Source organism: Ambystoma mexicanum, chromosome 6q (genome assembly GCF_040938575.1).
Source record: "Ambystoma mexicanum isolate Mex_15411 chromosome 6q, UKY_AmexF1_1, whole genome shotgun sequence".
Taxonomy (NCBI): Eukaryota; Metazoa; Chordata; class Amphibia; order Caudata; family Ambystomatidae; genus Ambystoma; species Ambystoma mexicanum.
In genome coordinates, this window is record NC_090937.1 from 172006891 (window position 1) to 172151069 (window position 144179).

A 144179-nucleotide genomic window follows, 5' to 3' on the forward strand; every position below is an offset into this window, starting at 1 on the left:
TCAGGCGGGAGCCCAGAGGAGCACGGCGGAAGGCAACAGAGTGCAGCACCGCCGTCAGGTGAGAGCTCACAGGAGCCGGGCAGAAGTTACAAGTGGGAGCCTAAAGGAGCAGGGCGTAAGGTAGCGGAGTGTGGCAGAGCCACCAGGTGGGAGCCCAGAGGAGCAGGGCGGAAGTCAGCGGAGTGTGGCAGAGCCGCCAGGTGGGAGCACAGAGGAGCAAGGCGGAAGGCAGCAGAGTGCGGCAGAGCCGTCAGGTGGGAGCCCAGAGGAGCATGGCGGAAGGTAGCAGAGTGTGGTAGAGCCACCAGGTGGGAGCCCAAAGGAGCAAGGCGGAAGGCAGCAGAGTGTGGCAGAGCCGCAAGGTTGGAGCCCAATGGAGCAGGGCAGAAGGCAGCAGAGTGCGGCAGAGCCGCCAGGTGGGAGCCCAGAGGAGCAGGGCAGAAGGCTGCAGCAGACAGGAGAGGGAGCTGCAAGCATCAACAGCAACAGGAATCAAAAGGCTAAAAGAGGATTTCCAGGAAAGGTCAAAAACTGGTAACAGGAGCACCAGCACAAACTCCCAGTGGAAGCAGTTGACTGACAACTGCTTCTGTTCAAAGTGAGCTTATAAAGGCCCTCCCAACCTGCAGGCCAGCAGGGTGGAGGTGATTGCAGACTTTGGCAGCTGTGTTCAATTAAGCCCAGCCCTGGTTTCAGTAGCCTGCAGCAGTAACAGCAGTGGTTTCTAATCAAGTGCTCTCCAGCTCCTTCAGCCTAGCCTGCAGTAGCTTGGAACAGGTGAATGCAATCAGGCTCTCTGCATCTCTTAGTAGCTTGCTGCAAACACAAGTATTTAGTATGCCTCCTCCAGCCCTCTGCCTTTTGGACAGCATACATGTCCCAGAATGCATCTGATGGTTTAACCCAAAAGCCGGAATGGAACATGCAATTAGATTAGTCGAAAACTGCAGCGGTAAAACAGGGAATAAAGGCATAGATGCATGTAGCGGTGCGGGGTGGCGGCGAGTAGGATCGTGACAGTATGCCCCCCTCACAGGGCCCCTCCTGGTGCCCCAAAAGAAGGCAGAGTCTAGTGTGTCTTTCAAGCAGTAGAAAGAGTAAGGGTTGGAGCACTAAAGTTGAAATCAATGACCAGGGAAAGGTTTTATATTCCTTCAGTGTAGTACTTCGATCAGAAAATGCAAAGGGATGAGTGTTCTTCACAACTCTACCAAACGACTCGCAAGGTACATCAGTACGTAAGGTGAGTGTGCAGGAAAACAGAATTGTAGACTGAAGCACTTTAGAGGATACAGCAATAGAAGATGGCACAGACACAGGAATTGCTGGTTTCAGGTTGTTCTTTGGATGCAGCGGTTGTGAATGTGACTCAGAATGCAAAGAAAATGTTTTACCTTCAGATGGCTGTGGCATAACTGAACTATCTTGGTGACTTTCAGAAAGGGTAAGTTGATTCTTTGTCACAGAGAGCTAGTATTCTGATGACACTACTATTCCAATAGGTAGACTTTGGCATTGAGTCGTGGATACCACACTCATGTAATTGGCTACAGGCTCGTAGTGTTCAAGTACTTGGGAAGGAGATACTGCTGAGTGCAAGGCTAGCGGAGGCTTGAACAAAATCCTTTCACTGACAGGGAGGGCAGGTATCTTGTTCCACTGGTTTAAATGTTCAAGCAGCATAACACTAACAATGGTACTGATCATAAGGTCTTGAAACACTAAATCCATTACCGAATCTTCCTTTTCACTGAAGGATATGCTTTTGCATTCAAGGTAATCCTCATTCATTTCTTGTGGTTTCATTTCAGTTATGGGCATTTGGATTACTTCGGGTGATGAAGTGGACACCGGGATAAGAATGGATGCACAGTCTTGATTCAGGTCACAAGCATGAGCAAGCATTGAAACACAGGGCCTCATTACGAGTCTGGAGGTAACCATGGTGCTATTAGCACCATGGCTGCCTCCAAATCCTTACCGACTCCGCCCTGGTGAATGGAGCAATTACCGCCCCATTCCAAGGTTGGCGGGGGCGGTAATTCCCCATTCACCTGGGCCCTTCCCCATTCCCATTTGAGCCCTCATAGGGCTCAATGGGAATGGGGAAGGCGCTAATAACAGTACTCCAAATGGAGGTACCGTTATTAGCTCCAAAGTTCCTTTGCGGGTCCCGTCCTTAACGCCTGGTAAAACCAGGCGTTAAGGGAGGACCCGCAAAGGGAACTCGTAGTAGGGCGGTAAGGGATTACCGGCACCAATGCCCTTACCTGTGCCGGTAATCCCTTACCGCCCACCTCGTAATGAGGCCCATAGTCTTTGAAAAAGAGGGTTGTTGGACTGGCAATTGTTTCGGATACTGCAGTTATTGTGGGGTTGTAAACCCTAGATAGGTCAATTGCATTGCTGTCTGTGTGCAAGGCAGTGCTGGATACTGGTGTTGGGACCAAGGAAGGAGTTTGGGCAGAGGACAGCATTGGAGTTAGACTAGGGTTAGGCTTCTGGAAAAGGTCTTGTACCGAGTCTGCAGAAGTCTCAGAAAAGATAGCAGAGGTAGACTCAGCAGGAGACAGAAGAGGCCTTTCAAAGGAGTCACCCAGTGAGGTAAAGGAAGACAGGTCTTCACCAAATAAAACGTAGTTTGAGAAAACCTGGCTGGCATCTTGAAACGAAGGAGAAGAGCACTCCAAGTTAACCTGCAACTAGTAAGCATATTCCTGCTTCAATCTTTCTATTTGCTCCAACGTTCTTTCTTTTAACTTACGCAAACTAATTAGGAACCCAAATGTCATCATTAATTAGAGAGAGAATGTCTGGTTCAGGGTGACATGGGTTATCGAAGATGAAATGTATCCCTCTCTTACGTTTAGCTGATGCAGTATGGCATAGTCGTCATTTAAATCCATAGATTGCCTCTTTAGAGCAAATAGCTGTTTCTGGATAATTTCCAAATCAAAGACGTCCTCGGGGGACTTAGCTGGTCTTTCTTTAACATACTGTTTATTGGTAGAAGGCTCAGGATCTGCTGTTATCTTAGCATAAGACGCTGAGGTTTCAGAGTAGATCTGTGGAACAGAACCAAGTCTAGAGGCATGAGTGGCATTGTTGCGACTACAGGCTTGTTTGTCAGGATAATGCATAACATCATAATAAAGCGTCTTGGAATCTTGCTTCATGATGTCAGCTCTAACACACTGAATAGTGACAGGGCAATACTTTACATGTTCACTGGAACAGTACACAGTAGGAAGACTGTTCACAGAGGTATATGTTGACGCCTCCCAACCAGCCCTTGTCTTGGAGGGGCATGCCAAGGACTGAGTCAAATACCTATTGTCTTCCTGTAACTGTTCTGCGGTCATCAAGTCAGGATTAGCAGAAAACACAGAGTCCCACCCAGGAGTACTTGGTTTGGCAGAAAAATGTGAAGAAAATTTGGCACAGAGATACCCATTCTCTCTGAGGACAGTAGCTTCATTTTGGGTAAAAGTCTCAAGTAACTGGGTGCTGGCAGTTTGCTTGGAGGATGTAGGGGTTCGCCAAGGGTTTTTGTTTTTCTTCAGAGGCATCTTGGATCGAACAAGCATTGGCCCAAGAATCAAAATTTTATTTTTGGTCAGTCAATCTGTCACAAGTCTAGGCTGAGAGTACAGTGCAGAGGCTATCTCTCACTGTATGCATGTAGATTAAGGGAGATTTCCAGAGACAATGCTAGAATATAACAGATTAAAGGTACATACCAAGCTGTTAGTTGAAACAGGTATTCACAAGAGCTGCAGGAGTATGCTGTAAACAAAGAGACAGAGAAAAGGCAAAGCAAGCAAGTACGCTGGGCAACTTGTATTGATCAGAAATAAGGGTGTACTGGAATATGATAAGGGGTCTCCAGGGATTAAGGAAAGCCCTTGGGATAGGTACCAGCAGATTACTCTTAACAACAGTCATACAGCAACGTCACGATTTAGGCGTGCCGAGGAAACTGTTGTACTCAGTGCAAGGGTAAAACTGAAAGACCATATACTGAGGCAGGTACAACTTCAACGGACTAGCTGAAGGCAACAGAAGTCTTCCCTTATCTGATCTGAACGGACACCAACCCAGGGTCACACTGTAAAACGGATTCAAGTGGAGACACCAAAGTGGACCAAGATGTATACAAGTAGAAAGCAGTGTTGAAAGAAATAACCAGGTACAGGACAGGATAGGATATCAGAAGTGGAACAGACAGGAAGCAAGGCAAGGAACCGAGAGAAACAGGGCAGAAGGCAGAGGAGTGTGGCAAGGCTGCCAGACAGGGAAGCCCAGAGGAGAAGGGCAGAAAGCAGCGGATTGCGGCTAAGCTGTCAGACGGGAGCCCAGAGGAACAGGGCGGAAGGTAGCATAGTGCAGCAGAGCCATCAGGCGGGAGCCCAGAGGAACACGGCGGAAGGCAACAGAGTGCAGCAGCGCCGTCAGATGAGAGCTCACAGGAGCAGGGCAGAAGATACAAGTGGGAGTCCAAAGGAGCAGGGCGTAAGGCAGCGGAGTGTGGCAGAGCCGCCAGGTGGGAGCCCAGAGGAGCAGGGCGGAAGTCAGCAGAGTGCAGCAGAGCCATCAGGTGGGAGCCCAGAGGAGCAGGGAGGAAGGCAGCAGAGTGTGGCAGAGCCGCCAGGTGGGAGCCCAGAGGAACAGGGCAGAAGGCAGCAGAGTGTGGCAGAGCTGCCAGATGGAAGCCCAAAGGAGCAGGGCGGAAGGCAGCAGAGTGTGGCAGAGCCGCCAGGTGGGAGCCCAAAGGAGCAGGGCAGAAGGCAGCAGAGAGCGGCAGAGCCGCCAGGTGGGTGCCCAGAGGAGCAGGGCAGAAGGCTGCAGCAGACTGGAGAGGGAGCTGCAAGCATCAACATCAACAGGAATCAAAAGGCTAAAAGAGGATTGACTGACAACTGCTTCTGTTCAAAGTGAGTTTATAAAGGCACTCCCAACCTGCAGGCCAGCAGGGTGGAGCTGATTGCAGACTCTGGCAGCTGTATTCAATTAAGCCCAGCCCTGGCTTCAGTAGCCTGCAGCAGTAACAGCAGTGGTTTCTAATCAAGTGTTCTTCAGCTCTCTGCAGCCTAGCCTGCAGTAGCTTGGAACAGGTGAATGCAATCAGGCTCTCTGCAGCTCTTAGCAGCTTGCTGCAAACAAATGTATTTACTATGCCTCCTCCAGCCCTCTGCCTTTTGGACAGCATACATGTCCCAGAATGCATCTGATGGTTTAACCCAATAGCCGTAATGGAACATGCAACTAGATTAGTCCAAAACTGCAGCGGTAGAACAAGGGAATAAAGGCATAGACGCATGTAGCGGTGCTGGGTGGCAGGCGAGTAGGATCGTGACACCGACCTAAAGAATTTCTGCAATGTCTCTACCCAGATTTGCCAGTCCTCAAAGGGCACGCAATGCAATCTGTCCGTAGAGGAGAAGGCTGGTCTTGGCCCTACCCTCCCAAAGCTCTCAAAAGATAACAACAGTTGGCCATGACAATTGACCTAACCAAACCATTGATATCTTGCCCTGCCACGGATACTTTGGAGGATGGACTGGCAAGGGCCCAACCATCTGACTTGGCTCCACCAAGTGGCCTTTCTGCAGGGCATGCTATCTTTGATAAAGCAAAAGCCAATTTGAAAAAACCTAGTGAAAACCCGAGACAAGTGGCAAATTCCCACAAAACTCCCGCTTCCCTCAGCATCCAGCTGGGTTTCTTCAACCACTACTCAACAAGATCCTCCAAATCCCACAGCCCTAGCCCCTAATAGGGGCGTACAGCCACCTTCGCCTGTTACAATAGATGATTTTTTGGAAGACAAAGATTCAATGGACTTAACCATCCATCTTGAACCTGCCGAAAGCCCTAAACCACCACAGATGATGCAAACTTTTGCACTTCGGTCGAACATCCCTGGCAAAGATTGTGAGCAACAGGAGCTCCTCTCCAACCGGGGCCAACACTTAAAGGTCTAACCCCAGCGCTCCCTGAGAAGCACAAGAACGAAACTTCTCGGAGACTGTCTGCTCACACCTCAATCGATCACCGAAGATACTATTCCTAAGATAGAGAGTTAAGATAGAGAGTTCACCGAAGGCTGAAAAACGAAGATCTCCAGTGAGAGACCGACACCGGAATAAAATCTCAATTTACAGAATCTCCCAGAAAGAAGATAGTTCAAACTATGATCACCATTCCATAAGAACCCCCCAGACTTCAGGAATACACAAGGACCGAAAGCAAGGTAAAAAGATGAATTGTATGACTCGCCTCTTCAAATTGGAACAAACTCCAAAGATAAAGGAAAATTTGATTCTCAATAGGCTATCTTACGCATCCTCTCAAAAACAGCCAAGATGAACACTTTGAAAACGAAGTATTTCATTCTTATTGAACCGTAACACAGAGAAGGGCCAGCCAAAGCATATCTACATATTAAAGCTGCGTCTATTGCTACCATATATTCGGATGTTTACCATGACCTTGAATCCCGAGGCTTCAGACTCACTGAGCTGCAAACCAGCAGATTGAGTACGACCTGCGGAACAAACGACGTCCCCAAAAGTGGAACAAACAACCGGTTTGTTTCAAAGAATGAAGAGCTATATAGGAACTCAAGGTGGGGGAGACTCCCAAGAGGCCCCTGTAGAGCCACAAAGGACTCAGAGTCCTCCACAAATCAACAAGACGTCTTCAAGCCAACAGAGACCAACCACAGCGATGTAGACTATCGTGAGTTGCAGGTCCCCTCTACTCCGCACACAAAACCTGAGTACTTTGTCCGAGTGTTAAGATGTCCACAAGCATGTCGAAATAGGAGTCCGTACCTGCGTAAATGATCAGACAGGTCCATGGACCAGAAAGATTTGGAATCTACGGCTCCAGAAAATCATCGAGACGTAAGTTCAAGGAAAGGAATACGGGCATGGCTACAGAAATCACTTGACCCAACGAACAAGAGATAGCAGTCACTGCCGCTTCGTCAGACCTCCGTCAAAAACCTTGTCAATCACAAAGATCTAACAAAACAGTCACGACTAAAGCTTGGATCATGGAATACGAGAGGACACCAACACCTCATGCAGCCAGGAGGAATGGACTTGGGTGCCTTCGACATAATCTGTCTTCAAGAAACTTGGTTGGAAGGGACTCCTCTCCTCGAGGGCTTCACAGTAATCACCTCCCCGGCAACTAGAGGCCTGTTGGGCAGACTTTCATCTGGCCTGCTTTTAGCTGTCCGTAATGGTTCAGGGATAACCCTGATCGAGAAAACATCAGAATCTTACGGCCATTTAGCTGCCCTCTTAACCTGGGATGCCTGGGACAATATTAATATGATGGCCAAGAAAAGAAAATTGGGGGTAATTACTGTTTATTGGAACCCCCAGAGAACGAGCACTGAAGTGTTCTGTGCAACCATAGGAGAAGTGATAGACAATTTCTTGTCAGACCACCAATTATCAAAATTCTTATTTAAGGCGACTTGAACGCCACCTGCTCCGACCCACGTACTAGACCTATACAAACATCAACAAAGTCAGCATCAGACAAAAGAGGCACTGTATGGCAGTCGTTCATGATCTCTAGATCTCTGCACAACGCCTCGTCCATCTCCCGAGTCGAATAAACGATTCCTACATGGGAACGAGCAGCTTCTTCCACAACCTTCCGCAACCTTGGACTATATATTTGTCTCCACAGCTCTATTGGCCAGACTGGACTTGTTTGAAGTGCTGAGGACTGATAAAAGTAACCACAACTTGGTGTCTATAACTGGTCTGCTTGGCATAGCCAAAACCCTTCATGGAACATTACCATCGAACCTAACCGCCAACAAACAAGGCTTAAGCTATCATCAGCTACTATTATAAACTTGGCTAAAAAATACAAGCAGCAGTCCAAAGCCAATCAAAACCTCGGCAACGAACAAACTGTAGACTACCAACCTCTTCTTATGAAGCTTCGCACACCATTTAAATCCAATCAAAGAAAAGGCCCTCACTTCTATAATACTATTCTTGTTGAACAACGTTGCAAGCTAAGACAACTCAAAAGACAGACTTGAAATTGAACACACTGGAAGCGTGGTGCTTATATGTGACTGAACGAAAGACCTACTCCTCTTGGCTTAAATCTCACAGAATCATCTTATACCAACAAGATGTAGAATGTATGCTCCAGGTTGTCGCTCATAAAAAAACAAAGGAATTTTGGTCGCTGGTTTGGCCCTCGGTCCTACAAATGAACGAGATCCTCTCCAACGCTGTAAGTGAAGAGAAGTGGGTGTTTCACTTTAAGAATCTCTTCGCCCAAATCTCAGACGTCTCTCCACGGTCCAACGAATCCTCCTTGGTTCCGTGGGAAGATGTAATAGACAAGGAGGATATCCTCAGGAAGATCCAGAAGCTAAAAGTTTCCAGAGCACCGGGCCCTGACGGCCTTACCAACTTTGACCTGAAGCAGTACCCGGAAGAATGGGCTTCTTTGATCACTCAAATCTTCGCATATTGTATCGAATTTAAAACCATTCCTCCACCTTGGACGACGCCCGTGATGGTGCCCATTTTTAAAAAAGGCCTGAGAGAGGATCCATCCAACTATCGGCTGTTAGCACTTTTGGATATTATCGGCAAGATCTTCGCCTCGCTTCTGCTTGGAAAATTCCAACATTGGGCCAAATCGTCAGCCTGTGCGGACCCGCTCCAAACCGGCTTTTTGAAAAACACATATACATCAGCCAACATCATGTTCCTCAACATTTTGAAAAGCAAAGTTCGAGCAGGTGCTTCGCGAGTCTACCACGCCTTTGTGGACTTAACGCAAGCATTTGACCGGGTCGATCGCCACAAGCTATGGGAGAAACTAGCGGTCTGGAATTGCCCTCCATCCATCTTGGCACCCATCAGAGCTCTCCACACAGGAACTAGTATGCGAGTCCGGCTAAGCCAAAATTGCCTGTTGTCTGCCGAGATTCCATCATTCAGAGGGGTTAAACAAGGCTGCCCGCTGGCTCCCGCACTTTTCACTGCCTTTCTGGGAGATTATAAGGACTCGGACCTTCAAGTTTGGGCTTTTCCACCAAAAATTGGTTCGTTAGAGATCCCGTACTTAATGTACGCGGACAATGTGATACTGATCGACCAAACCCGGGCTCCAGCAGAAGCTTGACAATTTGGCGGACTGTTTATCTCAAAATCATCCTGAGATCAATAAGAACAAAACTAAAATTCTGATTATTGAAAAAGCACCGCAAAAAAACAAAAAATCAATATGGTTCCTGGAAGTCCCTAAATTGGAGTCAGTCCACCATTTTAAATACTTGGGTGACACCTTACACCGCTCCAAATCTGAGTCCCAGATGCAGCGAGTACTTTGGTCCAAGATCCGTAATCTTGCCGCCCAAGCAAGAACCCTCGATAAGAAGTATGGAAGGTTTTCCCTGGTACCGGCAATCCAATTTTACAAAACAAAAGTGACAGCGTCCTTGATATACGGCATGGACGCTTCTTTGTCAATGCCAGAGACCATCTAGCCAAAATTGGGGTTTTATTTTTGGCGCTCAGTCCTGAGAATCCCTAAATCAACAGCTGTTTCCGTGATTAGACGTGAACTTGGTCTGCTTTATCTACTTGCGTCTTTAAATAACAGCAGAATTCAACTGTTTAGAAAACTCCTGCTTCCAGACAGTCCGACTCTCTATCATAAGATCAAAGGGGAAGCGACAAAAGGGACCTGTCCCCAACTATCTGACTGGTATGAAAGAAATAGAGCTCTGTTAGACTCAATAGCATGTACAGAAGAGGAGCTGATGGCCAACCCGCAGAGGATAAAAACTAAGATGGAGGATCTAGACTGGATCAAAACCCTGGACCAGGCGGCTTCAAACAAACTTTTGGCTCATCTACCCCACATACCCAGCAAAAGAAAGGAAGTTGCGGAATACGTAAAAAAATTCCCGAATAAAACCCTGAGAGGCACTTTCCATAGAGCACGTCTCAATCTTTTAACCACGGGGGAAATTTTGAAAATCCGTTCCCAAGTGGCAACAAACGCATGCAGACTTTGGGCCTCGTTACAAATCGCCCGGTATGGAAACAACGGTGGCGGTAAACCCGCCGCCACTGTTGTTTCCATGCCGGGCGATCACAACTCCTGCAGGCGGGAGGTGATGATCCCGCCAGGTCTGACCTGGCGGGTTTAACACCGCCTGCCTGCAGGCGGACGAGGAAACACCGGCAGCATTACGAGATACTGCCAGTGTTTGCATGATCCCCATTCCCATTGTGTCCCGTAGGACTCAATGGGAATGGGGATTAATACCATTCCGCCTCCGTGATTCCCGGGAAACCGGGGTTGTAATGCTCCGGTAATTCCGGGAATCACGGAGGCGGAATGCTAATACGAATCCGGCGGTAACCAGGCGGTTTTACCGCCTCGGTTACAGCCGGACTCGTAATGAGGCCCTTTGTCCGGATAGGAAACAGCCTGAAACCATACATCATCTACTGATGGAATGTCCAACAACGCAAACTCTCAGACAGACCTACCTCTCGCCACTGTTCTTGGACAGCGATTTTCGCGAGGTAGACCTTTGATGGACTCGCCTTTTGTCAGGTGACAACACTAAATGGACAATTGCAGCGGCCAAAATTCTAAAATTGGCAATGGACAAAATTGCAGTTCTTTAACAGGCGACTGTAAGCTACACATAAGCATATAAACACATAAACATTCTTCTTCTTTTGAAGTTCTAGACTTCTCCCTTTTCTGCCCAACTTGGCAACTTTGTATTTTCTCAACTTTTTAACTTGATTAACAGTTCTGATTCAGTTTCAGTTCATTTGTCCATCTGCATTTTAGTTACACAGACCAAGCCATGAAAAAAAATTCAAAGATTCATTTTTCTATCTTCGTCAATGTCTTGTAAGAGCCTCAATTGGCTGTAAAAAAAGTAAACAAAAACAAACAAAAAATATGTATTTGTGGGAAAATTTGATTTTGGTTCTAGTGGCTAGGGGAGGTTTCTAGTCATTGTAAAAACCATCCCATAAACACAACAGCCTTTTCTGTGATCCAATCAGCGAAGAGCAAGGCAGAAACTATGCTCTTGCCCAATCCTAGCATTATGGGTGTGGGCAGTAAGCCTGCCCCTGCAATATACTGTAGTGATGTCCTTTGGCATTATAAATAAGGGAACCTGACAGCACACACAGACACTGATTCCTGACTTTATTCCTGATTTCCTGCGTGGCATCCTGTTCCTGATTTCTTCATCCTGCTTGATCCTGATTCCAGATTTTTATTGCAAAGCCAAGGCCTATGCATTGCTGAACTATTTTCAGCTAGGCCTCAAATTCTAAAAATCCCAAAAACCCAAGGGAAGCATCCGGATCCAATCTGGCTTGCTACTGATAGATGCATGCCTGCAAACTCGCCATCCCACTGATCTCCAGTCTCCAGTAACCAGAAGGGCCAGTCCAGTGCAGTCCGGTGACCAGAACGGCCTAGATGATCCTGTCCCTCCAGATTTGCCTAGCTGTCCTTGGTTAGACCCGATTCGTGTGATGACCAGAACCCTTGACGGTCCAAAATCCTAAATTAAAGTGGACTGTAAGTATTAATAGGAATCATAGAAAACCATAACATACCTTACATTGCCTTGTCTCATCCCAATATCTAAACCATCCTATCCTTGCCTTAATAACTTGTAACATTGTCAGAATCCTTATTGGAATCTTGTCTTTGATCTATCTTGCTAAGCGCCATTTCTTTAGTCATTTACATCTTGTGTAAATCTTAAATTATCAATCCTACTTCGAGTGATCTGACTGGTTCCGCCGGAGAGGACGCTGGGGGTCTGGTGTTGAAGTCATGAAACAACTCAAGAGCTTACTGTGTCCCTCCATAGTATTCTGGCCGGAATGCTCTAGCATAGAGTAAACTATAGTAAATATTTTCTTGTCCAAGCTGACAGGGTAATTCATGGAAATTCGCACAAAAGTGGCGCAGGTGGCTGACGCACAGTGTTCCCGTGCGATAGACTGCGCCAGCCGCGTGTGATAAAATTCATTTCAGCGCACAGCGTATTCATGGATTTTAGCCTCCAAAACCAGCCGTGGCGCAGAGTGGTGCAGCGACCATGCAGCAGCGCCAGTTACGCCCCCAAGAACGCCCTCGCCCAAGGAAAAGGCATCAAAATCCCCAAACCAGCGCAAAGGTCTGCGCCAACCCAAAACCAGTTCACCGGACTGCCAAACAGCAAACGGCAAGCGGGGAATGTGTATTACGGGTTTCGCAGCAACTTCCACACGCGAAAGGGCCTGTGCGAGTGGTGTACGTGTATTCCTGGGGTTCGCGTGAAGTTTCACATGCAAATGGGCTGGGTACGTGTATTCCAGGGGTGCGCGGGAAGTTCCCCATGCAAATGGGCTGGGTACGTGTATTTCAGGGGTGCGCGAGAAGTGTCACACGCGAATGGGCTGGGTACGTGTATTACAAGGGTGCGCGGGAAGTCTCACACACAAATGGGCTGGGTATGTGTATTTCAGGGGTGCGTGGGAAGTTTCACACGCGATTGTCCTGGGTACGTGTATTTCAGGTGTGCGCGAGAAGTTTTACACGCAATTGGCCTGGGTACGTGTATTTCAGGGCTGCGCGAGAAGTTTCATACACAATTGGCCTGGGTACGTGTATTTCAGGGGTGCGCGTGAAGTTTCACACGCGATTGGCCTGGGTACGTTTATTTCAGGGGTGCGCGGGAAGTTTCACACGCGAATGGGCTGGGTACGTGTATTTCAGGGGTGTGCGGGAAGTTTCACACGCGAATGGGCTGGGTACATGTATTTCAGGGGTGCGCAGGAAGTTTCACACGCGAATGGGCTGGGTACGTGTATTTCAGGGGTGCGTGGGAAGTCTCACACGCGAATGGGCTGGGTACGTGTATTCCAGGGGTGCGCGGGAAGTTGCACATGCAAATGGGCTGGGTACGTGTATTTCAGGGGTGCGTGGGAAGTTTCACACGCCAATGGGCTTGGTACGTGTATTTCAGGGGTGCGCGAGAAGTTTCACACGCGATCGGGCCTGGGGGAGCGGGGTACGTGTATTTCAGGGGTGCACGAGAAGTTTCACACGCGATTGGCCTGGGTACGTGTATTTCAGGGGTGCGCGAGAAGTTTAACACGCGATTGGCCTGGGTACGTGTATTTCAGGGGTGCGCGAGAAGTTTCACACGCGATTGGCCTGGGTATGTGTATTTCAGGGGTGTGCGAGAAGTTTCACACGCGATTGGCCTGGGTACGTGTATTTCAGGGGTGCGTGAGAAGTTTCACACGCGATTGGCCTGGGTATGTGTATTTCAGGGGTGCGCGAGAAGTTTCACACACTATTGGCCTGGGTACGTGTATTTCAGGGGTGCGCGAGAAGTTTCACACGCGATTGGCCTGGGTACGTGTATTTCAGGGGTGCGCGGGAAGTCTCACACGCGAATGGGCTGGGTATGTGTATTTCAGGGGTGCGCGGGAAGTTTCACACGCGAATGGGCTGGGTACGTGTATTTCAGGGGTGCGCGGGAAGTTTCACACGCGAATGGGCTGGGTACGTGTATTTCAGGGGTGCGCGAGAAGTTTCACACACGATTGGCCTGGGTACGTGTATTTCAGGGGTGCGCGAGAAGTTTCACACGCGATTGGCCTGGGTACGTGTATTTCAGGGGTGCGCGGGAAGTCTCACACGCGAATGGGCTGGGTATGTGTATTTCAGGGGTGCGCGGGAAGTTTCACACGCGAATGGGCTGGGTACGTGTATTTCAGGGGTGCGTGGGAAGTTTCACACGCGAATGGGCTGGGTACGTGTATTTCAGTGGTGCGCGGGAAGTCTCACATGCAAATGGGCTTGGTACGTGTATTTCAGGGGTGCGCGGGAAGTTTCACACGCGAATGGGCTGGATACGTGTATTTCAGGGGTGTGCGGGAAGTTTCACACGTGAATGGGCTGGTACGTGTATTTCAGGGGTGCGTGGGAAGATACACACGCCAATGGGCTGGGTACGTGTATTTCAGGAGTGCGCGGGAAGTCTCACACGCGATTGGCCTGGTCATGTGTATTTCAGGGGTGCGCAGGCGTTTCCCTGTACACGGGTGCATGTTACACGTCCAAGAACTGCACGTCCGAGTGTCAGCTTGTGTAATTGGAGGATAGGGCCTTAGCGCGTATACGCGGAAGTGACGTGGGACGTGTGGGCCGGTTCAAAAGGCACGTGTAGGACGTCATTTCCTTGTACGTGCTTTTCGTGGAGAGTGAGTGGGTGAATTCTGTACTTCTTGTCGGTTCACATGCAATTTATTTCACAGCGTTTCTAGTTCGTACTCCCTGTTACCTCTGACAGCTTTTTTCTGATTTTCTGTTGGGCCTGTTTCCTCAAACAGTGTTCACTTCTTCTTTTGTCCTGTCTCCTCAGACAGTGTACAATTCTTCTTTTGGCGGGGGTGTTGCCAACGCGCACACGCGCGTATTTTTCACGCTCATTTTACAGGCAGACGGTGAGTCGCGCACGTATTTACCAACTGTGCTTGCCCCATGTGTCGCGTACCCCTACAGAGGTCATTGTGGGCTGCGTGTAACATGCGTACGTTCATTTTTGTGTTTCTGGGTGCCACAGCGTAGTGCAGGTTCATTTTTCCACGCACGTGGTCTACGAGGGGTTGCATGCACGTTATATTCTGTTTTTGGGGTGCCTGTGCGTTGCGTGACCCGTCATCTTTCCCCAGGGGTCACATACAGCCTTGCTAGAGCACTAGGGTACACATTCCATCTAGTACCCTACCCCTTTGACACCCAATTACCCAGGACAATAGTTTACTGCAACTCCCATACGCACAACAACATAGTGCCATGGTTGGGAGGCCCACCGGTGGCCGTGGTGGGCGCGGTAGGGGATGTGGCCGGGATTTGCAGGGTACCCCTATGCCCCCATGTGTGGAGGACCAGTCAGGGACACCCATGCCCCGCCCCCATAGTTGAGGGAAACGTGGCTGACACCATCTCTGATCAGCCCTTGTTGGACCAGCCCATTGTGGCACCTGACCTGGCAGAGGGTGACTCCCAGGCTGACTTCCAGGTCGCCAAGTCTAGGACACGTGTGGCGGTGCAAGTTGGTGTCACCAGGCCACGTGGATCAGGGGCAGCTATGTCATCTGCTTCCCCGAGTAGGCAGGGTGGGGAGGCTGCAGGGGCAGCTGCAGCTCCATCCACCCCAGCTCTGACTCTCCCAGCCAGGGCAGTGTTGGTCCCAGTCCATCTTGCTAACGTTCCCCCTGACTATGTAACACTTCAGCCAATGCCTGCACCAAGTCCCATGCTCAGTGTGCATTCCCACACTCCAATTCCCCAGTCCACCTGTGCTCCTGCCCCTAGTGGCCAGAGCGGCGTAGGCCACTCAGGATCCCCACCACCTTCCAAAAAAAAGAGGAAGAGTGCTCGTCCACTACAGGCTGATACCCCAGACACGGCTACGCAGTCCGGCACGCAAAGGAAGCCTAGCTTCAATGATGCCGAACATGATGCACTTGCGGACATCATAAGTGCCCTTGGATCAGTGAGGCGCACAGCTGGTGAATGCTACAAGCGCTGGAATGACCTTAAGTGCAGGGCAAAGAAAAAGCTGGCCTCAAGTCATGCCGCTACTCTGGTGACTGGAGGTGGGTCTCCACAAGAGGACATTGAACTCACTGTACATGAGTCTGTTGCTGGGACCTAAGTCACAGAGGAACAGATCCAAGGTGTGGGAGATCTGCCAGATTACGAGGCATTGTCCGGTGAGTGCACATGCATCTGTGTGTGATCCATGTGTATGTTGTGTGTGTGAGGGGTTCTGATTGAGTGCCAGGTAAGGGTGTGTGTGCCTGAGTGGTTTGGGTCACCCATGTGCTTCATCCAAAACATTCTGCGCCCCTGGAGTTGGGTATTACAGTATCCCCTCTGCCCACAGTAGACTGTTTGTGCAACATCACGCCAGTTGCCCTTGAAGTGGCATCTTGCTACAACATTGTTCCGTATTTCTCATTTTTCATTCAGGCTGATTGTTTCAATCCCCCCACTTTCACTACGCATATCTGAGCCCTATTGTCAAACGATATGTGACATGCCTATGGTACATGCCATCTGTGTGATGGCATGGTCATGTATGTGGATTGGACATGCCACACACAGGCCAATCAGTGATGGCTCTGCTAGCCAGCATGCAGCTAATGTGTTGCTCTTCCATCTTGGTGTTATCAGTGTGTGACATTTTCCTCCCCTTCAAACTCAGTGACAGTGCATGCATGGGAGCGTTATAATCATGTGGGACATGTGTCAATCAAGTAGTGGTTCTGTACCTCGTGAGGCCTAATTGTGTGCCATGGTGCTAATGCCTGTTTCCATTTTTTGTCTTTCATGTTTCTGCAGGGGATGACGCACTTGATGCTGTTGAGGGTGAGGAGATGGTGCAGACCCAGGAGGGATCTCAGGCACGACTGGGCACCAGTGGGGGACGGGGTGTGGTGGTGGGTGAGAACCCACTCTTGCTGCAGACCGTTCTCTCCAGGGGTGTCTCTGGGTGCACCTCACCAGACCTCTTTTCGGGTGTTGATTCGGATGATGAGACCTATGTGGCTTCGCAGGTAGGTATTTCTGGGAGGGATTCTGTTCTCTCCGACCCACCTGCACCAGGGGTACAGCCCACTATGGGGATGTCAGTGTTGGTAGGTCCGCCTTTGGTGGTTACGGATTCAGGGCCACACTCCGCAACATCTGATCCTGTTACTGGGCCAGCAGATCAGAGGGGGAATGCAGTCCTGCAGCCTCAGGCAGTGCCGACACAGCAAGGCACAGTTCGCCTTGCCCCAGACAGGTGTGGTGCCCGCCAACGCGGTGGCCGTACGCAACCAGGCAATACCGCATGGGAGAGATCCATATATGGTATGGCAAACCAACAGGCAGCAGCATCTGAGATGATGGCTCAAGCTATGGAGAGGGTGGCCACTTCCATTGTCCCCCCAGAGAGGCAGATGGAGCAACTACATCAGGCAACAGACTCCATTTGCCAATCACTCATGGACGACATGTTGGCGTCCAACAGGGACAGACGGGCGGCCCTGGACACTCTGCGGGACGCCATTTCTTTAGAGTCCCAGGGCCAGAGGGAAGCCCTGAGGGTAGAAGTCCGTCACCTCAGGCAGACTCTTGTGGAGCTTGAGGCTTCCACTGTCACAAGGACAGAACAGCTGCTGGAGCATGTCACATGTACGCTCTTAGCAGAGATGCAGGCAACTCGGGAGGAGGTCCGGGCAACACGTCAGGTGGTGCATGGGGATCTCCGCACCACAATCCACCACAACAAGACCTTCCACACCCGCATGCTTGCTGCCATGGAAGACCAGACTAGGGCTTTACGTGGGTTGCCTCCCATACCACCACCACCTCCTGTGGCGGCAGCAGCACAGGGTGATGAGAGCGAGCACAGCGATTCAGAATCTCTCACATTAGCGTAGCCGTGCAGGCCATGAGCCCATGGAGGTGGTTTTTTTTTCGCAACATCCACACAGGTGGCTGTTGGTGTGCACCTTGTCCTCGGACCTCCTGGGTGGCCTCCCCCGCCCCACCGCCCCCACATGGCCATTTTTTATTTTTTATTTTTTGATTTTGGATTTTGATTTTTGATTTTTGATTTTTGCTTTTTTGTTACAGTGTGTTGCCTTGTGTGGCTCCTGTGGGCATCCACTGTATTGCGGCTCGGCACATGCAGGCTTGTCCTGAGTTTGGGTTAGATGCTTGGGTTCGTGAGACACACACCCCTCCTGCTTCCCGTTTCCATGTGCTTGCAAAGGGTGTGCCCAAGTGACAGTAACTTACACAATGGCGTTGGACTCCCATGACATGTGTGGGCAGTCTGTAGTCAATACTGTGTATACATTCCTAGGGCATATTGTTGTAGTATTGTACACTGCATGGTGTATTGATGTGTGCTTGTGCATCCATGTCTCCCTCCTAATTTGCAGGTTCATTCCACATGTCTTCACAAGGCCGTCTACTTTGGAGATGGAGTTCATGTTGTGAGCAGTGCACTTCCAGATTTGCGTGGCACCAACACTGTACAGTTGGGGGTGGTCGATGTGCTAGCATCACCAGGTTGTAAGTCTACGTATCCTTTTACTTACTACTGTCATGTGAATGCTATGTTTGGGGTGGCTAGCTGCATAGTATTGTGGTAAGTCTTTGGTCATGTGTGTTGTCAGTTCTACATTAATGGGAGCACATTGTGTGTGGCCATTTTCCCATCGGGACACTGTACTTTGTGACACTTATGTCATGTTTTGGGGATTCCTTTGTTTGCTCTCACATAGCATGACATGCCATGGTGTGTTGGGGGGCGGTGCTGGGGAGGTGTTGGGTGACATGGCACTGTTGTCATGTTGTATCTTGCAATGGGGTAATGATTTTTGCAGCATAGAAGTGTGTCTTTTGATGACACAGCATTGGTGGTGTTTGTGTAGGTAGGCATGCACACAATGGAACACTACCAGGTGAACAATCTCAGGCTGGTATGGTTGTGACAGTTGACTGTCAGTTGAATCATCATCATTGATAGTCAGCTGGTATGTGCCAGGGCTGTGTGCACTCTACAGGGGTGTGATTTTAGGTGAAGTAATTAGCCACCAGCTGCGTACGGGCTTCCTCACCCCGTGCCCTTTCCCCTCCCATGCGCAGCGGGCGTGCATGTGGTTGGGGATGTGGGGGCACCACCATGTCCACGGGCAGGGCCCCTGCGTGTTGCAACGTTGTGCAGGACACATGCTGCCACTATGATCCTGCACACTACTGGGGGAGCGTATAGCAGCTGCCCACCAGAGCGGTCAAAGGAGCGAAAGCGTGACTTGAGCACTCCGAATGTGCGCTCCACTATGCCCCGGGTTGCAATATGGGCTGTGTTGTATCTTACCTGGGGTGGCGTGGTGTGGTCCCGAATTGGCGTCATCATGTGGGTGCTCAGAGGGTAGGCACTGTCCCCTGGGGAGGTGGTGATGGGTATCATTAGTGGGGTTGTGACATTACTCAGTATCTGACATGCATGCATGTGCAGTGGCATTTATACTCACCAACCAGCCATGTATCGCCATGCCGACCAGCTTCTAGATCCCGGTTTAGCGTTGACATTCTGTAAATGAAACTGTCGTGGGTGGACCCTGGATAGTTGGCATATACTGAGGTAATGATTCCCTTGGCATCACATACTACCTGGACGTTGATGGAATGCCAGTGCTTGCGGTTTCTATAGATGTGCTCAGTTGCCCTGGGGGGACGTAGTGCCACATGGGTGCAGTCAATGGCACCTAGCACTTTGGGGAAGTGTGCCCCACCGTAGAATTCCTGGATGACAGCCTGCCTTTCTGCAGGTGTTCTGGGCAGGTATATGTGCCTGCGTACTGATGGCCGTGCAGTCATGATGGCCAAGACCTGGTGTAGGCAGCGTGGCCAAGAAGTGCAGTACATTAAGGACCTTCACCAGGGGGCTCAGTGCTTGGGAGCAGAGGGTGGGTGATGTGAGGTCATCCTCCCACTCACTGACCAGGTCGAGTATTATGTGAGGTGGAAACCTATACCTCCCATACACGTGGTCATCAGGCATCCCAAAAAGGCTGGTTCAAGGTGTAAAAATTCTGGCCCTGGCTATCCTCCTCCTCCTCCTCCTGTGGTATTCCACAGCCACTGCTGCTAGGAACGGTATATTCATCCTGGCGTCTGAGCTTGTTTGCTGTTTGCGCGCACTTTTATGCTGCGCGGGTCGACATACGCCTGCTTCCTGCTTGCGTACGTGTTTCCGGATTAGCGTGACTTTTTTTGCGTGGGCGTTCCACGCATTTGCCTCCTGTACTTCCACGCCCACCACAGTGATACACGTACCCCGCTCGGCTAGGCCCAATCGCGTGTGAGACTTCACGCGAACCCCAGGAATACATGCATCCCACTCGCACAGGGCCTATCGCATTTGAAACTTCTCGCGCACCCCTGAAATACACGTACCCAGGTCAATCGCTTGTGAAACTTCTCGCGCACCCCTGAAATACACGTATCCAGGACAATCGCGTGTGAAACTTCTCCGGCACCCCTGGAATACACGTACCCAGGCCAATCGCGTGTGAAACTTCTCGCGCACCCCTGAAATACATGTATCCAGGCCAATCGCGTGAAAAACTTCTTGCACACCCCTGAAATACACATACCCAGGACAATCGCGTGTGAAACTTCTCCGGCACCCCTGAAATACACGTACCCAGGACAATCGCGTGTGAAACTTCTCGCGCACCCCTGAAATACACGTACCCAGGCCAATCGCGTGTGAAACTTCTCGCGCACCCCTGAAATACACATACCCAGGCCAATCGCGTGTAATACTTCTCGCCCACCCCTGAAATACATGTACCCAGGACAATCGCGTGTGAAACTTCTCGTGCACCCTTGAAATACACGTATCCAGGCCAATCGCGTGTAAAACATCTCATGCACCCCTGAAATACACGTACCCAGGACAATTGCGTGTGAAACTTCTCGCGCACCCCTGAAATACACGTACTCAGGCCAATCGCGTGTAAAACTTCTCGCGCACCCCTGAAATACACATACCCCGCTCCCCCGGGCCCAATAGGGTGTTAAACTTCCCGCAAGCCCCTGAAATACACGTACCCTGCTCCCCCAGGCCTGATCGCCTGTAAAACTTCCCGCGCACCCACGAAATACACGCACACGCTATTATTCACACAGCGGGTGTCCGTGTTTGTCATGTACCCCTTTGCACGTCATTTGTCCTAGAGGGCCACAGTATGGGACAATCATCAGAGCTGTGTATACATGCTTTTTGTTCGCGCACATTTTGGCGCACATTTTTTTCATGCGCAGGGACGCTACCACCTGCTTTCGTGTGGTGGACGTGTATGGGCCTGTGCGCGTCTTTGCCCGTGCGCTGGTTTGCCCTATTCGATTCCATGAATACGTGTTGTAGGCGAGCGTGGGGGCGTTCCACGCACTTGCCTCCTGTACTTCCCCCGTGACGCCCACATTTTCACGAGTTGTTCCCCATTCCGTGTGTCACGCCCCGTGTTCTGCCTACTTTTGTTATGTGCGCCGCGCTATGTGCGCTTTCGCTGTGGCCTTAGCGCACGCCGTTAGATGACCTGTGCGCCGGCGTGCACCGCGCACTTTTTCAGCGCACATCCCACATTTTACTCGCGCACGGACTTCCATGAATAGATGTGCGCTGGTTTCCCTGCGATATTCGCACTTGCACTGCGATTTTTCCAGTAGCACTGCGAATCGCACGTTTTCGCACACGTGTGCCGATTTTTTCAGCGCACATTCATTCCATTAATCGGCCTGTGAGTTTCTTTTCTGTTTTCACTACCGGATTTTTCTAAAAAACGCCTCTCATTCAACCTTGCATAGCTTCCTCAGTTTGATAGCTAGATACTTCATTTGAACTCTGGATTATACCTAAGACATATAGCTACCTACCAACCCAAAATTTCACCAATTTTTCTTAAAAACCGTTTGGTTAATTTTAGGCGGGAATTCACCATTTTACAAGATTTTTACATGTGTGATTTTTATTCTAAATTATTTTGAACCTTCCATTCAGATTCAAAGGGTTTACTTTTGCCCAAACTATAGCTCATGATTGTTAGTATCTTTCCAATGTTGCTCCCATAGACATTTGTACTGATTTAAGGATTTTTGCACACATTCACTGTTTTACCCAGCCATTTCCGAATGTAATTTTAAAGTGTAAGATTTAAAATCTATTATTCTCTCTTGTTTGGGGAGGGAAGGTTGGATTCTAATTCTGCTTTCCATTCCTTATTCCTGATTACCTGCTGCTTCCTTATATCTAGTTAGAATTGCTTATTTGTGGTTTGAGGAATATTGCAGGGGGAAATCCTAACTTAAGTGCTATTTTTCCAAATAAGCCAAAAGTCTTCTTTCCTCTGGTGTTTTATATTTGTGTTGCTAAAGACTTAATTTAAAGTGCATTACATACCTTCTTATCTGTTATTGTCACCACATTGGTGATTGCTGCTCCCTATTAAAAGTATATGTTTGATTTCGATTTTAAATAAATAAATAAATATTACCTTTACCAACCAGCCTGATTCCTGGTCCATTGTGACCTGGGGTAATTGAGAAGGGGTGTGATATAAGTGGTATATCACTCAGAATATTAAACCTATATGTATAATAAAATAAGCATTCCAGCTGTGCGCTTCATACTAGGCTGAGACCAGGGTGTATCGCCTGATTGAAATACTATACAGGATAAGTAATTCAAGTCATTACAGAAATGCTATCGTATTTTTCAAAGAGCCAGGTTTTAACAAGTATTTTTACATTTGTTGTAGGATTGTTCATTTCTAATGGAGGGGTAACGCATTCCAAAGGATCGGGATGAAAACTGTAAAGCTGGTGCCACCCGCCCTTCTAGTCTTATAGCGGGGGTGACAAGAGAGGTGCTGGCACTGGATATTAGGGTGCATCTTGGCATTTTCTGGATGATGCAATCATTGAGATATGGTGGGGCTTCTTTGTGAATGCATTTGTGTGCCAGGGTGAGAGCCTTAAATTCAATCCTAGCTTTGATAGGAAGCCAGTTGGCATGGCATCTGGAGGATGAGATGTGGTCACTGCGTTTAAGCCCCAGAGCGGCTCGTGGGGCTTTGTTCTGTAGAAGTTGAAGTTTGGCAAGGTTAGTAGAATGTGCCCAGTAGGGGAGCATTGTAGTAATAAAGTTTGGAGAGGATTAAAGCACATGCTAGGATCAGGCAATTGTTCGGGAAGAGGAATTGGTTACTCAGAGTTATGAGTTTTGAGGTGTATGCAGTGGAGGACGAGAGAGCATTAATCTGTCTGGTCATAGAAAGATCAGCATCTAGATCTTCTCTCAGTGTTTTCACATGCTTCAGGACTGGGATGGAGGTGCTGTCAATGCAGATGGATGCATAGTTTTTGTCAAGAGATTTTAGCCGAGCGGGGGAGCCCACAATTAGAAGCTCTGTTTTGTCATCTTTTAGGCACAGGCTGTGCATGGCCATCCAGGTTTGGATCATGGTGAATACTTTGTTGATTGTAGCAGTGTCCTGGGTGTAGTGACCAGAGATGGGGATAAGGACTTGAATGCCCTTGGCAAAGTTAGTGTAAGTGATGCCCTTTGAGTTCAGGAGATCGAAGAGGGGTTTAGTATATGTATTATACAAAGTGGGAGAGAGGTAAATGTGTAACTCATAGAGGTCTTGTGCATGTATGTCCCTCACATGCCCCCACCATCGCAATCTGTCATCTGTACCTATATGAGTAAACGTTGTCTTTAACTCACATTGCATTATGTGAGACAGGTATGGCATCAAAATAGACACAGGCAAAGAAGAGACAATTCGAAAACCTTTATTCACTACAGTGGGATGTAATGAATGTCTATCTGGCCCTATCACTATAGCGGGATTTCTCAGCCTAAATAAACTAAGGATCATCATGGAAAGAGTTAAAAAAAACCTATGTCTGTGTCACAAATACCTATGCTTGCCCTCACAACTAAGAGAAAACTAATAGTGATGGGATAGTTCAACTGAAAAGTTTTCAACATAAAGTCTGGAGCAACAGTGGACTTCTGCTGCTGAGTTCATGTAAAAAGGGTTCTTCTTTAGAGGACTTACACCTGGCTCACTCTCCGGGTTGGATACAGTTCAGTTCAATATAATAGTTCAAAAAGGGGCTGAGGCTCCATTCCCCAAATTGCAAGTTAATTTCAACAGAAAAAAAGTCACAAAGGAATGTGGGCCTCCCTTCCCCAAACTGCAGGTCCGGTTTACTTGAAAATAAGTTCTTTACAGGTGTTCCTCACCATGCTTGGAGCTCTTTCTGGTCTAGGCACGGTTTTGGACCCACAAAGTCCACTGATCACAGGTCATGAAACCAGGTGCTCTTATGACGTGTCACTATTTAAAGGCTTGTTGGGCATTAAATGTGTTTTTAGGGTCCCCTGGTCTTGGTGCAATTCTGGACCATACTGGCCACACATCACAGGTCACGCAACCAGTCCCCCTTGTGCAGCACTTAGCCTCTTTTGCTGGTTTCACTTTACTGATTATATCTTATTCCCCTCTTTGCCTCCTCTTCCTTGAACCCCGTATTGCCTGGAAACACATTTACGCCACTCCGGGTTTCTCATCGCTTTTGCTTACTCGCTCAGTTAATATTTAGTGGGTTGCTCCCATGTCGCTAGCTCCCCTTGGCAGCCTTCCTGTAAAAGCAAGAGAAATTATCGAGGCTGAGTACCACAAAAGGAAATACACCAAACACAGGCTTATAAAGATCCACAGATCTTTTTTCTACTGTGCAGTTACAAAGAAACAAATTCAGATCTGATACAGATAGCTATCTGGCCCTCAATACATCACAATGAGTACCAGCCCTTCAGTGTGAGGAGTGAGAGGTACTGGACATCTAGACAGTCGCATTATTTATACATATCTTGCAATATTGTCCAGCCCCTGTGCAGGTTAATAATCTGTGGTCTAGAGTTCGTACCGAGTTCACTTATAGCTCATACAACAATATGCACATGGATTACATTTGGTTTACATTACAAACAAGTTACAATGGCAAAGTGTATTCCTGGATTTAGCAGTAAACCTTAGCACATATCCCTTCACAATGCGTTACAGCCAGTGTCCACGCTCGACATTTGCATTACATTGCCTTCGATGTATGTTTGTGGATGAGACTTATTGGTGCAGACAATCCTAAAACCACAAGTCATGTTCGGGACAAGGTCTCATTACCTAGTCTAATCATTTGGCCCGCAAACAGTCTAACCATTAACTTGGGCACGAAGGTCGGGAAGGCTCGGTTACAAGTTGGAAACACAGTTCACCATTTTAGAACACAGAATTACATATGAACAGAAATCAAAATGGCGGGTGATCCTAAAATGGCAGCGAAGTCGATCTAAAATCGGAACTTTGCAACGCGGTTTTCTTCGTAGAGCGACTGGGCTTAGGCCAATATACATTAGAAAGCAGGCGCGATATGATTTCCCGTTTAACAAACCCTCCTTTTGGCCTAAACCAAGCGCTAAACTACTTTTAGTCACTTTACGAGTAACTCCACGTCTCAATGTCCATACACCCTGACTCACAATCATCAGAGATATCGATCGCCATAAGGTCAGTAACAGAAATTTCTTTCAGCACAAATTCATTAGTCATTCTTTCCGGTGCACGTACCTTTTGTCCTAATGTTCCCATAGTCTGTGCACAACATCCTTCCAACACTGAACATATGACAGGAAGACATTGTATACAGCAACAGCAGAACAACAGAATACCCAGAATAATCAGCAAGACCGAAAGTAACTTCCATCGCCAAGATCGTAAGATGTCCCAGAACCAAGCACTAAGATCCCAGTTTCCCTCGGGAACATGCACTTCTGAACTAAGGACGTGCAGATTTTGTATAGCCCTAAAGATGGTTGGGGAGGAATCTGGCACGAAAACGCAACAAGCGGACCCCACTAATTTATATACTCCACCACGCTCAGCCAGGATGACGTCTAATGCCATCCGGTTTCTGTAGGGCCACTAACCTTATCGCTTTCTGTTCTAAAGTCATGTTATAGAGTATGTCAGTGGTCCGGTTGATGGTCCTCTCCAGTACTCTCGCTAGTCTTCTGATATCCTCAGAGTTCAATATTTGCCCCCAAAAAGGTACAAAGGATTTAGTTACGTCACCCAGAACTTGTGATGAAGTATCGCCATTCTCATCCCGCCTTGGACGAGCTTTAGAGATTTTTATGGTGCTTGCTATGAACACCCCGGGTAACAGAATTCCTAAATAACAGGTTCGCTGCCAATCCCTGGGTAACCATGGGAAGGCTTCATTACTGCAAATGAAATAGACAGGTTCGCCTACATACAAAGGTCTGTCCTCACTGGTCAAGTTCGCAACGTTGGTGCAGCCCTTGAAATCACCCATTGACTGAGTACCATTCCTCTGTATGCAGAAAGAAACTGAATCGGGGCTGTGGCTAACAGTGTAGGAAGGTGGCGTGGCATCCCTATTGCCTGTATGAGCCATCTTGAAAGAGATCAAAGATTGAAAAGGACGAGACAGTCTATCAGGAGGCCTAATAGAAGCAACATTAAGCTTGCTCCTATTTGCAAAAAGCGAGCATCCCAGGGGCGTTAGAACTCGTTTCTCAAAATCATTCAAATTTGTTCCATCAAAGTTCCCCGAGATGCTATTGTTCCATTGGCCAAAGAATAGTGCCCTTACAGAAGCATAACATGCAGTAGTCAAAGGTAAAGGATGAATATACCAGCCCAACCCCTTGTCTCTGTGGTGCGGTAAATGCGAGCAGACCCAACAATTAGACCTATTAAAAATGGCATGTGTGGCATTCATTATGAGTAGTAAAGTGTTATTGTGGTAACTCTGTCTGTGCTGAGAGTCTCTAGGAGATAGAGTGTGCAGATGCATGAAAGGTGTAGAAGCAGCAGGTACATTTTTTGGAGGCAAAAGACTTTAAAGCAGATGTACTTCTTCCAAATACCAAAATCCCAAAGCAATTACTATTGTGAAGCCGGTCAACATGACTACAAGACAACAATACGTTTTAAGAGACCATGCATTCGATTGTCCATTGTTTCGATTGGTCAAACAGTCACTTTTTTGTTCCGTACGAGTGAGAGCGATTGCAGGCATTGTTTCTTCAAAAGAAATACTCCAGAGTTTATTTGCTGGCGATCTCTTGATCGTGTGTTTTCTTAGTCCTTCCCTATCCCTAGCCAACAGATTTCCTTGTGTGCAAAAGACAGGGCCAAAAGACAAGCCCTATGATGGATTTCCCGTTGGCAAAGCCGAACCATGCAGAACCATGCAGTAAGTCTAAATCTGTGGAGGCAGATCGTACCTTGTGACTCCTGGTACGGCGTGATCTGCGAACAACATGTCGTTGCTTCCTGATGGAAGTGGTGGATTTTCGACAGAACCTAACAATGGTGAACAAGGATCTGTAGGAGAGTGTGGAGATAAAGCGGCTGTTTCCCCTGGCCCCACAGGCTCGGGAGAGTCTCCGAAGCACTCTCGATGCTGCTTAATGCTAAGTGATCGTTGGGAGCAGCACAGGTAAGATTTGCCGTATCTTCTGTATCGTGTGGCAAAGGGAAGGGAATCCTCTTGACATCCGATGTGTGGATCCAGTGCTTTCGTCCGGTCACTCGTACAGCGGTCTGTGTGGCCAGTAGGATCTTATGAGGGCCCTCCAACGTGGTGCGAGACAGGATGCTCTTTCGAATGCTTTTATCAACACCTAGCTACCAGGCCGAATGCTGTGACCTGGGCCCTCGTACTTGACTGGGAGGGTTTCTCACACCTGTTGATAAATCAAATACAGATTTTTAGTTAACCGGTCACAGTAGTCGGAAAGAAGTACATGTTCAATGTCCCGCAAGGATTTTGGCTTAGGTAAATTCCAAATGTTAGCTGGCCTACCCATAGCCACCTCAAAAGGGAGAGCCCAGTCCTAGTCTGTGGGGTTGTTCTCATTGATAATAACACGATCGGTAAGGCGTCCAGCCATTTCAATTTGGTGCCGGCACACGTCTTAGCGAGCTTTTTCTTTATGATTCCATTGTGTCTCTCTAGCAAATCAGCACTTTGAGCATGTCTAACCGAATGGAACTGTTTATCGATCTGTAATCCCGCGCATATCTGCAGAATCACAGCAGCGATAAAATGTGGACCATTGTCCGACCAGATGACCCTTGGCAAACCAAACCTAGGAAAATATTCCTTAAGCATGGTTTTCGCCGTTGTCATTGCTGTAGCATCTTTAAACGGAAAGGCTTCAACCCATTTACTAAAGGCGCAGATAACAACTAATACATACTTATAGTTATTACAACGCTCCATTTCAATGAAATCGAAGTGTGTGACTTCGAAGGGGACAGAAGGTGGACCAAAACTACCCCTAGGTCTCGTTGTGCCCTTTCCCATATTATGCTGTAGACAGATCATACAACTCTGAACAAAACGATCAACAGTTTTCGAGATTTTATCATTCACCCAGACATTTTATAACATTTTGGAAATCTTCCATGCACAGATGTGGGGAGGACGGGTTAGACCTAGAAAGAGAGGAATACTACACCTCAACTTTGGCCTTTCTCATCCCAATCCCTGAGGTACCCAGGTGATCATCCCTCACTTGTCCACCCCAGGGCTGGAATCCAAAAGTGACGACACAATCCTGGCCACCTGAGTAGAAGACCCCCAGGGAGTGGATGTGAGAATGCTCTCAGGTTTCTCACAATGCGCACAAGTGTACCAACTCATCAAAAACTGACAGTACACATACCTGCACTTATCCACATCCCAGATGTCACGCATAACATACACACAGCATCAGCATGAGGCTGCATTCCTGTGTAGAGCAGTGGAACACACATGGTTTGTACAGGAGGAAATACCTGCAATCATGTGTATCAATGCAGAACACACATACACTGTAGAGCGGTCTACCACATGGCTACTCACCAGCAGCTTCCAGCTGTGACTGCCACTCAAGAATCTGGGAGCGGAGCGCTGGTAAAATCTCTGCAGGACACAGAGCTGAAGGGGTGCCATCCGATGGCATTCTGCACTGTGCAAATCCACAGTGGCACCTGCATGGAGGGCTTCCTTCGCCTTCTCGTGGCTCTGGTGATTCAGTTCATCCCAATGCTTAATCACGGTTTTGATGGAATGGACTGGCACCCCCTCCACGTTGATGGCGACTGTGATGTCCTCCCAGATCCTCATAAGCCCGGCCTTCCCCATCTGAGTTGCTGGTTTGATGAAGGCAGTGAAGTTGGTCAGGACCTGATCCACCAGGATGGCAACTTTGGTGGAGATGAAGTTGGTGGGAGGTGCATTACCAGTTGTGCGCAAGAAGGTGAGACAAAAGATATGATATTTCAGTCACATATTTGGGGTTGCTTCGCAACCCGTTGCATTCACGTTACGCATACCGAATTTTTGGGGGGATGGCTTATGGCATCGGGTATGGATTTTTGGGGTTTTGGGTGCCTCTACAGTATTGTGAATGCATTTTTAATGTTGGGGTGACTTGCAAATGCATTTTCTGTTTTTGGGTTACTCTACTGCATCACATTCACATTTCTTCCTTTGGGGGTGCCTCGTGTATGCATTATTTTGGTTTTGGGTGCCTGTACAGTTGTCTTGGAGCCTTGCAGGACCACTCTACATAGTCCACAATGTAGCCTGTATATTTTTTTGGTGTGCTTCTCCCTTTGCTTGCACCATGAGTGGGAAGGCTCTGAGAGGGAGATGACTCGGTGTGGTGAGGACACAAATTACTCTGTCCCAGGACGTGGTGAGCCTCAGCCCACAGGAGACCTGGCACCAGGACAAGGACATGAGTGGAGGTCTACAGGTGGGCCAGCACTAACAAAGGGCAATAGGGGACACCCTGCAGGGCAGGAAGAGGCACTACATCATGTTCAGGCACAGGTGAAGGAGAAGGGGCCACTGAGGAAGAAGCGCTACATCAATGAGCTTTAAATCCTCACATAGTATGTGCTATAGGAAACCAGAAGGTGTCTCACCCGCTGGTCCCCAGGGACTTGTCATCCAGTTGGCTAGGACACAGCCATTGCTTTTGGATCCAGTTCCTGGTTGTGGACCAGTGCGGGAGGATCACCTGCGTGAGGGGTCCTCAAGGAGTGGGACACTGGATGGTGAGACGCAGTATCCCTCTCTTCCCTGTAACACCTTTATCCCATCATACCCAATGGGATATATAGAAACTCAAACCCCCCATCCTGTTTTCCTGCACAAACACTTTCTCAGGGGCAGTCAGCTCTGGGAGAAAACAGACTCACACCTGAGCCGTGTACATGACCTGTCCCAAAACTATAGTCAGGCGAGGTCAGGCAATTATCAAACATCACTCACACCTGACTCCCATTACACTTCCCCACACGGATAAAAGGCAGAGCATGAGAGCAAACATTGAGCGAGGCAAAACACACGAAGGTAAAGCAGTTTCAAGTTGCCACATGAGAGGGGCAACACCCTTGATCTTGTTGACAGGAAGTTTATACTTTCAAGAAACCTTCAAGGCAGAAAATGTAATACCAGGAAACAAGGCTAAAGAATCCTGCATTGTGTGTCAGAGATATTGAGGGTCCTCTTGTGTTACTGATAAAGGTAGGGAGGAGCACCAGACGCTGTGGTATCATCCTTGTCTCCAAGAACAAAGAAGCGACAGAGAACAACACAGCCAGTGAGTTGGGGAGACCGGTCTGTGTTGAAGTCAAGGTTGCAAGCAGCAACATTGTAAAGTGAGAACTAGAAGGGCAATTGTTAACTGCGTGTGATGAAAGACGCAAGTGAAGCTAAATTACTGGTGAATATTGGAACATTAGACAAAAAGATGCAATACAGTTGACAGAGTGGTCCGGCACTGTGAATTTGCTCAGTCGAAGGTCTCTGTACTGTTAGAAACATGCAGGTGTCTCACTTGCTAGTCCCCAGGCATCTGTTATCCAGGTGGCCAGGACGCGGCCATCGCTATTGGATACAGTTCCTGGGGGTGGACCAGTGTGGGAGGTTCACCTGGGTGAGGGGATTTCGTGGACTGGAAGTGGGACACCGAAGGGTGAGACGCGGTGCCCCCTTCGTTATGACACCTTTTCCCCATCCGACCCTGTAGGACATCTGGAAACTCACCCCATCCCCTTTCTTGACACAAACAATTTCTCACAGACCAATTATCACAAAATATGACGGACTAAGACCAGAGCCATATACCTGACTTCACCACCCTGAGTTTGAGAATTGGACTTGTTAAACCCTACAGGTTTGATTATACAGGTCGTATTATTGGTTCACTAACTTCTTTCCTTGGTGATGTTTGACAAGCCATATTAAAAATCCATGGCTTGTATGTCCTTACTAGAGGGACACTCACCGCTCAGTAGTTCTAGTCAAATCAATGAAAACATGGCTTTCTTTTACCAAATAGTTATCATCCTCCCGTGTTACCGCACACTCATGTTCCCCTAGCTCCTGGACCCAAGGGTCTATCTGTGCACCATTCTCCTTTACCACGTCTCTTAGATATTTCCTATAGTCTAGAAGTAATTGATTCCTCCTCCCATTCCTTGATTTATTTTGTGCCTTTTTGGAGAGTTTTTCAACAGTGGTACTACCTTGTAAAGATATATCCTTTAATTGAACATTATCCTTTTCTTTGAAGAGTTGAGTGTCCATAGGGACCTGTTGCTGTCTCTCATCGGAAAGAACCAACTGTGCCTGCTGACCTTCTACCTCTTCCGTAGCTGTTTGTTTTGGTCACCTAGGTCTCTGATGCTTTTTTAGACAGGTTTAACACTAGGTCATTCAATATACAAATTCTAACATTTAGCTCACATAGGATTAATGTGTGAGTTGTAACTTCATTTTATGTGTTCATATTATTCTACTGAAGCAGTGAGGACTATGTTCAGGAATACTATCGATGGGGAGGTTAGCTTAATCTGTTTGTCAGCCTCCATCAGTGAATGATGTAAATTCCTTGGGGCTGTCTTTTCACTTTCTACCTCCATACCACTATATGTCATTACATCCAGGAGTTGGGAGGGGGGCCTACTAGCAGATCACTATTCTCCTTTATGTTTTCTTCCATTAAAACACTGGGATTAGAACAGTGTCTCTCTGTGTATTCAATCAACAGTGGTTCAATTTCTATCTCTCCCTTAGTGCTCACCTTGTCCCCAGCAGACAAATCTATACCCTCCAAAATGTTGATGTCCTTAATATCTCCCGGCCGGAAACATCAAGCCTTCATGCGCCAGTATTCTTGCACTCATACTCAGTGCTACTGCCTTTTGTCTCTGTCAATCTATACTTTTAGGGTCCGCCGCAGCTCTTAAATCTAGCTGCCCTTGGTATTTTACATTAGCGGTAACATATTTCCACCTCATTTCTCCAAAAGACTTATCCGGTCATGAGTTACTGATTCTATCAATGCCTAACCCCTGTTCTTTATCAGCAACACTTACAACTTGGTTGTTCATTTTTAAACTGCCAGAGATTGAATTAACCAAGTCATCCTCTGTTAACCTTGTAGGCATACTCAATTGGGTTTTAGCATCACTCTCAAAGGTACATATTTGGGCCTAAGCTTCTCTACTCAGCATACAGCCTCTTACATCATTATAGGCAGCAGAAGATCTTTGCATTTCCTCAGTGACATTTATTTTGTTGTTTCCTGGTTCTGGGTGGCATACTTATATCCCCATAACCCCACAACCCTATTTTCCAGAGCACAAGCACTGTTTCAATAGTAAATAAGGACCGGCCACTTCAAGTTCCAGGATGCTTACTCACAATCAACAAGCTTAACACAAGCTATACATCTCCTACTGCAAGCTCACAGACTAAAGGCCAACAATCACACTAATTTGTTTCAAACCAGCTAGATGATACAACGGGATTGCTGGAACCTAGTTATATGGTCAGATATACACACCAGGCTAAACTGCAAAGTTTCTTCTAACACTATGTGCTGAGCACAAGTGTAAACCAGTGAAGACTAACAGTAATCCACAGATGGTGTAGTCACATCCACAGAGTGGAGGCTGTGGCCTTTCAACTTCTCACCGTCTTTCAGTGTCAAGCTCAAAGGCTGTATGCCCACAGTTACTTGCATGGAATAACATGGTAAATCAAACAGTGGTTAACTGATTATGTAGTCACATTCACAAAGGGGCAGCTGCCACCTTTTCACCTCTCTGCCGAGCTCAAATGCTTTGTTTTGCCGGGAGTCACTCACACAGAGTAGGTCAGTGAAATCCAAGAGTGTTTAACAGTTTAAATAGACATATCAACGAAGGGGAGGCTGCAACTTTTAAGCCTCTCACCGACTTTCTGGGTCGAGCTCCAAGGCTTATTTGCCCGCAGTCACTCGACTAAACATTCAAAAGGTTTTAGAATTAAGCACTGTCAAATTGCCGCCGAGTCAAACAATGCAGGGTAAAAGCAATCCAATCCATGACCTTATTCCAGACCAGACAACAATAGAAATAGCTTCCCTTTTGTGTGCCACAGCAAGTCCAATGATGGATGATTTAAAATTCACAGACAGTTTGCCCGGGAGTCAATGGTCTGGTGGAGTAAAGCCCAGTCAATTCTAATCGTGTAAGGCCATTGCCAGCCCCCCTGCCCAATAATGCTCGTAGAGAGAGTTCAATTTAGCTCCAAAGTTAGTTCCAACACAGTTCACTGATCAAATGTATACCTTTACCTGAGAGCCTAAAGGCACTTGCTTGCACTTACTGCCCAAGTTAATAGTAAATTCCAAATCACAGTTCCAGAAGATTCAGATACAGATACACGTATCACCAGAAGTCCAAATTACCCAGCACTGCTGGCAGGTTGGCTAAGATCCCCGCCCACCGAACACCTAACAGTCACTGCACTCTTTGCTCACTGCGCTTGCTGTTAGGGTCTTTAAGGAGGAGTACCTGCAAGATGCGTGATGTCATGAGGATGGAAAGAGAAGAAAGACTCTCCCCAAATAACTCTGGCTCCGGCTCCAATGATACAGAATGCAAATGTACTGCTCCAACACCTAACACTTACTGCACTGCACTCACTGTTACTCATGCATGCTTCTGTGTCATGAGTGGAGCTAGCCAAAGAAGATAAGCCATTGTTACTGCATAGAAAGGATACACGACCACCACCCCACCACCTCCCGAAGATCCACCACAGGATGGCAGTCCCAGACCACCCGCACCACCTCTACACACTGTGCCCAGATAACCATGAGCCTGTGGCGGGGGTATGATTTTTATGTTTGTATGCTGACTCTTTTTAGTTCACTTATGTGGACGCCCCTTTACCCCCGACCCCCAGGGTGGACATATTTGGTTACCCCTGTCCAAGATGGACACTTTTTCTTTTATCTTTTGTTCATCTTCAGTGATGTGCCATTGCCCTCTCGAGGCCTTCATGAGTGGAGGACTGGACATGCAGCCATGCGCAGTGGAGTCATCTGCCATGGTTGACACATACAGGTACAGAGTACACTCTGCATTGATGGTCACATGTGCAGTCTACATGAATGGCTCCTTTTGCTGGTCCAATCCAAAGTCCTATGCCGTTACAGGTATCTTACCTCATTCAGTACATCCACTCCTTGAGAGGTCCACCCAGCACCCTTTTTCCACACTAGTCCCCATACCCTCTGCTGGACACTGGTCCTCCATTCCCCAATGGTGAGGCACATTGTTAGGTGAATGTGGTGAAGAAATCACAGCAAAACAGCTCTGCCAGCAGGTAAAGTAGTGATCTGCCAATCATGTTTATGTCTGGTGACATTTGCACCCGAATATTGGCATGCTGTTGCAAACATAGGGTTTGCATGGATCATGTGCTTTGATGAAGGTGCCTGTCACTGAAGATGCGAGTTGGGCCCTGTGTGTTCATGTGCCCATGATCATCCATGCATGTGCTTTGGGTTTCTGGTTACACTTCCACAAAGGACAGCAGACTCAGAAGGCCGTCTTGCTCTTATCCTCCTTGAGCCATCAGCAGGCCTTGGCAATATCAACGACAGCATAATCATTTATAGACTCCACTCTTTAGGCATCATGAACTCTGCATTTAGATTGCTCACCTCTGACCTCGCTTACAATTCAAACATCTTCTTCCTAATGCCCTTCTCCTCTCCTTCCCATCCAGTCTCCAACAGGGCCCTGCAGGTGGACTCCCTACCAACACTACCCTTCAACCAGTGCCTCAGCCCCCTCCCCACCCTTATCCGATCAAATGACCTGTCCTGCTACAACTACACAGGTGACACCCCTGCCTATCAACTAAAAAAGTGACAACATATCAAGAACAACGCAGCCTGCCTCATCCTTGCACTCACCTCCAGGGAACACATGACTCCTGCACTCCGGGTGCTCCACTGGCTTTCCATTATCCAATGCACTACTTTCAGGGCCATTATCATCGCCTACTCGGCCCTAAATGAGATGTGCCTTGACTTCCTCCAACACTGGATCACTGGCTACCGACACTACAGGAAACTCACATCAGGCACTGCACTACTCTGTGTGATCCCTTCCCTCAATTACACTCAAATTGGAGGTACTTCTTTCTCCATCAAGGAAGGCTCCCACAATCTGAAACTCCCTCCCACTCATCATCCGCCAAGTGGTGGACCACGTTATTTCTGTAAGACACTCACAACCTGGCTCTTTCCTTCCCCAATCCAGGCAAAGGCCACACCCCATGCAATGCCCCGACTGAGATTGCACTTCTGGGGGGCTCCCTGCCAGCCCATGGCAGTGGTGTACTGCATGTCATGGCTGTGTTGGTGTTTAGGTGTCTGGCTTGTTTTGGCCAGCATGGTGTCTGGCCAAAAGGTGTACATCAGCTGACTTGCACACAGATGGCAGACCAGCCAGCCTGCCCATATGTCTTCCTGCACTCCACAGGACCGATTCAGCACACTCGGACCATTTAGATTTGTACTGCTTGGCACATGCAAACCCCTGACAGCATTTACCTGTGTTCCACATAGAAGTCACTTGTTGTTTACTGTTGGTTTTCAGTATGTTTTCTCATCTTCATTGTATTGCATGGATTTTCTTTTCAAAATTGTTGTGCAAATATTTCACTGTGAATGACCACACTATATGTGACTGTATATTGTGGCCACATGCATGTGAAACCTCATTCCCTCCCCACAGCTGTGGTTCATCTGTTGCCCCTGCAAGTGTTTGCAATACACCCTATGATTCCCGCCCCCTTCCTGGGAACGCATCATCCCCAGTGTGGGCTCTGATTGAGGGGAAGCGCAGCTGGGGAGTGATGACCTGTCCATGTACTATTGTGTCCGACAGGGGGTAGGTGGGTGGGGTGGAGTCTGGAGTGGGGGTGACACAGCCTTATATTCATGGGGATTGAGGACACGGGTCTATTTCTGGTTTGCCTGCCATGATGTGTTGACCATGTGGGTTCGGGGATGAGAAGGTGAGGAGTTGCCTATAGCAGGTGGTTTTTCTTTCACAGTCTGTCCATCACCCCCATATTGTGCTCCTTCACCCCAACCGGCTACATAATTACATCAGTGGGCCTCCAGGCCTCTCAAACCCTGTTTCCTTCTTTTCCTCTCCTTCTTCCTCTTTTCCCCTTTCTCTCAGCCCCCACCCACTCTAACAGCCCCCTTCTCTCCTTCTCTCCTCTCATCACCGCACCAACAAATCTCCTACTTGCTCCCCATTCCCTCTCTCTCTCTCTCTCTCTCTCTCTCTCTCTCTCTTTCTCTCTCTCTCTCTCTCTCTCTCTCTCTCTCTCTCTATTTCTCTCTCTCTCTCTCTCTCTGCTCCTCAGCTGCCCATTCTTTCTTGTCTCTTCTCTCCCCAGTCCCTAGTGCCCTCTTTCCACCTTCAGGTTTCCCACTTGTACTTCCCTCCCCAGCCCTTCCCCTCCTCCCTTGGTGTCCCTTTCCCTCCCCTGCATCCAAGGGTACCCCACAGGCCCCTGGGCAACCTGACAGTGGGTGCTAAAGACTTCTATGGCTTGTATGTCTGCCTTCAATGCCCTGCCTTCTTCCTGCAGCCCATGGCAGACTAGCCCCATGTGTCCAGAGTGCATAACATACACTGGTGTCAATGATTTGTGTATTCATTGGTGCTCACACTCTTTGATGTAACTTTCATGTTGCCAGAAGCGGAGCCCAGTCCATCTGTCAATGCAACCCACCCTCATTGTGTTGGTTGACCCCTGATCCATTCTGCCATGCCTTCCACATTCATGGCCACAGCTTTTGGCAATTGATTCCACCTACCTTGGGACTGTGTCAAGGGTTTTCCCCCCTCTTGTGGGCCCCCTTACATGGGTGTCCTCCCCCTACAGGCAGAGCAGAGGCTGAGCATCCTGGAAGCTAACTGATGGGCAGTTCAGAGTGGACAGGGTTGGATGTTGTGTGGGCCCTCTTTGCAATGCTGTTCAGCCTTCACCAACAAGCACGTATGGTGGTGGTGCGTGTCGTGACACCTCCCACTTTCAGCTGTGCCTGAGGCCAGCCTCTCCCCTTCTACCAATAACCCCGGTGCAGGCTGGCCTGCTGGTGCACATGTGGCAGACTTGTCCACCCCCCAAGTGTTGGGGCTTTGTATGCTTTCTTGCTTCTGCCTGTCAGAAGTCCCAGAGGGTGAGCAGATGAGTCGGAGGAGGGTGCAAGGAAAACCCATTGCTATGCCCAGCTAGGTGCCGCTACTTTAAGGATCGAGCCAGTGGCATATGCTTGTCTCAATGAGTGAGCCATACACGTTTGTACACATGACTAGTACAGTGACAGTGCAAATGACTCATTGAGTTAGCAATGTCCCCTTAATAGGCTGGCTCCGTTATGTTGACTTCTGTGGTGGATGTACAGCTAATACAAGCCAGCAGATGCTGACCTCTGGGGATGCGGGCATTAATAAGACCTAGAATAATATTACATATCATGGCCTCTTCAGTGACTGTAGCTGCACATGGTCAGTTTGCATCTCTCCATGACAACAAACATACATAGTGTTGTCTGGCCAGTCAACTTCCTGTGCCTAGTCCCTGTAAATGGAATGTGTTCAATTCACATCCTTTATTTATTTATTTATTTATTTATTTACATTTATAAAGCGCTCACACAGCCCGCAGGCATCGAGGCGCTGTTACAGGAATTGTTTGTTTATCTTAGTTGCGTAATTGTGTTTTTTTTTTTGTCTTAGTTACGTATTTATAACGCGCTTAAACACCCGGAGGCTTCTAAGCGCGGACCCGGGGATCGAACCTGTTGCTGCTTCGTGTCGTCTTGCTTCCAAGACGCGCACGCTGCCGCTGAGCTATCCTATCCTTATCTGGGAATCATTGAGGGCAAGTCAGGCGGCAGAAGCCATGGTGTGTCTGGGTCCACGTGCATATTTTACAGTTGCACACTTGTAATTGGCCATAGTTGGATCTTGTGATCGGGCTGTTGGTCTACACAAGGCACACAGATGTCTGTCCCAGCCTTGGCCACTGTTACCATGTGAAGGGTCATTATGCTTCCACAGAAGTTAGCAAGCAGACTAAGAGGTCAATGCCCCAGGTACATGTGTGTTATACAATGCTCTTGTTGGACTCCATAGTGTGGAGGCTAAAATGGGCATGGGTCTGTCTCGCAATGTGGGCAGGACGGCTGACGCTGCCTCCCTCCAATCCCTCCTGCACCAGCAGGTTCTGCCTGATACCTGGATGGATTAAAATTGTCTGCAACTCTTGTTGGTGGATCACTCAGCTCATGCATCAATGAAGAATATAGCACGCTGCAATTTGAAATCTCTGATTTGTAGGACACATTGATCATCATCATTTCAATATCACATTGCAGCTCTGGGTTCCTCCTGAGGCTACAGTGGTCTGAGGGTCACTTTCATATCAATTTCTCCAGGGCCCTCCCCCGGGTGCAACCGGCGCTGTCACAGGGTGCCTGTTACCTTTGTCCCCCTGAGCTGAGATCCTGATCAGCACTGTCACTGGATACATGGACCTGGTGCAGTTACCTGTTTATGGGTCCTCCTGGCCTCCCAGTTTCATATCTTGTGGGGTCATGTGAGGGACCTCCACAGCATGCACCTGGCAGTGGTGGGCTGAACCCATCAACACACATTCCCCTATCTAAGGGCAGCTGGCTGTGCCACATGTGGCTGTCTGTGGTGTTCCACAGCTGCTAGCATGTTGTTGGTGTTGGGTGCAGGCCTCGCAACCACATCCATCAGGTAAGCACTCCCCAGGTAGTATTTGTTGCAGATCAGGAGTACACAAACTTGACAATGCAAGAGATACCATGCTGGGGCAACACGCCAACAGGGCCAGGCTCCAGCCCAGCCACCCAGGTTTCTGCTCACTAAGCATGCCCTCAGAATAGATGTTGGGAGATGCCGAACGTGACCATAGCACTAGGAGGGAATGAAGTAACTGACTAGGATTATCTCAGTAACAGTACGTGGAGAGCGAACAGACCAGTACTGCATTCACATCCAGCAGCAGGTCCAGGAAATGTGGTGCACACTTGACCGACTCCCCAGCCTCAGTCAGGGGGCCGAAGTCGTTCTCCACATGGATGGTGTTAGGCTGGTAACGTCCACAGGCATGGTGAGATCAGGTAAACTCTGAGTTTGGCACTTGGGAATATAACACAAAGCATGTGATGAGTACGGTTGTGGGACCAATATACAACAGGTACCGTGAGTAACAGATGAAGTGTACTTTCATGAGAAAGTTGAAGAGGGCATGATTCCATCTAGAGATCTACATGTGTTGAGTTGACATGGTGGGAAGTCTGGCTACCCGACACAGCAAATCCCCTTGCAAGACTGCAATCTGGGTACATGCAGCCAACACAGGGTAAACAACCTCAGTTAGGGTGCACCGCATGTGGCTCCAGGTTAGCTGAGAAAGGCCCGGGGGCAGGTGGCTATCCACTCTGATGAAGGATGTTACTGACCCCTGGCTCCAGTTTCGACATATTCATGTGGCCAAGGGTGATTGACCACCAGCACGCACTCCCCTGGCAACCATCCCAGCATCTTTCAGGTGTCACCAAGGCAGAGACAGGGGCAAGAGCCCACAGGTCCCAGTGCGATTGACTACTGGTATGTACTGTCCTTAGTGTACCCTAACCACGTAGAACCGCCAGGCGGGGAGGCTCACAAATGGTGTCAAGGGTCTGCAGTGATGTCGGTTACCCACCCTACACATTTTGTGGCACAGACCAACATGCACAAGTTGGTTAGCCAAACCAAAGCCTGTGACACTATGAAGGTGAGGGCCAGAGTACACCAGCTGAAGAGTTAATCCATTGCACCATGCATGCCACCTGCACCTCTCATCCACTCTGAAGTGGAGATGTTGCATGAGCATGCGTGACAGGACCCGAGACATGGTGCCCTATGCCTGGGGAGGGTGATGGCAGGAGGTACTGTAATGGTGGTCCATAGCATTCCTGACACACTATTCTTTTGTTCGACATGGGTATGGGGTCAGATGAATATACAGGCCATATGGTGTCTGGTTCCCTTTGCCTTTTCACACAGGATAGCTGGCACTCTGATATTCCTGTTTAAACTGGTCAGACAAATGTTTACAGTTGTTGCATGGCACACATGAGGGGACATGGTGGTGGTGTTGGGGGAAGAGATGGTGTCACTGTTTGGGGTGTTTTATGTGCGTTGACCTTAGGTGAGCAGGTCCAGCTGCAAGGGTATGGAGGGAGACATGGAGATGGGAGGCTGGCAAGTTATTGCTTGCAGTTGTTGCATGGCACTCAGGGGGGCACACAGTGGTGGTGTTTTGGGCCGTTATGGTGTCACTTTGTCAGGTGTTTTTCTTTGTGTTTTTGGCCTGAAGTGAGCAGGTCCAGCTACATGGGTGCATAGGGAGACATGGAGACTGGAGAGTCATTGCTTGCAGTTGTTCTTGGAAATCAATTCACCAAAATGCCAGGGGTAGTGGAGTGACATCATGCACTTGATGACATCACTGGAATTGAGGTCTCATGACCCTTGACCCAGGTAGCATCAGTTGCCCTTTAGCCCTAGTGATATCATCGTAAGTGGCTCACAGGTGCAAAAAAGCACACATAAACGTACAATTCATAAAATACCAAATAGGTAGTAAAGCAGTCAAAACTATTTTATATACCAACCACATGGCCTATGACCTTGGTGACATTAGTTGCCCTTTATCCCTAATGACATCATCCTAAGTGGCACACAGGTGTAAAAAAAATACACAAACTTCCAATACATAAAGTATCGAATAGGTAGTACAGCAGTCAATACTATTTTATATGGAATTGGCCAATTTGACCGAAAATATTTTACCGTATGGCCTAGTTGCTCGAATTTAGGCTGTACAAAATGATCGTACGACCAAAAGTTCAGTCAACTAGGCCATACGGTACCATTATAGCGAACAAGTGGAACAGGGGTTGAGGGGTGTCCCCCGCTCCAGTTGCTCGCTATAATGGGAACAGAGGTTGCAGGGGTCACCCCCACTTCCGGAAAATTGGAAGCAAGGGACTTTAAAAAGAAAACCAGACAAATGAACAATGCGGCTTCAGTTCTGACCAACGTTGCAGGGACGGAACAGACGCTGCAGGCACAGAATGAAAGCTGATGCTGAAAGGTAAGTGGGAGGAGGAGGGTTTTGATGTATTAGGTGAGTGTAAGGAGTGCATGGATTTGTTGATTTTGGCTGCAAAATTGGCTTTGCAGCAAAATTGACCACAGTCAATTCCACTGCAAACAGTTATGCCATGTTCAAATCACACAGATCCTTTTATATACCAGCCACATTTTAACAACATTTCTGAAACAGTCACTCTCTGTGACTTTAGCACCTGAATAGAACATAGCGTGCTTTGAATTTGAAATTGAATTTGAAAACTACTGAGTGCTGGCATTCTTGCGATAATTTGTGACTGAATAGACTTGTGAACAGGATTGAATTTAAATCTGCATTTTGTAAGTTTACATTATCCAGGTTGCCACTGTGGTTGTCTGGCTCCCATAACCAAGTGGAACTTTTGAATATTATTGTGCATTACTGTATTACCTGCTTCATTGGGCTAACACGTAGGCACACTTGCCGGGAACTACAGTTCCCAGAGTGCTCACATGTCGCCTTAAGGAAACATCAGGTGCTTCAGCGCCAGCGCTTCCACAACGAAGTTGGTCTATGCCGGTCCCGGCAGACCCCTTCAAAACCACTCCTGAATTGCCCCTCCTCAAGGTTAGTCTGCCTTAGGTGGCATTAAGAAAATACTGCGCGCAGCACGCCATTGTGAAGTAGTCTTTTGTTATTTGCGTATTGTAACTAGTAGCTGAAGTTAGATCTGAAACAGTCACTCTCTGTGACTTTAGCACCTGAATAGAACATAGCGTGCTTTGAATTTGAAATTGAATTTGAAAACTACTGAGACCTGATTGAGTGCTGGCATTCTTGCCATAATTTGTGACTGAATTGACTTGTAAACAGGATTGAATTTAAATCTGCATTTTGTAAGTCTACATTATCCAGGTTGCCAATGTGGTTGTTTGGCTCCCATCACCAAGTGGAACTTTTGAATATTATTGTGCAATACTGTGATTACCTGCTTCATTCGGCTAACACGTAGGCACACTTGCCGGGAACTACAGTTCTCTTAGTGCTCACATGTCACCTTAAGGAAACGTCAGGTGCTTCAGCGCCGGCGCTTCTGCAATGAAGCCAGTCTACGCTGGTCCACGGCGTCCCACGGTACATGGCACAATACTCTGCCAGTTTTACCCCAAACAACCGTGGCGCCTAAATCACAGGTATGGGGTTCATTAAATTCTGCCAACTGATGAACCATGCCGCCATATTACAGAATCAAGGGCTAGTCCAGGACTACATTAGCTTCAGACCAGATCCTCTTAAACCCAGCACATCACTGAATGACCGCACCTTACCAAAGTCAGTTCATCAGGCTAAACAGACACCAGAAAACAATAAGCCAAATGCACTAGAACCTCCCAAACTCAAAATTGCTCTACTTAACACCAGGTCACTGACCAAGCATGCTCAGGAGATCCATGACTACATCATAGATGATAAACTGGACATCCTATGTCTAACTGAGACATGGCTACAGGAACCAATAGGTCCTATTATAGACATTGCAGTGCCAACCAACTATAATATCTATGTTAAAAACAGAGAAACTGGAAAAGGTGGAGGAGTGGCAAGAATTGCCAGACAAAATCTCAATTTTTTTGCCGCACCCATACAGTGTACTCGCTGCGAGATTATCCACCTCAAACTAACACCTACCCATAATGACTGCTTGAACATAATAGTCATCTATAGGCCACCGTCCTTAATCTCCGGATTTAATGATGAACTAATTACTATCCTAAACAACCTTAAAACACCCAATACTGAGACACTGAGACTATCCTCTTAGGCGACATCAACAGATGGAGGGGCAACCACAAGGACCCTGAGGCTATCAACTTAGAGGAAGAACTAGAGAACTGTGCATTCACAGTAGTCAATAAAGGTTCCATGGCTGTCACGGGGAACCAACTCGAATGGATAATCAAAATCAAATCAGATATCACACTATTAGGAACCTACCCATGTATCTGGACAGATCATCATAAAATTTAAATCTTACCATAAAACAAGAAACGGCAAAAACAAATAACCCACCTAAAACTGTACTTGATAGAACCTTGAAAAAATTCACCAGCATTATGCTATCAGAAGGAGTAAATGAAATCATGTCTAACACTACTGACGACGACTCATGTGAAAATATCATACTAGCATACAATCAATACTTAAAAGGAATACTGAATCTCCATGCCTCCCTAAAAAATAAACAGGTTAGGTCCATCATAAACCATCAAAAGTGGTTCAAAAGCACCACCATAGCCAGAGCTAGAATACTCTCCAGACTTGACTATGGTAATTCCTTGCTTCTTGGGGCAAGCAGCAAATGCCTGAATCAATGCCAGGTAATACAAAACAATGCTATCAGGGCTATCACGGGCAAGTCAAGGAGGGAGCACATTACGAGCGACAGAAGAGAATTGCACTGGCTGGCCGTTGAGGAGAGAATTACATTCAAGTCCCTCACTATGGCCAATCGATGCCTATATGGCAAAGCCCCAGCATATTTAAAAAAAACAATTCAATTGGCACGAACCAACCAGAAGCCTAAGATCCTCTAATAAAGGCCTCCTCCAAACTATTCCAGCTAAAAAGCGGAATGGTCTCGGCAAGGCCTTCTTGGGCAGAAGCATCCTAAAATGGAATGAACTACCGGTGACACTGAAATTGGAAACAAACTACATACAATTCAGAAAGAAACTAAAGGCTTTGCTATTCAAATAAGTACTCGACCAGACTACAAACTATAGCACCCCACGGAACTGACTTATATTTGTGATTATTCATTGTCCCGTCTTCTGTCCGTACACGTCCTGTCTCAATGGAACGCTCTCTGATGTCTGCGGGCTTTAGCGCTATACAAACAAATAAATTTAAAAAATAAATAAATAACAAGCGTGATGCCTTCATATGCCCTGGGCGGGGTCATGATATGTCTGAGGTAGACCCAACATGATCAACACAGGCCAGGGGCACTGCCATACATATACCACTAATGCCTCGGATGATCTGTTATTTGCATCTTATACCAGTTATAGCTGCACTTCTCAAGTATAATCATTATATGATGAGTAAAGCCCCACGTTCCCAGTTGCTGCGATAATACTGTATGCCAAATGGAGTCTCTTTATGCATGTATTGCCATCTTATGCTTGATATAGCATTACAACCCAGATAAAGTCAGAACGTAAGTTAAAATTGTGCATGTCCACTTGCTTCCATAATATGGTAAGCACATGCTTTTACACACAGCAATGCCATCCAAAAGTAACTTGATGCCTCCTACACCAGGTACGGTTACCAAATGTAATGGGGAGTCATCCCAAGTCTAGCTGCTGTCATCAAATGTGCAGTGCAGACTCAAGCACCCCAGTAATGTAGATTAATGGTCAGTGAATGCCATTATGCATTATATAAGGATATGGCTAGCTTCATATGAACCAAAGTTCAAGGAATATTATACAAAATCCCGCTACCAGGTATCTTGTTTGCTGATCCACCAGCTGGAGCAGTTATGTGCATGATAAACTTGGTGCACAGCAAGGGCGCTGCCTTTAAGCTTCAAAAGAAGTCACTGCAAGGTTTAATAAAATGTGACTACCTAGGGTGGGATTTTATACATTCTAACTCTTAGATGAAACAATGGTGCACAGACACATTGGCCAGCGATGCCTGCAGGGTTCCATGTGTTAATATCCCTGCAAATATATTGCGATACAAAAATATCGCCATATTTTTACGGCGATATTGAGCCATGGCCCTGCGAGTGACACCCCTGCAACCCATGCATTATTTTGAAATGTGCGGCTGACACCCCTGCAACCCCCGCTCCCACAAATTATCCCCCAAAAAATATTGCCTATGGCGAGACAAATGACGATATGTACGGTGATATTTTTGGTGGGGATAATATGTAGGGATACCTGCCTGCTGCATTAGGAAACTGCATACTAAATTAGGGGGTCCCATAGCATAGGAATTGCTGCATATATATGGAAACATGGATTTGGTATCCCCCGGGTATGGGCCAGAAATCCAGAAACTAGTTGCGACAGTTGCTAAAAGGGCCGAGAATATCTTTGAAGGGCGTTAATGGTGGTTTCTTGGAAAACACCCTTAACAGCCAATCAATCGGAACTAGTCTGTTGGAATCTCAGAGATACCTTTCCTATCAGGCCATATATTGGGTCTACTGATTCGACCACCACATTGTGTAAGGATCCACGGTTGGACGTCTTGGGTCTTCAAACAGCTTGGCAGATCCTGTCTGTTATGTGCAGCCCATCTTGGATACTATAGGGCTTGCTGATATGTCGACCTATCCAAAGGATTTGAAGAGAACAGCCCTTTCTATTATCAAGGAGTGCTAGTATGAAAGGGTTCGGTAAATTGATTCATTTAAAGCTACTACACACTTTAGTACTATGTCCTATTTTGAATACAAACTTCAAGACAGCCGTGCATGGAATCGTCAGGAATCAAGTAGTTAAGTGCACAGAAATTAGTGGAACGTTAAGATTGGACACATTGCCCCTGGGCACTTGAGTAGGTCTAGGAGTAAGCAATTTATAAGAGGGAAATAGACCCTTATTTCATTTTGTGCAATCTATATATTTGATTATTGAGAGCTAGATTACTGCTTCCCGTTTTCAGAAGTTTAGCCATGAGAATGGTGGCAAAGGTCTTGGTTCTTCCAAGGGACCCGGATAGTCTATTTATTTAATTGTTCTGTTTTAGCTACGTTGATGGGGACAGAGGGCACATATATTTTAAACATGTGTCTAACATTTATTATGGGTAAAATGAAAATATATTTTAATCCCTTTATGTTTCTGTTCTTTATTTATTTATTTTGTGGTACAGTTTATCATAAAACTTTCACACAAAAGATCAACAAACGAATTTCATACAATTATTTAACAAGAGAAATATAGGTTCAACTCAATATCAAAAATATCAATTCAATTTAAAGCCAATTTTAAGAAAGATAAAACAGTTAAACATAACGAGGTTTCATGTGTGATCAAAATTAGCTTAAAATTCGATGCCAGAAGGCTTCAGTAAGTAACATATTGTCGCAATACACATTTCTATTAAACAATTTAGTCTGCAGGCTAGATAATGATGTAAAGGAAAAAAAAGTGCCGTAAAGTCTCTACCTCCAGAGAGCAATAACAGCAGATCCTCTCTGCGATTTGGCCATTCTTCCTGAAACCCGTAACCTCTTGTTAACCTCTAATTAAAAACAGATTAATTTTCAGTCTTATAACATTGCTTCTTAAAGACTGTGATGGATGCTTTAATAACTGCTCAGGGCGAGTATGATCAGCCTTTTTGCATAGACTTGATTAAAGCTCAGCAGTTTAAGGGGTTACTATATATAGTGAGACCATGTTAAAATCCTTGATTTCCGGTCTGCCGTGATAACATAGGTGATAGTCCATTATTGCTTCTCTATTACCAATTCACCATTCTCTCACGTTTCCTTCTTACCTTTCAAGGATCCAGTCATCAATTCCTCTCTCATAGAGCTATTCATTAGTTTGACCACACACTTATCTTTCCAGACCTGTTTTACTTCGCAAGAATTGTCTAACAGTTCTTTCTGTAAGTTCAAAATAAGCTGTCAGCTGGTGGAGACAGCACCTTAGCACTGGTATTTATTCCTAAACTCGTTATTTATTGTAAATTGAAATATTTCATGGATTTCTGTGAAATGTATATGTTTTGTAATGCATTAAATATATGATTGATTATGTTGATGACTACTGGACTATTAAACAGTGATTTCAGGTTACAAACATCTATCTGCAACGGGTGCATTAACCCACCTTACTTTGATTGGAACCATTAAGCAGTATAAAAGCAAGTGTGTTGCCATGCTGCCAGCTCATTATGTTGTTGAGCTACAATTGCATTGGCCTCCATGAGCAGCATTTTATACTGCTACAGGTGTCCAAACCAATAAGGCACACGCACACTTCTGCAGCATGTGCATTAAAAAAGTTCTACTACAGCTATTGTCCGCTATAACCAGTAGGTTACATATGACCTTATGGCCCTTAGGAACATGCATATCGAATGGATGGGATTACACCAGAGTAATTCTGAGTCCAAATAACCAAACCAACTCAGGAAAATGGCAAAGTACTGTTTTATTAACAATTATCTAAAACAGGGAGGTTACAACAAACATCAATGGACGTACGCTCAGTCTCTTAAAGATCTCCACACAAAATATAGTTCATATACACACAATGCTTCAGAGTGACTTTATACTACTTGGCAATAGTGAAAAACCTATCAAGGGTCGGGATTGATTAAGGGAAATAGGTTTGTTGTTGGCTGCCTGTTATCAGGTGGACAACGTTTGCCTACCTCTAAAAACATGTAATTTCAGAAACCTTAGATACACAGTTTCTCGTTGGTTTTCAAACTATAAGGTCCTTCATTATACGAACCATTATAATTGGTTGGCATGCGTGTGCCATGTCTGGAACATTCTGTTCATTTAGCAGCACGTAAGCCCAGACCCAGGTGCAAGGAGATAGGACATGAAACTACTTCACCACCCAATTAGCCCAGCATCTCTCATCGCCCATGCCTTCTGCCATGAAATTGTCTTTGTACTTGGCTCTGCAGAGTATCCTTGTCTTTGAGAATGCACGGGAGTGAGGGCATTTGCTATTGTGCCTGGAACTCCAAGTTCAAACTCTATTTCCATCCTCGGCTCACATGACAGGAGACCACAGTTTTGTCAATTGTGCAGCTTTTAAATGCTCTAAATGAATTAAAGCTTGGCATCTGTTGTGTTCTTTCTTGCACCTTAACATGGGAAGGTTAATCCTCCGGACACTCATCCTTCTTCAAAGGAGATAGCTGACCTCGCCAGCAGCCTCGTAACGCAGCTCCATGAGCCTATTATTCTTGCTGCGACACAGTTTTCCCTTTCCACTTCATGGGTTATGGCTTACTTAATTCATGATACCAATGTCCAGTTTCTATACAATGGCGGATTTCTATACAATCGCGGCTTCACCTGCATTCTATTCACTACTCATATCCAGCTTCTATGATGACTTAATCTACTTTGCGTTTCAGCATCTGTACATTTATTGAACGGTTGTTTTATGCAGCACTTCGTACATGTGTAATATTCTTCTTTTACAATTGAGAGTTCACTCGATCCTTACTTTGTCGTTGGCCCTCTAGAATCCATACATCATCTTCAGCCAGTATCTCGGGACGCTGTGCACATTTTTTATGATTCACCAGCTCCTCTTCTTTGCTCTTTCTCATATTCCTTCAGCTAGTTCCTCCTGCAGGTTGTTGTCACTTCGGGGGTACATTCAATAATGTTCTCTTACTGGGTATCTTCTTCCAAACACTCGCTGCGGTATTGGCACAATGGCTGGTGTCAAACACGGCACAGACTCATGTCTCCAATATAGGGAATGTAGGGGAATGGTATCTCCTGCAGATGTATACAGCTGCTCTTCTACACATACATCTCTCCTCTCGATTGTATGTGCATCAACACCCAGAACTATTGTACTGGTTTCGCACCTAGGCCCTACAACGTTCTTTGCAACAGGTGCACTTACTGAACCCCCTCACCAGCTATAAAAGTTCACTTAAAGCTCTTAATGAGCCTGAAATGCATTTGTGACTTGGTGCCTGACCTCACCACACCCACACTGTTTGGGCATAAATTAATTAGAGCATTTTGTGGTGAATGTGTCAATCCGTCATTGACAACTTATTCATCAAATGTGTAGTGTTTTTTTGATTTACATTTTTTTTTATTGATTTTATACACATACACATACCACCTTACAACTGTGGCTCAATTCAAACAATACACATTCAATTACATGATGTTTTTCTTCCTCCCAAAACTTCCCCCTCCCTCCGCGGCCTACGCCGCACCCGTCTTCCATGCCTAATTTCACTATCGCCATCTCTCCTCGTTACCGTGTCACCCGGCTAGAGGTCTATTCCGAGCCCTGAGCACCCTGCTCTGAAACTGCTAGGTCTGCCACTCATTGCCTCCAAGCCTCCAATCCCTCCTCCACTTGTTATGGATTCCTACTTCTCGCTTCTTGCCACACCACAGATTTCACATTGGCCCATTTTAACAGATCCCTCCACCATACTTTAACTGCCGGTCTTGTTCTTGCTTTCCATCCCATCGCTATTCTGCGTTTTGCCAGTATGTATGCTTAGTCCTTAAGTTTACTCACATGTTTGGCTCTTTTAGGTCTCGGGCATCCTCCTAACAGACAAGCCTTAGGGCATCCCACATCCACGGTAATCTGTGCTTTTGATTAAACTTGGCTATTTTGCACAGGATCAAATATGCTCTGTGGGTAATCTACAGCTGGATCTGCTGTAATCGCACATTTCTTGAAACCTTGTTGTAGTACCCCATCGCTCTACTCCACATCTAATCCGACATTGACTCCCTTAAGTCTGCCTCCCACTTCTGCCTCGTCTGTCCCATTTCTTCCCCTACCTTACCCATCAGTAGTCATATATGCATGAGACTGTGTGACCTCCCTCCGACACGTCGTTAAAAGTCTCTATAAGCTCATCTGACTGTAGGGACTGATCGGTCTCAGGAGTCTTGAATACATAATGTGCTGGCCCCTGTGCACCCCTGTGTCCCCCTTCAGGTCCTCAAACTCCTTGGGCTTCCCATCTACTACTATGTCTCATACTGTTGCCACCCCATTGGGTTCCCACCATCGCCTCACACTCAGCCTAATGTGTTTGTCTACCCCTTCCAGCCCCACTAGTGGTATCTGTGGGTAATACAGTGTTGTATTCCCCATCAATCGATATTCCCTGAGCCGCACTGTGCTTCCCAGGCGCAACAGTAGATTCACGCTGTACATGCGCAAATTGGGTAACCACATCACTTCATTCAGAAAGAACGGAGCACATTCCATGCGTAGCAACTTGATTCCGGTGTCTGTCCATCTGATAGCCATTTGGCTACAATTTGCAACTGACTTGCTATACAATTTACCTCAAAGTTGGGCAACTTTATACCTCCTTGCTCGTATGGATTCTGGAGTTTCTGCAACACCACTCTACACCTTGAATTGTGCCATATGAAGCTCCCACATATAATGTGCAATTCCTAAAAAACATTTTAGGTATCGCATAGAGAACATTTGCAAAGCAATGCAGGAGTCTCGGCAGCACCACCATCTTCAATAAGGCTGCACACCCCATCATGGACAATGGTAGCCTAGCCCAAAATGCTATACAGTTCTCAATTTTGTTCTCCGCCTTCATCGTATTATGTATATGTTCTAACTTTGGGCCATGGTATATATCTACCTCTAGATATCTAAACGTCTCCACTTCCCACTTAATCGGTAGTACTGGCAATTTATGTGCCGGCTTCCCTACATACACACCCTTGGGGTACAAACTAGATTTCTGAGGGTTTATGGTTGTACCTGACAGTGCTGCATATCGTTCCATCACATCCAGAACATATTGTAAATTATCCTCAGGGTACTGTAGGTATAAAAGCATATTGTCTACACACAGCGAGATAAGGTGCCTCCCCCCGATGTGCTTATACCTTCCTCTCCTTATTCCTGCCATAAATATCCTCTGGGGTCTCGAAGAAAACACCATGATCTTTATGTAATACTTTCATCTTTGCCGGATACTCAAACATGTGTTTGAGGTTGGCTGCGCGTAACCTTCTCTTTACAGCCCCGTAGCTCATCCTCTGCTTTTTCACCAAAAAGGTCTAATCCGGGCATGCTGTGATGGATGACGATGCCACGTTGATCGTTCCCCCTTTATGGAAGTGTTCCAGGATTCTATCACTGTCTTTGTAATTTAAAATCTTGGCAATTATTGGCCGGGGCGGAGATCCTGGTGGCGGTCTCCTTATCAGGGCCCTGTGAACTCTTTCCTCAGTAAACCCTTGGGTGAGTGTTCCTGCTCCTATTTCTTGCAAAAGCATGTCCTCTGCATAGTTGGTCGGATTCGGGCCTTCTTCACCTTCTGGGAGCCCGATTATCTGCACATTATTCCTTTGTGCCCGATCTTCTGCCTCCTCTGCCCTGTTTTCCAGATTTCGCAAATGTCATTGCAGCACGGTTCTCTTACTTTCTGACTGATCGCACTCAGGTGCTCTCTCTGGCCTCTTTCCTCTCTAGCGCCTGCCACTCATCTTGCAGTGTCCCACAGGGATCTGCCTTGACCCCCATTCTCTTCAATATCTACATCTGGCCATTGATTTGTCTCACCCGCTCCCTCAGCGCCAGGTGCTATTCATATGCCTACGACACCCAGAACCTGATACGTTTAGATCTTTATCAGGCTGAGGTGTCATCATGCCTTCATAAGTGCCTGACTGTCGTTGGTGAGTAGATGATTCGCAATTGGCTGAAACTGAATGGGGGCAAGACGGAGGTGCTGGTGGTTGGTGCCCACCCTGATCCTACTCTCTGTGTGTCCTTGTTCTGGCCTTCTTCACTTGGTGTCCTACCGATCCCGGTGTCCAAGGTGAGGAATCTGGGAGTAATCCTTTCATCCTCTCTCTCAACGAAAGATCAAGTGTCTGCCGTTTGTAAAGTGAGTAAAGATTAAAAATCTTAAGGAAGGTCCTCCTTCTGATACCAGCAACTCTTCATTCGCCTGTGGTGGGCGCCTTGGTGCTGAGCAGACTTGATTACTATAATGCTCTATATCTGGCTCAGCCCAAAGGCATCACCCAGCAACTTCAGTGTCTCCATAACCTTGCCGCCCGGGTGGCTATAGGGACCCCCTTTGGTGCTCACATCTCCCCTGTGCTTTGCACCCTGCATTGGTTCCCTGTCATGCAGCAGATTAGATTTAAGGCCTTGTGCATTGTGCACAGAGCACTTCACGGGCAGTGGGCTGAGTACCTTCAATCTAAATTCATCCGCTATGTCACTGTCCGCCACCTTCGCTCTGCTGAAGACAGCTCTTTGGTCATCCCGAGGTTCCGCAGATCTCTTATTGGAGGCCGCGCTTTTTCGGTCGTTGCTGCTCAAATGTGGAACGACCTACCTAGGACAGTCAAGAATGTGTCCAATCATCTACAGTTTAGGAGAATATTCAAAACCTCCTTGTTTTAGTTTCTTGGCTCTCCTCATTGACTTACACTTCAGTCTCTGCTCTCTCTAGCGCCAAGATGCCTTCGGGTGAACGTGTGCTGTACAAGTTACACTAACATAGCATAACATAACAGAGACTTCCTGTGAGTTTTCTTTACAACTTCTTGCGTTAGCCTTCACATCTTTTTCTAATACCCCAGTGCGTTCCGTCATTGCTCTGACATCCTGTCTCAAGATGTTGAAATCTATGCTCATTGCATCTATTTTAAATTCCAGCGTTCACTTCAGCTCTGCTATTGCCTCGAGTATTTGCTGGTCCATTCGACCTGGTGGGTAACTTTCTTGTGTGTCTTGTGTTGTCGCCTTCCCACCATCTGTCAGCTGTATGGGTTTGGCTAATGCATCTATCGACGATTGCTTCCCCTTGTTCTTGTTCACTTTGATGTCATTGTAGCGCCTTCTCGTTCAACAGCACGCCTTTCTGCTCCAGTCCACGTGGGGCCGCCTCCTGGCTAACACTGTGCTGTTTTGGGGAAGTATTTCTGCTATAAGAATAGCAGCTCTTTAAAATGTATCTCTCTTTAGTGTATTGCCCTTTGCCCCCTCTCTGGGCTCAATGTTCTGCGTCTCATGCCACTATTTTGTGTGATGGGGAGCTTTAGTATTGCCTCATGCTCCGCTTGTTCTCCAATCTCTTCTTCGTCTGTGCACTTATAACGCGTATGTCCAGGTCCAGTGGTGGGTTCACAATATTACTGATCTCTCTCAGTTTGTCCGTCTGTGCACCCACTCCGAGCACCTGTCCATTCTGTTTATGCACATTCCGTGCAAGTTGGGTTGACTAGACCGTTACTTTCCACCTAATTGGCTTGCACCAAATCTGTACTTGCCTGCATCGGCGGGGGGGTTTGTGTTACACACACTGTGCAAGGTGTGCCCATTGTATCTTTTGATCCCTGCTCTTTCTTCTTAGTGTCCCTGCGTTAACTAACGCTTCAGTGAATCCTCCACCCTTGGTGGTGCACGTGTGCAGTAGTTGGTGGAGTAGGTCTCTTCTTCAGCTGGAGGTCGTATGAGCATTGTTTTCTCTTCTTTTATTGCATCCTAGCTGGTCTGCATACTGCAGTGTCTGTCTGTTGGTAGCTTCAGCCCCAGAGGGCTTGCTGCCAGCTGTGGGCTGTTTTAGTCTTATGGTGCCCTTTACGTGGCTAGTCTGTGGCCTCTTCTGTGGCCCGTGCCTGCCTCAGACAGTCATCCTCCTTTGTGGGCAACTTGCACTGCTTGACCTCTACTGGGTCGTATCCTGACCATGCGCTTCGCACTTCTGATCACTGACTGCCCAACTGTTGTTCTCCACACGTAGGTTGGGCCGCCTTGATCTTATGTACCTCGTTATATGCCTCATTCAGCTTTTGGCATGCCCCACCCCTCCATGCAGTGTCAGTGCCACCCTTTGAGTATGCAGCATCCTGTCCCCAGGCCTGGGAGCTCCTCGTTGTGCCTTGACTGGCTGTGTCGTGAATCCACTCTGCTTCCTTAATACACACTTGTTTATCTACTGGCGTTCGCCCTACCGGGTCTCTTTGTTGGTAATTACGACACTAGTGGACTTGTGCTTCCAGCCTTCGGGGTGTTCACGTCTTATGGTGCTTTTTTTGTGGCCCGAGTCAACCACAGTCAGTTGTCCCCCTTGGAGCTGCTTTCGCTACTTGGCTTGTACTGGCTCGACTCCTGTCAGTGTACGACTCGCTGTGGATGTTATAACATTTAACCACATCCGCACGTGGGTTGGGTAGCTGCATGTGTCCCTCCTGCACTTACGTGCCTTCATCTGGCCTCTGGGTTCTACAGTGCGTGTCTGCGCAATGTCTGTGTCTCTCTGTGAGCATCCAGTGTTTTCTCCTCTTTCTTTGAAAACCCCAGCAGTGGCCAGCCTGCTCATTTTGTGGACCGCTTCGCTTCCGTGATATACACGAGTGCCGTCTCTATCTTCGGTAGTGAGTTTCACTGGCACTGTATCTCTGTGCTCACTTTCTGCTGTAATATGCTTGTCAAAATGTTGCCCCTCTCAATGTCAGTTACACAGAAATCACTGTCCTTTGTGGGATGCCGCTTTTAAACCACCAGAACGCGTCGCTCATCAGATGTTATGGGGAGATGTACCCAATCTCGTTCCTTACTGTTCCTGTCTGTGGCTATGAAACCTTTCTCCACATCATGAGGGCTATATTCATAATATTGCAATCCCGTTTTCGGTCCAGTGGCTCCCCCGAGCAGGGCACTCATTCCGTTATTCTTCCGCAGCCAGCGGTGTAATTACCATCTCACTCGCTGTTTCGGTTCACGAGTGCGCCCACCCATACCTCCTGAACGCTTGTCGTTCCTGCTTGATTTCCTGGCTGCTCTCGCCGCTGCAGGATTTATCGCGCACACCCGTTTTGCTCTTGGCCGCAATCTTCTTTGATTTATTTACAACTTTCGATTCCTCATTACACAAGCGTAGTCCGCTTCTCACAGATTACAGCTGTCTTTTCCTGTTTTAGTACAGCTGTCCTTCAGCTTGTCTCTTTGTTCTACAGGCGCCATCTTGTTTTTGTCCATGAAACAAACTCTCTGAACTTCACCGGCTAACAGATTATTCCTCACTCTGCGAATTGCACCAGACTTTCGACCGCTGCATTCTCCTTATCTTCATACTCTTGCAGATATCGATTGACACTCCAAAGCAAGCGCTCAACACCTTTATTCTTCAGGATCATCAGAGGATCAGCAGGAGCACATAGGAATCATGTCCTATTCCGTGGCCATCTTCCCCATCAAATGTATAGTTATTCTGATTTTTTTTCTATAGGGAAATTACACGCCTTCACACAAATTACAGAACAGAAGAGGCAGCAGTAGTTACTCTCTGTCTTTTCCAGTCCCCCCTCCTCACATGTCCCATCCTCTGGGGAAGAACAGGAGCTCTGGGGGTTTGCTTGGGCCTATAACTATGGGCCCCGAGGCATTACCTGAATCAGTAATGCCCCCGCCGCTAGGGTCATATTGCTTCATTCATCCATCCTGAGTCTCCCTTCTATTCTTGGCAGTATCTGGTCACCATCTGAGCGTATTGCTGGTATAGCAACATCTGTCTGTAAATGTTCTGCAAGCAAAGACTGTGATACAGTGTCTGCATCATGTGGTACCTGTGTCTATCTGGGATAATGTTGCAGCCTGTAAAGGACAAGCATACAAATACAATAACAACTCCCCTGCCTATGGTGTAGGTGATCTACTGTAGTATGTCTCTACATGCACTTTGAAACACTTGTATAAGCGCATAATAAATAAACAATCAATTAATCATGCATGGTTTATGGATGTCAGGGACCCGAAACATCTTCTATGCTTCAGAAGCCCATATATATAGTTGCGAGCATGATCAACCCAGAGGCCATCCTTGTGAATACCCAAGAAGTGGAACATCCAGCTGGTGTATCACACCTCCATGACCCATTATTTTGTATTGGGCCCATGTCTCTCATTTCACCTTCCTCCAGTCTGTGTAAATGGACAACAGAAGTATGAGGTCAGATATTTCTTGGATTCATGGGTTACACAAGGTGTTCTGGACATCTAGTGGACTGAAAAAGATATGAAGCAGAACAATGCTATTGGGATCCTACCACTACTTTCCATGCCTCCATCTTGGTGGCACTATGGCCCTTGTGAGGGCCTTGCAAGGGGGAGGGGGGTGTACTGTCAAGCCTGACAACAGGCTCATATGTGAATCTTGATGGCCCATGCCCTGGATGGTCTGCCGCTGTGGCCCATGGTAGTCTCTCAGCCTTCATATACTCAACTCAGATAGATGTCTTCCTGCATTCTTTTCCAGAATTGTTCCTTCCATAGAACTACACTACCTGGCCTGCTTACTTTTCGCTTTGCCTATAATTAGGGTTCACCAACAACACCCAGTGATGTAAGGCACAGGATGCATTTGGAACTCACTCATCAATAACACTTTACCCCATAGGTGCAGCTGCCTGTACTCCTCCCTTCCGCCTTGTAGGATTTCAATACTTTAGATTCCTGCCAGCTATGTCGACTGTGTGTGCTTGACCCGTTGGTAATGTTTTCCTTCCAATTTGCTCCCATATGCCTGTTGCATGGATTCATTCTCATTGACCCTCTTGCATTGTTGGCCCTCCATGCTTCTGACTCAAGCCTATTCTGAGGACTACCTATGATTGCCCCTCCCATATTTGTTGTTCTTCATGTTGAAGACTTCTGCCTGCCCTCAGATAGCCTTGCTTCAGCCCTGCAGTTCTCCATCTGTCTTGTCCTTGAATATTGGATTTGTATCTTCCTTCTCATGGAACCCTCCTCTGAATTTTGATCATCTTTTGTTTCCATCCCATTTTTCTTATGGTTATTCCAGTGGTTGTTCTTGTGTCATCTGGTCCTTCACTTCAGTGAACTCCTCCCTCCCGCCCTCTGCTTCCATTGAGGATTATGCATCATTGTTATCCTCTTGGTTTATCATTTCATCAGCCTCATTCAGATATTCATTGGTGCTCTGATTGCACACTTTTTGCATCATATTACTATTAATTTGCCTCCTCTGTTTGCCTCCCTGCTGCCTAGGGATAGTCGGTGTCCTCCCTTCCTACTTTTCTCCCCATCACTTGTCTGGAAAGTAGGTTGCACTTGCATCTGAGGGGTCGGGAGGAATGCCTGAGAGGGATATCATTGCAGGATTCTTTGTGATTCATGATTGTTCCCTACAGTTATACCCATAACCAAGGAGCTTTCCAAAATGATACAACACATGAAAACAAGGTTTGCAATGTTCATCAAACCTCCTTAAAGTGTAAATCCAGGCCTTGACAATTACTAAACAGTGTTATTCCTTGAGGCTATCAGTGTGGTGTTTTAACAGGTATGCAATGGTTATACCGAATCACAAAATAAGGAATCCCATTACAATGAACTGAAAATAACGAATTACAAAATAACGAATTTGGAAAAAAACGAAAAAAAGGGGTTGGGAGTGGGAAAAGTGGTTTTGGGAGTTGGGGAACCCTATTAGGAACAAAAAAGGGAGGTTATGGGGGAGAGGGAACCCGCCATAAACAATGAAAAAGGAATTTGTTATTTTTGAATTCGTAATTATGGTATTAGTTGTAATGAGATGAGTTATTTTGGATTCAATAAAATCACCCGTAACCATCTGAACATACCTTGCAAACTACAGATCTGTAACAAAACTCCAATTAGTATTCATGCTTATTGACCAAATCACTGGCAAGCAATTTCTGTAATATTGCATAGTCCAATGTCTACTTCATGTTATTTAATCCATCTTCAGGTATTCCAGAAGAATGGAATCTGCATTCCAACATTTGAGAGACGAATCTTCAAATCATTGAAATATACCAACCTTTTGAAGTAATTCTGCTTGGCCTCTCAGCCTGTAGCACAGTAGATCATTACATATTAGGACACCCTAGTAGGTGTTTCTCAATCTTGATTGGTCAATCTGTGGGCTATACAAACGGGTATAGCCGCAGATTGATTACAGCCCGGATATCGGGTGTTCGCAAAGCAAGCAGCTTTAACGTTGTATTCTGCAAAGTTGAAGCTGCTTGCTTTGGTTGGTGGATAGGAAAGTGTTCATAAAGACCTGTGGTGCTTATGAACACTTTCATACACACCAAAGTAAGCAGCTTCAACGTTGTACTCTGCAATGTTAAAGCATCTTGCTTTGGTGTATATGAAGCTGTTCATATACACCACACGGGTGTATATGAACACTTTCACATACATCAAAGCAAGCAGCTTCAACGTTGTAGTTTTTTTTATTTTTTTTTATTTTTTATTAAAATGCCATTGGTTTATATAGTTAAACCTTACATTTATGTTTCAACAGAAAAAAGCACAAAAAAAAAAGAAAAAAAAATATCATATTAAATTAATGTTTGTATGTCTTGCCAAAATCGTATAACAGCTGTAATCATCCTTCTGTTATTTCTTGCTAGTATCAACGACCAACGTTCTTCGGGGTCCAATGTCCTTGTGGATTTTAGGTATAATCAAGCTATTGTAGTGCGTTTTGGTGCGAGCACAGTACATATCATAAGCAGATGGTGTATTGATTCTATAGAGTCTATTTTCTTGCAGAATCTACATGTCTGGTCGCAAGGGATAGTTCGATTTCGAAGCCCGTTGATTTCCTGTGTGGGTAAAATGTTCAATCTTAGTCGAACATATAGGTCTCTAACATCCCGATCAGGAAACATTTTGAGGTAGGGCGGGAGTTCATTAAGCGCTCTCATGTCATTTGTGCAGTTCAAGGTTAATTTATACTGGTTTTTGATTTCTTGTGTCTTCATCCAGTCTAGTCTTGCTACCTGCAGTTTTGCTTTTTGTGGTCGGTTTAGTAGCATGTCCAGCGATATGTTGTTATCAATCCTTTGTGCTTGGACAAAGTTTTTCCACTTGTGCAGGGCTGCAGCGTTGATGTTTGTGGAATTATCACGTACTATGTCCCATGCTGGGATGCAGTCGGTGTTCAGGATTTTCCTTTATAAATCAAGTTGCTTCCATTTTATGATTGAGTTTAAAGACTGCAGACCTAGTTCAAATCTTATACGTGCCGCAGGGACAGCATTGGGTAATGAGAGAACCTTTGCCCAAACGATTTGTTCTATTTTGTTCCATGTGTGTTCATGTAAATTAATCATGGTCTCTCCACCATAAGTCAGAATCGGCACGGCTTTCTGTTTGTAATATAGAATAATCGGTTTAATTGAACATTTTCCAAATTTTCTATGGATGATTAATGCTTGACGTGCCATTGATTTTGCTTTGGTTATGAGATGAGTTGCCCAAGGTTCTTCATTTGTCGACTGATTAATCCACATCGCTAGATATTTGAAGGATTTCACTTGGATGAGTTTTTCGTTCTTCAAATAGAAAGTCGGTCTCTTGTTCATCGGGGTTATTCCAGCTGTAAGTGCCATAGCTTTTGTTTTTTTTATGTTGATTTCAAGTTCATTGGCTGTCATATAGGTGTCGATGTTCTTCAATGCTTGTTGTAGTCCTTTAGGAGTCTTAGAAAGTAGCACAATGTCATCTGCATATGACATTATGGGAAGGACTACTGAGTTCAATTTTGGTGGATTTGTTAGAGTAGAGGCTATAGAATCTTCGAGATCTGAAGTGAAAAGATTGTAGAGTGCTGCTGCCAAAGGACAGCCTTGTTTCAGCCCATGCCAGGTTTTAATGGGTTGTGTTACCAGGTCGCCTTTGGAGAGTCTGATCCGTATTTCGGTGTTCGAGTATAAAAGTTTTATTGGTTCGAAGATGTTCGATGGGCAACCCCATTTTGTTAACTTTGACCATAGCAAATCTCGGTTAATTTTATCAAATGCCAGATGTAGATCAATAAATGCAGCATACGTCTGAGTTTTTGCTCTGTATGATTCGTGTTTTAACAAATTGAGGAGGAATAAGTTAGTCGTCGTGCCAAGTTATTTAGTAAAGCCTGTCTGTCTTGTTGCTAATCGCTGTGCCTCTTTTGCCCATCTGGTAAGTTGTCGTTGAAGTATATTTGCACAGATCTTTCCCAGAGGGTCTAGCAGGGCAATAGGTCTGTAGTTAATAGGATCATTAATCTGGCCTTGTTTATAAATGGGGACAAGTACTGCTTTTTGCCATGAGCAAGGTACAGTTTTTGTGTTGTTAATTAAGGCCAAGATTTGAGCAAACATTGCAGCCCATATCTCCGGATCTTTTTTGATGATGTAATTTGACAGGCCATCTGGCCCCGGGGCTCTTGATACATTCAATTTGATGATAGCTTCACTGATGTCGATAGGAGCACAGTCCAGTTTAGTTCTAATGACTTTCCATTAGAACGTTGTTGGTAAAGTTGTTCGAAATGTGATTTCCAGTTTGCCTCTGAAACATCGGAGATTAACTTATTCCCCTGTTGTTTTGAGCTGTTTAAAAGCTTCCATAGGTCACGGGTATTGCTCGGACCTAGTAATCGCAGCATGTTTTCTGCATCGTTTTGTTCAATGATCATCTTGTTGTTTTTTGACCAATTTTTAAATTTTTGCTTGGCCTTTTTAATTTGTTGGTTCTGTGTTGAATTAAGGCCTTTTTTAATTTGTTTTATCAATTTTTTAAGTTCGATTTTCTTAGCTGCTATTAAGGGATAGTAGGCGTGTTTGTGGTCCTTAGAGGGCATCATTTTCTTGTTGTTCGGTTTTTGGTGGAAAGTATGTAGGATCCATTCATAATTCAATTTCTTTAGGTCTGTCATTTGAGTACTTCTGAAAATATCCGGAAGTTGGTTAGTTTGCTTTTTGGTCAATCTTAGTCGGTTATTGGCATTGTTTATTTCTAAGTCTGGTGGATCTAAGTAGGTCGAATTGGGTCTTGAGGCCGGCCATGTTCTTATTAGTATATAGTGATCGCTTGCTTCACAGTAGATGTTTTCCGCGCATTGAATGGGGGACTTTATTGAGTTAGATCGATATATGTAGTCAATAATTCCACGACTCTGGGCTCTCGCCCATGTAGCAGCCGGAAGATTGGTTTGTCGGTCGATTGCATCTAGTAGTGTCATGCTTCTATGTGTCATCTCTTTGGTCCATCTTCTGGCACGGTGGTCAAGACTGAGGGTATCAAGTTCTTGACCCAGTTTAGAAAAGAAGTGCAAATTCAGATCACCACAGACTATAAATTCAATGCCAGGATAGTTAAGTGAAGCTTCATCCATTGCTGTGAAGAATTTATCTATGTATACATCATCTATAATACTTTGAGGGTTCCAGTATGTATTCAGTACACATATATGTTGGTTTTGGATGTTTGGACATTCAGAGTTATTGGTGGTTTCCGTTTCATGGATACATTGGAGAATTATGATATGTATCCAGGCGTTAATAATTTCATGTTTAATTTCCTTAAGATGTGAGTCCATGCTAATTAGTATCAATAAACCGGATGATTGTCGTCCTTTGTGATTTGAGATAGCTGGGTTCATATATATATTGAATCCATCAGATAACGGTTTGTGGGCGAGCCATGTCTCTTGTAGACATATCACATCTGCTGTTTTAAATTCCTGCCTGGTTTGGCCAAATAGATGGTGATGGCCTCTCGTATTCCATGAACATACGGTTAGTAAGGTATTGACATTACAGCTTGATTGCTAATGCCGACGCTGAAAAGTGGTTTCTGCATAAGGGTATGATTCGTCTAATATCCTCCTAATTGGATAGCGATGTGTCGGAAATTCGTGAGGTGCCGTTCTTCGAAGATCGTGGGCCGGAGAATCAATGTTGTAGTCTGCAACGTTGAAGCTGCTTACTTTGGTGTGCATGAAAGTCTTTATATACACCCTTGTTCTCAGCAGCATTTTTGTAAAATAACGAATATGTCTTTTTTTTACAAAAATGCTGTTGAGATGTCAGGATTGCGCCCGTTCTGACAAACAGGCGCAATCCTGAAGGTGCACTGTCGTGCACTACGAGGACGCCTAGGCCCACTTGAAAATACTGGTGGAGCCTGGGCATACTGATTTGGCACAGTGAATCCTGCTCTTTAGCACCTTCACTGCGCCAAGTTCAGAAGCGGGCCCTGAGGGTGTTCTAATAGCTTTATAGACCTGCAGCTCGGGCCGTACCAGGCGTTATGGTCCCTCATACCTCATTAACTCGGTCTTAAGGGCCCATAACGCCTGGTACGGCCCGAGCTGCAGGTCTATAAAGCTATAATATTGTCACCCGTTCACCTGGATAAGACATCATGTGGATAACTTCCTTCCTGACTGATAGATCCACTCCAGTAAACATTGGAAAGTTCTGACTAATGCTACTGTTTCAGAACTGTGGAGATTTCCAAGGCTCGGTGCTAAAACCTGGTTTATTTAATGCAGCTGAGAGTCGCTTGATCAAGACTGCCAATGTGAGATTACAGCTTCTTGCTGCTGAATCGCAGCTTTTGATGTAATTGGGGAAAGACTGCATAAATCAATCTGAGTTAATAAATTGCCTTGAACTGATCCAGGAGTGGATGAGTTTGTCATCAACTGATTAAGAAAAGTTGTGATACTTTTCCGAGGTCCACACAGCTTACTCATTCCCTTCACCTGCTTGCCCACCCAGGGCCTCCCCCACCCCATTGATATGGATTACTCATAGATGCAGTATTTATGCTTTCACCACAAATAAAGGCAATTTATAGCAACATTCTGGCGAACATTTTTTGGTTCCTCAAACTCAATGATTGGAAGGAACTTGTGCCTTAATTCTATAAAACATATTTTACTACAATGGTCTGTAGAGGAATCCACTGATTAAAGACACGCAGACACTACAACCTTCTCAGAAAAGAGCTGCCCCAAACATGATCTCACCACTTAGCCTTGTGACGAGGTTCACTGCCTGAATCTGAATACATTATTGGAGTGACCAAGGAGGCAGGGGATATCCCCAAGCTAGTGGATAAGGAGCCCATGATTAGCCCCCACCTATCCACCATTATGGCCCTGTAAGAAATATTAAAGGGACACCCTGGCTCAGGGGAGGCCATCCAGAAACCTGCTACCAACATCCCTGTGAAAGTAGTAGTAAGCAATCCCTCAATTTCATGAACCACCATTTTAACAACATTATCCCTTTAAGAGATTGGGACTCTGAGTAGTCCCAGAAACACCCAGTATATACGGTGCTAGAAATCACTGTCCCACACTAGAGCCCACTCAGATATGAGGTGCCCTTCAGGAATTCTTACAAAAGATCACTCACAGGCCTGCAAAGTCTTTAGGGGTTCTCCAAAATCTCTGCTGATGCTAGCATAGCAAGTTTGCATAAGACTGCAGACCACTCCCACAGTTCAGCATCCACTCGCTCTGCCAGTGGAATGAACACAGTTGAAGTAGCAGATGTTCAACCACTTACCCCACACTTATTAACATGTATATACCAGCCTCCTTAAAACAGGATACCACAGATCCCCCAGCAGATCACAACAAATTTATATATAAATTCCAAGATGGGCTATCGGCCATTTAAAGAGATGTTTCACCCTTTCAGTCAATTAGTAAGCGTAGTTGAACCATTGAACTCACCCAATCCCAGTCCCTCACCAATTTTCCAGCCCAGGTGCAGAACCTCAAAGGGAGTCCGGTCCAGGGACTCCCTTTGAGGGTGTACAGGGCAACATAATCCCATGCTGACAGTCTGACAGTGTGGTTGTTCTGAGACCCATGTAACAGGTAGTTCTAGTGGGTTAGTGATTTGGGAAGGAAGTGTTGGCAGGAGTTTAGAGAGAAGGTTGGAGATTAGAGTAGCAGAAGGAGGTTCCAGGAGAGTGCAAGGGGAGTGATGTGAAATATCAGGTGGATATGGTGACGGGAGACAAGGAGGAGGTTTATGAATGCCAGGTAGAGACGGTGGGAAGGAAGTGGTATAGATAGACAAAAGGTTTGGTGAACATCAGGGAGAATTGATAAAAGGAGATTAGGAGGATGGTGAATTTTAGGAGGAGGTGGTAGATGGAGAGAATGTGTATAATGGAGCAGAACAGGAGGAACGAATAGACAGACTGCACAAGGAGGTTCAAGAAGCCAGTTGTGCCCAAGGTATGGGGAAGGGGAAAGACCAGGATCTGAAGTGGTGTGTACCATGGTGAGAGGAAGAACAAGTACATGAGAGAGCATTGAGAAGATGCACAAACAGAACAGACATTGCAGAGGACCGGGATCAGCAAAGAGTAGCGACCTGCAAGAGGGAGGTGACAGGTACCTTCTCAATTTCCCTGGGGTGGTCGGAGATGGATTGGCCCAGCGGCTCTGCCTCAGTGCTTCTCAGAAATGTGCATTATATCAACAATTGTTCAGAGGATCCCAGCAACATGTACAGGAGCTGCCCGAAGGAGATTCTAACAATGCTGAAAAAAAGTGCCCCTGGCATAAAGTTACATTTAGGAGATTCTAGCCGCAGAGATTATGCATGTAGCGAACTCTGTAGGCCAATATCAAGAGGAAAGACCTGAGTAACTAAGAGAAGATTGGTGCTGCTCAGCCTTAACACTGCTACCAAGAGAAGAGACCTGAGGGACACAAATAAGCATGGTGCCAGAAACCCTTAAGCAGGCAACTGGATGGACATTGTAAATTGAGGTGATAGTGTTTGATGATTGGCGAACAATCTTCTTAAAATTGTAAGCCCGTTGTACTCACATCCTGGTGCAACGTTCCTTTGAGCCACCCAATCGGGTATATGACAGCCTGTATAATCTTATCACTGGATCCATATCAACAAAAGCACATTAACAAGTTATGCTTCAACTGCAGGGCCTTCTGGTAAGACAGAAAATACCTACTCACTGCTCTCAAAGAATAGACCACACCCAGAAAACACTGATCATCTACAAAGGGATTCATTTAAACAATTTATTGGAGGAAAATAGTTGGTAGAAAGATGACAGCCAGAAGAGGCAGGGCATTACAGAGCAAACTGTCTCTGGTGCTCACATATCAAATCTTGGAATTCTCTGGAAACATAGCTCTTGTTGCTTGCTGCTAAACATGCCATTGTTTCGTTATTCTGGATTATTGCATTTTAACTGCCTGTTATGAAAGTATTGGCATTACATTAATTGTGACACATTTCCTACCTTTCTCTGCTCTCTCTCTCCTCCATTCGCCCATGTCTCTCAGAAACGACTGCATAAGCATGTAGCATAACAATACTTCTAATTAATACCTTCATTAATTCACCGATTAGGGAAACTGTTATTTGTAAATTAAACTAGCACTGAACGCTTGGCCAGTATAAATACAAATGCTTGAAAGGAGGTAAAATGATGCAACACGGGACAACTGTAGCATGTTCTGTGCAACGCAGGAGCGGAATTGGGGAGCATCTTTCTGCAGTCATGGGGTCTGAATATTGTATTAAGGGGTGACATGTTGATACATTTCAACTTCATGACCCTGAATTGTATTAATGTAACATGTGCCTTTTAGGATAAAGAATAAAAACCAGCATTGTGAGTACACTTTGCTCCTGTGATATTAATGTATTATTGTGATTCTAGTTGCACCGAGAGGAAGTATCCTGAGCATGTTATCCCTTAAGGAACTTTTTCTACCATACCTAACTTCATTTCTCAAAAGGATTGTTGTGGTGCCAGCCATATATTTTTAGTCAAGGGAGTGAATGACAGCAAACGCACAGAGAACTTGGTGTCTACAATGGAAATGATATTATTTTCTATATAGTTAGGCGCCTCAATGTACATTGGACATCATTTGACAGGCAGATGCATATGATATATGAATTCAGCAGCCCTGGAAAAGAGACGGGTGCCAATTGCGCACACTTTCAGACGGGTGGATTGCTTGCTGCAAGTCGAACAATGATCCTGCAAACCTTAAAGCAGCCATTGGATACGGGTGTCAGGATCGTGACATATCCGACACACTGTCGGCAGAGTAAGGCAGCTGCTAGTCAAAGCTAATTGAAACGGAAAAAGCTGCACACATACTGCTCGCTTCATGCCTCACATGGGATACTGAAGTAGACTGTGGCCTACTCTCAACAGCAGAGTTAGAGGAAGACAGCACAACCATCAGAAAGCTCGCCATATCTTTTTTTTTTTAAGTATGTGCGCTGTCAGAGGAACTCTGCCACAGCCGCGATCGTCATCTCTGACATCTAAATAAGGTGGACATGTCATAACGACTCAGTATCTTACTGTTAGAATCCCCCCAACTTCAGGTATACTTTCGGAAAAAGGGGTCAGAGCTCAAGGAGCAGATTGAAAGAATACGAAAGTTCACAGAGGACCTGTTTAGAGCCTTTTATTTAATGTAATGTAATAACAATGGTTTCCTAGTTTGCATGTATGATGGAGACTTTACTGAGTCAGCTCCGACATCTGCTCCCCCCATTATTATCTCATGTAAAAAATGGGGCTGGTAGAGCAGTAAATGGGCTTAGCCGACATTCTAGAGCCTCCACTGCTAGGAGGAACCTTCATTGGCTTCCAGTTCCAGAATTAAGTTTAAGAGCGCAGTGATGATCTTTAAATGCCTTACCAGTGCCGCTCCTATATATCCTGCTTGGAAACAAATAAAAGCCCCCATTAGGAGAAACCTGTGTTCTAATAACAACCAAGACTCGCTGCAACCCGTCAACTTTTAAAAAGAATTGGCAATACCAATTTTAACTTTTGGGCACCAACACTTTGGAACTCCCTTCCTCTGCCACTTAAGAATAGTGTATCTCTCAATCTGTATCTCTGTAATATCTCCGCCCACAACTCTGAGGTCTCTAAAAAGTCAAACTTCCTACTGCACCTCCTCAGAGATACACTGCCTTTCCTCTCCTTCCCCCAGAAGATCATGGTATCCGAAGCTCTGGTTCTCTCTAGGTTGGACCATTGTAACAGCCTCTTTCTAAATCTACCTGCCTCTACTCTCTGCCCTCTGCAACTAATTCAGAACAGGACTGCAAGACTTGTCCTTGGCCACAAGCCCTGGGATCATATCTCTCCAGCTCTGAAATTCCTCCATTGGCTCCCAATGGATGTACGGGTTAAATTCAAAACCCTCTGCATTGTCCAAATGGCTTTCTGGGGCCTGGGTCCAAAATACCTTCAGCTATCCCTCTGCAAATACCTCCCCTCTCGAGCTCTTCGCTCCTCTACCTCTAACTCCCTAAGGGTCAGTCATTTTTCAAAGAAACGAGCTGGGGGTAGATCTCTGTCTTCGGCTGGGGCCTCCCTCTGGAACAGCCTCTCTGCCACTCTAAAACTTGAGAAGAACCATCTCCGGTTCCGTAAGCACCTCAAGACCTTCCTCTTTTCTTGAGCCTTTGCTCCCCCTCTCCCCTGCTGATCTGTTCTCTCTTGGCACTGTGCACCTGGCCACCCTCTGTCCTCCGCGCCCAGGTACCTGCTCACCCTGCCACTCTCCCGCACTGCCTCCGGGCAAACCCTTGCACTGTGGTCTGTATCTGTACCCATACAGCACCCTCTTTTTCTTCATGCACTTATCAGACCTACCCTGTCTGCTAGCTTAAACCTAGCACTTGCAAATTGTTGGCTGCACTACCACTGTTTGTTGCCTTTATTATTTATTTATTTATTTATTATTTAACTGTTTCTCCTCGGCTTCGCACTTTCCACTTCTCCCCCCTTCCATGCACTTTTCCCATCCCCCTCTCCCATGCACTTGCGCGTTCTCAATGTCACTGAGCCTAGTAAGATCGTTGTTTTGTTCTCCCCTGTTCCCCTCCCTTGCCTTGTCGCAATCTGAAACACTTGTGTACCAGCGCGATAGAAATAAAATATCAATATCAACCTGTTCAAAAAGCAGTTAAAAACTCAGCCCCCCTTTCTGCCCAGATGTTTCTGGTTCTTTAACCGCTTTGCTTATCTCCTTCTTTGTGTTTACTTATGTGTTTGTCTGTCCCAATGAGCGCTTCGTGGCCTAAGGGCGATTTAGCGCTATACAAAAATTAACATAGATAGATAGATAGAAAAGAAGCAATATGCCCCCAGAGGCGGGGGCATTACCGAGTCAGGTAATGCCTGGAGGCCCACAAGATCTATGCTATTGGCCAGGGTACTAAAAGCATTTTTTTCTGTCCCGAAACGCTGCAGCGGTTTGGGACAGAAACAAAAAAATTGACTGGGAAAATGGCCGCCAGGGACGGGAAAAGGGAGTCCATTTTCCCTTTCCATGGCAGCCATCGGGAGCAGACGCGCTGGTTCCCAGCGCGTCCGCTCCTGAAAAAATAAAGTGAAGAAGGTAAGTGTAAGTTGGGAGGGTGGAAGGGAGGGGAAAGAAAAGAAAAAAAAAATTTACCTGGGGCCCCGGCTGGGGACGATGAAAGCCTCCAGCCGTGTAGAGGCTCGGAGTGGGGATGGCCCGCTCCGAGTCTCCACACCGCTGGAGGCAGCCATCGTCCCCCTCCAGGGACAAAGCAGACTGAAGGTAAGTGGGCTTGCGAGGGTGGGGAGAGGGGAGGACAAACAAAAAAACCCCAAAAACATATCTGAATCCCCGGCGGGGGATGAAGGCCGCCTCCAGCCGTGTGGAGGCTCGGAGCGGAGATGGCCTTGCTTCGAGCATCCTCATTGGCTGAGGGCTGCCACGCCCCGCCGGGGACAAAGGCGTGGAATCCGAGGGATTGCCGGCTAGGTAATGCCCCAGCGAGGGCCAATCAAAATGGTTCTGTCATACTCATTCTCCCTCGCCGGGTACTAATGTATAATATAATGGCTTGCAACCAAAGCCCATGGAACTTCCACAGGACAACTTTATCGACAAGCTGATTGATGGTTATGGACCATACACCATCACCATCAGGCTGCCAATTAGACAAAACTAAGTCTAGCAAGACTACACAAAGGACTAAGAAGACATCCTTAAATCTGACCTAAAGATATGGGTAACGGAAAGTTTTGCCGTGGAGGAATTGGTCGAATACGATTTTATCGATTTATTTTGAACGATTTTTGCTGCAAATATATCCTGGGGTGGGTTTAGGTGAAAAACTAATGTGGGGGAAGATATGCAATAATATCCCATGATTTCTAGTACTATTAAACTGACATGGTCCATATCACACAAATCTCTATGGATGAACCTGGCCTTGAGCAAAGGACTATCTTAGCACACAACTCCTTCAGAAGCCTCCTCTAACAATTCTTAGCTTGATTTGCAAGAAATTCGACCAAAACGAGCATGGGGAAAAATCTGCGATCAACGTGCATACGGGGAGAGTGACCTTGTTAAAAACATGGTATACCATTAATGTGCTGTGTCTGAACATGTACCTAAACCATTCACAAACTACTTTCTTTTCAAATATCTTCCAACTGAATGCGACAAACTCAGTCATCAACCTACAACCACATTGAATGATTTCCAGATTTTAAATCTGATATGATATTTTATTTATATTGTGCCCATACACAAGTCACAAGTGTTTCAGGGAGTGACGAGGCAAGGGAGGGGAACTAGTGAGAACAATACAATGATCTTACTAGGCCAAGTGACATTGAGAACGCGCAAGTGCAGGGTAGAGGGAAGGGGGAAAGTGCAGGGGGCGGGTGAGGAGTGGAAAGTGCTGAACATGGGATCAAAACAACAAGTAGTGTGGTCAGAAGGTGGCCAGTTCAAGAGTTCAACGCAGACAGCGGGTTTCTAATAAGTGCAGGTAAGGGGACTGTAGGATTGCAGATACAGACCCAAGTGCAAGGGTTCCCAGGAGGCAGTGCAGGTGTGCAGCTGGGTGGGCAGGGACCTATGCCTGAATTCAGAGGGTAGACAGGGGCCAAGTGCAGAAACAGACAGAAATCAGCAGGGGAGAGGAAGAGAGAAGGCAGAAGCAAAGAGGAATGTCTTGATGTGCTACCGGAACTGAAGATGGTTCTCCTCAAGTTTCAGAAAGGCAGGGAGACTGTTCCAGAGGGAGGCACCAGCCTAAGAAAGAGATCGTCAAACAACTTGTTGCTTGGAGAAGCGACTGACCCTAAGGGAGTTGGAGGTGGAGGAGCGAAGAGCTCGAGTAGGCAGATTTCCCAAAGGAGAGCTGTAGATATTGTGGACCCAGGCCCCAGAAGGCCTTGTGGACAATGCAAAGGGACTTTAACCTAATCCTTGCAGCCACTGGAAGTCAATGAAGAGATTTCAGGGCTGGAGAGATATGATCCCTGGCTTGAGGCCAAGGACAAATCTCGCAATCCTGTTCTGGATGAGTTGCAGGGGGCGGAGAGTAGAAACAGGCAGATTTAGAAAGAGGTTGTTGCAGTATTCCAACCTAAAGAGATCATTGGATGTTTGGCAGCTCATGTGAACACAATGAAAATCAGCCACACCACATCATAAAAAGACAGCATAGAAAATGGGCATGACTTCTAACACCAGAACAAGAATTTGCATCTATTGTATACCTGTAAAACCTACCGGTATACAGCACTCCCTTCATTCCTCAAACTAGGTTCATGCTCAATAAATGCGAAAATAAATACAAAAATAAATATTAAATTATTTTCAATAATCTGCACAGGTTACGTTTCCCTTTCTAATTCTATTGAAAGCTACATAGTGTTTTCTATTTTCATTTCTTTTCTCTTGCATCTTTTCGCATCACATCCATTGGTAATGACAGGCAGGCCCCTTTCCACATGGCTCTTTAATCTTACTTGAAAAACAAAAACAAAGACCAGGACGTTTTTGTTTCAGTGTTTAAAATCTTGCTATTCATGTGAAAGGGACTTCTGTTTGGGGCCTTTAAATGCACCCCACAATGTCCAACACCTTCCACTGCTGCCTTCACAATTCACCAACTTTCTCCATTATACTGCCACAGACTACTTCTGTGAACATGCACACTCAGTGACTAGCTCTCAGGGGTTAGTAGCCCTGCAATTCCCCCACTTGGGTTAGGATTTCTGTGAGAGTCTTCACGTGTAGAAGTAAATGAATAAGGGTTTATGATTGGCTACATCTATTTGATTCACCTGTGTTTGATTTGCGGCTTTGGGCTTGACCAAACCTTTAAAAGACTTGAATTTTACTCTAACTCAGAAACTTTCAGAACACTCATTGTTCATCCAATTGCAGCTGCAGGTTGGCTGAGATCCATGAAGATCATGTCCTGCTTATTGCCACATGGGACTTGTGTGGCAACTGGACCTCAGATTTAAAAAGCTAGTCCATCATGTTGGATTCCCAGTTCATGTGAATTGGTGCATGTGTACTGCTCTTTATGGATCTCAGCCAACGTGCAGCTGCAATTGGATCAACAATGAGTGTTCTGAAAGTTTCTGAGTTATTGGCATGAGTTCTAGGAGTTCTAGGAGTGTTGAGCCCTGCATATTAGCAAAACCGAGTTTGGGTGTGGGGTATGCGGACTCCCCCATGCAAGGATGCGGCTTGTTTATTACTGTCACTTTAGCTGGAATGTGGCTGTCCCATGAGAGTCATGGGTCTAAATGAAGGTGTCTAAGTGACCCTCCATATGCCTCTCCCAGGGCCAGCATTCATTAGCTGCGGCAGGTCCCCGGCCCCCTGGCTCACCACAATAGATATGTGCACATGATAATGCCACAAATCCTAAACTAAACTTTTACTGAATTGAATCATATTGTTAATTCCCAATACAATTCAGGGAACAAAAAAAGTCTGACCATCATGCAATCTACAAAGTTGGATCTTCTCAGAAAACAATGGTTATAGGCTATGCTATAGAGAGAATCGGGTAATGTTTAAGCATGATGTTAATTCTGATTTTTTTTTAATACATAATTTCTGTGGGGAATATACACCGTGGTTAGGATGTGTGTAACGTGTGTTGTTTGAGATATAGTTGATTTGTGTGGTTTATGCAGATGTATTATTTGAGGGGTGAAGGATAGGTGAAGTGAAAGACAAAAATGTTTCATTAGAGGTATTTTTTGTCAACACTACTGTATCCCTTCAGTAGCTAATATTACCAATAGTAGTATACCACAAAATGAAAGTATTTAGAGACGCAACCTATACAAATCCATGGCAAGCTTATCAATGTGTTTGGGTATAGGGAGACATTGGGTCCCTGATTTCATTTTTTTTTCTGGTCCCCAAGTATGGGACGTGTCTCTGTTCAAGACCTGGCGGGAGGAACAACACCATCCCGTAGAGTTTCACTGAAGCCCCGGCACCGTTATTAACATGGGAATGGGGATGAACATTTACCAACGCCTGACTTCCCGGAACGCAGGGGATGTAATCCCCCTGTGTTTCCGGAAAGCCAGGTGCCGGTAAATATTGCAAGTCCTGCAGCAAACTGCCGGTTCTACCAGCACAGTTACCACCAGACTTGTAAAGAGGCCCTTTGTCTTCATGAAAAAAGAATTCAGCCCAAGACAGACGCTTTTGCTGGCTTTGGGCACAATTTCACAAGGATATCTCCCACTTCCAGCGTGGACGTCACATCTCCCATCTTATGACCAACTGCAATAAAAATGTCCTGCTAAAGGCGTCAAAATCCAGTATTCTCCCGACCTGCTTGCTCTGAAAGCAAAAGTTACCCTTCGCTGGCGCATGACTAATATATGTGAAAATGGGGGCACTCACTTCAAGTAGCAAGCTTTCAACACAAAGGAGACTGATGAAGGTACAGGCTCACCCAGTGAAAACAAATTACCGGAAGCAGGAGCAGGACCATTTGTCCCACATGAAGATTCACAATTTATTTTAATGTACTATTATCATTTAGGCCTTTTTCTCAGCAAGCATAAGGCAGATGGATTTGATATGTGTACCATTTTTTATGTAATTTCCAGGAGATTTTGGGGATATAAAATTCAAAAAACCTACAAAAATCTACAAAAACTGTGTACTTCAGCACACAAAAAGAGGGATGCACAACCTGCCACACATGGTGCATGTGCAGTGGAATAGGTCACATCCTGCAGAAATGTGCCAGTGGGTCCCATGACCAGCAAACAGAGTGCAGAGAGAAAAGCAGCACTTTGCGCATGAAACCCAAAAATGTGACTACAATTGTCATTTGTTTTGTTGCCTAAAAACTCCAAAATGCCTATAACACAATACTTTTCAACATTCACAATCTTGCCCGGTGCTAAAATCTATGTATCAAATGGAACATTGTGAAACATACAATGTCTGAAAACTGACAGCCTCTATGCCAAACTCTGGGTGCAGTACCCGGGGCTGCCTGAATGACAGCTGCCAGAGTTACTAAGGCAGCTTTAAAATGACCTAAAACTCAAAAGTCTGCTGAAGTAGCAACATAAACAAGATTGTTGCTGTTACGCTCACCTGGCTCCCACAGAGGCGTCGATCTGAACTGGACAGCAGCGGTCTCCACCAATGTGACGCATCGGGCCGAGATGACAGACTAGATTGGCCAACCTAGCTTTGTTTGCTTGGCCCGTAGGAATATTCTTCTGCAAATGGAGAAAGGGGATTAACCACCCGTGGAGTTGAGCGTAAATCCCTCCACCCCCGCTGTTCTCCCCACAGATCACCTTCGATGTCCCCTCTTGTAGTCTCACCTGATGATTTGAAAAGATGAGCTCTCCATCCTGCATTGAGCGCAGGGGCGCGTTGATAACCAGTTGCTTCACTGGCTCGAAGGAATTGGTGAGTTCCAGAACAATATTGACTACGAAAAGTATGTAGTTCGTAAGAGTTCACATGTCTGACTTTCACTCTTGTCCGATTCCTTGCAGTTTGCAGCTTGACCCCAGCGAAGAGTTCCTCGTGGTAGCTGACGAAGTTCAGGCAAGGATTTGGCTTATCCTACACAGTTCAATAAAATAAGGCCAGAATGTAACCTGTTGCTTGCTCTCTTATTCAGGTGTGGAGAGAAAATATGAAGTTCGGGGAATAATGCCTCCGGCGGTAAAATTAGGTAAGTCTATTGTGGTGAGAAGAGTTCCCCTTGTTTGTCCCTTTGTCTCACCTTGTTGTCCTTTTGTTCCCCTTAGGGGCCGGGGTACGGCGAGGATGCAATGGAGACTGCGCCGACCCGTGAAGAGGACTAGTACCCCCGGCGGTAATCAGGTAAGTCTATGGGGGTAGTTACTATTGCCTCTGTTTATTCCCTTGGCTCACCTTTGCTGTTCTTGTGTTCCCCTTAGGTGCCAGAGTGTGGCGGGAACGTGCAGAAGGATGCGATGGATCGTGAGGTTGCTGCGAAGGCCGGTGAGTTCAGCGCGGCGCTGCAGCAGGCGAGGCGGCGCGTATAAAATGCTTCTTTCTTCCAGCTCGAAGGTGCGGTGGATCTGGAATTCAGGTAAGGATCGAAGGTTTTGCTCTTATTCTAACCTCTTCTCCTTCTGTTCCTCCATTTTTCTAGGAGCTGCAGACTCGAGGCGGGCATGGCAGAAGACTGGATGCAGGCTTGCAGACACGGTGAGCGTTTCGCTGCTGGATGCAGAATAACGCGAAGCGTGTGCTGCTCTTCGGGCGTGGTTTAAATAGCCTCCAAAGTAGTCCCAGGTAAGCATTCCTCCCCAGCCTCACCCGAGTAAAAAATAGTCCCACGGTAAAATAGTCCCTTCTAAGCCTCATTTGGCTTGGAGCTCTGCAGCATGGTCTGCATCAGGTAAGCTTGCAGCATGGTCTGCATCAGTTAAGTTCTACTCTATGAGCCTGGCGCCTATGGTGCCAGGACTGACTCTCCATATGAGCCTGGCGCCATAGGCGCCAGGACCGCACCCAAACAGCCCCTAGCAGGGGTTTTTGGGCTTGCTCAAAATAACTTGATGCCTGCTTCGGGGGTTGCTTTACCTGGTCTGGTGCCCCAGGGGTAGGCATCATGACAATTGCAAAAAGGAATACAGATTTTAGTTGTGTTTTGATTCCACAGATTTTAAAGCCAAGAAAGAAATGTATTTGTATGTGATGCAACAGATGTGTTCTAAAGATATTATTCAGTGTTCTTTCACCCCATTGGTGATTGTTGTATATCTATTAAAACATAATGTGATTAAATTTTAAATACATAAATAAATATTTACATTTGCAAACCAGCCTGTTTCCTGGTTCAGTGTGACCGGGGGTGGGGGAGTCCAGGAGAAGGGTGTGATATGATTGGTATATCATTCAGAATAATGAACTTTTAGACAAAAATAAATAAGGATTTCAGTTGTGCACTACATGCTGAGCGTTGACTTGGGTGTGTGCTGGATTGAAATCACTTACAACACAATACAGATTTGCTGGTTGGCTTATCTAATTCCCCATGATTAGTGGAAACAGAAAATATGTTTAGTCTGGCAGTTGCTAGTAAAATTATGAAGTTGTGATACATAACTAGTTTTTGCCAAAAATGTCATGATCTCTGCTTCCAAAAGGTCAGGGTTTTCCCAACTCCCTTGGAAGCAGATCCATAACCCAGGTTCCGGGTGCCAACCAGTCCCAATTGGGACCTTTTGGACCCAGTCCTGGCGCCAGTGGCACCAGGCTCATAAATATGCCCAGTCCCAGCGCTGGAAGCGCCGGGCTCATAATGCTTGGGTGGACTTACCTGCAGCAGACCATGCTGCTTACTTGCCTGCCAGTTGAGCCTCTGATCCTCTTCTGTTTGGAACTACTTTTCCTGTTGGGTGGGGCAGGAGCCACTCCCTAGATTCAGAACACTGGAACTCTTCTGGAAAGCAGGAACTCTTTTCTTACCTAGGCGTGGCTGTGGAAGGAGACATCTAAGCACTACAGGAGGCTATTTAAACCACACCCGATGGATGAATCTTGCTTTGCGTTATTCTGCATCCTCTGCAGCAGAACGCTCATCGTGTCTTCTGCATCTGATCCTGGGCCTAAGGAAAAAGGCTTACCATCCTGAATCCAGTCTTCAGCAACACCTATAAAGACAAGAAAGAACAGGTTAGCATTACGGTCTTCAGTGACAGCTCTTCACTTACCTGGTCCATCGGCTGTCACCAACGCCTCGCGCTGCATTCCAGCATCTGAAAGACAAAGGCTTACCTACTCTTCGTGCGCTCCGGAGGTCTTCACACTGCATTCCGGCATCTGAAAGACAAAAGCTTACCAACTCTTCGCACGCTCCGGAGGCCTTCGGCGCTGCATCCCGCATCTGAAAGACAAAACAAGGTGCGTTTAAAGACATTGGGGAACTTTAATACTCACGTGCCATTACTCCTTTCCACATGTAACCCAGTGGGTATTCCGGCACCCTGCAGCCGCTCCGAACTTGTACCTGCAAAATAAAAAGACAGTTAGAGCGCATCGTGAAGCAGGCAACAAGCGCTTACTTACGTGCTTCCAGGCGCTTCTATTCATCACACGGGCTCCATCTTCAACTCACTTCAGCCCGTCATCCGCCATCGCCGGAACCCTGCAAAACAAGAAACATCATTACTAAAGACTTTAAAGGCATTAGAATTACTCGAAACTTACCGTTCGTGCAGTAAACGACGGACAGCAGTCCTCTGAAGTCAAGAGGCCTGCTCCCCTTATCCAGTGAAGAAACTGGTTACAGCACCCTGCCCCGAGTCAGATGGAGAGCACGGCGTTCACTTACCTAAGGTGAGAGCGTTAACCTTTGGGGTTCTACAGGAGAAGAGAAAGGGAAGAAGAGAGAGACATTCAATAACCCAGTTCCTTAATCCCATATTTTCTATCTGCAGACATCTTACCCTTCGAGTCAGTCATACAGTGCCCAGAGGTCCAGCCCAAAGAGCCAGCCGTGTGTTACACATCACCTTTGAAGATACGGTATACGCCCAGTCAAGACCGGCGCCTCTACGGGAATCAGGTGAGCGTTACAGAATGCAAAGCCTACCACAAAACCCCGTCCAGGCGCTGTGGAAACCTCGGATACCGACCAGCTAGCCCAGATACTTGGGGAACTAAGGGCAGAAGTGCATGCAGCCCGTCAGGAAACGAACGCTCTAAGAAGGGAACTGATTATTTCCAAGGAGCGAACAGATGATCTCGCTAGACAATTGCTACAGTCACAAGCCGGACAGACCCCGTTACCCGCATCTGGGGGAAATCTTCCTTCTACATCCTCTATGAATCCAGTGCAGATCAACCTACCTGGGAATGTACCTCTGGCTCCGCCCGAACGATTTTCTGGTGACCCAAAGAGGTTTGCAGTATTTATCAATCAGTGCCGGTTGCATTTCTTATGCCGGCCAGCAGCCTTTCCAACTGATCAAGCTAAAGTAGCTTTCGTGCTTTCGTACCTTAGTGGCAATGCGGCAGACTGGTCGATCCCTCTAGTAAATCAAGATGATCCGGTCCTCCATGATTTTCAAGCTTTTCAGCTCAGTATGGAAAAACTGTTCGCAAGACATTCACAGGGGCAGGCCTTGGACAATGAGCTTCTTTCGTTGCGAAAAGGTAATCAAGACCTTTTGGCTTATATTGCGTCTTTCAACAGACTGATAGTGGAAACTCAATGGCCTGAGGACAAAAGGATTACACTGTTTTATAGAGGTCTACGTGGAGAGCTCAAAGATGTGTTAGCCCAAGTAGTGAATCCCCCACAAGATTGTTCGGACTATATAGACTTAGTCGTTCAAATAGATCACAGACTGCAGAACAGGAAGGCCGATCGTTCCAAGTTCGATGCTCGAGTATTTTCCAAACCGCCAACTCCTTCCAAAGGAGTAGACTCCGGGGAACCCATGCAAATAGGGGGTCTGAAAGGTCCTCTAACACAAAAGGAGCGGGAAAGGAGAAAACAGTTGCAATTATGCCTCTATTGCGGAAACTCAGGGCACTTTCTTCGAGACTGTCCGGTGAAACCTGCCAAGAAGGCAGTAGGAGCTGCAGTTACCAAAGTTACAAACTCTGAGCAGGGAAACGACCTCACCCGACAAGAATAGAGGTCCTCTTGCCGAGCGTGAAAACCAGTTCCGTGACCTCGCATTTCGTGATACATATGGTCCTCATTAGCCCTGATAATCCGGATCGATTACATGCAATTGAAGCTTACGTCGACAGCGGTGCCATCGGCAATTATGTGGACCATGAAATGGTTTTGAGGATGAATCTAACTCTTTGTCCCAAGGCTGTAAAGGACGTCATTACTACGGTGGATGGTACGGAGATAGCCTCCGGGCCAGTAACGCATACCACTCAAGAGGTGACGCTAGTAAGTCAAGATGGACACCATGAGAAGATCGTGTTCGATGTGATCAAGGCCCCTCAGTTTCAGATTATTCTAGGAATACCTTGGTTAGAGAAACACAATCCTCTGATCGATTGGCGAGCAAGAACGGTCCAGTTTCCAGAATGTGTCTCTACTTGTCACCCTCCACCTGGTGTTGCACTGGCAGCAATTTCTTCAGAGACTCCCCAGTTACCTCCCGAATACCTAGAATACCAAGATGTTTTCCGGAAGGATCAGGCTAACTCTCTACCTCCTCATAGGTCTTATGACTGCCAGATAGACCTGATACCTGGATCTACTCCTCCTTGTAGTAGAATTTATGCCCTCACCGAGCCTGAGAACCTTCACCTTCGACAATACCTGGATCAATACCTGGCAAATGGGATTATTCGTCCTTCCAAGTCCCCTGCTTCTTCAGCTTTGTTCTTCGTTCCAAAAAAGGAAGGAGACCTTAGAACTTGTATAGATTATCGCTCCCTGAACCAGATCACTGTTAAGAATAGATATCCGTTACCTTTGATCCCTGAACTCGTGGACCAAGTCAGAAAAGCATGCATATATACAAAGCTGGATCTTAGAGGAGCTTACCACTTGGTACGAGTAAAAGAGGGCGATGAATGGAAGACGGCCTTCCGCACCAAGTATGGGCTATTTGAATATCAGGTCATGCCCTTCGGACTTTGCAATGCCCCGGCCGCCTTTCAATATTTTATGAACGATGTCCTCAGAGAGCTCATAGATGTGTGTGTTGTTGTTTACATTGACGACATCCTCGTTTATTCTTCATCGGAATCTGAACATCGGAAACAGTGAAAATGGTCCTTGAAAGATTGCGTCAACAAAAACTTTTCGCTAAGTTGGAAAAATGTGTTTTCAACGTGACTGAAGTTGAATTCTTGGGATTCATATTATCACCTGGCGGAGTGCGTATGGATTCAAAGAAGGTCGATGCAGTTCTCAAATGGCCATCACCATCCTCCGTAAAAGGTGTGCAAAGCATGTTAGGCTTCGCTAACTTTTACCGCAGGTTTATCCCCGAATTCTCTCGAATAGTCCAGCCCATCACTGCCTTGTTAAAGAAAAACAAACGTTTTGAATGGTCTACCGAGGCGGAACAAGCTTTCCAGGATTTGAAGACTAAATTTATCTCTGCACCAATCTTAAAACACCCTCGCCCCGAACTCCCCTACATCGTGGAAACTGATGCTTCAAGCCTTGCCATGGGGGCAGTTCTATCACAAAAGGACCCGGTAACCAATCAGTTGCATCCCGTGGCATTTTGGTCCCGCAAATTCTCGCCTCCTGAAATCAATTACACGATTACTGACAAGGAACTTCTGGCTATCAAGTCTGCCTTTAAGGCTTGGCGGCATTATCTGCTGGGGGCCCGACACACCGTTACTGTGATTACGGATCACCGAAACCTGCAATATTTGAAAACCGCAAAAGCCCAATCTTCTAGACAACTCCGTTGGGCATTATTCTTTGCCGAGTTTGACTTCATAATTACCTATCGACCTGGTACAAAGAACGGTAAAGCTGATGCCCTTTCTCGGATGGGAGTGGAAGAACACTTGATCAACCCTAAACCTGTACCAATCATTCCCGAACAAAGAATTCTGGGTGTAATCGCCACAGAATCCATAGAGGAAGTTAAGGATAAAGCCAGGCAACTTGTAACTCCAGCAGACATACAGAATTGGCATCTGCAGGGAAAGGACTTTGCAGTAAAGGACAACTTATTGTATTTCCAAGAACGATTATACCTACCCAGCACAGATTTACAGAAAAAAGTAATCTCTTGTTATCACGATTCTTTAATGGAAGGACATCCCGGTATGGCCAAGACCTCAGAAAAGATCAAGCGCTACTTCTGGTGGCCGTCTTGGAAAAAAGATATCAGAGACTTTATAATGTCCTGTGGAGTATGCGCCCAAAACAAGAGTCAAAAGGAAAGACCAGCAGGCCTCTTACGCCCTAGTGACATCCCACCTCGCCCTTGGCATACGCTTTCTATGGACTTCATCACCGATCTACCTCCATGCTCCGGATACAATACGATTCTAGTAATCGTGGACTTATTCTCCAAGATGGCGCATTTCATTCCGCTCAAAGGCTTGCCAACAGCAGCAACTCTGGCACGAGAATTTCTCGAAAACATCGTCCGACTGCACGGTTTTCCTTCGGTTCTAATTTCGGATCGAGGTAGTCAATTTATTTCTCATTTTTGGCAAAGTTGCTGTCGGTCGGCTCAAATTGATGTGAGACTATCGACCAGTCACCACCCTCAGACCGACGGACAAACCGAGAAGACCAATCAAACTCTGGAACAGTATTTACGCTGCATGCTGCAACAAACTGAAAAAACTTGGAAAGACATCCTTTGGATAGCCGAATATGCCTACAATAACTCTGTCCATTCGGGAACTGGGAAAACCCCGTTTTTTCTTTTGTACGGCAGTCACCCTCGAACCTCGGAGTTGGATCCCCTCCAAGATCTTGAAACACCAGCAGTAGACTACCTGCATTCTACAATCACCCAAGCCTTTAAGGAAGCTGTTTCTCACCTTCAAAGGGCTAAAGAACAATACAAGAAAGGAGCAGATCAACATCGGAAGGAAGCCCCTCAATATCAAGTAGGGGATCAAGTCTGGTTATCCACCAAATATCTACCTCTAAAAGGGCCACGCACATTCAACCCAAGATACCTTGGTCCCTATTCCATCACTACCATAGTAAACCCAGTAGCGGTCAAGTTGGACTTGCCCCCGCACATGAAGATACATCCGGTCTTCCACTTCTCTCTATTAAAACCCGTGCAACCTCAAACCCGACTAACTAAATCTCCAAAACCTATCCTAGTTGATGGAGAACTCGAGTTTGAAGTCAAAAGCATTCTGGACTCCAAGATCTCCAAATCTAAACTATTTTACCTAATTGACTGGAAAGGCTACGGCCCCCAAGAGAGATCCTGGGAACCTGCTGAATATGTCCACGCTCCTCGCCTAATCAAAAGATTTCACCAAACATTTCCTGACAAGCCAAAACCCCCGGAGAAGCCCGGTTTGGGAGGGGCCTTGAGGGGGGGTACTGTCATGATCTCTGCTTCCAAAAGGTCAGGGTTTTCCCAACTCCCTTGGAAGCAGATCCATAACCCAGGTTCCGGGTGCCAACCAGTCCCAATTGGGACCTTTTGGACCCAGTCCTGGCGCCAGTGGCACCAGGCTCATAAATATGCCCAGTCCCAGCGCTGGAAGCGCCGGGCTCATAATGCTTGGGTGGACTTACCTGCAGCAGACCATGCTGCTTACTTGCCTGCCAGTTGAGCCTCTGATCCTCTTCTGTTTGGAACTACTTTTCCTGTTGGGTGGGGCAGGAGCCACTCCCTAGATTCAGAACACTGGAACTCTTCTGGAAAGCAGGAACTCTTTTCTTACCTAGGCGTGGCTGTGGAAGGAGACACCTAAGCACTACAGGAGGCTATTTAAACCACACCCGATGGATGAATCTTGCTTTGCGTTATTCTGCATCCTCTGCAGCAGAACGCTCATCGTGTCTTCTGCATCTGATCCTGGGCCTAAGGAAAAAGGCTTACCATCCTGAATCCAGTCTTCAGCAACACCTATAAAGACAAGAAAGAACAGGTTAGCATTACGGTCTTCAGTGACAGCTCTTCACTTACCTGGTCCATCGGCTGTCACCAACGCCTCGCGCTGCATTCCGGCATCTGAAAGACAAAGGCTTACCTACTCTTCGTGCGCTCCGGAGGTCTTCACACTGCATTCCGGCATCTGAAAGACAAAAGCTTACCAACTCTTCGCACGCTCCGGAGGCCTTCGGCGCTGCATCCCGCATCTGAAAGACAAAACAAGGTGCGTTTAAAGACATTGGGGAACTTTAATACTCACGTGCCATTACTCCTTTCCACATCTAACCCAGTGGGTATTCCGGCACCCTGCAGCCGCTCCGAACTTGTACCTGCAAAATAAAAAGACAGTTAGAGCGCATCGTGAAGCAGGCAACAAGCGCTTACTTACGTGCTTCCAGGCGCTTCTATTCATCACACGGGCTCCATCTTCAACTCACTTCAGCCCGTCATCCGCCATCGCCGGAACCCTGCAAAACAAGAAACATCATTACTAAAGACTTTAAAGACATTAGAATTACTCGAAACTTACCGTTCGTGCAGTAAACGACGGACAGCAGTCCTCTGAAGTCAAGAGGCCTGCTCCCCTTATCCAGTGAAGAAACTGGTTACAGCACCCTGCCCCGAGGCAGATGGAGAGCACGGCGTTCACTTACCTAAGGTGAGAGCGTTAACCTTTGGGGTTCTACAGGAGAAGAGAAAGGGAAGAAGAGAGAGACATTCAATAACCCAGTTCCTTAATCCCATATTTTCTATCTGCAGACATCTTACCCTTCGAGTCAGTCATACAGTGCCCAGAGGTCCAGCCCAAAGAGCCAGCCGTGTGTTACACATCACCTTTGAAGATACGGTATACGCCCAGTCAAGACCGGCGCCTCTACGGGAATCAGGTGAGCGTTACAAAAAAGTAGAAAGGAGAGCAATGGATGATGATAAATGGGAATTGCCATACGTTGCTCCTGACCCATAAACCATTCCTAACTTGGAGGCTGGGTTTGGGAGGAGAGAGAAGGGTAACTGTCCAATCCCAGTTGCAGGGATTATTGCAGGGTACTTCCCCAAGATTGTAAAATTGGTGGTGTCATCGCTGCTATATAACGGGGACTGCATTAGGACAGGGGGACAGAAAAAGGAGAAAGACGGGAGTAGAGAGAAGAGACAGACCATCAGGAAGGCTGCTGAAACTTACCATCTGACAGCTGTAATGAGACACCAGAGGAGATTGCTGAGAGTACATCTGGGTGAAGCTGTCTATCTCTTGGAAGGCCTCAAAGCTGACTCTGTCCTATGGTGGAGAGCGGGAGGCCATCGTCGAGAGTGGAGTGACCAGACCCCTGCCTTATCTTTCCAGAGTATCCTGAGATGCAGCTGGCTTTCCTGAACCTTAAACAGAGGCTTGCTATGTAAGTAGAACTGAACCCTGGGAAACCAAAAGGTGGGAGAGTCTGCTTGCCTTGAATCCTTTGGCAGAACATGATGGGGAGAATTTAGTTAACATTTGAAATTAACAAAGCTCACTTCTCAATGTGCGCTGAAAACTATATCCTATACTTTAATTGGGTAATCCTTGTTGGCCAGCTCACACCGACTTCTTTAAGGAAGATGGGTGTCTTTATTCTTATATCAGTCCAACCTTTTAATGCAGCTTCCCCAACACAGGCCTTTCAGTAAGGTGGGTCTGAAATCCAAAATTCCCCAAAGAATTAGAATGTTTCTGTCTGACTTCCCAACATAGACCAACGCAAGGGGGGGTGGGGTCTGAAAAACAAAGCTGTAAATCACCCTGTGTTTATTTTAAAGCAAAAGTGTGGGCGAAATTATAATTGCCATATGTATTTTTACTGATCTTGAAATCCTACTGCTACCCTTTTAAGCCTGCAGAAATATCAAATTCACACAACATTACAAAATAAGCCCTTGTTATCGATCAGTGTAATTATTTTGTGAAGTGAAATTTGCAGAAAATTAAGAATTGCGATTATGTTCTTTTTAAACTCACTTTTTGTGATTATTTGTGATTTATTTATGCTAAGAGAAGTTGATTGTGTTATGCCATGGAAAAAGTGGTTTTTGATCATTTCTATTACTTTTAATTTAAATAAATACCAATATATTTCCTGTGCAACAGCATGGTTCTTGGCTCATTGATAGCTCAGGGGAGAAGGATCCAAAGGCATGATATATGTCTGAGATAGGGCTAAAGAAAATAATCTGTTAAACAGTTTGTTGTGTCACCACTTGAGTGGGGAGGGTAGGAACTCCCCATCTTGAGGGTGGCTTCTCAATAAACCATTACAAAGTGTGAGAGTTTGATGCTTAAAGAGGCTGAGGGATACACAGATGCAGCAGATGCTGGACCCAGAGGAGGTAAATGAGGGACCACTATATCCCCCCCACTGTGTCATTTTACTAAGGCGGGAACCCATTTGAACACCACCCTCTGCCACCACCACCACCAATGACAATCAACCAACACTGACCACAAGCACATGGCCAAATAAGAGACCAAATCTAACATAGTCGGGGGTGCACATAAATTAAATTCAAAAAGTCAAGAATTGTTAGTAAGATAAATATATTTCTATAAACCTCAGGTGCGACCGGGAAATTCCAACTAGGCTAAAACTGACAAGGGTGACTACAGCTCCCAGTGTACTCCGCCTATATACATCCTGCTAGTGGGGAGCTTGAGGCATAGTTATGCTGTGAATCCTGATTGCAAAACAGGACACCATCATGTAAAGGCACGCTTTCCCCAGGCTATGTCACATAAAATCCAAATCACACCCAGCAGCTGTCAGCAAGGGCATCAGGCATCCCTGTGAATGTGGGTACACTCGCCTGAATCAAAGAGTTAGGTACTTTGTTTTCGTTTTGAATCATAGACTTCTGGACCATGCTAGAATGTAAATATTTGTGTCTCCTGGGTCCCTGGAAGGGCTCTTCAAGTGTGTTCACCTGATGGGAGGAAGGCTCCTTAAGGATTAGGTCCATCCGCACTCTCCCTGGTCGTCCCTAGTAGGGGGTGGCATGAGAACCTCAATAACTTCTGGTGTGAGGGATGGTGCACTCTCTGTCCCCATTCCACCACTTGGTCCTCTCCACGACAACCTCTGAGTCTCATCAACTTTTATTACCCACACCCAATTAAGCAGCCTATGGCTTTTTTGGAGCCTTAGCCCTCCCCATGTGTTTTTAAGTGGGTGCAACTGTGACCAGTAGCATGTTTTTGATTGTGATTGCATTACTAATGGGGCTTGGTTTGGAAATGTGTGACAGGCCAAGTCATCATAATGCTTGCCCGCCATCCTAAAATTGACATGATATGATATATTTTATTTATATAGTGCCTATACACAATGTGTTTCAAAGCGCTTGAAGGTGGGGAATGGAGCAAGGGGAAAAAAACAATCGGGTCGATTCATGGAAATAATGTGCGCTGAAATTTTCGGCGCAAGCGTGCAAAAGCGTGCGAATCGCAGTGCCAGTGCGGAAATCGCAGCGAAACCCGCGCACAGCGATTCATGGAAGTCTGTGCGCGAGGAAATTCCAGGATGTGCGCCAAAATACTGCGTGGCGCACGCTGGCGCACACGTCTTCAAACCGCGTGTGCTAAGAGCACAGCGAAAGCGCACATAGCGCGGTGCACACAACAAAAGTAGGCGTACCATGGGGCGTGACACGCGGAATGGGGAACAACGTGTGAAAATGAGGGCGTCACGGGGGAAGTACAGGAGGCAAGTGCGCGGAACGCCCACACACTCGCCTACAACACGTATTCATGGAATTGAATAGGGAAAACCAGCGCACGGGCAAAGACGGGCACAGGCCTAAACACGTCCGCCACACGAAGGCAGGCGGTAGCGTCCCTGCGCATGAAAGAAATGTGCGCCAAAATGTGCGCTAACAAAAAGGACGTATATAGAGCCATGATGAATGTCCCATACTGTGGCCCTCAAATGACGTGCAAAGGGGTACGCGACAAACACTGACACCCGCTGTGTGAAAAATAGAGTGTGCGTGTATTTCGGGGGTGCGCGGGAAGTTTCACACGCGATAGGCCTTGGGCGAGCGGGGTACGTGTATTTCAGGGGTTCGCGTGAAGTTTCACACGCGATAAGCCTTGGGCGAGCGGGGTACGTGTATTTCAGGGGTTCGTGTGAAGTTTCACACGCGATTGGCCTTGGGCGAGCGGGGTACGTGTAAATCTAGGGTGCGCGGGAAGTTTCACACGCGATTGGCCTGGGTACGTGTATTTCAGGGGTACGCGGGAAGTTTCACACGCGATTTTGCTGTCAGAGCTTGGAACGTGTATTTCGGGGGAACGCAGGGAGTCCTACACGTGAATTGGCAGTGTGGGTCCCCCCAGGTGTCCCCTCTACCCCCTCCATGACCCCTGCAGCCAGCCCACACTACAGGGGACTACCCTGCACCCCTGGTCATGTCCCGCAGGCAGACCATCCACCATGGGCATGCCCCCCAGCCAAGGCACATGTCACCTTACAATATGATCAACAACTCATGTCCCCCTGCACCCTCACCCCCAGCAGTCAGGGGCACCTGGCAGCAGGCCCCCTCACATGTCCCACTCATGTTCCCCTGCACCCCCACCCCCCAGCAGTCAGGGGCACCTGGCAGCAGGCCCCCACTCATGTCCCCTGCACCCCCACCCCCCAGCAGTCAGGGGCACCTGCCAGCAGGCCCCCACTCATGTCCCACTCATGTCCCCCTGCACCCACACCCCCCAGCAGTGCAGGGCACCTGACAGCAGGCCCCCACTCATGTCCCCCCAGCACCCCCACCCCCCAGCAGTCAGGGGCACCTGCCAGCAGGCCCCCACTCATGTCCCCTTGCACCCCCACCCCCCAGCAGTCAGGGGCACCTTCCAGCAGGCCCCCACTCATGTCCCACTCATGTCCCCCTGCACCCCCACCCCCCAGCAGTCAGGGGCACCTGCCAGCAGGCCCCCACTCATGTCCCCTTGCACCCCTAGCCCCCAGCAGTCAGGGGCACCTGCCAGCAGGCCCCCACTCATGTCCCCTTGTGTCAATCTGGAAAAGTGAATACCCTTCATTTGAATGATAGACGTATCTTGATGGCCGAAGGCCAACCGTCTTATGCACAGAATTATAGAAATACAGACTGCTATGCTTGACCAACAAGCAGCCATTTTAAACGTAGCAAGAATCGCCATTTTGCTTGTTAACCATTGCTCATTGTTTTCTGTCTAAACTGCTTTGCAGCTTGCAATTCTTGCGAATTCTGCTTACTCTGCTCAATTGTTAACATTGTTGTCTGAATATGAAAGGGCAAGGTCGCGGGACTGAGGAGTTCGTTGAAACTCCTCATGAGTAGCCCAGAAAGGAATGCCCACGCTCCCTCTCTGTAGCCTTGAGGGAGAGCTGCAGGGCATTTAATCATTTCACAGCTGCCAGCCAGTCTCGTACTGTGGTAGAATATGTTAGAATAAAGCAGCTAAAGGCTTGAATTATGCTCTTCTTACGGCCCCCCCTCACAAAACCCTTTAGAGCGTGTCGGCTCCCAGGACACGAATAGCACCTCATAGATAGCAAAGCTTGGAATGTGGCTCTTCCGCCGTGTGCAGCTTGCTTCCAAGAACAGAAGCACCGTGTTCTGTTCAACAACTAGAAGATGCCTCCGCACTTTCTAAATTGCACATTGTTACTAGAATCGACATCGAAAGTGTCATAATTGTAATACTCATCGGAAATGTCCATCATCATCATCCCGAGTTCAAAGAAACTTAATAAAAGGGGGGTGTTAAACATGACATAGCTGATTGTATGATATGCATTTTGTATATATGTAACTGATGTACGTAATTCGCTCTCTTGTGTCCCTCGAGGTCTAGAGAATACACGTTGCGGGGCGTGAGACCACAGTTGGCCAATTGGGACTATTTTGCTTGCAATAAATCCTACCATTGGAAATTTGTGCCTTGTGTCTGGCACATCCTTTCGTGTATGGTTATTGCCTTGTTTCCATATCACGAGGGACCCCTAAGGGCCCCTTTCAAGATGGCGCCCCGAATAGGGACGCTCCCCCACTTGCCCCTTCGTAGACGTTGTAACGGAGTAGAGGCGAAAGAACGGCGAGGACGGGACGATCGAGCCGGGATCAAGAGGTGTACGGAGCGCCCTGTAGAAGTGAGGAGTGATTCCTTCTCAGATCTGCACACATCTGATCCCTGATCGACGTACCGGGCCAGAGGGCAAAGGAGGCGAGGGTCCCGAAACGAGGCAGAAGCCAGAGAAGCGCAGACACGACTTTGGGAGAGGTTGCGTCAGGACAGGCGACTTGTTTTATCAGGTGAGTCATTCCCCGATTCAAACGAAAACCTGATTTTTGGTAGAGTGTTGATTTTGCAAATTCAAACGTCCAGGTTAAGGTTAGTTAACCAAGGGGAAGGTTAAAAACATGCCTGGAGTACTGTCCACTTTAGCGGGGCTTTTCCGCTGCGGTAGACAGTCCTTAGAAAATGGCCAAAGTGCACCGCCTGGGGGAACGCCGGCTTATGACATGTATGCAAAATATGGGGTGGGTGCGAAAATATTTTATGAAATTTGGCATAGGCAAACTAGAAAGCAACAGGACCATCAGTGGCCGATTAATGGTAGCTTTGAGATTGCGAGGATAGATAACCTAGAAAGGGTGTTGATAAGGAAAAAAGCGTGACCCGCAGCTTTTGAGACTATCAAAGATTGGAGGAGGGAAGCAATGCTCCGATTTAGGAGTAGAGAGAAGCATGCGCGTAGGCACAAATCGAAGCTTGAGGTAGCAGAAGAAAAAGAGGAGGAGGGGTGGACGGCAAGTCTAAGACGGGAAGGGAGACGTGAGCAAATGAACATAGAAGGAATATACCCGCAGCGGGAACTACACATAGCAGACAAATTAATGGAACATTTGTTAACCCATACGGGTCGAGGCCCAAAACTAGGATCGAAACCATACATGCCACTAGTGGCTGTGCAGGCCCAACCAGTAGCTCTCATACCCCCTCCCAAAGCCCAAAAACTTCCCCTCACGCAAGCATTAACCCACACCCCAACCAACGCTCAAGCCCTCCCACAAGCGCAGACCGCACACGTGCAATTTCCCAGCACCCAGCAAGGCCCTTCACAGATGCCACCTGTGTCACTTGTCCCATCCGCACCTCCCGCTCCAGAAACAGATTCAGCACCATCCGCCCCTCCCGAAGTCGAAATTGAGACCGGGGAGGCGAGAGGCGGGGCTGAAGGAACAGGATTCGGACCGGTAACTCGCAGCGCGATCAGCAAAGAAAGAAAGATTGAATTACAGCAAGAGGCAGAAAGGTACATAGGAGGAAATGATGGGACGGCAGCATTGGCTTCATTATATGGGTACCGAAGAAGCAACGAGAGACAGGTAGTGTTGGAATGCATCGGGGAATTTTTGGTGGGAGAATCGAAAAAGTTACTTGGGAATTTACCACCACAACGATTGTTAGATTTGAATAAGTTAGCACGCAGTGAGCAAAGAGATGAAGATGTAAGAAAACATGTGTACAAACTCATTGAACTGAAAGATGAAATTGAAGATAGATATGCTGAATGTTTGCTACACCTGAATATAGTCGTGAGTGTATTAAGAAAGATAGGAAGGCGTCGAGGTTGTATATGCAAAAATCGTGGCTGACAGTTTTTCCAGTTGGTGCAAAGAATTTGCCGGCACTGGGACAAATAGGCGATAAACAAAGATTGAAGGCATGGATGGGGGAAACAATGCGATGGATGTCGAACAAAAGAACGTCAGTGGAGGAAGTAAGTGAGATGTGCAATGGGTACCCATTGGAGATTGAGAAAAGAACCGATGCGAACGATGGTAGGGGTGTTACTGCAGCAGGTCATTGGATACAATAGAGGTAGAGGAAATGCACAAGGCAGGGGAAATTTGAATAATATGCACGGGGTGTCATTGGGATTAAATCAATGTGCGTACTGTAAGGAGGAAGGACACTGGCGAGCGCAATGCCCGCACCTACAGAATAGAGGTGGGTTTGGCCAGAGAAGGCCTCATAGAGGACATCAGGGGTCAAATGGCCCAAGCAGAAATAGCATGCAGCAACAGCAGGGATATTCCAATGGAGGTAATCAAAACCAATCCCATGGTCAAAACCAAGCTCAACAGAACCAGGCATTGAAAAAAAGTGTTCCGAACCAAAATCAGGGCGGGCAGGGCCAACAGGCAAATGATCAGAGTGGAGGACACCTAGGGGGAAATGGGAATATTTTTGATACACAGCCAAACACGTATTATAGCAGCAGCGGTGACTACACATCGGACGATGTGTTATTTTCACAATAGGACAGCCCACGGCAGGGGTCGGTATCAGTGTCTATTCCCGTGAATCAAAGAGGACTCTACGTAGAAATGAGAGTCGGGTATAAGGAGCACCGTTTCCTTGTAGATACAGGGTCACAAAAGTGTTCGATAGACCACCACTTGGTTCCGGAGATCCCACTGTCGGGGCAAAAGAATGTTTCTGTAGGGTTCGCAGGTACACCAATAATTAACCCCATGTCCGAAGCTGTCCCAATTACGATAGGACCATTAACGGAACAGTGTCCATTTCTTCTGACAGAAAATTGTGGGGAGAACTTGCTAGGATTAAATTTGTTGAGAAAATTGGGGGCAGTTATACATTGTACGGCAGATGGGGTGTTCCTCACGATTTGGCCTCACGATGCACCGGTGACGGAATTTATGTCAAAAGCGTTTCCAGAAGAGCTAAGTAGAGTACCAACCTGTCTCTGGGCAATGCATGACAATGATGTAGGATGCTTGAAAATAGAGCCATCAAAAATAACTTTGAAAGAAGGTGTTACATTACCACGAATTCCCTAGTATTAAATTTCCATTGAAGGTGAGAAGGGATTAAAGAGTATTGTTACTGACCTGGTGAGATTGGGGTGGTTGAAGAAATTGCAGGTAGCACGTGCAACAGCCCGATTCTTCCAGTTTACAAGAAAGGAGGCAATGAAGTACCATATCGTTTCATAATTGATCTGCGCGAATTGATCAAAGTGGTAGACCCACAATTCCCTTTGGTCCCAGATGTCACAACAATACTGACAATGATACCGGCCACTGCAGAATACTTTAGTGTAATTGATTTGAAGAACGCGTTCTTTAGCATTCCAGTGGATAAAAGCAGTAGATATCTGTTCGCGTTCACTCTAGGAGGTCGATCATTCACATTCACACGCATTCCACAAGGATACACAGAAAGCCCGAGCATTTACAGCAGGGCACTAAAAGAACAGCTAGATATGCTAGAACTACCAACAGGTTGCCCACTCTTGCAGTACATAGATGACTTGTTACTAGCTGATGACACAAAAGAGATCTGCAAAGAAAGTACTATATTATTATTGACACACCTAGCGACCCATGGTCACAAGGCGAGTTTGAAGAAATTCCAGTATAATCAAAAGGAGGTGTCTTATTTGGGTTACCTACTTTCGAAAGAAGGGAGAAGATTAACACCAGAACGCATAGAAAGTATTTCTAGTATGCCTATTCCAAAAACTCAAAAAGGAATGAGAGCTGTAATAGGCATGGCCTCTTATTGTCGGCAGTGGATCAGTAATTTTGCGTTGATTGTGAAGCCGATGATAAAATTAACTAAAAAGGATGCAGTGATGCCTTTACAATGGGATGAGGAATGTCAGAAAGCGTTTGAACAATTGAAAGTTGCATTATGTTCCGCGCCAGTTTTAGGTACACCAAACTACTAAAAAATATTTAGACTATTTGTGAGCGAGAGTGAAGGATGTGCATTGGCGGTTTTGACACAGGAACAAGATGGAAGAAATAGGCCGTGCGGCTATTATTCTTCCGCGCTGGACCCTGTAGCGCGCGCACTTCCACGATGTTTGCGATCTGTTGCAGCGGCTGCTGCGTCAGTGAAACAAACGGAAGGAATGGTATTGGGGCATACTTTAATTCTGATGGTGCCACATGCCAGAGACGTTCTATTAAACAGAACACAGACGCAACACCTCACCTCTGCTAGACTAACAAGATATGAGCTCATCTTGTTTGCACCCCACATCCAAATTATGAGGTGTAGCGCATTGAATCCTGCAGAATTAATGCCACTGCCCATAGCAGAAATTGGTGACAACGAATCACCACCCCATGATTGTTTAATGGTCACCGAAGAAGAGACAAAGGGAAGAGTTGATTTGAGCGACACCCCACAGAAAGAGCCAGATGGAGAGTTGTTTTGTGACGGCTCTTGTTTCAGATTACCAGATGGCACGTCAACTGCCGCATACGCTATCATTACTCTAGAAAGGGTTGTGGAAAGTAAAAGAATCCCATATAATTCAGCACAAGCCGCAGAAATTATAGCCTTGACTAGAGCTTGTGAACTGAATTTGAACGTGAATATTTATACTGACAGACAGTATGCCTTTGGCGTGGTTCATAACTTTGGCCGACTCTGGGCTAAGAGGGGTTTCTTGACATCACATGGGGCCAGGATTCAGCATGGGCCTTTGATTGTACGATTGTTGTCTGCACTCACGTTTCCAAAGCGCCTAGCTATAGTAAAATGTGAGGTGCATAAAAAGGTAACATGTAAAGTGGGATAGGGAAACGCATTTGCAGACAGGATTGCGAAACAAACAGCCACTGATTTGAGTACTAGAATGATGACAGTACAAACAGAGGAAGTACCTTGTATGATAGAGAATGGAGTTGCCACAGTCAAAGAAATGCAGGCTGAGGCCACGACCGAAGAGATTCAGGGGTGGGCTGAGGGCTCTGCTGAGTTAGATTTGGAAGGATGTTGGGTGTACAAAGAGACCAAGAACTGGATGTTGCCAAATTGTTACGTAACCACAATGGTTACAATGGCACATAGCCCTACCCACATTTGCGCGAAGAAGATGGTACAGCATTTATCCACAGTATTGAAAAATGAGCACATAAAAAAGAATGCAGAAAGGCTAGTGCAGAATTGTATTACGTGCCTGCAACACAATGTAGGGAAGGGAACCGTGACTCCAGTAGGTAGTTTTGGCCCACCCTCTATGCCATTCGAGGTGATCCATTTTGATTTCATAGAAATGGAAAGGTGCCAAAACTACAAATATGTGTTAGTGGTGATTTGTGCATTAAGCAAGTGGGTGGAGGCATATCCTTTAAAAGACTGTACTGCCATGTCAACGGCAAAAGTAATGTTGAAAGAGTATTTCTCCCGGTTCGGGCTGCCCCATGTCCTTTGGTCAGATAATGGCCCACACTTTGTGGGCGCAGTAGTACTACAGATCTGTGCAGGTCTGCAGATTGACAAGCGATTCCACAGCTCCAGGCATCCGAGTTCCGCCGGACTTGTTGAGAGACATAACGTTATCTTAAAGTCAAAGATAGCTAAAATCTGTGCTGGGAGCAAGTTGAGTTGGGTGGATGCATTACCCCTAGCGCTATTGTGCATGCGCACGTCTGTGCAGGCTAAAACTGGGCTCTCCCCCTATGAAATTATAATGGGGAGACCAGCAAATGTATGGTGCGCGCCTCAGCCCAAAAGACTATGCGAGGTAGAGCACCCTGTGTTAAGCACTTACTGTGGCCTTTTAATGCAGAAGTTGCGTTTGATTCATCAGCAGGTGCAGGAGGCGTTACCAGTGCGATACACCGGAACGGGGCATGCGCTGGAGCCTGGAAGCTGGGTCCTGATTAAAAACTTTCAACGGAAGACGTCATCAGCACCCAGGTGGCGCGGCCCCTAACAAGTACTTTTGGCGACACAAACGGCCATTCGAGTGGATGGTCGCAAGGCATGGATCCATGCGACACATGCCAAAAGATTCCCAGGACTGCTGACAACTTCCGACAACCAGAGCAAGGAGACGGTCTCTGAAACGAAAGAAACTGTTGCCAGTCCACTGCCACAGCATCAGCCTGAGCGAGAAGTGAAAGTTTAAACAAAGCCTAAGCGAGAAGTGAAACTCGAAACAGAACCTGAGGAGGCTGCCAGGAAGGGGAAAGGTCGAAAAATGCCCCAACGTTGCTCAGCAGAAACAACATCACTGCCGAGCGACACAAACTCTGCATTGCCAACACAAGCAGAAACAACACGTGTACCCCTTTGGCGCCCACCAGCTTCTGCAAACGCACCAAAGCCAAAGAAAGAAACTAAATCATTGCCACGGCGCTCATTGCTACCCATCATTGTGCCGCAGGCTGACACTGAGCCTGATACTGGAAGTGCAACGGCACTATTCACGGATCATACAATACCAGGAGTGAAACAGTATAATTTGCGGCCTCGACAGGCAAAGTGATCCACAGATCTTTGGTGCTTTTCTTTTGCCTTTGGTTCCGCTCACGGACGGAGTAGGAACCAGGGGCGTAGAGGAGAGAAGTGTGAGAGTTGTGCAAGTCGGACAATTCAAGACTCACAGCTCCTCAGTGCACTTATAATAAAGTACATGTGTCAGGAGCCAGAGCAGGACAAGCTGGACGCACCTAAGTACTAAGGCTGATAGAGTACATGTGTCCTAAACCCGAGCAGGACAAGCTGGATGCACATAGTACTCTATCAATAAAGAATTGTTCAGAAATCGTCTGAGCAGTGGGAGAAAGAACAACTAATCTTGCCCGGAGTGGATAAGTGATCTAGGTTGTGAAAGGGCTGGCAGAATTGAACTGTGACATTTTCGTTGAACTTTTCTGGCATCAAGAACGAGAGACATTTGCGACGAACTTTTCCAGCAAGAAGAAGGACGATGAAGAACAAATCAAGACCGGTTTCAGCCTCCTCCTGCACCCCTGCTGAAAAGATGATAGTTTTAGAGACTGTAAAGTTAGGGAAAAAGCATGGTAAAAGGAATAATGTACTGATTTGGACATTGGTCCTGTGTTTCTTAAGTATGGTAGTACCAACAATAACAGCTATTACACTATGGTTTCTGGAGTCCGCGCACCCATTAGAAACACTTTTGCCAAAAGCAGCTACTGAAAGCCTGGTTCATGTAATCACTGGTACTTTGTCCCCAATGGAAGAAAGACATAGAGAAGGATATGGCAACAATACATTGTTGCTCATCATGAACATGACCCATGCGGTTTTAAAGAAAAAAGATTTCTGGGTTTGTGCCCATTTACCACAGCACGGTGGGAAAGGGATAGGCTGGTATGTACAACTGTTATCACTGGTTTATTCATGTGAAGTATCGTTGAGTGCAATGTTCTTTGGGAAATGGAACAAGAGTAATACGGGTCAGCTAGATGAGACCAATATGAATGAATTTGAGGAATTGATCATGAGACCTGTGGGTTGTTCCATATTCCACAAAGCTTGCGTGTTTTCACCAGATCCCATGAGTAAAAATACATGAAAGACAACAAGACTAGATAGATTACATAGGCAGAATAGACCGACCCCGCCAACAGAAGAAACATCAGTAATGACATTTCGAATGAAGGATGAATGGAATAAAGATGCTGTGCCCCCTGCCTATACAGTGGATCACAGCCCCAAAACTGCTCCCCTATGTTTAAAGAAAAAAGGTTCCTATAAAGTAGGAACGTTTAGCAGCTGCCTGAACACAGTGGTTTTAAAGCATGAAATAGAACCCGTGTACGTAGGGGACCCTGTTTACTTTATATGTGGGACAAAAGCATATCCATGGTTACCTAGGAACTGGGGAGGTACATGCTACCTAGGTCTACTGTTTCCAGGAGTATTCCTCTTGGAGACAGCAGAAGTAGCCAGACGAACAAAAGGTAGAACTCAAAGGAGTAGTGAAGATGGAATGATAGCAATCGATGTAGCCAAATCGTTTATACCATTCTTGGCCCAAATAGAAAATTCCTATAATATAAGATAACTGTCTAGAATATTAAAAAATACAATAGATTCAACAACGGATATTTTATTGAATATGACGTTAGAAGAGAAAGGAATATGACTAATGGCACTACAAAACAGAATGGCTCTTGACATAATATTAGTTGATCGTGGGGGAGTTTGCAAACTAGTAAAAACTGCATGCTGTGTGTTTATAGATGATTACTCCCCTACGATATTTAAAGCAATCCGGAAATTACATGTCCTAAGTTCCACACTCTCTACCGAAGAAGGGGGTTGGGGGATAGGATCCTGGTTGTGGGGACTATTGCGGTCCTGGGGATGGAAGCTAATTTCGACACTAATGGTGGTACTTGGTATATTCATAACATGTTTCTGTTGCATACAATGCCTACCAATAGTTTGCACTGAGACAACTGAGGGATGTACTAAGGGATGTATGCACATGGTGTCGAGAGGAAAACAAATGCATGGCCAAAATAACAGAGACACTGATGAAACAAAAACAGTAAAACAATTCATGGCTATAGACATTAATGATGAGATGATGCTCATGATAGCATGAAAGGTTCAGACATAGATACCCCAGACTTATCCTCATCAGAGGACGATACAATGAATGAATAAGAGGTTTGGCATACGGCCACAAGGAGGGTTTCTCAATCTGGAAAAGTGAATACCCTTCATTTGAATGATAGACGTATCTTGATGGCCGAAGGCCAACCGTCTTATGCACAGAATTATAGAAATACAGACTGCTATGCTTGACCAACAAGCGGCCATTTTAAACGTAGCAAGAATCGCCATTTTGCTTGTTAATCATTGCTCATTGCTTTCTGTCTAAACTGCTTTGCAGCTTGCAATTCTTGCGAATTCTGCTTACTCTGCTCAACTGTTAACATTGTTGTCTGAATATGAAAGGGCAAGGTCGCGGGACTGAGGAGTTTGTTTAAACTCCTCATGAGTAGTCCAGAAAGGAATGCCCACGCTCCCTCTCTGTAGCCTTGAGGGAGAGCTGCAGGGCATTTAATCATTTCACAGCTGCCAGCCAGTCTCGTACTGTGGTAGAGTATGTTAGAATAAAGCAGCTAAAGGCTTGAATTATGCTCTTCTTACGGCCCCCCCTCACAAAACCCTTTAGAGCGTGTCGGCTCCCAGGACACGAATAGCACCTCATAGATAGCAAAGCTTGGAATGTGGCTCTTCCCCCGTGTGCAGCTTGCTTCCAAGAACAGAAGCACCGTGTTCTGTTCAACAACTAGAAGATGCCTCCGCACTTTCTAAATTGCACATTGTTACTAGAATAGATATCGAAAGTGTCATAATTGTCATACTCGTCGGAAATGTCCATCATCATCCCGAGTTCAAAGAAACTTATTAAAAGGAGGGTGTTAAACATGACATAGCTGATTGTATGATATGCATTTTGTATATATGTAACTGATGTACGTAATTCGCTCTCTTGCGTCCCTCGAGGTCTAGAGAATACACGTCGCGGGCGTGAGACCACAGTTGGCCAATTGGGACTATTTTGCTTGCAATAAACCCTAGCATTGGGAATTTGAACCTTGTGTCTGACGCATCCTTTCGTGTATGGTTATTGCCTTGTTTCCATATCACAAGGGACCCCTAAGGGCCCCTTTCACTTGTACCCCCACCCCCCAGCAGTCAGGGGCACCTGCCAGCAAGCCCCCACTCATGTCCCCCTGCACCCCCACCCCCCATCAGTGCAGGGCACCTGCCAGCAGGCCCCCACTCATGTCCACCAGCACCCCCACTCCCCAGCAGTCAGGGGCACCTGCCAGCAGGCCCCCACTCATGTCCCCTTGCACCCCCACCCCCCAGCAGTCAGGGGCACCTGCCAGCAGGCCCACACTCATGTCCCACTCATGTCCCCCTGCACCCCCACCCCCCCAGCAGTCAAGGCACCTGCCAGCAGTCCCCCACTCATGTCCCCTTGCACCCCCACCCCCCAGCAGTCAGGGGCACCTGCCAGCAGGCCCCCACTCATGTCCCACTCATGTCCCCCTGCACCCCCACCCCCAGCAGTGCAGGGCCCCTGCCAGCAGGCCCCCACTCATGTCCCCTTGCACCCCCACCCCCCAGCAGTCAGGGGCCCCTGGCAGCAGGCCCACACTCATGTCCCACTCATGTCCCCCTGGACCCCCACCCTCCAGCAGTCAGGGGCACCTGGCAGCAGGCTCCCACTCATGTCCCCTTGCACCCCCACCCCCCAGCAGTCAGGGGCACCTGCCAGCATGCCCCCACTCATGTCCCCTTGCACCCCCACCCCCCAGCAGTCAGGGGCACCTGCCAGCAGGCCCCCACTCATGTCCCCTTGCACCCCCACCCCCCAGCAGTCAGGGGCACCTGCCAGCAGGCCCTCACTCATGTCCAACTCATGTCCCCTGCACCCCCACCTCCCAGCAGTCAGGGGCACCTGCCAGCAGCCCCCCACTCATGTCCCACTCATGTCCCCCTGCAACCCCACCCCCCAGCAGTGCAGGGCCCCTGGCAGCAGGCCCCCACTCAGGTCCCACTCATGTCCCCCTGCACCCCCACCCCCAGCAGTCAGGGGCACCCGGCAGCAGGCCCCCACTCATGTCCCACTCATGTCCCCCTGTACCCCCACCCCCCAGCAGTCAGGGGCACCTGCCAGCAGTCCCCCACTCATGTCCCACTCATGTCCCCCTGCACCCCCACCCCCCAGCAGTCAGGGGCACCTGCCAGCAGGCCCCCACTCATGTCCCACTCATGTCCCCCTGCGCCCCCACCCCCCAGCAGTCAGGGGCACCTGGCAGCAGGCCCCCACTCATGTCCCCCTGCACCCCCACCCCCCAGCAGTCAGGGGCACCTGCCAGCAGGCCCCCACTCATGTCCCACTCATGTCCCCCTGCACCCCCACCCCCCAGCAGTCAGGGGCACCTGCCAGCGGGCCCCCACTCATGTCCCACTCATGTCCCCCTGCATCCCCACCCCCCAGCAGTGCAGGGCACCTGCCAGCAGGCCCCCACTCATGTCCCCCTGCACCACCACCCCCCAGCAGTCAGGGGCACCTGCCAGCAGGCCCCCACTCATGTCCCCCTGCACCCGCACCCCCCAGCAGTGCAGGGCACCTGGCAGCAGGCCCCCACTCATGTCCCCTGCACCCCCAACCCCCAGCAGTGAAATGGCGATTCCATGACACAAACCAAAAGTCAACTATGTACATCAACACATGTCCGCCACACGAAGGCAGGCAGTAGCGTCCCTGCGCATTAAAAAAATGTGCGCTATCAAAAAGCATGTATATACAGCTCTGATTAATTTCCCATACTGTGGCCCTCTAGGACAAATGACGTGCAAAGGGGTACGCGACAAACACGGACACCCGCTGTGCCAACAATAGTGTGTATTTTGTGGGTGTGCAGGAACTTTCACATGCGATTGTGCCTGGGAGAGCGGGGTACGTGTACTTCAGGGGCTCGCGGGAAGTTGGGCTCGCGGGAAGTTGGGCTCGCGTGAAGTTTTACACGTGATTGGGCCTGTGCGAGCGGGGTACGTGTAAATCTGGGGTGGGCGGGGAAGTACAGGAGGCATATGCGTGGAATGCCCACACGCACGCGCCAAAAAAGACGCGCTAATCCGGAAACACGTACGCCAGCAGGAAGCAGGCGTACGTGGACCAGCGCAGCATAAAAGTGCACGCAAACAACAAGCAAGCTCAGACGCCAGGATGAACATACCGTTCCTAGCAGCAGTGGTCGTGGAATACCGCAGGAGGAGGAGGAGGATAGTCAGGCCCAGAATTTTCAAACCCAGAACCAGCCTTTTTGGCATGCCTGATGACCAGGTGTATGGGAGGTACAGGTTTCCACCTCACATAATACTCGACCTGGTCAGAGAGTGGGAGGATGACCTCACATCACCCACCCTCTGCTCCCAAGCACTCAGCCCACTTGAGAAGGTCCTCAATGTATTGCACTTTTTGGCCACCGGATCATTTCAGCGGACAAGTGCCATAGTGGGTGGGGTGTCACAGGCCACACAGTCACGGTGCCTACACCAGGTCTTGGTCATCATGACTGCATGCCCATCAGTGCGCAGGCACATATACCCGCCCAGAACACCTGCAGAAAGGCAGGCTGTCGTCCAGGATTTCTACGCGGTGGCACAATTCCCCAAAGTCCTAGGTGCCATTGATTGCACCCTTGTTGCCCTACGTCCCCCCCATCGTATCAGAGCACAGCTATAGAAACCGCAAGCACTGGCATTCCATCAACGTGCAGGTTGTATTTGATGCCAAGGGAATCATCACCTCAGTATATGCCAACTATCCAGGGTCCACCCACAACAGTTTCATTTACAGAATGTCAACCCTAAACTGGGACCTAGAAGCTGGGCAGCATGGCGATACATGGCTGCTAGGTGAGTATAAATGTCACAGCACATGCATGCATGCCAGATAATGAGTAATGTCACAACCCCACTAATGATACCCATCATCACCTCCCCAGGGGACAGTGCCTACCCTCTAAGCACCCACATGATGACGCCAATTCGGAACCCCACCATGCCACCCGAGGTAAGATACAACATAGCCCATATTGCAACCCGGGGCATAGTGGAGCGCACATTCGGAGTGCTCAAGTCATGCTTTCGCTCCCTTGACCGTTCTGGTGGGCAGCTGTTATACGCTCCCCCAGTAGTGTGCAGGATCATAGTGGTAGCATGTGTCCTGCACAACGTTGCAACACGCCTGGGCCTGCCGGTGGACATGGTGGTGCCCCCATATCCCCAACCACATGCATGCCCGCTGCACATGGGAGGGGAAAGAGCATGGGGTGAGGCAGCCCGAACACAGCTGGCGGCTAATTACTTCACTTAGAATCACACCCCTGTGGAGTGCACACAGCCCTGCCACATATGTCATGATGCCTACCTCCAAGGAGCCAGGTCCGACCCAGCAACCCCAGAGGCAGGCATCATTTCCCCCAGGGGAGTGCCAGCAGGCCCAAGCTGGGGCACTTTGGACTCAGTCCTGGCGCCCTAGGCGCCAGGCTCATGTTGGACCTCTGTCCTGGCGCCTTAGGCGCCAGGCTCATAAAGCTAGACATGTGTTCAAGTGTTTTAATGTGCACTTACCTGATGCAGACCATGCTGCCACATCCAGGCCCTCTTGAGGCCTGAATAGGAACTACTTTACCTGTGGGACTACTTTCCACCCGGGTGTGGTCGGGTAAGGATACATACCTGATCGGAGGAAGGATATTTAAACCACACCCGATCAGCAACTCACGCTTCGCGTTGTTCTGCTCCTCGCAGCTGGATGCTCACCGTGTCAGCTCCTGCATCTGGACTTCAGCCACGCCTGTCAGCATCCTGTGTCACCTGCAAAGGGAGACAAGAGACCTACCAGCTAATCTGCACCACGGAGACATCACCGACGATCCTGAAAGGGAAGACATCATTTTTAAAAGCATTTCGTTACGATCGCTGCAGCGCTGCATTTCACTCACCTTTCCTGGGTTCCTCCATCTTCAGCAGCGATCATCCGGATACACAGCCACTTCCCAGAGCCTAGAGAAAAAGACAAGAATAAGAGGTGAGAGAAGGAAGGGAATAGGAAAAGCTCAGTTTCCTTCTAAGACTTACCTGTTGGGTCATTCCCATTTCATTTCGGGTCTTGCTGCTTCCAAGCAGGACCCCGGCCCCTATGGGGAAAAAAGACAAAGACATTAGATGAGCGAATGCAAAAACATTACCTGAGCGCTCATCTAGGACTTACCAGATCTTTACTGGAACTGCACGTTTCACTTCGGGTCGGCGCCATATCTCCGGCATTCCGAACCCCGGCCCCTATGGGGAAAAGACATCAACATCAGCGCTTTGTTGCAAGAAGTCTCCAAAGGAATCTTCATTCATCACCTGAAAAAAGACAATGAACATTATTATTTAAAGCTTGAACTTTTGAACTTGCAACAGAACTTTTACAGCGCCTTACCAGTATAATCAAGCTTACCTGAACTCCCATCCAACCTCAATCCAGTGAAGTAACTGGGTTCAACGCGCCCCTGCGTCAGAAGCAGGATGCAGAGCTCGTCCTTTCAGACCCTAAGGTGAGACTTCACGGGGAATCGTGGAAGGGTATCGTGGAGGGTTGGAAGAGAGTGGGAGGCTTGAGCATAACTCAGTCAGTAGGTAATACTCCCTTTTCACGCACAGCGGAATATTCCTGCGAGCCGGAGAAGCCAGAGTAGAGGGCCCTTCCTGTCCATCTTCAGAGTCCTGCGCTTCACCATTGAAGAAGCATCAGCACTCGAAGCCAGACCTGCGCCTCCGTGGGAATCAGGTGAGCGTTACAGAATGCGAAGCCTACCCACAATTTCCCACCCGGGCGCTATGGAGACTTCCGAGACTGACCAGCTGGCCCAGCTTTTGGGGGAATTACGGGCAGAGGTGCACTCAGCCCGCCAGGAGACTAACGCTCTCAAAAGAGAACTGATCTTATCTAAGGAAAGAACTGATGACCTAGCCAAAAGGTTATTACAGGCCCAGGCAGGGCACACTCCTTTACCTAATTCCGGAGACATTTCCACATCAATGGGTTTGAGTAACCCGGTACAAATTAATCTACCTGGACACATGCCTTTGGCCCCGCCTGAACGTTTTGCGGGGGATCCCAAGAAATATGCCGTCTTTATGAACTAATGTCGTTTACACTTTCTATGCAGACCCGGAGCCTTCCCTAACGACCAGACCAAGGTAGCCTTTATACTATCTTACCTCAGTGGCAGTGCTGCCGATTGGTCTATTCCATTGGTAAATCAGGATGATCCCATTCTCCAGAATTTTCAGGGCTTCCAGGCCAGCATGGAAAGATTGTTCGCTCGACACTCTCAAGGACAGGCCCTTGATAACGAACTGCTATCCTTACGACAAGGTAATCAGGATCTTCTGTCCTACATAGCCACCTTTAACAGACTGGTTGTGGAAACTGGATGGCCAGAAAGCAAAAGGATCACATTGTTTCATCGAGGCCTGCGCGGAGAGCTTAAGGATGTTCTAGCTCAGATAGTAAACCCACCCCAGGTCTGCGCAGACTACATTGACTTGGTGGTTCAACTTGATCACAGACTTCAAAATAGAAAAGCAGATCGGTTCAAGTATGAAAACCGAGCACCGATCAAAACCCACGCTACCTCCAAGAGTACCGACGTATCTGAACCTATGCAAATCGGTGGTGTTAAAGGACCTTTAACGCAGAAAGAACGAGAGAGAAGGCGGCAAATGCAACTTTGTCTGTATTGCGGGACTTCCGGTCACTTTCTTCGAAATTGTCCAGTTAAACCACTTAAGAAGGTGGTTGGAGCTACTGATAATGAATTAGAGACACCTGATTCGGGAAACGACCTAGCCCGGCAAGCGTAGGGGTCCGATTGCCGAGCTTGAAAACTAACTCTTTGACCTCGCATTTCGTCATGCCAATGGTGCTCGTGGACCCAAAAAAGCCTCAGCAGTTGCATGCTATAAAAGCATACATCGACAGTGGAGCTATTGGAAATTACATAGATCGTGAATTGGCTTCCAGGATTAAGCTTCCTCTCCGCCCGAAAGTAACCCAAGATGTCATTACTACAGTAGATGGAACCGAAATAGCCTCAGGGCCTGTAACGCATTCCACTGTTGAAGTGACACTGGTGGGTCAGGATGGACATCGGGAAGCAATCGTGTTTGATGTGATCAAGGCCCCACAATTTCAAGTAATTCTTGGAATTCCTTGGTTAGAAACACATAATCCCAGAATTGACTGGCGAGCAAAGAAGATACGTTTTCCTGATTGTGAACCAACTTGTTATCCAAGAAATCCAGCTATGGGTCTAGCCACAGCAACTTCCACCCCTGTACAGCTACCGTCAGAATACCAAGAATTCCAAGACGTTTTTCAGAAAGAACAGGCTAACACGTTACCTCCCCATCGGTCTTATGATTGCCAGATCGATCTGGTACCCAATGCTCAACTACCTTGTAGTAGGATTTATACTCTTACGGAACCTGAGAACCTGCATTTGCGTCAGTATTTAGATCAGTACCTAGCCAATGGTTTTATTCGCCCGTCCAAGTCTCCTGTCTCTTCAGCTCTGTTCTTCGTGCCAAAAAAAGAAGGCGACCTTAGAACGTGTATAGACTATCGCGCCCTAAATCAAATAACGATTAAGAATCGTTATCCTCTGCCCTTGATCCCTGAGCTTATCGACCAGGTGAAAGATGCTTGTGTGTACACCAAGTTAGATCTCCGAGGAGCTTATCACCTGGTGCGCATAAAAGAAGGCGACGAATGGAAGACTGCATTCCGCACCAAATTTGGGCTCTTTGAATATCAGGTGATGCCCTTCGGTTTGTGCAATGCACCTGCCGCCTTTCAGTACTTTATGAATGATGTTCTTCGGGAACTTATCGATGTCTGCGTCATTGTTTACATTGACGACATCCTGGTGTACTCTTCTTCAGAATCTGATCACAGAAAACATGTTAGGGCAGTTCTTGAGAAACTGCGCCAGCACAGACTATTTGCAAAACTCGAAAAATGCGTTTTTCATACCACAGAAGTTGAGTTTCTCGGATTCATCCTGACACCTCAAGGAGTCCGAATGGACTCGCGAAAGGTGGACGCCATCCTCAAATGGCCATCTCCAAGCTCGGTGAAGGGAGTTCAGAGCATGCTCGGCTTTGCCAATTTCTATCGAAGATTCATCCCGGAATTTTCCCGAACAGTCCAACCCATCACCGCTCTCCTAAAGAAAAACAAACGCTTCGAATGGACTCTTGAGGCCGAACAAGCCTTCCAGGACCTGAAAACCAAATTCACCTCTGCACCTGTATTGAAGCACCCGCACCCAGATCTCCCATACATAGTGGAAACCGATGCTTCCAGTTCGGCCATGGGAGCTGTCCTGTCGCAAAGAGACCCAAAAACTAACCAACTACACCCAGTGGCCTTTTGGTCCAGAAAATTTTCTCCTCCTGAAATCAACTACGCAATTACCAATAAAGAGTTACTGGCCATCAAATCTGCTTTCCAGGCTTGGCGTCACTACCTTCTCGGGGCAAGACACACCATCACCGTAATTACGGACCACAGAAACTTACAGTATTTAAAGACGGCCAATACTCAATCTTCACGACAACTCCGATGGGCTCTATTCTTTGCAGAATTTGATTTTGTAATTACCTATCGCCCTGGCTGCAAGAATGGAAAAGCAGACGCCTTATCCCGGATTGGCATGGAAGAACCTAATTCGAGCTTAGAACCTGTGCCCATCATACCTGAGCAAAGAATCTTAGGCTTAACTTCATTGCAATCTATTGAGGATATCCAAACGCAAGTAAAACAACTTCTAGACTCTTCAACCTTACTGGAATGGAGTCAAAAGGGTCCTTATTACACCGTTAAGGATGACTTACCCTACTTCCAGGAGCGGTTGTTTCTTCCAAGTAAAGAATTGCAAGAACTTGTTATTGCCCATCATCATGAATCTTTAATGGAAGGACACCCTGGTATCGCTAAAACGGAGGAAAAAATCAAACGCCACTTCTGGTGGCCTTCTTGGAGAAAAGACATAAAGTCTTTTGTACTGTCTTGTGGAATTTGCACCCAAAACAAGGCTCAAAAGAAAAGGCCAGCCGGCCTACTTCAACCCTTGGATATTCCACCCGCACCATGGCACACCCTGTCAATGGACTTTATAACAGATCTGCCTCCTTGTGCTGGTTACAACACAATCCTTGTAATTGTGGACCTATTCTCCAAAATGGCCCACTTTATCCCTTTAAAGGGTTTGCCTTCAGCTTCCACCTTGGCCAAGGAATTCCTGGAGAATATAGTTCGCATACATGGTTTCCCTTCCATTTTAGTCTCGGATCGTGGAAGTCAATTTAACTCACATTTTTGGAAGAAGTGTTGCCAACTAGCACAAATAGATGTGCGGTTATCCACCAGCCACGACCCCCAGACCGACGGACAAACCGAGAGAACCAATCAGACTCTCGAGCAATATCTTCGGTGCATGTTACACCAATCCGAGTTAAATTGGAAAGACATCCTTTGGATCGCAGAATATGCATACAACAATTCAGTGCATTCTGGAACCGGACAAACCCCCTTTTATACTTTGTATGGTCACCATCCTCGGACCTCTGATCTAGATCCACCTCTGACCGTGGAAATGCCCGCAGTAAATCATCTGCATTCCACAATAACCCGAGCCTTCAAAGAAGCTGCAACTCATTTACAGCAAGCCAAGAAAAAGTATAAAGAAAACGCTGATTTGCACCGAAGTAAAACTCCTCCTTACCAAGTAGGAGACCAGGTATGGCTAGCAACTAAACATTTACCCCTCAAGGGCCCGCGAACCTTCAATCCCAGATTCATTGGACCTTATCCCATCAAAGCTATAATCAACCCAGTGGCCTTTAAACTGGATCTACCGTCCAACATGCGTATTCATCCAGTTTTTCATGCATCACTTTTGAAGCCAGTACAACCAGGAACCCGATTGTCCAAGCCTCCAGATCCAGTTCAAATTGAAGGGGAATTAGAATTCGAAGTTAAAGACATTTTAGACTCCAAGGTGGTAAAGTCGAAACTCTTCTATCTTGTTGACTGGAAGGGATATGGACCTCAGGAGAGATCGTGGGAGCCTAGTAACCATGTCCACGCACCTCGATTAGTACAAAGGTTTCACCGGAGATTTCCGAACAAGCCCAAACCCCCGGAGGGAAGAACCTTGGGAGGGGCCTTGAGGGGGGGTACTGTCATGATGCCTACCTCCAAGGAGCCAGGTCCGACCCAGCAACCCCAGAAGCAGGCATCATTTCCCCCACGGGAGTGCCAGCGGGCCCAAGCTGGGGCCCTTTGGACTCAGTCCTGGCGCCTTAGGCGCCAGGCTCATGTTGGACCTCTGTCCTGGCGCCTTAGGCGCCAGGCTCATAAAGCTAGACATGTGTTCAAGTGTTTTAATGTGCACTTACCTGATGCAGACCATGCTGCCACATCCAGGCCCTCTTGAGGCCTGAATAGGAACTACTTTACCTGTGGGACTACTTTCCACCCGGGTGTGGTCGGGTAAGGATACATACCTGATCGGAGGAAGGATATTTAAACCACACCCGATCAGCAACTCACGCTTCGCGTTGTTCTGCTCCTCGCAGCTGGACGCTCACCGTGTCAGCTCCTGCATCTGGACTTCAGCCACGCCTGTCAGCATCCTGTGTCACCTGCAAAGGGAGACAAGAGACCTACCAGCTAATCTGCACCACGGAGACATCACCGACGATCCTGAAAGGGAAGACATCATTTTTAAAAGCATTTCGTTACGATCGCTGCAGCGCTGCATTTCACTCACCTTTCCTGGGTTCCTCCATCTTCAGCAGCGATCATCCGGATACACAGCCACTTCCCAGAGCCTAGAGAAAAAGACAAGAATAAGAGGTGAGAGAAGGAAGGGAATAGGAAAAGCTCAGTTTCCTTCTAAGACTTACCTGTTGGGTCATTCCCATTTCATTTCGGGTCTTGCTGCTTCCAAGCAGGACCCCGGCCCCTATGGGGAAAAAAGACAAAGACATTAGATGAGCGAATGCAAAAACATTACCTGAGAGCTCATCTAGGACTTACCAGATCTTTACTGGAACTGCACGTTTCACTTCGGGTCGGCGCCATATCTCCGGCATTCCGAACCCCGGCCCCTATGGGGAAAAGACATCAACATCAGCGCTTTGTTGCAAGAAGTCTCCAAAGGAATCTTCATTCATCACCTGAAAAAAGACAATGAACATTATTATTTAAAGCTTGAACTTTTGAACTTGCAACAGAACTTTTACAGCGCCTTACCAGTATAATCAAGCTTACCTGAACTCCCATCCAACCTCAATCCAGTGAAGTAACTGGGTTCAACGCGCCCCTGCGTCAGAAGCAGGATGGAGAGCTCGTCCTTTCAGACCCTAAGGTGAGACTTCACGGGGAATCGTGGAAGGGTATCGTGGAGGGTTGGAAGAGAGTGGGAGGCTTGAGCATAACTCAGTCAGTAGGTAATACTCCCTTTTCACGCACAGCGGAATATTCCTGCGAGCCGGAGAAGCCAGAGTAGAGGGCCCTTCCTGTCCATCTTCAGAGTCCTGCGCTTCACCATTGAAGAAGCATCAGCACTCGAAGCCAGACCTGCGCCTCCGTGGGAATCAGGTGAGCGTTACACATACCAGCAAACAATCAATGATGATGACATGAGGAACAGTCAACTGTCACAACCATACCATCCTGAGATTGGTCACCTGGAAGTGTCACAATGTGTGCATCCCTACCTACAGAAACACCACCAATGCTGTGTCATCAAAAGACACATATGCTTCTAAATGCATGACCCCCTTGCAAAATACAACATGAGAACAGTGCCATGTCACCCAACCCCTCCCCAGCACCGCCACCCAACACACCATGGCATGTCATGCTATATGAGAGCAAACAAAGCAATCCCAAAAACCTGACACAAGTGTCTCAAAGTACAGTGTCCCTAATGGTAACTGGCCACACACAATATGCTCCTAGTAATGTTGAACTAACAGCACACATGACCAAATACTTACCAACTAAACAATGCATCTAGACAAGTTCAAACATTTCTAAAACATGACAGTACTAAGTTAAAGTAGTCGTAGTCATACAACCTGAATATGCCACCACATCGCCCCCTTCAAACTGTAGTCTTGCAGCCTTCAAAACTGGTCTGTGTACTGCATACAACATGAACTCCATCTCCAAAGTAGACGGCCTTGTGAAGACATGAGGAATGAACCTGCAAATTCAGAGGGAGACATGGAAGCAAAATCATACATTAATACACCATGCAGTGTACAATACAACAATATACACAAGGAATGTCTACACAGTATTGACTACAGACTGCCCACACAGCTCATGGGAGCCCAACGTCACTGTGTACATCACTGTCACTTGGTCACACCCTTTGCAAGCCCATTGAAATGGGAAGCAGGAGGGGTGTGTGTCTCATGAACCCAAGCATCTAACCCAAACTCAGGACAAGCCTACATGTGCCCAGCCGGAATACAGTGGATGCCCACGGGAGCCACACAAGGCAACACACTGTCAAATTATTTTTAAAAAAAATCAAAATTCAAAATTCAAAAATCAAATATCAAAAATAGCCATGTGGGGGCCGGGGGGGAGGCCACCCAGGAGGTCCGAGGACAGGGTGCGCACCAACAGCCACCTGTGTGGATGTTGGGGAAAAAAACACCTCCATGGGCTCATGGCCTGCACGGCTATGCCAATGTGGGAGAACTGCTGCCGTCGCTCTCATGACCCTCTGCTGCTGCATCAGGAGGTGGTGGTGCTATGGGAGGCAGCCCATGCAAAGCCCTGGTATGGTCCTCCATGGCAGCAAGCATGCGGGTGTGGAAGGTCTCGTTCTGGAGGATTATAGTGCGGAGATCCCCATGCAACACCTGACGTGATGCCCGGATCTCCTCCCGAGTTGCCGCATCTCAGCTGAGAGCGTACTTGTGAGGTGCTCCAGCCGCTGTTCTGCCCTAAAATTAGCGGAAGTCTCAAGCTCAAGAAGAGTCTGCCTGAGGTTATGGAGTTCTTCACTCAGGGCTTCCCTGTGGGCCTGGGACTCTATTGAGATAGATTGGCACAGAGTCTCCAGTGCCGCCCGTCGGTCCCTGTTGGACGCCAACATGTCTTCCCTGTGTGATTGGCAAATGGAGTCTGTTGCCTGCTGTAGTTGCTCCATCTGCCTTTCAGGGGGGATAATGGAAGTGGCCACCCTCTCCATTGGCTGAGCCATCATTTCAACTGTTGCTGACTGTTGGGTTGCCATAGCGTACATGGAGTTCTCCCATACGTTATTGCCTGGTGGCGTACGGCCCCTGCATCAACGGGCACCACACCTGTTTGGGGTAAGGCGATGTGCACCTTGCTGTGCTGGCACTGCCTGAGGCTGCAGGACTGCATTCCCCCTTGGATCTGCTGGCCCAGGAACAGGATCAGATGCTGTGGAGTGTGACCCTGCATCCGTAACCGCCAAAGGCGCCTCTACCAACACTGACATCCCCATAGAGGGATCTACCCCTGGTGCAGGTGGGTTGGACAGAACAGAATCCCTGCCAGAAACACTTACCTGTGACGGCACATAGGTCTCATCATCCAAATCAGCACCTGAATAGAGGTCTGGGGAGGTGCACCCAGAGACACCCCTGGAAAGTATGGTCTGCAGGAGGATTGGGTTCTCACCCACCACCACACCACGTCCCCCGCTGGTGCCCGGTCGTGCCTGGGATTCCTCCTGGGTCTGCACCATCTCCTCAACCTCAACAGCATCAAGTGTGTCATCCCCTGCAAAAACATGAAAGAGAAAAAATGGAAACAGGCATTAGCACCATAGCACACAAATAGGCCTGTCAAGCTACAGAACCAGTACATGATTCACACATGTCCCACATGACTATAACCCTCCCATGCCTGCACTGTCACTGAGTAGTAAGGGGAGGCAAAAGGCAGACACTGATGACACCAATATGGGAGAGCAACACATTTGCTGCATGATGGGTAGCACTGCCATAACACATTGGCCTGTAAGTGGCATGTCCAATACACATACATGACACATGGCAGCACACAGATGGCATTTAGCATAGCCATGGTACATTTGACAAGTACAGCCATATGTCAGTGATTGAGTACTGTCACCCATCCATGTGAGATGGACATGATGACATGAAAAATGCTGCATACATGTAACGCTCACCTGATTCTCGCAGAGGCGCCGGTCTTGACTGGGCGACTACCGTATCTTCAAAGGTGATGTGTAGCACCCGGTTGGCTCTTTGGGCTGGACCTCTGTGCACTGTATGCCTGACGTGTAGAGTAAGATGTCTGCAGATAGAAAATATGGGGTTAATGAACTGGGGTTATTGGGGTGTCCCTATCTCTTTCCTCTTCTCCTCTCCTGTAGACCCCCAAAGGTTAACGCTCTCACCTTAGGTAAGTGAATGCCGAGCTCTCCATCTGCCTCGGGGCAGGGTGCTGTAGCCAGTTTCTTCACTGGATAGGTAGCGCAGGCCTCTTGACTTCAGAGGACTGCTGTCCGTCGTTTACTGCACGAACGGTAATTTTCGAGTCATTCAAATGTCTTTTTAAAGTCTTTAGTAATGATGTCTCTTGTTTTGCAGGGTTCCGGCGATGGCGGATGACGGGCTGAAGTGAGTTGAAGATGGAGCCCGTGTGATGAATAGAAGCGCCTGGAAGCACGTGAGTAAGCGCTTGTTGCCTGCTTCACGATGCGCTCTAACTGGCTTTTTATTTTGCAGGTACGAGTTCGGAGCGGCTGCAGGGTGCCGGAATACCCACTGGATTAGATGCGGAAAGGAGTAATGGCACGTGAGTATTAAAGTTCCCCAATGTCTTCAAACACACCTTGTTTTGTCTTTCAGATGCGGATGCAGCGCCGAAGGCCTCTGGAGCGTGCGAAGAGTTGGTAAGCTTTTGTCTTTCAGATGCCGGAATGCAGTATGAAGACCTCCGGAGCGCACGAAGAGTAGGTAAGCCTTTGCCTTTCAGATGCCTGAATGCAGTGTGAAGACCTCCGGAGCGCACGAAGAGTAGGTAAGCCTTTGCCTTTCAGATGCCGGAATGCTAACCTGTTCTTTCTTGTCTTTATAGGTATTGCTGAAGACTGGATTCAGGATGGTAAGCCTTTTTCCTTAGGCCCAGGACTGGATGCAGAAGACACGATGAGCGTCCTGCTGCAGAGGGTGCAGAATAACGCAAAGCAAGATTCATCCACCGGGTGTGGTTTAAATAGCCTCCTGTAGTGCTTAGGTCTCTCCTTCCACAGCCACGCCTAAGTAAGAAAAGAGTTCCTGGTAAGAAAAGAGTTCCTGCCTTCCAGAAGAGTTCCAGTGTTCTAAATCTAGGGAGTGGCTCCAGCCCCACCCAACAGGAAAAGTAGTTCCAAACAGAAGAGGATCAGAGGCTCAACTGGCAGGCAAGTAAGCAGCATGGTCTGCTGCAGGTAAGTCCACCCAAGCATTATGAGCCCGGCGCTTCCAGCGCTGGGACTGGGCATATTTATGAGCCTGGTGCCACTGGCGCCAGGACTGGGTCCAAAAGGTCCCAATTGGGACTGGTTGGCACTCGGAACCTGGGTTATGGATCTGCTTCCAAGGGAGTTGGGAAAACCCTGACCTTTTGGAAGCAGAGATCATGACAGTACCCCCCCTCAAGGCCCCTCCCAAACCGGGCTTCTCCGGGGGTTTTGGCTTGTCAGGAAATGTTTGGTGAAATCTTTTGATTAGGCGAGGAGCGTGGACATATTCAGCAGGTTCCCAGGATCTCTCTTGGGGGCCGTAGCCTTTCCAGTCAATTAGGTAGAATAGTTTAGATTTGGAGATTTTGGAGTCCAGAATGCTTTTGACTTCAAACTCGAGTTCTCCATCCACTAGGATAGGTTTTGGAGATTTGGTTAGTCGGGTTTGAGGTTGCACGGGTTTTAATAGAGAGACGTGGAAGACCGGATGTATCTTCATGTGCGGGGGCAAGTCCAACTTGACCGCTACTGGGTTTACTATGGTAGTGATGGAATAGGGACCAAGGTATCTTGGGTTGAATGTGCGTGGCCCTTTTAGAGATAGGTATTTGGTGGATAACCAGACTTGATCCCCTACTTGATAGAGAGGGGCTTCCTTCCGATGTTGATCTGCTCCCTTCTTGTATTGTTCTTTAGCCCTTTGAAGGTGAGAAACAGCTTCCTTAAAGGCTTGGGTGATTGTAGAATGCAGGTAGTCTACTGCAGGTGTTTCAAGATCTTGGAGGGGATCCAACTCCGAGGTTCGAGGGTGACTGCCGTACAAAAGAAAAAACGGGGTTTTCCCAGTTCCCGAATGGACAGAGTTATTGTAGGCATACTCGGCTATCCAAAGGATATCTTTCCAAGTTTTTTCAGTTTGTTGCAGCATGCAGCGTAAATACTGTTCCAGAGTTTGATTGGTCCTCTCGGTTTGTCCGTCGGTCTGAGGGTGGTGACTGGTCGATAGTCTCACATCAATTTGAGCTGACCGACAGCAACTTCGCCAAAAATGAGAAATAAATTGACTACCTCGATCCGAAATTAGAACCGAAGGAAAACCGTGCAGTCAGACGATGTTTTCGAGAAATTCTCGGGCCAGAGTTGCTGCTGTTGGCAAGCCTTTGAGCGGAATGAAATGCGCCATCTTGGAGAATAAGTCCACGATTACTAGAATCGGATTGTATCCGGAGCATGGAGGTAGATCGGTGATGAAGTCCATAGAAAGCGTATGCCAAGGGCGAGGTGGGATGTCAATAGGGCGTAAGAGGCCTGCTGGTCTTTCCTTTTGACTCTTGTTTTGGGCGCATACTCCACAGGACATTATAAAGTCTCTGATATCCTTTTTCCAAGACGGCCACCAGAAGTAGCGCTTGATCTTTTCTGAGGTCTTGGCTATACCGGGATGACCTTCCATTAGAGAGTCGTGATAACAAGAGATTACTTTTTTCTGTAAATCTGTGCTGGGTAGGTATAATCGTTCTTGGAAATACAATAAGTTGTCCTTTACTGCAAAGTCCTTTCCCAGCAGATGCCAATTCTGTATATCTGCTGGAGTTACAAGTTGCCTGGCTTTATCCTTAACTTCCTCTATGGATTCTGTGGCGATCACACCCAGAATTCTTTGTTCGGGAATGATTGGTACCGGTTTAGGGTTGATCAAGTGTTCTTCCACTCCCATCCGAGAAAGGGCATCGGCTTTACCGTTCTTTGTACCAGGTCGATAGGTAATTATGAAGTCAAACTCGGCAAAGAATAATGCCCAACGGAGTTGTCTAGAGGATTGGGCTTTTGCGGTTTTCAAATATTGCAGGTTTCGGTGATCCGTAATCACAGTAACGGTGTGTCGGGCCCCCAGCAGATAATGCCGCCAAGCCTTAAAGGCAGACTTGATAGCCAGAAGTTCCTTGTCAGTAATCGTGTAATTGACTTCAGGAGGCAAGAATTTGCGGGACCAAAATGCCACGGGATGCAACTGATTGGTTACCGGGTCCTTTTGTGATAGAACTGCCCCCATGGCAAGGCTTGAAGCATCAGTTTCCACGATGTAGGGGAGTTCGGGGCGAGGGTGTTTTAAGATTGGTGCAGAGATAAATTTAGTCTTCAAATCCTGGAAAGCTTGTTCCGCCTCGGTAGACCATTCAAAACGTTTGTTTTTCTTTAACAAGGCAGTGATGGGCTGGACTATTCGAGAGAACTCGGGGATAAACCTGCGGTAAAAGTTAGCGAAGCCTAACATGCTTTGCACACCTTTTACGGAGGATGGTGATGGCCATTTGAGAACTGCATCGACCTTCTTTGAATCCATACGCACTCCGCCAGGTGATAATATGAATCCCAAGAATTCAACTTCAGTCACGTTGAAAACACATTTTTCCAACTTAGCGAAAAGTTTGTGTTGACGCAATCTTTCGAGGACCATTTTCACGTGTTTCCGATGTTCAGATTCCGATGAAGAATAAACGAGGATGTCGTCAATGTAAACAACAACACATACATCTATGAGCTCTCTGAGGACATTGTTCATAAAATATTGAAAGGCGGCCGGGGCATTGCAAAGTCCGAAGGGCATGACCTGATATTCAAATAGCCCATACTTGGTGCGGAAGGCCGTCTTCCATTCATCGCCCTCTTTTACTCGTACCAAGTGGTAAGCTCCTCTAAGATCCAGCTTTGTATATATGCATGCTTTTCTGACTTGGTCCAGGAGTTCAGGGATCAAAGGTAACGGATATCTATTCTTAACGGTGATCTGGTTCAGGGCGATAATCGATACAAGTTCTAAGGTCTCCTTCCTTTTTTGGAACGAAGAACAAAGCTGAAGAAGCAGGGGACTTGGAAGGACGAATAAACCCATTTGCCAGGTATTGATCCAGGTATTGTCGAAGGTGAAGGTTCTCAGGCTCGGTGAGGGCATAAATTCTACTACAAGGAGGAGTAGATCCAGGTATCAGGTCTATCTGGCAGTCATAAGACCTATGAGGAGGTAGAGAGTTAGCCTGATCCTTCCGGAAAACATCTTGGTATTCTAGGTATTCGGGAGGTAACTGGGGAGTCTCTGAAGAAATTGCGGCCAGTGCAACACCAGGTGGAGGGTGACAAGTAGAGACACATTCTGGAAACTGGACCGTTCTTGCTCGCCAATCGATCAGAGGATTGTGTTTCTCTAACCAAGGTATTCCTAGAATAATCTGAAACTGAGGGGCCTTGATCACATCGAACACGATCTTCTCATGGTGTCCATCTTGACTTACTAGCGTCACTTCTTGAGTGGTATGCGTTACTGGCCCGGAGGCTATCTCCGTACCATCCACCGTAGTAATGACGTCCTTTACAGCCTTGGGACAAAGAGTTAGATTCATCCTCAAAACCATTTCATGATCCACATAATTGCCGATGGCACCGCTGTCGACGTAAGCTTCAATTGCATGTAATCGATCCGGATTATCAGGGCTAATGAGGACCATAGGTATCACGAAATGCGAGGTCACGGAACTGGTTTTTACGCTCGGCAAGAGGACCTCTATTCTTGTCGGGCGAGGTCGTTTCCCTGCTCACAGTTTGTAACTTTGGTAACTGCAGCTCCTACTGCCTTCTTGGCAGGTTTCACCGGACAGTCTCGAAGAAAGTGCCCTGAGTTTCCGCAATATAGGCATAATTGTAACTGTTTCCTCCTTTCCCGCTCCCGTTGCGTTAGAGGACCTTTCAGACCCCCTATTTGCAGGGGTTCCCCGGAGTCTACTCCTTTGGAAGGAGTTGGCGGTTTGGAAAATACTCGAGCATCAAACTTGGAACGATCGGCCTTCCTGTTCTGCAGCCTGTGATCTATTTGAACGACCAAGTCTATGTAATCCGAACAGTCCTGTGGGGGATTCACTACTTGGGCTAAAACGTCTTTGAGCTCTCCACGTAGACCTCTATAAAACAGCGTAATCCTTTTGTCCTCAGGCCATTGAGTTTCCACTATTAGTCTATTGAAAGATGCAATATAAGCCAAAAGGTCTTGATTACCCTGTCGCAACGAAAGAAGCTCATTGTCCAAGGCCTGCCCCTGTGAATGTCTTGCGAACAGTTTTTCCATACTAAGCTGAAAGGCTTGAAAATCATGGAGAACCGGATCATCTTGATGAACTAGAGGGATCGACCAGTCTGCCGCATTGCCACTAAGGTACGAAAGTACAAAAGCTACTTTAGCTTGATCAGTTGGAAAGGCTGCTGGCCGGCATAAGAAGTGCAACCGGCACTGATTGATAAATACTGCAAACCTCTTTGGGTCACCAGAAAATCGCTCGGGCGGAGCCAGAGGTACATTCCCAGGTAGGTTGATCTGCACTGGATTCATCGAGGATGTTGAAGGAAGATTTGCCCCTGATGCGGGTAACGGGGTCTGTCCGGCTTGTGACTGTAGCACTTGTCTAGCAAGATTGTCTGTTCTCTCCTTGGAAATAATTAGTTCCCTTCTTAGAGCATTCGTTTCCTGACGAGTTGCATGCACTTCTGCCCTTAGTTCCCCAAGTAACCGGGCTAGGGGGTCAGTATCCGAGGTTTCCATAGCGCCTGGGCGAGAGTTTTGCGGTAGGCTTTGCGTTCTGTAACGCTCACCTGATTCTCACAGAGGCGCCGGTCTTGACTGGGCGACTACCGTATCTTCAAAGGTGATGTGTAGCACCCGGTTGGCTCTTTGGGCTGGACCTCTGTGCACTGTATGCCTGACGTGTAGAGTAAGATGTCTGCAGATAGAAAATATGGGGTTAATGAACTGAGGTTATTGGGGTGTCCCTATCTCTTTCCTCTTCTCCTCTCCTGTAGACCCCCAAAGGTTAACGCTCTCACCTTAGGTAAGTGAATGCCGAGCTCTCCATCTGCCTCGGGGCAGGGTGCTGTAGCCAGTTTCTTCACTGGATAGGTAGCGCAGGCCTCTTGACTTCAGAGGACTGCTGTCCGTCGTTTACTGCACGAACGGTAAGTTTCGAGTCATTCAAATGTCTTTTTAAAGTCTTTAGTAATGATGTCTCTTGTTTTGCAGGGTTCCGGCGATGGCGGATGACGGGCTGAAGTGAGTTGAAGATGGAGCCCGTGTGATGAATAGAAGCGCCTGGAAGCACGTGAGTAAGCACTTGTTGCCTGCTTCACGATGCGCTCTAACTGGCTTTTTATTTTGCAGGTACGAGTTCGGAGCGGCTGCAGGGTGCCGGAATACCCACTGGATTAGATGCGGAAAGGAGTAATGGCACGTGAGTATTAAAGTTCCCCAATGTCTTTAAACACACCTTGTTTTGTCTTTCAGATGCGGATGCAGCGCCGAAGGCCTCCAGAGCGTGCGAAGAGTTGGTAAGCTTTTGTCTTTCAGATGCCGGAATGCAGTATGAAGACCTCCGGAGCGCACGAAGAGTAGGTAAGCCTTTGCCTTTCAGATGCCGGAATGCAGTGTGAAGACCTCCGGAGCGCATGAAGAGTAGGTAAGCCTTTGCCTTTCAGATGCCGGAATGCTAACCTGTTCTTTCTTGTCTTTATAGGTATTGCTGAAGACTGGATTCAGGATGGTAAGCCTTTTTCCTTAGGCCCAGGACTGGATGCAGAAGACACGATGAGCGTCCTGCTGCAGAGGGTGCAGAATAACGCAAAGCAAGATTCATCCACCGGGTGTGGTTTAAATAGCCTCCTGTAGTGCTTAGGTGTCTCCTTCCACAGCCACGCCTAAGTAAGAAAAGAGTTCCTGGTAAGAAAAGAGTTCCTGCCTTCCAGAAGAGTTCCAGTGTTCTAAATCTAGGGAGTGGCTCCAGCCCCACCCAACAGGAAAAGTAGTTCCAAACAGAAGAGGATCAGAGGCTCAACTGGCAGGCAAGTAAGCAGCATGGTCTGCTGCAGGTAAGTCCACTCAAGCATTATGAGCCGGGCGCTTCCAGCGCTGGGACTGGGCATATTTATGAGCCTGGTGCCACTGGCGCCAGGACTGGGTCCAAAAGGTCCCAATTGGGACTGGTTGGCACTCGGAACCTGGGTTATGGATCTGCTTCCAAGGGAGTTGGGAAAACCCTGACCTTTTGGAAGCAGAGATCATGACAATACTGGGACTAAGTACACATGTGCCACTCACTGCAACACATGCAAGGTACAAGAATACAGTAATAGTTGGCTGATCTATTTTTCGTCACATTGACATTGCAGGAAACATCTATCATTTTCCACATGCAAACAGGCACTCATCTAAACATTTGTGCTGGCCAATACTCCATCAGCCTGAATGGTCTCATTGTGTACATAACCAGGTAAAGCATTGCCCCAGTGTGGCCAGTAAACAATGACCGAAGCATATCACATATGTCACAATATGGTTGATAAATGTGTAGCAAAAAAGGGGAGAGTGGAAAATATTATCCTGAAGGCACACTTACAAATTCTGACTAATGTAGTTGCAAGATGGCAGTACAAGGTCAACTGCACAATTGTGGACCTAATAGGATACTGTGGGCAGAAGGGATACAGTCATAGCCAAATACAAGGCACGTGATCCCATGTGAGGAAGGAAATGGGTGACCCATAACACTCTGGAGTACACACCCTCACCTGGCACTCAATCAGAACCTGTCCCCCAAAATACATACACATGCACTACACACACACGCATGGGCACTCACTGGACAATGCTTCGTAATCAGGTAGTTCTCCCACACCTCGGATCTTTTCCTCTGTGACGAAGGTCCCAGCAACAGACTCATGTTCAGTGAGTTTGTTGTCCTCTTGTGGAGACCCACCGCCAGTCACTAGAGTAGCGGCATGATTTGAGGCCAGCTTGTCCTTTGCTCTGCGTTTCAGGTCGTTCCACCGCTTGTAGCAATCATCAACTGAGCGCCTCACAAATCCAAGGTCACGTATGTGGTTGGCGATGGTCTGCCAGTGTGCCTTACGTTGACCAGGTGTGGTCTTTCAGTCACCACCATTTCGTGGCTATGTTGCGACACATAGCTCACAAGTGCATTAAGCTCTGCGTCATTAAAGCAAGGCTTCCTTTACGTGCCGGAGTGTGTAGCCATGCCTGGGGTCTCAGCCTGTTGTGCCAGAGCACCCTTCTTCCTCTTTTTAGAAGGTGGAGCGGAGCCAGAGTGGCTTACGCCGCTCTGGTCAGTAGGGGCAGAATCACCGGTGGACTGGGTTGTTGGAGTGTGCGAATGCACATTGACCATAGGACTTGGTGCAGGCATTGTCTGAAGTGTGATGTTGGCAGGGGGAACATCAGTATGATGGACCACGACCAACACTGTCCTGGCTGGGAGAGTCAGAGCTGGGGCGGATGGAGCTGCAGCTGCCCCTGCAGCCTCACCACCCTGCATACTTGGGGCAGCAGATGACATAGCTGCCCGTGATCCACCTGCCTTGATGACAACTTGCACCGCCACACGTGGCCTAGACTTGCTGACCTGAAAGTCAGCCAGGGAGTCATCCTGTGCCAGGTCAGGTGCCACAATGGGCTGGTCCAACAGGGGCTGAGCTGGGATGGTCTCAGCCACCTTTCCCTCAACCATGGGGGGGAGCATGGGTATCCCTGATTGGTCCTCCACACATGGGGGTCTAGGGGCACCCTGCAAATCCTGGCCACGTCCCCTACCGCGCCCACCACATCCACCTTTTGAAGCTCGGCCACCTTTGCCTCCCTTACCGCTTGGTCTCCTCCCAACCATGGCACCGATGTTGTTGTGCGTATGGGAGGAGCAGTAAACTATTGTCCTGGGCAATGGGGGGTCAAAGGGGTAGGGTACTAGATGGAATTCGTAGACTAGTGCTCTAACAAGGCTGTCTGTGACCCCTGGGGGAAGATTACGGGTCACGCAACGCACAGGCAGCCCAAAAACAAAAATAAACGTGCATGCAACCCCTCGTAGACCACGTGCGTGGAAAGATGAACCTGCACTACGCTGTGGCACCCAGAAACACAAAAATAAGCGTACGCGTAATACATGCAGCCTACAATGACCTCTGAAGGGGAGTGTGACACAAGGGGCAAGCACAGTTGCTAAGTACGTGCGGAACTCACCGTCTGCCTGGAATAAGAACGTGAAAAATAGGCGCGTGTGCACGTTGGCAACACCCCCGCCAAAAGAAGAATTTTACGCTGTCTGAGGAGACAGGACAAAAGGAGAAGTGAACACTGTTTGAGGAAACAGGCCCAAAAAAAGTAGAAAAATGAAAGCTGTCAGAGGTAACAGGGAGTACGAACTTGAAATGCTATGAAGTAATCGCATGTGAACCGTAAAGAAGTACAGAATTCACCTTCTCGCACTCCACGAAAAGCACGTACAAGAAAATGGCATTCTACACGTACCTTTTAAACCGGCCCACACGTACACATCACTTACGCGTGTACGCGTCCTTTCCTCCAATTACATGCGCTGACACTCGGACGTGCAGCTTTTCCACGTGTGCTCTGTATTCACGTGCTATGAGGGAAACACCCGTGCGTGTCACATCACATACACGCTTACGCGCTAAGGTCCTTTGGTCCAATGAAATCTCGTACGTGCGCTGATGTGCTTACGCGCTTAGGGCCTTTCCTCGAATTACACGCTGACGTGCAAGATTTTCACGTGCCAAATCACTCCGTATCAAGCTGGCCACGCGTACACACACGGAAGACCACGCTCCTGCCCTGAAGGGCATTTTCCTGTCCCCCAGAGCCCAGAGCACGCTCCCACCAGCCATCTGCTGCTGCCTGTCTGCCTGCTGCGCACGTGCCCTGCTATTTGGTGCCTGCACGTCAGCCATCTGCAGGGGTCCAGTTGCAGTGTCCACCCCTGCTGGAACAGAAGACTCCCGACTGGGATTCCATCGCTCCACAGCCAAGCCCCAGGACCCAGTTGCCCACCCACTCCTGCCTCTGGGGTTGCCATGTCGGGCACATCTCCATCTGGAACCACTGGCAACCCCCAGCCAGAGAGGCAGAGGGCCACCAGCTTCACTGCCACCGAAGTTGGTGTCCTGGTGGAGCATGTCCTGGAGCATTATGATGCCCTCTTCGGAACAAGACGCACCAACAAGGAAGGAAGGACCAGGATCTGGACGGACATCATGACTGCCATCAACACGGAGGGGGTGGCAGTCCGCGAATTCCATCATGTCAAGAAGCGCCGGGAGGACTTCAGGTCCAGGAATCTCAACAAGGCCCGGCGCCTCGCGGAGGGGGGCCGGGTCAGCCTGAGCAACATCCATATGAGGGTCCTGGAATGCGTAGGCCCAGTGCTCCACGCCCAGATCCTTCGGAGGCAGACCCGTCTGGAGTTGAGCGGTAAGTGGCCAAGCATTGCTATGTGAGGCAGGGCATGTTGCAGTGTGCTGGTAGTCTGATACTTGCCTGTATGTGTGACATAGGCCATGTATGGATATGTGTGTGTGCAGGGACATCATGGTCATGCATGTGGGACCAGTTATGTGTGAACCACATGGTAGGTGCATGTGTTTTAATGCAACATGGGGACCTCTATGCAGAATGCACACCTGAAAGCATGCCAGTCTCTGTTCCTGGACATGGAGGGGGGATGAGGAATGGGTGCTGATGTCATATACATGTATGGTGCACATGTGTGTGTGTGTGTGTGTGCGCCAGAGAAGTGTGTGTTTGACTTTGAAACGCCATGGATGCATGTGACTTTCAAGGGAACATCTTGGTTTACAGGGGCCCTTGTACATGGGTGCTGATGTTGATTGCAGGCGCCGGGAGTGTTTCTGCATGTGGGTTGCATGCATTGACCCATGTGTTGTGGAAGGACAGGATGGAAGTGACATTTGACAGGGCCACTCATGTGTTATTGCTTCCTGTCTAGGGTATTTTGTGCTGTACCCTGATGCTTGTGTTCTATGTCTCCCTCTGCGCAGCGTCAAGTGAAGAAGAGGGCGGAGACGGCACTGTGGAGCCAAGCGGCGGGGATGCCTCCACCGGGCGGCGACGCATGGCCCAGCCACCTTCCCAGGAATTACCATCATCCGGGAGCAAGGGGGCTGGTGCCGCGTCTGCCACAATGGCTGTGGCGGAAGGGCCGGGTGAGCCCCCACAGGGGCTTCCAATGGCAGAAGGCGGTGTGGAGACATCCAGGTTGGTGGTCTCCACAGAGGAGGAGGAGCCTGCTACTGAGCCGCACATGGGGCCTGGTGGGGGTAGTACCACTGGTGCAAGTGGTGCAGTCCAGGGCCAGGGTCAGGAGGCAGCACAGGTCACCGCGGAGGGGCTTGTGCATGTCGCTGTCCTTGACCCTGTGACTGCACCATCATGCACCAGCAGGGAGGCCCTGTCCCAGGCCCGTCCGCAGGTAGGGGAGAGTGCCATATCACCTGCCTCTCCACTACCTGCGGGCGAGGGGTCCCGCGACCGTATGGGATCCGTCCTGGTGGGTGTCGCGTTGCGCACGCGTGTCATTCGTGATGACATGCGTTCTTCCTGGGCGGAGAACGCACGCCATCACGAAGAGCAGCGTCGTGATGTGGCGCTGCTGGGAGGGGCCCTGGTCGGTGGGTTCCTACATGTGACGCGCACTCTGGCGGACCTCTCCTCCTCTGTGGAGTCTATGCGTCGGTCGTTCTCCACATCATCTTTCGGCCCAGATTCCACCAGGGCCCCCTGTGGACCTGGCCTGACCAACACAGCCAGCTTGGTGGAGATCCCATCCCTGCCACAGTCGGGAGTTGGCGGTCCAGCAGGGGTGGACACCACAACTGGAGACCAGCAGATGGAGGATGTGCAGGCACCATCGGACAGGGCACATGGACAGCAGCAGCAGCAGCAGGAGCAGGCTGTAGGTGGGAGCAATGATGGCTCGGGGCCATCAACATCGGAGGGGCAGGCATCGGCCATAGGGCAGGAGGACCCTGGACGGGAAGTGTCTTCCGTGTGGCAGCGGTTGGGCCATGCGATAGATGCGGAGCAGCAGCGGGCGGAAGAGGCATGGCTCACGATGGTCAGGGCAGAGAACTCCATGTGTAGGGCCCTGAGGCGGGCCGAGTGCCTTGAGGCCATTCGCAGGGACCTGGAGTTCCAGATGTCATCGTCCCTGCGAACCCTCGCGGCCATGGAAGGGGACATCGAGCAGGGGTTCGATGATGCCCTGGCCCGGGACATGAACATGTGAGCCGTTGGACTTGCCCGCTGCCTTTGTAAATAGTTAGTTAGTTAGTATTAGGTTTCCTTTCTTTTTTTCTTTATTTTGGACCGCTTGGACAATGGACCACATTATTGTATATAGTTTTTTTATTAGGTAGTAGTTTTTGGTAGGTTTCATTTCTTAAGTTGGGCTCATGGACCCTGGATTCTTCAATTGTACATAGTTCTACATTGGATTCATCTTTTTTAATATTTTTTTTGTGTTCACCATGGAGCAATGGTTTTTACTTTTTATTTTCCCTTGGATTTGATTTTTTGAATTGTGACTTTGGACAACATTTCTTTTTGGATTTCTTTTGCTTATGTTTTCTGGATTTTCATAATTTATCGGACAAGGACCATTTCTTTTGTTATTCCCATTGTTGTGTGTTTAATTTGATTTATGTTCATGTTATCTTTAATATATATTTTTTATACTTCCATTTGTGGTATCATCTCATTGGTTTCATGCATGTCATGATATGGGTTTTGACATTCACTTGCACCCATTGTGTGTGTGTGACGGACATGTGATCATTTACATACTTGCCATTGGGGTTGTATCATGTAATTGGCATTTCTTTGTGGGTGGATGCTCTACTTGGGTGGGTCTTTGGCATGTGGAGGCTGGCCATAAGGGCCAGGGATCTAGATTGTGATGACGTGTTGGCTGGGGGACATGTGTCGGGGCCTGCTGGCAGGTGCCCTGCACTGCTGGGGGGTGGGGGTGCAGGGACATGTGTGGGGGCCTGATGGCAGGTGCCCCGCACTGCTGGGGGGTGGGGGTGCAGGGGACATGTGTGGGGGCCTGCTGACAGGTCCCCCTCAGTGCTGGGGGGTGGGGGTGCAAGGGGACATGAGTGGGACATGAGTGTGGGCCGGCTGTCAGGTGCCCTGCACTGCTGGGGGGTGGGGGTGCAAGGGGACATGAGTGGGAGCCTGCTGGCAGGTGCCCCTCAGTGCTGGGGTGTGGGGGTGCAAGGAGACATGAATGGGACATGAGTGGGGGCCTGCTGGCAGGTGCCCTGCACTGCTTGGGGGTGGGTGTGCAAGGGGACATGAGTGGGGGCCTGCTCGTAGGTGACCTGCACTGCTGGGGGGTGGGGGTGCAAGGGGACATGAGTGGGGGCCTGCTGGCAGGTGCCCTGCACTGCTGGGGGGTGGGGGTGCAAGGGGACATGAGTAGGGGCCTGCTGGCAGGTGCCCCTCAGTGCTGGGGCGTGGGGGTGCAAGGGGACATGAGTGGGACATGAGTGGGGGCCTGCTGGCAGGTGCCCCTGACTGCTGGGGGGTGGGGGTGCTGGGGGACATGAGTGGGGGCCTGCTGGCAGGTGCCCCTCTGTGCTGGGGGGTGGGGGTGCAAGGGGACATGAGTGGAACATGAGTGGGGGCCTGCTGGCAGGTGCCCCTGACTGTTGGGTGGTGGGGGTGCCGGGGGACATGAGTGGGGGCCTGCAGGCAAGTGCTCTGCACTGCTGGGGGTGGGGGTGCTGGGGGACATGAGTGGGGGCCTGCTGGCAGGTGCCCTGCACTGCTTGGGTGGTGGGGTGCAAGGGGACATGAGTGGGGGCCTGCTGGCAGATGCCCTGCACTGCTGGGGTTGGGGGTGCAAGGGGGTAATGTGTTGGTGATCACTAGTGCAAGGTGACACGTGGCTTGGCTGGGGGGGCATGCCCATGGTGGACGGGCTGCCTGCAGGACATGACCAGGGGTGCAGGGTAGTCCCCTGTGGTGTGGTCTGCCTGCAGGGGCCGTGGAGGGTGTAGAGGGAACACCTGGGAGGACCCACACTGTCAATTCACGTGTAGGACACCCCTGCACCCCCGAAATACACGTACCCCACTCGCACAGGGCCTATCGCATGTGAAACTTGCCCGCACCCCAGTAATACACGTACCCTGTTGAAATCGCATGTGGAACTTCCGGTGCACCCCAGTAATACACGTACCCTGCTGAAATCACGTGTTAAACTTCCCCGCACCCCAGAAATACACGTACCCTGCTGAAATCACGTGTGGAACTTCCCGCGCACCCCAGTAATACACGTACCCTGCTGAAATCGCGTGTTAAACTTCCCCGCACCCGAGAAATACATGTACCCTGCTGAAATCGCGTGTGGAACTTCCTGCGCATCCCTGTAATACACGCACCCTGCTGCAATCGCGTGTTAAACTTCCATGCACCCCAGAAATACACGTACCCTGCTGAAATCGCGTGTGGAACTTCCCGCGCACCCCTGTAATACACGTACCCTGCTGTAATCGCGTGTTAAACTTCCCCGCACCCCAGAAATACACGTACCCTGCTGAAATCACGTGTGGAACTTCCCACGCACCCCAGTAATACACGTACCCTGCTGAAATTGCGTGTTAAACTTCCCCGCACCCCAGAAATACATGTACCCTGCTGAAATCGCGTGTGGAACTTCCCGCGCACCCCTGTAATACACGTACCCTGCTGTAATCTCGTGTTAAACTTCCCCGCACCCTAGAAATACATGTACCCTGCTGAAATCGCGTGTGGAACTTCCCGCGCACCCCAGTAATACACGCACCCTGCTGAAATCGCGTGTTAAACTTCCCCGCACCCCAGAAATACACGTACCCTGCTGAAATTGCGTGTGGAACTTCCCGTGCACCCCTGTAATACACGTACCCTGCTGTAATCGCATGTTGAACTTCCCCGCTCCCCAGAAATACACGTACAATGCTGAAATCACGTGTGGAACTTCCCGCGCACACCTGTAATACACGTACCCTGCAGTAATCGCGTGTTAAACTTCCCCGCACCCCAGAAATACACATACCCTGCAGAAATCGCGTGTGGCACTTCCCGCGCACCCCAGTAATACACGTTCCCCGCTCGACGTTTGCTGTTTGGCAGCCCTGTATACTGGTCCAGGGTTAACGAAGCCCTTTGCGCTAAATTGGGAATTTTGATGGTTTTTCCTTGTGCGAGGGCGTTCTTGGGGGCGTAACTGGCGCTGCTGCAGGGTCGCTGCGCCACTCTGTGCCACGGCTGGTTTTGGAGGCTAAAATCCATAAATACACTGTGTACGGATATCGATTTTAGCGCACGTGGCTGGCGCAGACATTCGCACGCGCACACTGTGCGCCAGCCACGTGCGCCACTTTTGTGTGAAATTCTATGAATCTTGCAAGGCCTTGAAACATTAAGAATGTGCAAATAAAACTATTGTACCATGCCTGACGACATTTCAGATAGTCCAGGAGCATTGAACACAAAATGAGGGGAGCAAAAAGGGGGTGGGGACAAGCAAAAGACTCTCGTAGTAGGCCCGATGACATTTCTGATTGTGGAAGAGCATGATCACAAAATGAGGGGAGGTAAAAAGGGAGGGGGAGCAAGCAATAGACTATCATACTAGGCCTGCCGACATTTCTGATAGTGTAAGAGCATTGACTATGGTGGGGGGAGGGGGAGAAGAGGAGAAGTAGGCAGGGAAAGAGAGAGGCTGAGTAGTCTGAGAATTGGATGAGTATGGTGAGCGGAGGGAAGGCTGACAAGTGTCAAGTGTCCAGGAGCAGACAGGGAGGATAGAAGAAAGGGGAGGGGTGGCCGAGAAGGTGGGATAGGATGGGAAGAGGAGAGGGATGGGGAGAGCAAATTAGCAGGCAGATGTAAAACACAGTGGGGCCACTAGGCACAGTCAAAACAGAATTAGCAGGCCGATGTAAAACACAGTGGGGCCACTAGGCACAGCCAAAACAGAATTGAATTAGCAGGCAGATGTGAAACATAGTGGGGCCACTAGGCATGCAGAGTGTAAGTAGTGCTGGGAAGTAGGACCTCACAAAGCACTCTGCCACCAGGCCCCAGCTGTCATGAAACCACACCACCGCCCCCTTTGGACCTCCTGGTCCATACAACGACGTGCCAGAATGCCTTCCACCCTCTCCCAATATGGCGGATGCCGCTCTCCGATCAGCGATGTCGTTTTCTTGCTAGGCTAGATAAGCGCCCAGCCCCTCCGTTTCGGCGCGTGTCAATCCACTCACAGTCCTAGTCTGATTGCTGCTTCCCAGTGTTCGTATAGAGAAACTATCCTTGTTTCTATTGTGCCTCCACGGTACTCCTTCCTGGACTGCTCTGCGGTTGCCATTAGACCACTCACCTCCACTCCGGGATATCCGAAGTTTGCCGGATCGTTAACCGCGGCGTGTTCTACTGCCTCCACGGTACTCCTTCCAGGACTGCTCACGCGGTTGCTCTCAGAATGCTTACCGACCCTTAACCGTGGCGTGTTCCACTGCCTCCGCAGTACTCCTTCCAGGACTGCTCCCGCGGTTGTCCTTAGACCGCTTTTCTCTGCTCCAGGATATCCGAAGTCTTCCAGTTCCTTGACCTCGGCCACTTCACGCCGCCTCCCCTGATACTCCTTCCAGGACTGATTTTCCGCGGTTGCCCTTGCACCGCCCGTGAACTCCATACTTCTGGCCATTACTACCGTCAGAGTGGCGTCAGAAGCCCGCCTTACCTCCACGAGACCCGCACCTCCAAGAAGCGCGGACCGCCAGAATCTGCAAAGAGAAAGCTCACAAAGCCTCAACAGGTGAGTCCACAATCAAGTTGTGACACCAGCAGTGTCAAAGTTGCTCTTCAGGCTCCTGAAATGGAGGCAATCAATCACACAGCCATAGAGTCTCTCACATTCCATTTTTCCACCCAGCGGATCTGATACATGATAGTAACGAGCGTGCCTCAGAGCATTGCCACCCAATACACACTTGGGCATCCCTTAAAGCAACAGGCTAAGCAAGGGCTGTTACCATGTAATAGTATTCTGCCACATAGCTTGAATATGGGGATGGTCCAGGAGATCTCCCATGTACATTACCTTTGATCCCAGAATCACGCCACATTCGGTGGCATCGGGCTGTTGTGTCCACCCCATCTAGCACTAACAGACACAGGTAGTGGCCTCCCACTCAGTATATATATATTTGGTTGATCAATGTGCAGGAAATTCCACTTCTTACATCGAATGCTATATGTCACAGGGAACTTCATTTGGAGATGTGTGATAGGGAACACATGAATGTCCTATTGAATATGAAAAGGAGCTGTCTTCAGTTGATGGTATGAAGGCACCAGCGGTCACTTCTCCAGTTCATGGGCTCCAGGGAGCAAATAAGAGCAAGATCATGTTGGTTGTGTGGCAGAATCTATAGTAATCCTGCAAATATGCTCTGTTCATACCAGAAGGTAAGCATATTTTGGGTCGAGATTAAAAATAAAATAACCGAGATCCGGAAAGTTATAGTAGATCTTACATATAGATCTGTTTTACAAAGACCTTATTGTATCACATTTTATTAATTCAGAACTGTAACTCTAGTGTATAGCCTGTTTTTTCGAACGGGGTCCTTCCATAAGCACTTAAGTGCTGACGTGTCCCTTGTATTCAATTTTAAAATGTCACAAGATAGAGTGGAACAATGAGGGGGTCATTTTACAATGTGCAGGACCATAAAAGTAAAGTGTAGCATGCTTTTAAGATTTACTTTTATGCTCCAGGACGTTTTGCTGCCGTTCCGTGGTGAAGGGGGGCTTCCTCCTCCGCCACAGAAGAGCATTTTGCGTAAAAGGAATGTCTTTCAATGGAATACGCCTCCATTAGCACCTGCTAATAAGCATGCAGATTCCATTTGAATCTGTTGTAAAACGGCACCCGCAATGACCAATTGCAGGTAATGTTTTATTTCTCTGAAAATGGAGAGAAAAAGTGAAGAGTAAAGGTGATTTCACCTTCATTTATACACTCTGCTTTAGTAATGTTTACAAATGCATAATGTAAGTGTTAGTGTTAGTGGTACCCTATATAAAATTAGCATATAGTACAAAACAACCGCCCTGTCAGAATTTTCAGACACCCGCTAAAACGTCTCGTCCCTGGATGGAAATTACATTGTTGCTTACATTGCCAGCCCTAAATTAGAGTTGCAAATGTAAAAGAAAACACTGGATGTCGCCCATCTGGCACCCAGATTGACATTGGCATCCTGTACCTTGCTCCAACAGGACGGCCCCATGCCAATGCCTGGTGTCAGATGTGTGCATGGAATTTCAGTTAGATATAAAAGGATACTAGTTTGAATGACATCTCCACTCACAGTCCAATCTTCTTGCGCACCGGGATCCTATTTTCATCAGAAGCAGTGTGCAGCCTTTCATCATTGTATAATTGTGTTCCGTGCATCTTGCAAGCACCTTATAAGGTAAATCACTTCCTATAGGTCCTAGCGGCTGCATGTGGTCCAGTAAGTATCAGGAGTGTGGTTCCCACCATGTGGAGTCTATTTTGAGAGACACCTATGACTGATTGGGCCTCATTATAAGATTGGCGGTATGGAAATAAAGGTGCCGGTAGCAACGTATCGACACCCTTCCTGGACCACCATACTGCGAGTCTGGCAGTAGGGGCACGGTACTCCCAGCAGGCCTGACCTGTTGGGAGTGCAGGCCCTTACTGGTAGGCTTTTCACTCAAGCACCGGCACTGTTACTAACGGTGGTGGTGCTTCGGGTTTCCCATTCCCATGGAGTCCGATGGGAATGGGAAATAACAGTACCGCCACCTCCTGTGATATACCAGTAGCATTGGGATGTCAGGCAGCAGTAACGGTGTTACAGGGTTACCGGCAACCCCGTAATGAGGCCCATTGTCTGAGAAAATTGCTTCAATAAGTTTAACAACTTGCTTCGGGCGGTGAGATGAGATTGCACCAACTGGCATGGTTCTATACTGAAGTGCAGCGATATGGAGAACAGAATGTCACGTATGACCAAGTAGCTGTGGTTTTGAGGAGTTTCACATGGTGCAATACCACCCTGAAGATGTTAAATTAAGATTATGAAGAATGATGAAAAAATAAAGTGTGGATTGTTGTTTATGTCAATTTTGGATAGGTGTTCTGCATTGCTCAAAATCCTTAGACTGGTCTAACAGTTCAATTACACACAATCTACATAAAAAAGGCACCATCTAGGCCATTGACTTTCAATAGGGAATCACCGTTCTGCAGTGGTGGTCCTTTCTGCCACAACACATCTCTTCTGGTCCTGATATCAAATCTGCTATGAACTACAGGAAATGTTAAGGAATAATACTTACATTTCCATTGCCTGGTCCATGACTCTTTCTGTGTTAGGGCCAGCGCAAGGGCTCAATTGACTGATCTCTGCCAGCTAATAACATCTCAATCTGCAAAGGCATCATAAATTCAAGACAGCAGGTACTTACTTGGGTCATACTGTATCAATTGTATATTACTTTAGTTACGAAAGATGCAAGGTTATCGCAACAAACCCTTATAATTCAGCGGATGTCGAAAGTGATGGCCATCTTAACTCGGTGTCCCTCTGTAATGAGTTGGACTATGCCCTACAGAAGTACAAGGATGGGTAGAGGCTAAAATGCCCACTCAGCCATCACACTGCTACAAGCTAAGAGACAACACAGTCCTAAAGCCAAAACAGGCGCAGTTAAGAGATATAACTCCTTCACCTTTTGTCATAACATGAGCCGAGGGAAGGCTATACTCTCAAGATGGGTGTGAATGGGTTTCCGTAGCGACCCAAACAGCGAAGCCTAACTGTCGAAATTAAAGTGAATGTACAATCAAGGTTGTATACAAATACATATACTTCAATAAAACATTTCTAAATAGAAAAACACTACACAAAACCCACCCCTGAGGAAAGAACAGAGAATAAGCAAAGATAGCACAATGCAGCACCCTGAGTGATGAATCAGGTCTGTAAGGCAAGCAAAAACCACAATGTTCTTATAAAAGTATATGTTACTTGGATGAAAAGGGTGCACAAGTGATCTAACCAGTCTCTAGGGCCCAAAATGGACAAAGGGGGAAGTTATGGATTGATGATTCCTTGTTTAGAGTCTTTTGCATGTCAATGTAATCGAACCTAGCTCCGAGCAGTGGTGCGAACAGATCAGGCTCAGTTTTGATAGATTGGATGGTTTGGCCCCAAGCAGCAAGCATGTGTTGAGCAGATTTAAATGTGGTTGCTCTGCACAAATTGAAGGCAGCATTTGGCGATGCAGGTTGGGGCACTCATCAAGATCGCTTTGAGGTCGAGCCAGGACGAGTTGGGCTGTCACCACTGTGGTGGGTCGATGAGTGATGCTCCAGCGGGTTGAGTCGGTGAGCAGTGATTGTCGAAACAGTGATCCTGTTGCTCTGATCTGTGATTCAGCAAAGCAGCAGTTCGAGTTGAGTCATGTCGAGTGTTGGCATAACGCCTGGTTTGAGTCACAAGGCAACTCTCCAGCAGGTCAAATCAGGCTCTCGTGTGTAGCGGTTGATTCAAGCCTAGCAGGTGATGGGCTCACCAAGGGCACAATGCAGCATTGAGATGGTTTGTGATGCAGGCACTGTATTTTGAAGGTTCGGAGGAGTGCTAGAAAGCAGCACCGATGGAATCCCCCTGCATCGAATGTGGCTTGACATCCATTCAACCGATGTCAAGGCGGCATAATGGGGACCCTTAACTGAGCTGGTCCTCCAGATATTATGAGACCCACTTCAGGGGCTCTAAGACAGGATGAATCCATTCAGGGTCTGCTCCATCAGCGTTGGGTAACTCTTGTGCAGAGTGGTAGATCCTGGTCCACAGCAAGAGTCAAATCCAATGTGCCCTGGCAGTTGTTAGAGGACAGAGCTCTCCTCTGCCTTAGTTTCTCCTTCACCTCAGTGGTTTAGGGCTTTGGAAAGTCCAACTCTCCCAAAATAGGTACAATAAATCCTTCTCATGTGTTTTTTTCCAGAGTGAATCAACAAAGTGGTGTGAGACCCCTTTTAAAGGTAAAGGTCCACAGGTGATTGAACTAAATCTATCTGGGTTTAGGGTTCCAATCCGTCCTCTTGAAATGAGTGGATGTTGGCTTTCTGACATTAAACACAATGGGCCTCATTACACGGTAGGCAGTAACCATGGCGCTGTTAGCGCCATGGTTGCCGCCGGTACCGTACCGAGTCCGCCATGTTGAATGGCGGAATTACCACCACATTCCAATGTGTGTGGGGCGGTAATTCCCCATTCACCCTGGCACTTCCCCATTCCCATTTGAGCCCCCATAGGGCTCAAATGGGAATGGGGAAGGCGGCAATCACGGTACCGGAAATTGCGGTACCGGAATTGCCTCCAAGGTCCCTTTGCGGGCCCATTCCTTAACAGCTGGTAAAACCAGCTGTTGAGGTCGGGTCCTGCAAAGGGACCTCATAGTAATGCGGTAAGGGTTTACCGGTACCGGTACCCTTACCGGTAACGGTAAACCCTTACCGCATTCCGTGTAATGCGGCCCAATGTGTTTTGTGCTACAGGAAGTGGAGGGGACAGGAAGGAGAGAGCTGTCTCTGGAGGAGAGTTTTACCTACCCTCACAAAGAGATCAAAGAAGAGGCCTGGCCATTCAGGCACTCTCCTGCCACCTGGCAGGATTATCCTTTCTGGCCAGAATACACATCACCGTCCACAGCTGAGCTGGCTCACAGGAGCTGACATGTGTGTCATATAAAATTGAATGGGGCTGCAATGATTATGAGCACTGCCATGCACCATGCCCCAAATCAGGCATGACATATGTGTAGGGATGCATATCTTAAATGTCCCCTCTGTGCTGCAGTGACTTTGGCTGTCACATTAGGTGCCAGAAGGGCATCTGTGCCCTGAATCTTCTCTGTGTCACTGTAGGGCAGGTGATGCAATCAGGCTACTGATGCGTCAGTGCACAGGTGTACGCTATGCTTTTGTCATGGGGCTTATAAAAGGGGAATCTGTTCAGCTGATAACTTTTTTTAGATGAAATTACCTGCACAATTTTAATAAATTAATAAAAAGCCAGGGCTTCTACACCATAGCCAAATGGCAATCCATCACACCTTCATTGACGTCCCCTATGATGTCTTTATGTATCTCATTGTGAAAGCCTTCTGTGATACATGATGTATATACTCATGGGATTTGCAACTGGGGTGGGGGAGAAGCTGAGTTAGGATGGTCATCACTTATATTTACATTTAAATTTATTTATTGACCGTATTTGTTTTGCTCTCCCTGTAATAAACTATGTAACTTATATATGCGATTTAGACTAAACCAACTGCACACTAGGGAAAGGATGAGTCATTGGAACTCAGTTGACTCAGAGTTGAAGGTTGTGACTTGTCGCTTCTGCAGTACTGGGGACCTGCTGGAAACGTTACCCCACTGGATAATTGACTGTCCATCTCTTTCACCCCACAGGCAAAGAATATATGAGAAAGTTGGTCTATGCCTTGATATGGATTGTTCTAAATAACTGTACTGGTCCAGGCTCATGTGTGGAGAGAATGTTTTGTTGGTTTTTGCCCTATGTCCTTTCTTAAGTGAAGTTGACATATTACTGGAAAAGAACTACCCAATCAGGTTCGGACGATGAAAAAGTGGCCCACAGTTCCAAATGGCTATTCATTCCTTTTGTGACACTGTTTGAATAGTAACCAAGGGGGAGTTGTTTGAGAAAGTGTGATGCAAATTGTGCATTTTATATTTATTCAGCAACACTGGTCAAAAACTAGCCACAGAGTTAATTAACTCGTCAAACTGGGCCAAATTGGCCATATAAGTGGTCCACTTTGATAAAAAAAAAAACTGGCCCACACTAGCATTTTGTGTTTTTGGTTCAGTCATGGGCCTATTGCCCTATAGGGGAGTCCAAGCCTGTAACCAATCATTTAACTAATTAATGTGTTTTGCTTTCTGTATTAACTGATATCAATAATTGTCTTCTTAAATGTTATGGTTTTATGTTTGTATTTGTAAGGATTACTTTAAACCAATTCACAAAAAATGAATAAAACATATTTTTATTTGTATTAAGGGAGGAACAATGCTCTTTTGATCACAAAAGAATGCACAGTAGATACGAAATCAGATTTCACTGGAAGAGAGGAGTTTGAATGACATTCTGATCAGGTTGTGGACAGAAGTAAATGGAACACTTACAGGTGACAGGACATGGGTGGACATTCATAGATTACGGGCAGCCAACATAAGTGCAGGAAGGCAGCATGGCCAGCTGTATTAGGGATGTGACCATGATGGATGAAGTGCTAGAGTGGAGGCAGAGAAAGTGAGGGACAGAAGCAGGTTAGAGGCAAGGAAACAACCTCAGGTAGAAGTCAGATGATACATAGGTTAAGAGGGTAACTCAGAGTCGAGGTGGTAGGCTTTTAATTTGGTTTTGAACAAATCCATGTGGACTGTTTCTTGGATGTCTGGGGGAAGGGAATTCAATGCAAGTGGAGCAAGAGGAGAGAAAGTGAGGAAGTAAGAGGAAGAACAGGGAGGGTGAGGTGCCACATGGGTAGTTGAGGAGGCAGAACAGAAATTATGAGAAGGGTTGCAGAGTTAGATAGAGGAGGCCAGATAGTGAAGCCTTACTGTGGATAGATTTGTTAACCAGGAGAAGAAATGCAAATCTGACCCTTTTTGGCATAATCAATCCAGCCTTATGACTGTGCTAGAAGTAGATGCAAAGTGAGGGAGTTCAAAGGTAGCCCTGGTAGCAAAGTTAATGATCTTGTAGAGAGGACAGAAAACATAGTTGGGGAGACAAAAGCCAATGCTGCCCTAGTTTACCAGTTTAGAGAAGAAAAGTGTGGTTAAGAGATGCTTGGTGGTGTTGATTTTTGTAGTACATAGGAGGTTGAGATGAACAGCCGTTGCAGTTTTAGAGATGAAAGTAGAGAAGGTGTGAGAAGGGTCAGAGATGATGCTGAGGTTCCTAGCTCAAGAAGAGTAGGGGAGGGTGTCAGGTGGGAACTGGTTAAGCAGGGGAAGAGATCGGAGAGAGTATTTGGCAGGGGATAAGAACACCTCTGTTTTGGTAGCGTTTAACATCCGAGATGGCAAAGAGACAGTTTAACATTTTGATAGTGAGATCAGGGGTGGGTTCCGGAAAAGAGAAGACCATTTGGGTGTCGTCCGTGAACAGTTGTTACGAGAACTCAAAGGAGGAGATTAGTGCCCCAAGAGCAGATGTGTAGAGTGTAAAGAGGAGAGGACCAACAACACAGCCTTGTGGAGCACAAACAGTTAGAGGGAGGAGAGAGTTGAGAGGTGTTGTTGCTCCAGGAGACAGAGAATTGGTGAGGTGCCAGGTAGGATTCAATCAATGCAAGACCTTGATCGTGAGTCCCAAGAAGAAATAGAGTATTAAGGAGTTTAGAGTGATCAACAATGTCAAAGGCAGCAGACAGATCAAGTAGAATTAGGATAGAGGATAGGTTGGAGTGCTTAGCAGAGAAGATGAACTTGCAGCCATTCATAAAAGCAGTTTCTGTGGAGTGACAGGAGTGGAACTCTGCTTGTAGGGGGTCTCAAAGAATGTGGATGTCTAAGAAATTAAAAGAAGTTGAACAGAAACCTTTCGAGCAATTTAGAGTAATGTGGAAGCAGAGACAGAGGGTGAACGGTAGTCAGCAGGTTAGGGTGAGCCCCTTGCTTTCTTAGGAGAGGGATGACCATGGCCATTTTGAAAATAGAGTTAAAGCAAGCTGAGTCAAAGGACAGGTTGACAAGTTCAGAGAAGTGAGAGGCCACTGAAGGGGCAATTGGCTTGACTATATGAGGAGCAAGAGGGTCTTATGGGGCAAAAGAGGGGTTTGCCTTCATCAGTAGAGGTAGGACTTCTTCAGTATTAGTGTGACTAAGGTGGGAGTTTCAGGCAGAGGATGATGGTAGAGTAGGCAGAGTTTAGTTGCAGGAGGAGGGAGTGTGAGGAAGGTCAGAATAGAGTCTCTATTTTTGAAATTATTTGCAGCAAAATATTCAGCCAGATCATTAGCATTGATAGTAGAGTTAATAATCATAGGTTTAGGAGGAGTGAGGAGTATGATTAGTTTGCCCTACCATTGGCTGAGGCCCCAGCCTACTGGCTGAGGCCCATTCCTCTCGTTCTAGTACCTAAACAGGTCCCACCAGCCATGGCCTATGTCCATGGCAAGAAACCTCAGAGTCCAATGACCATGATCTTCTGCTGTGCACACTGTCAATGTTGCCCCAATTATTAAAAACACAGAGAGCTTTAGCCGGCAACACCAGGATCCCTGGTCAATACCGTTAACCGTATCCACTTTGCATGTTGCACCAATTAAAAAGACACATTTCAAATCAGCAGGCCATATCAAACCTTTGTGCTAGTTAAAAATACAACAGTGAATCGCCATTGGTTCATCGGTTATTGGTTATTTCCTGCGCCCAGTTTACTCCTATTTCTATGCCTGTGACAATTTGTCATGCTAACAATGCATGGCTTGATCCATCAACACTGCAACACATCATACCACTCACTTATTACTCTCCCAACTCCATACTTCTCATACAATCCACATAATCCTCTCATACACTACCCCTCATCCACACTCCTAACCACAATATTCTCTTTCCACAAATAATACTCACAAACACTTACTATATGCAGGTTTTGGCCCCCATTCATCGGGTCGGCACAATATTTCTAGATCTATGTCATGCTGTCCTTCCTCTTCCCAGGCTATCCCCACGTTTACCTCAATTGTGTCAATCAAGACGCATCCCAGGAGGGAATGAGACCAAGACCAAAGAAAAGTGATGTAAAGAAAAGGCTTTATCTAAATAGGGCAAGCAGAATCTACTTTGCTCACGCCGAGAGTGCTCTGCAGAAAACATGTTACAAATTGCTTTTATACAACAATATTGTCATCAAACAGGGGGAAGGCCTAAGGGGCACATGATATATTGGGATTGGTCACTAGGGGCGAACACCTATAGGTGCCATAGGGTTGGTGGTGCTTGGTTGGCTTGGGAACACGTGGTGTGGCGATGATGCTTCTCGGGTCAATCGGTCATCTGGGTTCATCGAGTTGGCATGTGGAATTGGCAACTTGTTGCGCTGTTTACATATTAAATAAGCATTTTACATTTGCCCTTGTGGCCACACATTCCCATGCATTCACTACCATAATCCGCTTTTCCAGTGAGCTCAAAGACTTGTACGCTTAGACACTTAGGAAGAACGTTTTTCAAGTACAGGTTAATTTATCTGTGGCCATAGGTCAGAATATAACCATTAAATATAGCACTTGATCTGTTGGTAGGCATCTTAACTGTGTGTTGATACAATGAACAATGTATTGGCTAGAGAGGTGAGGCCTTTGATGTCATTGCATGGTCTGGAATGTCCATCTGATAAACAACAAAGAGGGCTCTACATCTAAGACTGGAATTACACTTAAAAACAGGTTGCAAGAGGCACATACTATTTTGGGCATAAATCTCATTGTGGGGGGTTAGTGGTCAGTTGTTCACAACACCATTAAATCTTTGCTAATCTACTTTGACGACACAAAGAGTGGAGGGGAATCGAAAAACCTTTGCGGTATAATTCCGCGTTGCATAAAGAGACAGGACCTTCAGAAACAGGTTTTACATACAGGCTCTTTACATGTAGCCTATTTCTTTACATTCTGGTTACATTTGTTAAAGCATACTACATTTCTATCGAGCTAAATATCTTCATTGTTACGAATCTCATCAGGAAAGCAGACATGTGCCAAGGTTAGTGTCAATTATACACTAAACAGTTCATGGCTCAGGTTCTGCACATGTGGCCTTAACACATATCGTCGAAATACCAACATTCTAATCAGAGCAAATGGTTGCAGTATTAATTTCACACAATATCATTCATGTATTCACAGTTAAACTAAAAAAGATGAGGTAGCTTTATGCTGGCGTGTACAGCGTTATGTTGGCTATGCATGCAGGTTATGGCAATCCATTTCCATTAGCAGCATCATACCATACATTAATATACATCACACTTTTATAACTACATTTTAACGCTAGGGCTTTCTACTACACACATATTATACAGTGCATTACCATACATATGATTCTACTACAATCCTTACACTATTTTGCATGAGATAAAAACCGGCCCATGAGCAACATTTCCTGATTGCATGGAGAAAGGCACTTTGGCGCGAACAATCAAATATACTTGGGGGTTGCTTCAACTGTTTGATCTTGTTTAAAGGAATGTGGGGACAGTATTCTTTATGGCTAGGGTCTGCTGGGCAGGGGCAGGTTTATAGAGATGATTGACTTTTGTGCTGGCCCTTGTGCTGGGCCGTGTCAGGGTCGATGAAGTAAGACGGAAGGCAGAAGATACAGTGTAAAGTTTGTTGCATTCTCGTGGCCAGTCTCTCATGAGAACCGAACAACTGTAGAGAGAGCAGAGGGGAGGAGGTGAGGGGAGTAGCTTGCTCACTGTGTGCATCTGACTGGGAGAACTGTGGGACTGAATTTTAATTTTACAACTGTCTTGCCATTACACAATGGAGTCGGTAACATACAAAATGGGGTCTCGTTCAACTCTGGTTTTGTGCTGTCTTGAGGGGGGTCACAGTTCCTAGGGGTGTTCCCGTATGAGTGCTCTGGCGCTGGGGTCCTGGACCCACAGCAGCCGCTGCTGGGCCTACCCAGAAAGTGTGGCGAATGAGGGGGGGTTCCAAGACCCTCTCCCCCAAACCATTCCCCCCTTTTGTTACTTAAGTAACAAATATTGTAACTGTCTCAACCTCTTACGCTCTTCCTCCTCAGCTCTGCATACCACTCTAAGGCTTCCCCCCTCCTAGCCTACTCATCCGGGGTACAGGTCATATAAATACACCCTCCATCTCCCTCCAGACCTACCCATACCTCCTTGTACCATTGTAACGCTCTAGGCTCCTTAATGGTTGTGAGATATAGATTATCCATCCTATGCCCCATATAGTATATAGTGGTCATTCTGTATTTGGGCTCCAAACTATCTCCTGTCTGCACTTCTGCCTCATGTTTGATTTGTGCCACTTCATTTGCACGGCCCATTGTTACCATCATCAACGCACCATTAGGAACTGCGTTGGTGCAGCATCTGAGTCCTCTTTGGCTTACACAAAAAATGAGGAGCAAAAAGATGATGAATGGTATGAGGAGCTTCACTGTCATTCCAAGCCATGACGGTACCCAAGAAAAAAGATTGTCGAACCATGTGCTAGCCTGGGCCCCTCCTTCATACGTTCCCCAAGGTTGTGCTCCACTGCAATCACGTGTGAGAGTGAGCCATTCTCCGCATCGACAGAGGGTACGAAAGTGCAACATGCGCAGCCGAATTTTTGGCAAACAACTTCATCGATTGCTGTTAACAGGTCTAGCACATACCTGTTCTGCATGGTCATTAGTGGCAGGGCTCTAAGTTCCACTTTGATGATGTTGAACCCCTCTTCAGTGTCGTTGGCCAGTTGGATGAGCTCCCACCTGGTGATCTGAAGCCACTTTGCATTCGCTCTCGCTTGGATACTGGGGATGAGGGATGCGAAAAATGTTTGAACAACCGGAATCGATCTGGAATCTGTGCCAAGAGTTCTGATGATTTGGCAGAGATATAGTTTGATGCTTGTTTCTTCCTCCGCATTCTGCTCTGCAATCCTTCTTCGTCCATTGTATACACGGGAACTTCTTCAGGCGAGGTTGGGGAGAATTCAGTTGATGCTGCTACGTGCGTGCTTCCACCTTGATATGGCTTTCTGGAATTACCATCAGCGCGGAATGCAGTGTTGCTAATGAGCATGTGCCCCCCCCATGATTGCGGGAGGTGCAGATATGCCATGTTGCCACAAACCCAGTATATGTCCATCATTGCTGCTGTGACTTTCTTCAAGTCCGGCATTATGAGAGTTTTGCTGAGATTTTTATTTTCCCCCATGTTCTTTTTACCTTCCCCATGGAGTTCGTAAGAAATGTCTTTTTGCAGTTTGAAGGGTTTTTCAATGGCAGTAACCCTAGTGGGCTTCCTTAATTGTTCAGTCCATATGGGAGCGCATTTTCTCAGTACCCATAAGAGTTTTTCTTCAGACAGCCCTTTTAGTGCTTCTGCTTTGCACATTATTTCTTCATTCTGCCACTTATTGTCCGACTGCAATGTCCCTTTTATCACTAGAAAAGGCTCCTTTACACATATTACTCCTTCCGGCCGGGAGTAACAAGTCCGCTTGTTTTGCAACAGTTCAAATGAAACTGTGTGTGCTTGAAAAGTATTTCTAATTCGACACAGCGCGAGATGTAGGAGACACTGAGCCTCTGCAAATGGGATTTCTTGTGTCAATAGAACCTTTGGTGTGCCTGAGGTATGGGGTATAAGTGAGCACACGTAGCAACTTTTGTTAGTTGTTTGCTTTGCCGTGTTGCTCATGTCAGCATGCCATTTGTTTGTTTGGTGTGCGTGCTGAGGATCATCGACTGTGTCTAGGCAGAATTTATAATGTTATTCCCACTTTTCCAGTTGTGTTTCTCTCTTTTTCCTCCTAAGTCCACCTCCCTCATTCCCCTGGGCCTTTTTGCCATCCTCTTTTCCCTCCCACTCTGTGTACAGGTCATAGTAGCTGATGGCCATATGTTTGTTATCACTGCTCTCTTCGCTGGTTGTTATATTACGTGATGATACAGTTTCTGGCAGCGGCATTATGGTTGGGTAGGGGTGATTTCTTTCCCATGTGAGTACAGAAGGTGTTCTGTAATTCATTGTATAAACGCTAAAGTCGGATTCATTTACATATGGGGGCTTTTGAGTGGCCTGTTTAAGTGTGGCATTTGAAGTACCGTTGTATTCATTCCCATCACTCCCGTGAGCCCAAATTAATTTAACACCATCACAAATTAAATGGGTTCCTTTTTTGATTGTTTTCATGCCCACACACCCCTGGCTCACATCAATTGAAATATAGGTAATTGTCCAATACAAGAACAAGCCAAATAGTGCCAAAAAGAATACTGCACAATCAAACAATACACACTCATATGAATAACTAGGATATACATGTCCTCTTTGTCTGTTCCTATCTACACTACTATTTGTTGCCGCTGGGGCCTCTTCCATGCCCATTGTAGCTCCTAATAAACGAGATATAAGCATTTGTTAATCATGCATATTAAGCTTTCAATATTTACACTGCTCACTCGTAAATTATTTCAGTTTTTGTTTTTTCTTGCACTTGCTTCTTGTCTCATAATATGAGTAAATATTTTTGCATCCCTTCCTTCCCCCTCCCCACACCTTGCATCTGGGGACGAGGAACCAAAGGAGGCGATTCGCTGTCAATTCAGAATCAGCAATAAAGAAAACATGCGCTTATGGTTACATATGTACATACACAAAAAAGGAAAAGACAGAGAGAGAGAGAGAAAGAGGAGAAGAAAGAGCATGGAGGAACATTTATTCTCATTTATTTACACTTTAACAGTTAGTTTCATATTATCCTGTCACACTTTTTATCATTATTCATCAATATTATGCATCCTTTTAAATACTCCATACTTCCGTTTACTCTTTGTCTTGTCCTTATTATGCTGCTTTCTACGTTTGTGTGCTTTGCTCATTTCTGTTATCTTCATAATCCGTGTAGTCTGTACTCCCATGAGCCTTGCGAACATCTGTGAAGTGCACCCAATACCTTAGGCCCTGCACTTTTACTTCCGTTGGCATGCAGTATATTATCTTATATGGACAGTGGAACCACGGCCCGTTCCACCTTCGCACAAAACTCCTCAATGTATACCATGTCACTTGTCATCAACTGGCAGTCTGGGCTATCTGTGGCTGTGATGGTTGTATCTGTGGCATTTTCCTGTGTAAAGAGTGGTGCTATTTGTTTGGCTATGGCTCGTGCAGCTCTTGTCAAGTTCCTAAGATACTCATGGGATTCTTCTCCTAGGACTGTGACACTTTGGTGTGCATCTGATTGCCTGCGCAGGATCGAGTGGGCTGTGTGCATCCTCCTACCGGTCACAATCTCATGGGGTGACAGGTGGTGGTACTTACTGGGCTGATTCCTCATTTAAAAAAGTGCCAAGGGTAAAAAATATACCCAGTTCTTCTTGAGTGTGTGACACAGTTTTGACAATCTGCTCTTGAGCAATCCATTCATTTTTTCAACAACTCTGCTCGATTGTGGATGATAAATCGTACAGTTTATGAGTTATACCGAGCATCGCAGTAATATGCTTGAACATGTCATTTACAAAATGCGTCCCGTTGTCGGAACGTATGACATCACAAATGCCCCAGCGGGGGAACACTTCCCTAACCAAGAACTTCGCAGCACACTGTGCATCTGGATGAGCGCAGGGGCCTGCTTCCACCCATCAGGAAAAGGAGCATACCACAACAATCAAATATCTGGCTCCATTACACCTCTCTCCCATGTCTGCATAATCTATATGCAGTTGCCTGAATGTCCCTTCAGGCTTCGGTAATGTTCCTCTGAGCGTTCGTAGTGTTATGCCAGAGGTGTACGTTTGGCATGTGATATATTCTATTATTAACTTTGTCACGTGTTCCTGTTGCCCTGGGGCAAACCAATCTTCCAGTATGTCTGCAAAATTATGCTGCTTTGCATTGTGGGCTGGGAAGTGGAACTGCTTTAATGCCACCTCTAGTAATGTTACAGGCATTACTACCTTACCAGTGTTATTCTGTCTACATAATAGATCAGTGGATGACCGGCTACACCCCCTTTTCACCCATGTCTCCTTTTCCTCACGGGGTGCATCTTGCTGAAGCTCAATGATTTGAGAGACTGGTAATGAGTTGAATCCTTCTGGCTGTATCTCCTCTACCACCATTTGCAATATGTACTCACCTGTTGCAAGCTTCCTTGGCTGCAGCGTCTGCTGCCGCGTTTCCCAATGAGATGACGTCATCACCTCGTGTGTGGGCCGACTGCTACAAGTGTAGGTTCTTTTAGCGCATCAATTAATTCCCCTAGTAATGTTGCATGTTGGACTGGGGACCCGTTTGCCCTAATGTTGTTGCCAGGTAGGCAGAGTCGGTGTAGATGGTGACTGCGCACCCCTTTGCTGCATGCAATGCTTCTATGAGCACCACTAGTTCTGCTGCCTCGGCTGAGAAGTGTGATGGTAATCTTTTCTGTACAATCGCTTCAAATTCCCCATCTTCCACCCGTACTACCACAGCTCCTACGTGTTTTTCTCCTGTGTCACCATTTATGGAGACAGAGCCATGTACGAAATAAATTTCTCCTTCCGACAGTACGTTTTCATGTGCTTTGGGCGTGTCATCATCACCTCCTGTGGATGTAGTGCAGTTGTGCTGCTGCATGTCCTCTACTGTGCTTGCTTCTGTAATAAATGTGGCAGGGTTTACGCTTTTGCACCATATGATATGAACGTTTGTGCTGGATATGATCAACTCATATGTTGTGGCCCTTTGGTTAGTTAATGTGCTTTTTGATCTTTCTAAGATGGCAAAAAGAGAATGCTCCACATATAACGTGACGGAGCATCCCATCACGATAAAAGAACTCTTTTCAATTGCGAATGCGGCTGCTGCAAGAGCCTGTTCGCAAGTGAATTTTCCTTGCATTACGGCATCTAGTGTCCCACTGTAAAATGAAAGGGGCTTGTGACCTAGGGATGTCTTTCGTCTCAGTACAGCTGTCATGAGTCTGCTGTTGAATGTGAGAACAAATACAATTCCTGCTCATAATTAGGCATTGCCAGAACTGGGGCAGTGAATATCAATTATTTGAGTGTGTCAAAAGCTGTGTGCATTTCTTGTGTCGATTGTAATTTGGTGTTTTCTCGCTGTGCTTCTTTGAGTGCTTGCAGCAGTGGTTTTGTGTATGCTGGATAATCTAGTATCCACGATCTGCAATAATTACACATGCCAAGGAACTTCTGCATTTCTTTTACTGTGTCAGGCTCTCTTACTGCTTTTATTGCTGCTGCTCTGTCGTGTATTATTCTCTTACCATCTTTAGATATCAGCTGGCCTAAGGACAGCACTTCTGTCAAGCAGTATTGCAGTATGTGTCTGTCTACCTTGTATGCTTTCTTGTGCTAGATGTGTTAACAGGGTAATGGAATCCTCTCTGCACTCTTTTTCATTTTTTACACAGACCAACAAATCCCCCACGTACTGAATTATTGGACTTGTTGTATGTATGTTTCCAAGATCTTCATGCAATATCCTATTAAAAATACTGGGACTTTCACAGTACCCTTGGGGCAATCTGCAGTGCTCATATCTTTTCCCCCCTAGCTTAAATGCTGTTAAGTACCAGGAACCTGGGTCGAGAGGAATTGAAAAGAAGGCATTCTTCAGATCCACTACTGTAAAATAGGTAGCTTCTGTTGGAATGCTGCATAAAATTGAGGCAGGATTTGGAACAAGAGGGAACTCTTT